Source organism: Lytechinus pictus, chromosome 13 (assembly GCF_037042905.1).
Source record: "Lytechinus pictus isolate F3 Inbred chromosome 13, Lp3.0, whole genome shotgun sequence".
NCBI lineage: Eukaryota > Metazoa > Echinodermata > Echinoidea > Temnopleuroida > Toxopneustidae > Lytechinus > Lytechinus pictus.
This window is the reverse complement of record NC_087257.1, coordinates 28,250,856-28,395,034: the sequence shown is the minus strand read 5'-3', so window position 1 is coordinate 28,395,034 and position 144,179 is coordinate 28,250,856. Positions and strand designations below refer to the sequence as shown.

The 144,179-nt window shown below is 35.5% G+C and overlaps 6 protein-coding genes and 3 non-coding genes across 13 annotated transcripts; 4 read left to right on the top strand and 5 right to left on the bottom strand.

Moving 5' to 3' along the window:
• The first annotated feature begins 4,472 nt into the window (after positions 1 to 4,472).
• On the top strand, positions 4,473 to 43,728 carry LOC129275175 (sterol regulatory element-binding protein cleavage-activating protein-like). Its single transcript, XM_054911966.2, has 25 exons — positions 4,473 to 4,603; positions 6,897 to 7,178; positions 7,734 to 7,887; positions 8,786 to 8,943; positions 10,228 to 10,421; positions 11,089 to 11,203; positions 17,353 to 17,458; positions 17,862 to 17,940; positions 24,834 to 24,960; positions 25,821 to 25,933; positions 26,435 to 26,529; positions 27,040 to 27,138; positions 27,666 to 27,872; positions 28,520 to 28,989; positions 29,435 to 29,590; positions 30,267 to 30,465; positions 31,221 to 31,336; positions 31,606 to 32,233; positions 32,676 to 32,841; positions 33,410 to 33,558; positions 35,237 to 35,317; positions 35,655 to 35,867; positions 36,890 to 36,952; positions 37,366 to 39,909; positions 40,187 to 43,728. Exons 2-24 carry the CDS (start codon positions 7,039 to 7,041, stop codon positions 37,543 to 37,545), a joined length of 4,008 nt encoding a protein of 1,335 aa, XP_054767941.2. The 5' UTR covers positions 4,473 to 4,603; positions 6,897 to 7,038; the 3' UTR covers positions 37,546 to 39,909; positions 40,187 to 43,728.
• Positions 43,729 to 44,692: 964 nt separating this feature from the next.
• On the top strand, positions 44,693 to 70,039 carry LOC129275176 (coiled-coil domain-containing protein 93-like). Of its 2 annotated transcripts, XR_010295390.1 has the most exons (18): positions 44,693 to 44,837; positions 52,272 to 52,385; positions 54,045 to 54,139; positions 54,547 to 54,658; positions 55,841 to 55,939; positions 56,868 to 57,022; positions 57,444 to 57,639; positions 58,639 to 58,725; positions 59,729 to 59,848; positions 60,538 to 60,671; positions 61,160 to 61,241; positions 62,235 to 62,381; positions 63,170 to 63,278; positions 63,795 to 63,915; positions 64,896 to 64,980; positions 65,299 to 65,412; positions 66,170 to 67,291; positions 67,710 to 67,814. XR_010295390.1 is itself a non-coding variant. In XM_064108113.1 (17 exons), the coding sequence occupies exons 1-17, from the start codon at positions 44,745 to 44,747 to the stop codon at positions 66,218 to 66,220; spliced, it is 1,914 nt and encodes a 637-aa protein (XP_063964183.1). In that variant the 5' UTR covers positions 44,693 to 44,744; the 3' UTR covers positions 66,221 to 70,039. The 2 variants fall into 2 exon arrangements, 1 of the variants encoding a protein (XP_063964183.1); XM_064108113.1 differs by having other exon boundaries at positions 66,170 to 70,039.
• LOC129274217 (2-hydroxyacyl-CoA lyase 1-like) lies at positions 69,728 to 82,056 on the bottom strand. The gene is made up of 9 exons (XM_064108294.1): positions 81,968 to 82,056; positions 79,264 to 79,369; positions 78,221 to 78,310; positions 77,599 to 77,766; positions 76,512 to 76,612; positions 75,408 to 75,566; positions 74,374 to 74,478; positions 73,845 to 74,034; positions 69,728 to 72,664 (listed from the first exon to the last, which is right to left on the bottom strand). The coding sequence occupies exons 1-9, from the start codon at positions 82,054 to 82,056 to the stop codon at positions 72,629 to 72,631; spliced, it is 1,044 nt and encodes a 347-aa protein (XP_063964364.1). The 3' UTR covers positions 69,728 to 72,628.
• A 445-nt stretch (positions 82,057 to 82,501) lies between these two features.
• Positions 82,502 to 91,268, top strand: LOC129274664 (methylsterol monooxygenase 1-like). Of its 3 annotated transcripts, none has more exons than XR_010295505.1 (8): positions 82,502 to 82,799; positions 83,812 to 83,889; positions 84,499 to 84,647; positions 85,344 to 85,470; positions 86,820 to 86,868; positions 87,912 to 88,067; positions 88,920 to 89,759; positions 90,028 to 91,268. XR_010295505.1 is itself a non-coding variant. In XM_064108724.1 (7 exons), the coding sequence occupies exons 1-7, from the start codon at positions 82,650 to 82,652 to the stop codon at positions 89,063 to 89,065; spliced, it is 855 nt and encodes a 284-aa protein (XP_063964794.1). In that variant the 5' UTR covers positions 82,502 to 82,649; the 3' UTR covers positions 89,066 to 91,268. The 3 variants fall into 3 exon arrangements, 1 of the variants encoding a protein (XP_063964794.1); XR_010295504.1 differs by having other exon boundaries at positions 88,920 to 89,777; XM_064108724.1 differs by having other exon boundaries at positions 88,920 to 91,268.
• A 3,094-nt stretch (positions 91,269 to 94,362) lies between these two features.
• On the top strand, positions 94,363 to 104,175 carry LOC129275177 (uncharacterized). Of its 2 annotated transcripts, none has more exons than XM_054911968.2 (5): positions 94,363 to 94,578; positions 98,349 to 98,525; positions 99,169 to 99,315; positions 100,468 to 100,539; positions 101,733 to 104,175. In XM_054911968.2, the coding sequence occupies exons 2-5, from the start codon at positions 98,394 to 98,396 to the stop codon at positions 102,717 to 102,719; spliced, it is 1,338 nt and encodes a 445-aa protein (XP_054767943.2). In that variant the 5' UTR covers positions 94,363 to 94,578; positions 98,349 to 98,393; the 3' UTR covers positions 102,720 to 104,175. The 2 variants fall into 2 exon arrangements, with proteins under 2 accessions (XP_054767943.2, XP_063964504.1); XM_064108434.1 differs by lacking the exon at positions 94,363 to 94,578 and adding an exon at positions 97,815 to 98,215 and having other exon boundaries at positions 98,261 to 98,525.
• Positions 104,176 to 104,913: 738 nt separating this feature from the next.
• LOC129274665 (2-hydroxyacyl-CoA lyase 1-like) lies at positions 104,914 to 114,977 on the bottom strand. The gene is made up of 9 exons (XM_064108435.1): positions 114,809 to 114,977; positions 112,875 to 112,979; positions 111,489 to 111,529; positions 110,657 to 110,737; positions 109,938 to 110,010; positions 109,253 to 109,330; positions 108,370 to 108,464; positions 107,607 to 107,719; positions 104,914 to 105,986 (listed from the first exon to the last, which is right to left on the bottom strand). Exons 1-9 carry the CDS (start codon positions 114,863 to 114,865, stop codon positions 105,847 to 105,849), a joined length of 783 nt encoding a protein of 260 aa, XP_063964505.1. The 5' UTR covers positions 114,866 to 114,977; the 3' UTR covers positions 104,914 to 105,846.
• Positions 114,978 to 116,174: 1,197 nt separating this feature from the next.
• On the bottom strand, positions 116,175 to 116,280 carry TRNAI-UAU (transfer RNA isoleucine (anticodon UAU)). The gene is made up of 2 exons: positions 116,243 to 116,280; positions 116,175 to 116,210 (listed from the first exon to the last, which is right to left on the bottom strand). It is a non-coding gene; the product is annotated as a tRNA-Ile (tRNA).
• Positions 116,281 to 123,534: 7,254 nt separating this feature from the next.
• Positions 123,535 to 123,640, bottom strand: TRNAI-UAU (transfer RNA isoleucine (anticodon UAU)). Its single transcript has 2 exons — positions 123,603 to 123,640; positions 123,535 to 123,570 (listed from the first exon to the last, which is right to left on the bottom strand). It is a non-coding gene; the product is annotated as a tRNA-Ile (tRNA).
• Positions 123,641 to 125,814: 2,174 nt separating this feature from the next.
• TRNAI-UAU (transfer RNA isoleucine (anticodon UAU)) lies at positions 125,815 to 125,920 on the bottom strand. Its single transcript has 2 exons — positions 125,883 to 125,920; positions 125,815 to 125,850 (listed from the first exon to the last, which is right to left on the bottom strand). It is a non-coding gene; the product is annotated as a tRNA-Ile (tRNA).
• Positions 125,921 to 144,179: the final 18,259 nt, after the last annotated feature.

Sequence of the window (144,179 nt, the reverse complement as noted above, 5' to 3'; positions counted from 1 at the left end):
GCAATTAATAGTGACATTCGCTTGAATACAGATAGGTTCATGAAATTCGTTGGATCTCCACCAGTGTGCTTTTAAATGGGAAGGCCCTCTGTGCAGGAGTTTACCTTTGTATGCAGATGTGGGTGTGGGAGTGGGTGCATCTGTTTATACCCATGGATTATGCGAATAAAAAAGTGATTACATAATTAAATTATTGAAGCTAATTATTTTCTGCCATTGATAATCAATAATTTGACAGATCCCATAACAAAACATGTACAAAACAAAAGGTACAAAATACAAAGAAATACATAAGAAATTAAAAAACAATAAAATACATTATCATTCACTGTGATATTATATTCTAAGGGCCGTACAATTATTTATAATGATGTAAATGCTATTTGTACCAAAAATATAAACATTTGAGCCGAAATTATCAAATTATAGCGTAATGATCCAAAATATGCATAAATTTGCATAATTAATTAATCGCAAACAAAATTAACAAGTTTTCCCGAAAGGTACACGTATGTTTGCAGGATTTTGCAGTATTCATGTCTGTGAAAGCGAATATAATTAAAGAACATTGTCGAAATAATATTCTGAATTGTCAATTTGGCAGCCATTTTGTTTCTGCAAATTAGGTGGTCAAAACATGAGAAATTAGCTTGGGAACCGATCTTATCAGATTCAGAATATTTGAATTGTGTGAAATAGTCTGGTTCCCAACTTTTACCCCAAAATGCTTCTTAAAGTTTATATAGGCCTCTTTTTCCAGAATGGGTCTAGTCTACCAGAAAAATGTTGATTTGAGTAAATAGAGAAAAATCAAACTAGCATAATGCTGAAAGTTTCATCAAAATCTGATGTACATAAATAAAAAAGTTATGACATTTTACAGTTTCGATTATTTTTCACAAAACAGTGATATGCAAACCTCAGACATGCAAATGAGACAGTCGATGTCCCTCACTTACTATATTTCTATTGTTTTTTATTGTTTGAATTATACAATAGACCGATTTCACAGATTTGACAATAAGGGCCAAATTTATTGTAAGCCTACCATGCATTTAAAGCAACGCTAATTTCAATGTTCAGGGAGGAATTAATCGTTGTTTCACTTGACAATTAGAAGAAAATTCGAATATTGTTTCATAATTTATATATTTATTTATTCATGTTTTATTTATAACAAATGATAAAATAAGGTGGAGGGTAGTTCGACTCAGTTATTAAACTGCTTTACAACGAAGCCCTCCCCTTTACAAACATAAAATAGACCATAAACATGATGGTATATTTAAAAATACAAGTGAAAATTTACATAAAAAGTTATAATCTAAAATATAAGGTTACAAGAGTTTTATGAGGTATTAATTGCTTTATGCGGCGAATAAAGCCATATGTACGTGATATTTTAGTAAAAGAAACAGTGAGTGGATGACGTCATAAGTCTCCTCATTTGCATACCGACCAGGATGTATGATACGTCAGCTGTTTTGTAAGAAGAAGCGAAACTTTAAAATGTCATTTTACATCCGATTTCAAATTTTCAGTGTTATGCTTGTTGGAATTTATCTTTTTATTCACATCAACGTTTTGTTGGGGTGGACCTTCCTATTTTCAATTTTTCCCCTCGTTTACTTTAACTTTTCTTTCTCCTCTTATCTTTATTTATTCATATTGTTTGTTTCATTCTTTCCGCTTTTTCTTTCAATTGTTTTCTTCTTTACATTAATTTTTCCTCTTTTTTATCGCAATATTGTGAGGGGTGATTGACCTGCATGGTCCCCTGGATCAGCCTATGTAAATAGGCGGAATCCCGGGGGCGGAATTACATGAAGACACCTCACCCCCTAGTACACACAAGTTGCCTTTAATATGGATATCTTTTTTAAGATGATGATATTCGCTAATTATCTATAGACCTCTATTTTTCAGTTATAACGCTACAAAAAGATCCGATCTTCACTTGCTTTTTTATGGTGAGGATTTTTTTTCATCAATCGGCGAAATCGGGCCTCATTCAGTTTTAAATGTCCCTGAATATTTACCATTAGAGGCTGGTTGAGATAAAACTTCTCAAGCAGACGTGACAGGCGAAGGGGGGGGGGCAGTGCAAGTTTACATCCCTACACAAAATCGTATACGAATGCCTTGAGTATTTTATGGGGGGGGGGCAATTAATGGCCGGGCAAGACAATTTCTCCAAAAAGATTCACGACCATTTCCTCTCGTTTCATGCTCTTCCATGGAGCGTTGTGGCCCAGTGGATTAGTCTTCTGACTTTGAAACAGAGGGTCGTGTGTTCGAATCCAAGCCATGGGCCATGGCGTACTTTCCTTCACCAAGAAACTCATCCACATTGCTACATTGCTGCACTCAACCCAGGTGAGGTGAATGGGTACCCGGTAGGAAGATATTCCTTGAATGCTTGAGCGCCTATAGGCAGCTCAGCTATATTAAAGCCGGGGTAATAATAATAGCAGGGCCCGCTGGTAGAACAGTTTTCGAAACTGAAGTGGCTACCCTGGGTAAATATACCTATATTATTATTAGGAGTGGGCTATGAATGGGTGATTTTTGGTTTTACCGTGGCAACAGTTTTTTGTATTCCTTTTACCTTATCTCAACATGAAATTACAATATTTTTTGTCTCGGGTCTGAGAAAAAAGTGTGCCGGGCAAAACTCCAAAATCACATTTTTGGCCACAACTTCTTTATTTGGTGGTCTTTTTCTCTGGTTTTTGGTGTCTATTCATATGTTTTTTGGGGGGCAGGCAATTTGTTTTTCCTAAAGTTAGTGTTTTTAAACCATCATTTGTAGAGTTAAAATGTGATTTTACTTAAATTTACCAATTTTTAGACCCTTTTTTCAGTCAAAAAGTAGGTTTTATCGTCTTGTGGCTCTTGGACTTTAGACGATGCGAGCCCCACAATTGCAAGCAGTTTCAAATAGCTATATTGCTTTTATTCCTATACTTTGGTTTTAAGGATATTTGCAAAATATACATGTATCTTATCAAATAAAAGAAAAAGTCATTTATCCATAGGGGCTATGCGATATACAATGTACTGTACATACTACAGGGACGATGCATATATCCATGCATTGACCACCATGACTAACAAGGCCTGTATATAAACTATATAATGAGCTTCTGAGGTTTAGAATTAGATTGTGAATTTGACTGCTTGTCAGCTGATACATTAGCTAACCTGATGTAACTAAGTTGCACATAAACATCATATACATACATCACAATTTTAGCCATTTCTACTTCATTTTGAGTTGTTTTTCTTTTACCTGGTTGTGGTGTCTAACCCTATGTTTATGAGGTCAGGTATAAAATACCATGGTAATGCTGATCAACAGCCAATCAAGAATTCCATGCAAGTTACCATTGGATGGCAAAGTTACCATAATGGTAACTTTTATGCAACAGGGCTCAGAATAACTACAGTATAAATGCCATAATGTGGGTGGACAATAATCCATTGTTAATAGTATTTACCTCTCTTCGCCCCCTGATTTAGCATATTTGACAAAAGATATCTTCAATTTCTGAGACAAACCATATCTTTTATTTCTGAGGCATCTAATTTTAAACCTAAGAGCTAATTTCTATGACACTATAGTTTATATGCAGACCTTGTCATGGTGGTCAATGCATGGACATAAATGTATGCAGTGCAGTATGTACGGCACATTGTATACTGTATAGCCCCTACGGATAATTGACATTTTTTTTTAGATTTATAGATATATTTCGCAAATATCCGTAAAACCCAAAGTATATATATAATAAAAGCAATATAACTATTTGAAACTGCTTGCAATTGTGGAACTCGCATCGTCTATTAAAAAAGTCCAAGAACCACAAGACGATGAAACCTACTTTTTGGCTGAAAAAAGGGTCTAAAAATTGGTAAATTTAGGTAAAATCACCTTTTAACTCTACAAATAATGGTTTAAAAGTACTAATATTAGGAAAAACAAATTGCCTGTCCCCCAAAACATATGAATAAACACCAAAACCAGAGAAAAAGACTACCTAATAAAAAAGTTGTGGCAAAAACTGTGATGGGGGGGGTGGCAACCATTTTTTATTTTTGCCAGGCACACTTTTTTCTTCGGACCTGACACAAAAATATTGTCATTTCATATTGAGATACATTACAAGGAATGAATAAAAAATGTTGCCATATTAAAATGACCAAAAAAGTATTTTTGACCCACGTATAGCCCACTCCCTATTATTCCATCTTCCTATTTTTCACTTTCTCCTCGACATATGTTCACTACTTAAAAATCTTACGTGCCATCGACCCTGCCCCCAGCCTGTAGCGCTAAGCTCTAATTCATATTATTATGGATATATACCAAGCAAACTAGTAATACATCTCTATGATATAACTCGCTTTGCCAATTATAATAAAGTTACTTTGAAACTCATTTCATTTATTGTTTTCAATTATCTGTCGATAGTTGGCGCTGTTGATGTTTTTCCACTGTCCTGTTTTTCGCATAGGCCTAGCCTACGGCTACAGTGAATTTTTCTGAGAGAAAAGGAGTTACCGTGGGCATTATTATTCGCTTGATCTGTATTATTAAGTCGTAAGTATATTAAATCGATTTGTAAGTAAACTGTAACTTGGTGTACACTTAATTATGTGATTTGAGAGTTGTTTTTCAGTCAAGAGAGTTGGGAGTAAGGTTAGCGCCTCACCGACTAACGATAAATCTATCGCTAGCCTAATCCGCGCCCCGTATACCCAGTTGTTGTGTGTCCGGACAGGTTGTGTGTCCGGACGATCAATTTTAGAAAGTCATTTGGAAAAATTTACAAGCGAAGTTTCATCAATTTTTCGTACAAAATGTAAGGAAATATTATGGAGAACAAAATGGAAGATGATTACAACTATTGAATTCATATTTTTAGTGTAATCCAAAGACAAATAAAGAAGGCTTCAAAAATATAAAGTGTCCGGACACCCGATCCCCCATCCTAGTTCCTACATCATCATGTAGACTTTATTTATGAGAGTCTAACGTTACTTAGATGGTAGATGTAGTGTAGCAGGCGGAGTCGATTGGGCGGAATACACTTTCGTATCCCAGACAAAATGAAGACTAAAGCAAGGAAAAGCAAACGGGTTTCAAGTAAATTTTTTCATACATGATCTTTTTCACGTTATGAATATTGGGTGTCTATTGTCTGAATTTGAGGTCAAATCTTGGTAAAGTCAAACATCGACTATCATCGACCACCACCATGACCACACTACACTAACACTAACAGTGAACACAGTCACTCAGTCTGATTTGTTGATTTTTTTGCACACATTCAATGAATACTATACAATACTGTCACTGATTTGTGACAAAGTCTTTGACAAAGTGAATGGAGGTGGGGGAAATGTTAGGATGGGGATCTGTTTTCCAGATGCTTTCACTCGTTGCTCTGTATTTTCTCAAAATTTGTGCATTAAGTTGCATTAGTACAATAAAACAATAGTAGCAAAAATAGTTTTGAATATGATGTATGGTTGGAACTACCCCTTATTGACCACCTAATCTTCTAAGCGTAGTATCTGCGAAGATATTCATCAATTTTACCCAGTTTTCGTATCATTTGTGCAGAAAATTGAGCAGATCAGATTCCCATATTTCGCTCGGCGACTCCGATTCAATCCGCGTATATATAACAACGAATACGACGATTTTACATTTGCTCATTTGCACCCGTCTTTTGAAACCGACCACCCGCGATACACTTAAGTTTACGGCAGATTCTTGTCGCGGTGGCGAAATAATTTTACTCTTCCAAATCAGTTCTAAGATGTCAACATGCTAAATGATCGTCTCACTACTTCCACTGCGAGCTCCGGCACATGATTCGACGATTGACGACGGATATTTGTTCTAAAGCCGTTTTCTATCGGATTTCTTGGTTTTTCAGCGGGGTTTGGTCAATACAATTTTGATTAATTCTACTAAATTTTTACTTTTTGTTGCTTCTTTTTTTCTCGTAAAATCGATTCTTACCGTTTCTCTGGACACTGCGCCTACTCTCTATAATAATTTTAACGCGCGCAAGGTGGTTGGTTTCAAAAGAGGTGGTCGATATGTGGTCGTCTGACCATACCACATTTTACTCACATTTTTTATGATATCTGCTTTTAAAATGATGATATCGTGATATGATGATTGTTGAGAAGTTCAGATTTTTTTTGGAACGGTCCCAGTGGCCTGATGACAAATATGCTGATCTTTTGTCAATATTTTCATCAATATTGATCTCATCCTAAAGAAACCTAATATGCTAGAGGGTAATTTTAGGTTGTTTTTCATGTTGGTAATGTCAGATTTTAAAGATATTGAATAGGTTTTTAGATCATGACCATCTGCGAGGTATGGACACGTGCAAAGTTTTGACTCACTGCCATAATGTTAGAATTTGTTTAGTTTCACTTTGTTTATGAAATATTGATTACAAACTTCATGAAATTACTGTCTTCTCCGGACACGACCGGACTTGTGCTACATAGCGAAGTAGGGGCCAAGTATGTAACTGAATAAACTGCTGAACTATAAAAATAAGTGATAGTTCGAAATTTCCATGGTTGAAAAGTGCTCAAAACACATGAATACCATTGATTGTGTGGGTTTTAAAAGATGAGGTTTATTTCTAAAGCACGCCGCAGATGCAAAATTTTGCTTTTCATATAAAATCATTCCAGCCATTATTGCATTTTGACTCATATTGATATATTTTCAAACAACGAGAATGGATTAAAAATGAATAATTGTTGCCAATCTTGGGAGCAAAAGCAGATGACTTGTCTTAGGAAAGTTGTTTGCCCCTATGAGACATTGTAATTTTTATATTTTAAATCTTATCTTGCAGCTTTCTTCAACATGAGTACTCTCTGACAATAGATTAACCCGATCCTGAAGAAAAAAGTGATTAACACTTTTGCAAGGAAATCTTCAGACCCATTTGGCACTCCATAGATCAAGGGTCAGCTTAAGCAGAGGATTCAGCCATCATGGGGGAAGCTGGAGAGTATGAGATTGTCAGTAAAATGAGGGAGATGGTGTCAAGGGTCTTCTATAATTATGGCCTCTTCTGCTCCAACTACCCAATAGCCCTGATTGTGTTTTCATCAGTCATCGCTGTGCTCTGCAGGTGAGCTTTGGGGGGAGTCAGCAATGATCACAGATTGAAATTGTATAATCTCTAGATTATGTTGTATTTGTATGTATTTCATTCCTGATTCTTTTTCTTTTTAAGTATACTCCTCAAAGTCCAGCCTGGATCCAAACAGGGAATATAAGGGAGCACTGTTTATGCCTTTTTAGTCCCTTTTTTAAATCTTAGAAGACAAGAGGTTTTCAAAAAGGTGAACTGTTCAAGATAAGAATAATAGGCCTACATCTGTAAAGATTAAATTGTGGGCCAGGGATGAAGGAGATATTGAAGAAAATTAATGAGAAGGAAAAAAAGAGGAAAATCACATAAAATCTTGATTTGTGTTTTGGAATTTACATTTTTATGGATGTGTGTAATATACAGTTATCAAAATTATGCCCAAGCTTGCCACCTCTAAAAAAGTATGTTGCTCTCGCTGACTATTTATTTTTTAAAAATCAAAATAAGAGCAAAACGGAATTAATATTGGAGAAAAGCTGGTCAGAATGATCAGGGTTCATTAAGATATCATATTGATCTATTTATATACAGTCTTCCATGCTTCTTTGCTGTGCCTCTGACCCTGACGGCTCCGTACCAGTACACTACACCTTTGAATGGTTTCCCTGACACTGCAAGGAAGTATTACACCAAACAGCAGCCTGATAATAAGACTGCTATTGATCACAGTAAAAGACCACAGTGGGTAAGAATCTTGGAAGAACGTTTTCAAAGCTCAACATATTCTGTAAAAAAGTCATCATCATAGTAGGGCAGGTATCAATACATGTTGGAGAGAAATCTTGTTTGCCTGGCTAGAGAAAGATGAGATCTCCTGAATTTTGTTCAGTTTGAAAAGATTTTTAAAAACTCTTCCTGCTTAGGAAGTCGATGATCTTCAATCTGTTTATAAATATCAATAATTCTTGCCCTTCTTTCCAAAAAGGATTGGACTTTATATCTGAATATGTTTACAGTAATATTCAAATATTTATTTTACTATGACTACTCTGTGAGTGGATTCATTCATTGAAATGGCTACCTAGATTTGTGTATCAGCCACTTGTAATCTTCTAATATTTCTTTTTTTCATAATAAAATTGAATTTGAAATTGAAATATGTGTATTATAGGGTTTCAGAGTAATATAATGTAATAAAAGTCCTTTATTTACAATAAGGTTGTTATATAAATGTGACCTGTTTATTTTTATTTTTTTATGAACTGTTCAAATTGTTGTACATCCCTTTCCCTTCCCCCTCCCTATTGTGAAACATTTAAACAAAACTGCCATTAATTCCTTTATTCAAAATCAATATTTTTCTTTTTCTGTTTTTTCAAGTTCAGTCTTGTTGAGACATGGTGCGAAACATCCTCAATAATTTCTTTTTATGTCTATAACATAGAAATGGGAAGATCATTATGGGGTTACTTTATTTACAATATATGGTGTTTTTAAAATGCAGCTTGCTTATTTGATGTACAGTGAAAATTGTGATACATTCCTTTCCCTTTAGTTTACCATCCCATATTGTGAAACAAACAAAACAACCATGAATTCCACTGGTCCAAAAATTTCAAATGTTTTACTTCTTCTCATCCCAGTTTTCAAGACCACCAGTAGGCTATGTGCTGCAAGTTGTTGTCAATGCATCTGTTTCACCATGGCAACCGGGACTGACCTACGGTGATGATGTCAGAGGTCCACTGTCGAAGGCCTTCGAGCTGGACAAAGAGATCAAGAGTTTTAGTTCAAAATCAAAGTAAGTTTTTTAGAAAATCTTGATTCTTTTTTAATTATTCTGTGACGATTCTGTCAGGGGAGCTCTACTTAATTGTATGTCTAAGGGCTCAATATTGCCCATGCCAGTCATACATTCTTGATTCTTGGGGGTTTAGTTATTGTACTATTTGCATTTTTAGTCATGATTTTTGTACCTACGATGTCAATATGTGTACTCATTCATTGTTATTAATAACTTGGAATTGCCATGAGTCATTTCAATTTATGTTCATAGCTATGTGAATAGTATATTCAGAACTTAAAAGCATACATGTTTGCACAAGCATCATTAAGTGGTGGTGGTATTTGTTTAACCTGTTTTGATGCTCAACAAATTCGTAACACATTTTAGGTGGTGTTTAGAAAAGATTTAGTTCTTTTTATGTTTTAAAGAAACTTTCCTTGGCAGCTCGAGCTACCTGTAAAGCTGGGTGATAATAGTTTACTGCGGACTAGATAATAGGTAGTTAGCTCACATAAATGCCAATTATTATTGAATAATAGAAAAAATGAGAAATTTATGAGCTCATTTAGTTATAATAATGAAAAGATTACAATATTCTTCATATTTATAATTATTATTATTATGTGCTGTATCCCCATTCCAGAGATGTAATGGTGTTTGTTTCTGTGTTTGTGAGAATGTACCATAGGTACAGGGAACTAGCATTTAATCACCATAAGATATTGGTACAAGTGCCTGAAATAACAGCTTTACATTTGCATTTCAGCAGGGCTCCACACTAACCCTTTTTTTCTACTGGCCCAACCTGATCATGTCGGACCAGTAGATAGTCAGTTCTACCATTGTTTACTGGTCCGAACCTAAAATTTACTGGTCTCCAAAAATAAAGAAAAACATTAAAAGGCTTGAGTGTACCTTGCCGTCTTTTATTGCTTATTGTTATCCCCCCAAAGAAAAAAACAATCAAACAGTACACACACACAACATAATTCATGAGAGCCATTTGCATTTCTCAATTTTGTAGAGCATTTTTAGCGAAACATCAGAGCCATGATTTACAAAAGATTTGTATCAGTAAGATATAATTTTTACTGGTCATTTCGGACCAGTACATCTGGCTATTTCTGAAAAGTTACTGGCCCAACAGCAATTTTTACCGGTTTGGGACCGTCAGACCAGTGCCAGTGTCGTGCGCTGATTTCAGTATAATACACATATCCTTTTGCACTTTGTCTTTGCCCATAGAAGGATAGGGCTCTCTGGGATAATCCTTTTTTTATCGCCTTTTTATATTTGTAGAGTATTACTGAGATCATCATGCCTGTATGTATCTGATACTGTTGACCGAGTGAAAGGAGTAATGCCTGAACATAGCTGCCTTGTAGTATCACCTGCTAATGTATGGAAAGGCAGCTTTGATCTCTTTCAAGAAGACCCTTACCCCGGAAGATCTGTGTTCATGGGGAACTTTTATGATAAACCGGCATTACATGGCAAGTCTATAATACATAATTATTTCTGTTAATATTATTGTTTAAAATGGAATGCAGATTCACTTTTAATTCAAACTATAATACAATATGAATATCAATTGGCTTTATGTGCTCCGCCCCTTTTCTCTATTTAAACTAATCTGTCCTCAAATATTCTAATGAAGTAATAAGTCATTTGAAATTTACTTTATGAATGATTAAACATTAACCATTTTGTTTGTTGAGTGTTGCTTTTCACAATTTGATTTCAATATTTGCATACTCTTAAATTTCTACTGTAGAACAAGTATTAGAAGAGTTGGTGTGATAGATTATTGGCAGGTTTATTGTATCCACATTTTTTTGTAGATATGTGTAGGTGAGGTCATTCATTTTTATGCAAGATTACCACAGCAATATTTTCCAACTTCCTGAAAGTGGGCTGTTTTTGTATAAAACCATATTTAAACTTCCCTTTGTAAACTTGCATGGTTTCAAAATATTTTGGTACATATCTTGAATTCCTTTGTATCTGTTGGCTAGGACTGGTTTGTTACTGATTATTGCTTGATGTCTTTAGTGTTGTATGCTGCAACTATCTGTGCTCATCTTGATTGTATTCTGAAAAAAGATGACAATGAGAACAAAATAGATAAATCTTGAAATATATATAATCTTTCTTTTTCAGATCTTTTACTGGGTGTCCAAGCAAAGTACACTGGATTACAGAAGTACAACATTCATTCTGTATCTGAGCAGATTTCCTTTGCTGTAACAGTTGTATTCCATACATATAATGAAAGGTGAGTTATTATGATAATAATCACAATGATTACAATGTCACGATAGCTGCAATAAGAATTTGAGAATTTAAAGGAATAAATTCCTACCAGGTACGTGTATCTACATGTAAGCTTGGTAGAGTGTGGCAGATGTAGATGAATGCAGACCTGCCAACCAGTACGTTTTTGCAACCAAAATACGGCAGTACGTTTTTCCTTTAAAAAATATGTTTTTTGTAAAAAAAAAAAAAAAAAAAAAAATCCTTTTTTTTATTTTTTATTTTATTTTTTTACAAAATCGTAATTTATTGAGAAATATCATCTCTTCATGTCTTTATTTCATAAAACGTACACAAATATGGTTATTAGATCAATGTAATTTCAGGTAACTTGTTTTTTTTTCAATCATTTTGTAAAAACCAGGGTGAGATATACACAAGTTTCAATGGGTTTTTTTTTCATCTGCAAGAGCAGTGCGCATTTCAGCTTGCATGCAGGCACTCTGCCCCCCCTGACGAGCCACAACCCATACAAAAGACATAAACCTGCCCCCCCCCGACGAGCTTAAAAGACCTTTTTTGCCCCCCCTGACGAGCTTGAAGACCTTTATTGCCCCCCCCCCCCCCCCTGATGAGCTTGAAGACCTTTTTTTTTTTTTTTTTTTTGGGGGGGGGCTTGTCAAATTTTTTGGCGACCAATTTTTTTGCCCCCCCTGTGAAAAATCCTAGGTACGCCACTGCAGCATTCCTTGTTTTGTCTAATCAGGAATTTAAGGATTCAATATGATATAACTTGTGGGATGCCTGCATGAAAGACACTATTTTGAAAAATAACTTTTGGCATGGTGCCTAATATTCTTATTTGCATATTGAAATTAGGGGAAAACCCAATTTGCACACCGCCCCCAGCTGTCAGCTATCATGCACCAGACTAGACTTGAAGGTCACAATGATCTTGTTAGGTGCATTTTATCAGACAGTTGGTAAATATAGTGAACTACATGTATTGATAACTTTGCAATCTGATGTAACCTTGCACGTATTTAAGTCAAGTAATTATAACTAAATGGTCTACGTTAAAACCTTTATTTTGAAATGTTACTGTCATACATACATTGAAACAATGTCAGTGTCCTTGTATCTGTTTTGACAGGACCTAAATTTCAATATCATTAGAACAAGGCCCTATTCTAAGGGCACATTTCTATATTACAGCACAAGTGGGAAACATCAAAAAGTGCATGCAAAATATCCAAGGCCAATGCAAGGAGCATCAAAGCCAACCAATACGGCATCCAAGGCAAAAACACGGGACAGTTTTGAAAAGTCTATCAAATTTTTTTTCAAATTATGATGGCTATATTTTGATGTCAATAGATACTCTGAAGTCTCATCTTTCAAATGCTATTAAAAAAGATATGTTTCGTCCATGCTTGAGCACACGCAGCACATTGTTGTCAGGGGTTTTAAAAAAGGCTTGCACCAAATGGCAGAAAATGAGAGAATATTGACTAAGCCTGAGTCATATCGATTATTTTGAAAACCGGTGTTCGATAGCTTTAATTCGATCGAACATCGATGCATCAAATTTTGAAGGCGCGGCGGGGAAAATCAAGTCAATTCTTTTTTGCTCCGGCAGTCGCGTCGATGCGCTATGCACGCATTGCATGCACTGACGGTATGCGCTGGCCGGGTGAGCGTTGCACAAGCAGATGACAGCAAAGTTCGTTTGTATTTTCCATGATCACAAAACACACAAAAAGCCAGGGTCCAATGCAGAATTCTTCCCAAAATATCAACAATGATATTCGCAGATGACAACATATAAGTTGAAAATGAAACAATATCAAAGACATGAATCACGCAGAATCGATCCGAACGATTTTCGGTCAACTAGCATTCGCGGTCCAGACTCGCACACACCAGCCCTGCCTGCAGCCCCGTACACTCACTCTCCCGAAACGACAGGCGTGCTTGATGCCAGCGCCAGCAAACGAGTGCAACCAGCGGGAGCACTGTAACTTGCCTGAGATTGTGTAGTTGGATCCAAAATGAGCTCCAAATTGATGGGAATACGTAATTTTCTCTGGATGGTCATTTGAATTTGCATTCAATGCTGATATAACGATTGTGAGGAAAGATTGTGGAATATGAGTTATGACGATGTTCGAGAATTAATCCTGATATGATAATCCACTTTTTATATATTTTAGACACAAGACAAGAGCATGCTATCGAAATAAATATGAATGTCTCGGATCGAGCTCTAAATTCATATAAATTATTATTGGATGTTAAATAATTACAATTTAATAAGATTTCATGGCCATACTAAATATATTGACGATGTCAGCAAAGTATGTAATGTTCATTAATAGTTTTATACTGGCATTATTTTTATTCCATCTCTGGCCTGGACGTCTCCGGAGCTAGCTCCGAGAAAAAGAAGCACAATGCGCATGCGCGTTCGTTGACGTAGGACATATTTTCCATTCATGAAATCAGAGCCCAAAGTTGGGCACAAACTAGCTTCAAATTGATGGAAAAAATATCAAACGCAATTTTCTCTGTTTTGTCATGTAAAATGTTATTATATGGTGATATTACGATCTTGACGTGATAATTTTTTTTTTAGACAAGTGCACTCACTCAAGTCGATCGTCATGTGATGTCCGTCATTGAAAATTGAAACGAAATACAAACGTTTCACATCAAGCTCTAAATTCATATTAATGATTATCATATGCAAATTATTGTTAAATAGTACGATTAAATAATGTTCTATGGTCATATTAATATTGTTCATGATAGCAAGGTTTATTTTACGTTGATCGCATCAATTTTCTGGTTATTTTCTGATTTGATTAAAGCACAGTACTGCGCATGCGCTGCACGATCGATGACTTCCATTCATGAAGATTTCATCGTGCATAAATTATCTCGGCACGAGCAGACAAGTAAGACTCGAACTATGATCGAAATAAACTTCAAATTAATGGTGAATAGGCATCATAATGACACAATCGGTTTCATTTTGGGGGGAATACAAATCAAGTAAGTACATGTAGTAGTCAAGTTGGACATTACTCTTTATTTTGATGATTGATTGTGTGAACCAAACGAATCGGCCGGCCGACGTATTTTTTATTTTTTCTGATGCACCGATTTTGCAAAATCTGCACCGGCACTCGATGACATTGATCGAACACCGATTTTAAAATCGATTCGACTCAGGCTTAATATTGACTTTCAGACATCTTGCTAATCAGCTGACTTCTTCCTACATGCAGGCTTTTCATTATCTTTGCCATAATTTTTGAATTAATTATGCTTTGAAAATCCATTCACAAAGCATTATTTTACTTGAATTTTTTGTGTTTTCATTTAACTATGTTATCTTTTAGCATTGAATAGTTTTGATACCCACTGTAGTATATTAAAGTTAAGTGCTCTTTAATTAATGTAACTCCATCTTGGTGACATGAAATTAAGCGTTATTAGGAGCCTAACCTGTAGAAAATAATGGTTATAAAATTATATGCTAATTTACTAATTCTTCATGAATACTAAGCAAATAATTTTTGTTGGTGAGAGTGATGGAACAAACTATTTCCAAGACAAATAGTATGTTACAAACAGTGGCGGATCCAGGGGCCGGCTGTGCCCCATCCCTTTTGAGAAGAATGTGCCCCCCTTTTGGAAAATCAGGAATCCGCCCCTGTGTACAAGTAGAGCTATACCCTGCACATACATGGCACAGGTAGCCTTCATGTTTCATTCCAATGGGGACATTATTACCTTGTCATGTTTATAATGAGATTCAATGTTTACCTATCGGACACCAACATTTAGGCCCGTATTCTGAAGTCAAGTTTAACTTAGACCACGGTCTAACTCTGTGCTAAAATTATCGGAAGCCAAAAGTGTCAAAATTTGTATTAAGTTGTATATGTTTCTTATGTTTACTGTGCTCTTTCCTGATTCATCGATGGTGAAGACAATCATCTATGTATACTTCCTAGACAATTATGAATGATTTTAGAGCCAAATGAGCTGAAATATGATATCTCTACTGTTAGTGATTTACATGTATGTAACAATTGGCTAGCCATACTTAAACCACAACTTTAAACCTGAGTTTAATTTAAACCCGACTTCAGAATACGGGCCTTAGAGTTTAGTACATGTATACTGTATGTGGGATATATTGATAACATAAGGATAAATAATGTCTACATTATATATTTTCAATTGCCAAAGTAATTATTGTTTCTTTGTGTTGTAATTCAATATTGAATAGGACTTTTACATCTCGAATTAGATTAGAAAATTATTCCAAAGAAATCTCTGTACAATACTATAATATATATTCCTATGTAAAAACACCTGTTACATGAAATGAATCTTGTGAAGCAAAATACAATAGTCCATAGCAAATTATGACACGATACCATGAAAATTATTCCCTGTTAAAAGCATATTTTACTTGAAGTGGTACTGTCTTGTTCCATGAGATTGTGTATTTATTATGCAGTAGATGCACATGTTTTAATCAAGCATTGTAGATGATGTGGGTTGTGGTTTACTGAGATGGTAAAAGAGCCATTAGGTTTATGATTGATAGGAGGGCATCCAATTAAACCACAACTAGCTTGCATTTCTATTCTATATTTAGCAATGACTCCGAGTATAATGACCAACTTGTATGTGTACCGGGCAGTTGTAATAGAGACTATTTGATAACTGGAAATTCTACACAGTACTTGTGTGTTTGTTGGGAGGTGGGGGAATGGGTTAATATGTAAAGTACAAGCACATATTGTGTAAATTACATAAAGGTAGATTGTTATAGAGCTTGAAAGATTTTTTCTGGTAATGTGTGCCAACATTAAAGTACAGTTTGTCAGTTATGGTTAATACTCACCGGGGGGGTGTTTCATAAAGCTGTTTGTAAGTTAAGTGCGACTTTAAGAAAGACTGGTGAACTTTTCTTACGCACTAAATAATCACAAATGAACGCTTAATGGTTAATATCATTTACCACAAGAAAGGATCACCAGTCGTTCATAAAGTCTCTCTCACATGTAACTTCCAAACAGCAAACGCTTTATGAATCGGCCCCCAGGAACTAAAAACTTTTCACCGTTACTTTCACAGCAGTTGCAAGGTCTGGATTTTAAAACTTGAATATTATATTTTTATCCTTGTAAATTCAGTCTAGTCAAGTATTCATAAGATTTTCCTTCAAATTACAAAGTTACATGTATCCAAACAAATTTGAATGATCTTATTGATAAACCTTGTCTAGATAGTATTTACACTGTCCACACATTCCAACTTCTGAATGGTACAGTGCCCTGGAGAGGGGGTGGGGCTGGTGGATTGCACAGAATTAATTGTGACTATCAAACTTAAAACACTTCAATTCCTGCATGTAGTTCCTTGTATTACAGTTAATTGACCAAAGATCATGTTCAGATGGTACATTTACGCTACTCCATACAGTATATGTTTTGAGTAAAGCATCATGTGCACATCAATTGGCACTTATGCATGACCTTTAGTCATACTCTTTGAGAAACATCTCTGTCGTATTACTGTTACAAGCTACTGTAATGCTAACTTTCAATTGGCTGGAAGGAAATTTGTTATAAAAATTATGAATTTGTTATAAAAAATTGTTAAATATGACCCTGGTCAAGCTGGGCCCCATTGCATGAAAGTTACTATTATGGTAACTTTGCAGTTCGATGGTAACTACCTTGGTAACGATAATCAACAGCCAATCAGAATCAAGGATTCCATGCGAGTTACAATTGAATGGAAAAGTCTTACAAAGAGTTGCGATTGATCCCATCAATGGTAACTCTACGGAAATCCATCAGTGTCATACTTTTTTCAACAGGATATTTGCAAAATGTCCTTTGTAAACAAAAGAGATTGCATCAAGTGTCCAAATTGTCAAGAAATCAATGAATTTATGGATATACCTTCATATCTAAAAACCTTTTTAAATAAAAATGCATTTTATATGTTGACTTTGCTGGCTTTCCATAGTTGCGATTGATTGGATCAATCGCAACTCTTTGTAAGACGGGGCCCTGGTCACACATTCATTTGTTTATGAAAGGGATAGTTGTCTTGATATGTTGTTGGTTTTGTTGTTTTTAGTTTCATTGAAGAGCTGAAATCACACCTAGAAGAGAAGTTCAACATGGGATCACCACCTCTTAATTGGAATACTGGAGAGTTTCTTATTCTACACATCTACTACAAGGTATGTCAGATCACCAACCAACTTTCATATTCTGAATCTGGTCTAATGAATTAACGATTTGCCTAACTGCTGGAACGTGATACAAATCTGATTCTAGTTAGGATCTGTAAAATGAAATTGTCCATATATGACTGATTTGATCTGCGAACAAACAAAGATGTATATTTGTTTTCTGAACAGATTGAACAAACATAATGCAACTTGTCAATTTTAGAAACACATCATGCAAAGCTACAATTAATGAGAATTATTAGAGGACCCCCCCATCCCAAAAGGGGTGGGTCTGATGTAACAAAGTCACTTTTGAAAATAATACTAGATTTTCAAAATTAGCAATAAAGATGTTAAAGAGACTATTTGTTCTAATTTGGAATTATATTGTTAACTTTTTATTTACTTTCAGAGCCTGATTAACTCTCATGATCTGATCCCTGTATCCATCATATATTCTCTTCTAATGTTCTACATCTACTTCTCAGTTCGTGAGTATACAGTTCATTTATGTATATCTGTGGAACAAGCAGGGCTTTATAAAAATTAGTTCATTTTTATTGTCTCGCCTGCATAGCAGAGCGAGACTATAGGCGCCGCTTTTCCGACGACGACGGAGACGGCGGCGTCGTCAACATTGAAATCTTAAACAAGGTTAAGGTTTTAAAATGTCATCATAACTTAAAAAGTCTATGGACCTAGTTCATGAAATTTGGACATAAGGGTAATCAAGAATTACTGAACATCCTGCCTGAGTTTCAGGTCACATGACCAAGGTCAAAGGTCATTTAGGGTCAATGAACTTAGACCATGTTGGGGGAATCAATATCGAAATCTTAACCAAGGTTAAGTTTATGAAATGTTGTCATAACTTCAAAAGTTTATGGATCTAGTTCATGAAACTTGGATATAAGAGCAACCATGTATCCCTAAATATCATGTGCGAGTTTCAGGTCACATGACCGAGGTCAAAGGTCACTTAGGGTCAATGAACTTTGGCCATATTGGGGGTATTTGAGGAATTGTCATCATAACTTTGAAATTTTATGGATCTAGTTCATGAAACTTGGAAATAAGAGCAATCAAGTATCCTTAAACATCCTGTGCTAATTTCAGGTCACATGACCAAGGTCAAAGGTCATTTAGGGTCAACAAACTGGTAATGTTGGGGGTATTTGTGGAATTGTCATCATAACTTTAAAAATCTATGGATTTAGTTCATGAAACTTGGACATAAGAGCAGTAATGTATCCCTGAATACCCTGTGTGTGTTTCAGGAACATGGCCAGGGTCAAAGGTCATTTAAAGGTCAATGAACTCTGGCCGTGTTGGAAGTATGCGTTGAATTGGCATCATAACTTAGGAAGTTTATGGTACTTGCTCATGAAACATCGACATAAGGGTAATCAAGTATGAATGGTAGATTTGCACAATCCTTAGTTCACATGAACATGGTCAAAGGTCATTTGGGGTCAATGGACATAATATTTTATTATCTTATTAATGTTTTCTTCTGTGAATAATTATTCATTAGCTGTTTTTCAAAGGAAGCACTGCTGCTATATCGAATTGCGTAATGTAGGCGAGACTGCCAGAGGCGTTCCACTTGGGTTTTTTTTAGTAAATTTTTTTTTCTCTTTGCCTCTTCCTTGAGGATTTATTGTTTCAAAATATTTACATATATACATATTTACATAGGGATAACTTTTTTTCAAGAGTCAAATGATATAATATTTATAACAGGAATTACAATATATCAATAATTTTCTTGACCTCTAATACACAAAATTGTTTAGATCCGTAATGATTCAAATAAAACTTCAAATATGAAACAAATTCCGTGATCAATCTCTTATTGCTATGATTTAGATTCTGAAGGTTGCATTTTACATAATGATTATAAACTACAAACTGAGCAACATTGATCGTCAAATTAATAAGTTCAAATTTTGGGTTTTCTATTTTATACCCAATTAACAATGTTTTCATAGTTATCACCATTTCTTCTTTGAAAATGAAATAAATCATCCTCGATATGATTTTCCAATAAACTTTAATCTTTTTGCAAAAAAACAGAAAATGGCCAATGGTCTCGATTTCATTACAGATTTCGCATTGATTTGTATTTACAATTTTCCACTTGAACAAATTGTCTCTAGAAGGTAATATTTTATGTAACAGTCTGAAATTGAATTGCTTAATTCTGTTATCTTTTATCTTTTTGAATTTAAAATGAAGGATATCTTTCCAAACTAAATTTTCTGGCAATTTTAGTTGTTTTCCCCAGATGTCCAAAATATAAAAATCAACCTTCTTTTGTTGTAAAAACAACACATAATATTGTTTTGCTCTGGTGCAAGTTATATTAATACGTTCACCAACAGATGTATCAATTTCTTCTTGTTCTGAAGACTCATTTTGCTTTTCTTTCATCGTACTTATTTTTTAAGCCAATGAGCAGGAAATGCTTTTTTTAATTTTAAAAATCTAAAACTAAATACTAAATTATCAACATCAAAAAAGTTTCTAAAAAATGATATATCTTTCCATTTACCTTTATATACAACTTGTTTAACATATAAAATACCAACTTCTTTCCATTCCTGAAAATTTAAAGGTTGTCCATTTATTGTAATATTACTATTATTCCATAATGTTTCACGATATATATTTTCAACATTCTGCTCATCTAAATATCGTAATTGAGCCCATGTATATAGAAATTCAATATAAAACATTGGTAAACCCTTTTTTCGACAAAGCTTTAACATGTGTTTTGGATGACAATTCATTTGAAAACAGTTGGGGATTTCTCCTATGTAACTTAACCAAAACGAGAAAAGTGTTTTCCAGACTGCATCATAATTATTAAAAAAGGAATTTATCCAAGACAATATAAGTGATTTTGATTTCAAATATAGATCGATCATACCAAGACCACCTTCAACTATCGGTCTGACACAAATATTACGTTTAACTTTTTCACGCTTTGAATTCCATAAAAAGCAATACATTATCTTATGTAAACCCTTGCATATATAGTCTGGCATTGGTATAACCGAACCAACATAAACGATTTGAGGCACAATTAAACATTTTATAATAATTATTTTACCATAGCATGTAAGCTGTCTCATTTTCCATGTTTTTAATATGTTATTGACCTTTTCAATTTTCCCTTCCCAATTTAGCTTTCGTATATGCTCTTCATTTTTTCCCACAAATATTCCTAAATACTTAACAGGATCATCTGTAAAATCGAACTCGCTTCTTTCTAAGTTAAATATCCCTATTTTTAACATCTTTGTCTTATTCCAATTTACTTTTGGACCTGCAATATTACCGAAATTATTTATCTCTTTCATAACATTATGAAGGGAATTAATCGAATTGATAAATATTGTCGTATCGTCTGCGAACTCTGTTATTTTTATCTCTCTGTGTTGAAAACATAAACAATTTCCTGAAATATCTATTCCTCTGATTTCATCATTTTCTTTAATACGAATTGCTAAAATCTCTGCAACCAAAATAAACAACAATGCTGATAATGGACACCCTTGTCTTACACCTTTATAAATATGAAATGATTCTGATAACCACCCACGCTGTAGTACTCTACCGTGAGCATTTTTATATAACATCTTAATCCAATTTATAAACGATTCCTTAAACTTCATCCGCTTTAATGTTTCAAACAGAAATGAGTGGTTCACATTGTCGAATGCTTTTCGAGAATCTAAAAAAATTATAATGCCACGGGAACTTTTAAATTTACAATAGTCAATAATATCTTGAACAAGCCTAACATTTTCGGATGCCGATCTACCTTTAATAAATCCACATTGATCAGTTGAAATAATTGATGATAAAATTTTCTGTAAACGCATCGCTAAAACCCGAGCTGCAATTTTGTAGTCGATATTGAGTAAAGATATTGGTCGCCAATTGTCCAGAGATCCCCTATTGCCATTTTTGTATAATAGAGTAAGAACTGACTGTCCTTGTATAAAAGAGAGTTCTCCCTTTTCATACCCCTCATTTAAACTATTTATAACTAGATCTTTAATTTCATTCCAAAAACATCTGTAGAATTCCACACTTAGACCGTCACTCCCGGGTGAACGGTTTAAATTCATGGAAGACAATGCTTTTCTACATTCTGTTTCAGTAAGCAACCCTTCACAACTTTTTGCTTCTTCCCGAGATAAGCATGGTACCTGTACATGAGTAAAATATTTATCAACATCTGTTTCGTGTATCGGTGGACAATACAAGTTTTTATAAAATCTGTGAATATCTTTAAGAATCTCGTCATTATTAAGGACCTTTTTCCCATTTTTTTCAAGAAAGTGTATTTCTTTTTTATTTCCTCTTTGCCTTTCTAGCTGAATAAAATATTTAGTACATTTTTCTCCATTCTCTATCCATTTTTCTCTTGATCTAACATAAGCACCTTTACACTTATTTCCATACCATTTGTCTAACTCTTCTTTCAATTTATTCATTTTGTCTATTAATTCATCATTCATATCAGTATCAAACATTTCGTTGTAATGCCTTAATTCTCTTTCTAATTTCAGATAATACCCTTTTGCTCTAGATTGCTTTTCCTTTGCATAACGGATACTGTATTCTTTAATCTTATATTTACAAACATCCCATTGTATTTGTGTACTCATTCCTTTCGTTTCAAACTTGACCACTTGTATCAAACTTTTAACATAATTAACATAAACCTCATCATTCAACAACGAGTTATTAATCTTCCAATAACCTTTACCTCTTTTTTCTTGAGATATTTTTATCTTTAATGATATAGCATTGTGGTCACATTTTAATGCGGGCCTTATGTCTGTTGAAAAGACTGAACCCAAAAGACCTCTACAAATCAACCAATAATCTAGTCTTGAGTGTACATTTAATAATAATTGTCGCCAAGTAAATTGTTTTTTATCTTGGTTACACTTTCTCCATATATCAATTAATTTGTTTTTTGCTTGAAAACTTTTAAAATTCTTTTTTGGTAAATAAACATTTGATATGCCATAAGTATCTAATATTCTATTTTGTACACAATTCCAATCTCCACCTGCTATAACCATATCGTTATTAGGTTTACATGCTTTTACCCAGGCATCTAAGGACTTGTAAAAAAATTCTTTCTCCGTGTTCTTTGTCGGAGCGTAAATGTTTATACAAAAGTATGATATTAAATGACATGAAAATCGAATAATGATAGCTCTACCATCTCCTTTACAATTAACAGAAATAGAGTTCAATGAAAGACCCTCACGAACAAGAATGGCTACTCCTCTTGAGTGATTTGTGCCATGGTCAAAGAAACACTGACCTTTCCATTCCTTCTTTACACTTTGCTCTATATTATGTAGCCAAAAAGTTTCTTGGAGAAATGCAATATCACATTTCTGATTTTTTAACCATAAGAATATCTTGTCTCTTTTAAGCTTGTTTCGTAACCCCCTCACATTCAGGGAAACGAAATGTAACATAGACTTATCTATGAATCGATGGTTTGACATTCTTTCTTTCTAACTGCTCATCAATTTCTGTAATTTCTTTCCACTCACTTATTTTTGCTTGTGTCTTTTCGCTTCCTTTTAGAGGGTTTTCTCTTATCTTGTACCAATTGTAGTGGAGGTGTTTCAGCTGACAGCGTGGTGCCCTCGTCATCGCTATCGCGATCGCTTGTTTCTGTTTCTGAGCTTGATCCGTAATTACTCTTTGCTCTATCTCCTTTAGACTTATCTCCAGGATCTTCGTCTGTAGATGAAAACTTTCCATCGCTTTCCACGACGATAGCATTCATCACACTATGCGCTTTTCGTGGTCGACTAGCTTTCTGATCTGATGGGGTTGGGACGGGTAGGAAATCCTGTAGATTAAGTTGCTTCTTCGCTTTTCCGCTGTATGAAGTGCTTGAAGTGAGGCTAGCAGCGGCGGCTTGTCTCGGGCGATCGTCATCTAGTCGAAGATCCGTGGCGTCCGTAGTTTCCGTTGCTATATTGGTTGGGCACTTGTTTCTCACGTGCCCACTCGCTTTACAGAGGGAACACCTGATTGCATTCTTGCATGAGGATACGTGATGCCCTTTCTCCAGGCATTTCGAGCATGTAGCGACGCTTCCAACTCCCTGTTCTGGCTGTCCAAGATGGTACAGTCGACCGACGAGAACCTTCCCGAAAACGAATTTCCTAGGGAGGGCTTGGGCGGGTGGTTTGATGAACAAAACTCTATCTCCATTCAGGCAGCTCGTCAGTTGTCCATTAACTCTTAGTTTTTGTCTGATGATTTCACCATGAATTTCAATGTTTTTGGTTTGAAACTCAGACTTGATAAGTTGGTCACTTACTGAGAGTGGGATATCCTTGATTACCACACGAAGGAGATTCTCATCCCTGGTTTTGGTAAATGGGTTGAGGTCATGTACAGGGGTAACTGCCCCACGAAGCTCTAAGCCACTCATTATCACTTTCACTCTGTCTTCATGACGAACGAGGTAAATACGCCATAAGTTACGTATTTGCTGGATACCTGATATGTTAGTAGGTTCTATTATCTTGACTAACGACATGTACAATTCCTCACCCGATATTTGTTTTGTACTCACATTTCGAACATCCTCTGATTTAACAAAAACGGGTTTAGTTCCACTTGCGTTAGCCATTTTTAGAGTGAGACTGGGTGTGGCTTTCCGGAATCTCAGCTAGATTTCTCCCTTTCTCCTCAGAAAGTAAAAAACAAAAAGTAAAAAACAAAGAAATACATAAGAAATTCATAAAACAATAAAATACATAAGAAATTGATTTCCAAACCGAAGTTTTTTTTATTGCAATTGTTAAGAATGCTACAAAGAATATTTTTACCAAAAATTAGCATTCTAGGAGCTTTATTTAGTGAATTAGAGCAAAAAGTATGATTTATGCATAAATTAGCATAATTAATTCATATAAAATAAAATCTCAATATTTTGGAAAATTTTACCATACAGCCTTGTAGATTACATCACACACTACCAGCGTGCAAATTTTTGCGTTGCTCGCGCGATCGGCGGCCAAGATCTTAAGGGGGGGCCATAATGGCCCCCCCCCCCCCCGGGAATGACAAGAATCAAAATACCCCGGGAGCTTGAGGGTTAACGGTATACATGTACAGCATGGAACAATGACTACCATGGCTCCATAACACTAAGATTTTGAATATACTGTAAAAGCTCTTTCAAAGTAAAATTCTGATTGGTGGATATTGCAAGGTATGTAGAGGTCACTGGTTCACTTCTGTATATGTCTGTGTGCAAAACAGTTGTAGATTTGTTTTGTATAAATCAACAACATGAAATATTGAGTTTTCTCTATTTTTGCAGGAAAGATTGAGATGGTGAAATCTAAATGGGGTTTAGCATTGAGTGCTACAGTGATGTTAGTTCTCTCCTGTACTATGTCAGCTGGTCTTTGTATCCAGTATGGGGTTGAACCAACATTGAATGAAGGGTGAGTCACAGTGCAGTCAATAAATGGTGATATGGATCCTAATCAAACGATTAGCTGAAATCTGTCACGTGACCAGTCATTTATTTTAGCCAACAGAAAACGTTGCTAATGATTGGTATGAATGCACCTGCACTACAAGAACAAGAGCTTGCATGTAATTCATTATGAAATAACAGTATGTGAAAAGTTCCACACATGCACACACAACCAGTGTGTTTATCTTCATCACCTTGAAGCAGCACTTACTTTGGAAGAGGAAGAATGACTAAATCCTATTGACCGGTTGTGGTTTTGATATGAGGATGGTGTAGCAAATAACAGGGATCTACATTGCTATCTCATAGAACATATAATAATATGAACCTATTTAGTACATATAATAATACACATCACTTTAGAATAAATTACACATACTTATTACCTTTGAAATGCTCCCGGCTATGACTTGGGCATGTTAGCACTGTTCCATTGTAGTACATTGTGCATTAATTCTTTCTAATGCCAACAGTGATGTGTTATTTATATCCTCATGATGGGTCATCATGGTCACACTTAGTTACAGTGTCATCTGGGGGTGGGGTGTAAAGTTGTATAGAAATATGGCTGCCTTAACGTTAGATGTCAGTCCCGTTCGAAGCCAATAAATCCAAGCAAGAAATTTGAGAAATCTTGCACGCAAATTGTCTTTCCCTAGTTTGATCTTGTTCATATAAGGTTAGAAATTAATATGTGAATATTTCTTTGTTTTTCACTTCATTCTTTTATTTATGCTGCTGTTCCCTCTCTGTATGATTTTGTATTTGTGTTTTTATCAACACAGTTGAGGTCTTATTTTTCTCCCACATCTGTTTTCGTTTCAGAGAGGTGTTTCCATACATCATCATCCTGATCGGTCTTGAAAACATTCTAGTTCTGATCAAATCTGTGACGTCAACACCCATGGATTTACCAGTAGAACTCAGAATAGCACAAGGTAAGTGAGTTCATGAGTGTATATGACGAGGAGGAGGAGGGGGGGTTCCCACGTTTGCCACTTGGAGAGGTCACAAAAGAAAGCAAAAGGAACAATTAAAGAGTCCCTTAAACATACATGAAGAACAACCACGGATTAAAAGAGTCCATAAATTAAAAAATAGCAAAATAAAAGCAATGGCTTCAGAAGTTGGTAGGGGCACATTTTTAATCTCTTTGTCTTGTTTTTTTTTTCATACTCCACTGGAGTGATTGTGATGAAGAGAAGAATTCACGCCATTTGATCAGAAGAACAATCAATTAACAGGGATTTTTATCATTCAACCATTTTCAGTTTGTCTTCTTTGTCAACCCTTAAATAGGAATATGGTAGAATTTCCCTTAATCTCAATAGGATGTAATTCATTTTAAATTCCACTTCATTGCTAATCTGCTGTTAGGATTAGGTTGTGATGAGAGTAGAAACTTGATGACATTTTTTTTACCTTCTTTCCTTTTCTAGGTTTAAGCAAAGAAGGTTGGTCCATCACAAAGAATATGTGGACTGAAATCTTGATTGTTCTGATTGGACTCTTCACCTTTGTTTCAGCTGTACAGGTGAGCTCTTCTTGGTAGGATGGTTATGATTTATGAGATATGAATTTTCCTATGATGATGATAGTGAAGGTGTTTTGTGGAGACTAGTTTTTATGTGGTTTTGTAGTCGACCCAACAACAAAAATTATTATAAATAAAATAATAATAGTGTATGCCAGTGGTGTTAGGGGTGATGATGATGATGATGATGATGATGGTGATGATGGTGATGATGATGATGATGGTGATGATGATGATGATGATGATGATGATGATGGTGATGGTGATGGTGATGGTGATGGTGATGATGATGATGATGATGATGGTGAAATTGATGCTGATGACGATGATAATGTTGATAATGACAAGTATGATGATAATTACTGAGATAACAATGAAAATGATGCTTATGGCTATGATGATGATGGTGGTGGTTGTGGTGATGACAATGATAAAGATGATGTTGATGATAAACTGATAATGATTAACGTATGTAATATTTACCAATCTTTTTCCTTCCAATCTGGTTAGGAGTTTTGTCTTCTAGCCCTGGTGGCTATGTTCTCGGATCTCTTTCTTCAGATGATGTTCTTTGTCTCAATCCTGGCTCTTGATTTCAGAAGATTAGAGGTATTTATCTTCTGTCTTTTTTAAGAGTAAATTTCTCAAATGCATTATAATCTTATGTGAGCCTCTTTCATAGGAAATAATTATTAATATTCTATTCATTTTCAGCACATTGCCAATTTCTAATATGTAATGATTAGCTCAAATTACATGGATTTTATTCAGGAATTGTATCATGTACTGCAGTTAATATGGCCTCACATCCTATGTATATAAAGAGAAACTTCAAATCTTCTAAAGGATTTACTGTACCTCTATGGGCTAAAAAAGTTATATATCATCATCATTATCTCTGTAATTGGCCGGGGAAGGGGGGGGGGGGGTAAAGAGTCTTTTCACAAAATTTATACTTAATTCCAAATTTCTTGATGTATAAAACGCATCACCGCATTGGTTAAATCATGCTCAAGAAACGCACTACTGCTTATAAATAAATTTGATTTTGTGTTGATCATCATGTGCACATCGGTATGACTTGAATTTGCACATAACAATCTTTGTGGAACATCCCTCAACCTTTGTTCTTCCAGATTTCAGACCTTTATAAATCAGGAATGATGCAATCTATCCAAGACTCTCCTGATGGGGTACGTCCATCTCGTACTCATCACCGGTCATTCCTCTCACCCTTCTGGGGTCAACCCATAGAACAACCTACCCCAAGACCAAGGATTCCTCGCAGGCTCAGAGTCTTTAACTTCCTAGCAAGCGTTAGGATTATTCAAAAGATTATTAAGGTGAGTAAAAAGGTCATGGGCTCGCCTCAGACATGAAGAATTTATACTAGTATTTTCAAGGATCTTGAGTGAATGTTTCTGTATCATATTTTGTAACATATTGTGAATATTCAAAGTCTCAGGTAAACATTTATAGGTAAATATTCATCATAAATGAAAACTGAATATATGTTATTAATTTGAATCTATATACACTCTAAAAAAGGTTTACCCAATATTGGGTAAAATGGGAACATGCATGTTGGTTGGGTAAAAAGATACCCAGTATGGTGTCAATTTAACGCAATGTTGCGTTGAAATAACCCAATATGGGGTAAAAAAATACCCAGCAAACATGCATGTTCCCTTTCTACCTAATAGTGGGTAAAATTTTACTCAGTGTTTTTAGAGTGTAGGCAGGGTTTAAGTTGAATCAAGGCCATGTGCCCTGTAGAAAAGCAGCCTTGCCATCAAACTGATGAACTTTAAGAACTGTTTTCGAATTCCACAATTGTTGTAATTCAATCTATATCAAATATGTGATATAATTTACTGGGTGCAAGCCATAAATGTCTTTACATTATTCAAACTTCCCTTTCAAGCCTTTAATATTGTATTTATCATTTAGTGACGTCTTTCAATTTTCACTGATTTGTCGCTTTCTGCAGTTCACCCTAGCACTATGGATCATTGTCACCTGTCTCTTCATCTACAAAGCTGGTATCATTAACTTCTTCTTGGTCAGCAATAGCTATGGAAGTCCTCTAGAACCCGCTGCCCCAACATTACCTACTCCATCAGATCCCAAGCTTCCCCCAGTACCTCCTCTAGCTGATCTCCACCGACTCCCAGACAAAGCTATGCCAGTGCCCAATCCTTACCCTTCTGATGAAGTCAGTGACCAGTCCCGCCCTGATCCAATAACTGGGGATCTCCCTAAGCCTGGGTACCAAGATGACAAGATGAAGGACATGATAAAGAGTGGTGGAAGCAGTGGTTCCTCTGACCTGAAGCCGTGTCATGGAAGCGATTGCAGTGATAAGCTATCCCTGTGGGTGAGGCAGAGAGGACTGTGGAAGCTGTCAGCTTGGCACTGGCCAGCTCTCTTTAATATGTACAACATGAGCCTAGCAGACAGGTGAGCTTCTTATCAAGCCATCAACTTATAAGCAATTGCATGAATAGTTAATGATGGACCCCTAAACTTATACCAACTGGGTATGCAATGATGAATTCATGATCATATGATGTCTAAGCTGGCTTTAAAGAATCCAGTGCGTGAATATACATCTCATGAAAGTAATGAACATTTTTGTAAGGCAAATTTCCTATTTTTTTATTTGTGTAATATTTCTTATAACAAACAAAATTGACAATTTGCTAAGATTATTGAAGGCACTCATTCGCTGGCCTATACATGTATAGTGTAGAGACCTGTTCAGAACTCTTACAAATGATCAATGAGGGCTCAATGTAATTTATGTACTGGTCAGTTTGTGAAAAATAAGATATTTGATTAAAATGTTGTTGGTCATCCTTTAATTAAATATGTTTTAATCTCCTACCCCTTATGTCCAATGTAGGTATGTGAGTATCCTTCCACCTATCAAATTGAACATTCATATCAGACCAGAGGAGGCCATTACTTTGAGAAAGGATTCTGAAACCAAGAGATATGGGTCATCTCCTGGTGTTGGTCAGATTATTGGTAGCTATGAAGGTCTTCATGAAGCTGACCGGTGAGTGACCCTTTGATTTTCTCTTCACACTACAACAAATGCCTGATGAAATCTCATGGGAAATAGAATGTAAACGGATTGAGATTTAGTGGGGAAAGAAGCATGAAAAGTCATGTGCTAGTAGAATATTACTCTCCACTCTTTCCGCATCCAACTCTACCAGATGGGAAGAACGGATGATAAAACAATGATATGATGACAATGGTGATGTGGACAAGGAAGAGGATGGTGATTATGATAGAGACTTGACCACAACTACTTCTGATATGATCATCAGCAGTAAAGAGATATGGAGCCCGTAACACAAATAAAAGCTTAGCAATGATCGTACAACATTTTTCTACAATTGATTGCATTGACTACAATGTACAATCAATCGTGAAATCAAGTGTACGATTAATCGCTAACCTTTGTGTTACGGAGCCATGATCATCAGCAGTAAAGAAAAGATCATTTTGGCGGGGTCCTGTTTTATGAAGCTTTTATTTGTGGAATGTTCGGAGCCAGTAAATTTCTGTGGTTGGATCAGGAAATTTGTTCTTTATCCAATACAGGTACTTTCTGTATCATTTGTTTTGATGAAAAGTTTAATAAAGTAGGGTCCTTGTTACATGGAAGATTTGACTCTGTCACTTTGCTCTGGACACACATAAACAAAACTACCATTGACCAACAGGTGGGACTACTACGTGACCATGATGCTAGGGATCATCAGTGGTGCTTCTTCTGTAATCCTCATCATGCTGCTGTGTAAGTGCGCTACTTTGGTGCGTAGTCGTCAGGCTAGGTACAAGCCAGGACGAAGGGCGGATATCATCAAGAGAGTCCAAGGACCGTGTGAAGCTGTACCTCAGCACTTGGCTGGACATGAACAGGTATGCGACAATGATGATGATGACATGTATGATGATAAGATGATGATGATGATGCACAGCATTTGTATAGCGCCATATATCTGTCAAAGACATTCAAAGGCGCATTTTTGGAGGAGCCAGCCAATCTGGGTCGCCTAGAAGGGCACGCACACAGAACTGTGACCCCAGGTCTCTCCTCATGATAATGATGACTGAGATAATAATAACAATGATGCTTATGATGATGATGATGATGATGATGATGATGATGATGATGATGATGATGATGATGGTGGTGGTGGTGGTGGTGGTGGTGGTGATGATGATGATGATGATGATGATGATGATGATGATGATGATGATGATGATGATGATGATGATGATGATGATGATGATGATGATGATGATGATGATGATGATGATGATGATGATGATGATGATGATGATGATGATGATGATGATGGTGATGGTGATGATGATGATAATGAGGATGATGAGGGTGATGATGATAATGAGGACGATGATGATGATGATGAGCTGTATGCTCATGGAACTGATGGTGTCACACACCTACTTTTTATTTTGTAATTTAATATATAAATTTTTTTTAATGAAATAAGCAAAAATAAAAATACCATGCCTTGGATGTTTTTTTATCAAATTTGATGAGACTTATTTTTTTGTGCTGTGCTGGTTTGAATTTTCTGTTCAAATCAACTTTAAGCATAGACTTGGCCTAAAAGTGATTTTTTTTATCATGTTATTTCTTCAATCAGGAAGTGGAGTGTTTTGTGACAGGAGGACGATGGGTAGTGAGTGCTTGTATTCAGGGTGATATACGAATCTGGGATCCTTACGAAGGCAGGTGTGAACACTTCATCCCAAGAACAAGGTATGAGAAGTTACATTATCGTTGTGGTAAACCATCAGCCTATCATCAGAATCTGAAAGCAGAATTGAGAAAGTATTTGGAGTAATTTAGATTCTTAGCTTAGAAGGAGACACTGATTCATTTTGCTGATCCCACAAAAAAAAACAATATGATTTTTTCAGGGTTTGATTCTTCCTGATTAAAAAAAGTGGTCAAAGATTATAGCATGAATTAGCATGAATCGTGAGTCTGAATTCTGTTGATATGGATATGTTCATTGTTACTTTCAGATATCGCCTTAGTAGCCCAAGCAACAGTCTACCCCGGCAACCAACCTCACCTACACAGCCCTTGAAGACCCCCAATCATTGCAGCGTTCCTTCAAGTCCATTCAGCCCTCTTGAGCCAACAGAGCGCGCTTCACCAAACAGCTCAGAGGTTGTCATGCCACGTCCGGGAAGCTCTAAAGACCTGTCGTCACACTTCAGCATCCCAGAGGAAGGCAATGGAGGCAGCATGCCTCGCCCAGGAAGCTCAAAGGATCTAGCTGGCATGCAGTTCAGTATGGACGGGTACTACGGGAATGGCGAACAGATGTACTCTGCAGCAAGGCATCCTTCACAGTCTTCCAGCCGAAGCTCTGGAGTGGCTAGCTGCGATGATGATCCCTACCTCCAGCAACATCAGCTCACCAAGTCAAGGACTCATAGTACAGTATCCGCTGACTTCTCCCAGGTGGATATGTTTGGTAGTCCGTCAGACAGAGAGGGTGTGGTCGATCCAACAGGTGCAGGAGGGGTACAGTCTGCACCCCTTGTAGGAGCGGGAGGTGATGGTCCAAACGAGTGTTCTACAGTATGGTGTCTGGCCTGCAAAGATGAAGTGGTCGCTGCTGGATGTAGTGATGGAAGTATTGAGGTAAGCTGATTAATTCTGTTAGCAAGATTGGTTTATTTGTAGAATGCAGTACTGTAATCACTATTAGACAAAAAAATTGTAATACAGATTAGTTTTTGTAAGAAAAAGACAACTTTGAATATTGTTTAGCCTCATTATCTAGTCTGAGGTTTCAGTTTGGAGCAAAAAAGAAGAAATCTAAAATCATGCCATGACATGTTTGCTCTAGACTTGTAGCAATCATTCTTCTCATGGATTCTACCCCCATAACATGTGATCTCCAAAGGTAGTTATTACACGTAAAAGATATATTGGACGTAAAAGATATATTGGACTGTTTATGTTTACCTGCTTGAAGAGAAATGCACAATTATTTTCATTTTTGTGGCTTACACACACATGTAGATGAGTACAGTCTCTGGGAAACTGTTATAATGTTCTCCCTGTTTTGTCTTACTTACAGTTATGGAGCAGTGAGAATGGTCAATTATTAGCTTGGTCATCTTACAACGGTGACCAATCCCAACCTGGTATAACAGGTGTATGCTTCACTCGCAATCTCCTGGTCATTGCAAGGTTAGGTGGGAGTATAGACTTCTTGCAGCTATCAGGATTTCAAAGTGTAGGAGGTGAGTCAAAGACCCTGTTTCACAAAACTTGCCATCACTGACAAATTGCATTGCAGTGATTGTGAACATTTTATCCAACCAATCAAAACCAAGGATTTTAGTGTACAACTCTGATGAAAAGTTGTCCTGTTAGTGCACCATATAGAATCAGCAGACCTCTCATTCATTGCTGTTACGTTTTGATGAAGTACAGTAGTTTCTTGTACATTGGTCATGTCTGGAAGTCTTGGTACTCCTCGGGCCTATTTCATAAAGACTAAACAATTACAATTTTTATATTATGCTAATAACCATGGAAACCTTGACTTGTTGAAAGCTGTTTCCATGGTTGTAATGATTAATGACAAAGTGAGCGTAATCCTAAATATTTTACGAAACAGGACCCTGGTGCTTGATAATTCAGCTTTCAGAATGATGTCATATGATTCTTATTTTGGTTATTTACAGATTAAAAAACAAAAAAAGTGCAACTCAAAGTTGCTCCTATCTTCATCAGTTTCTTTCTGTCCATGCACATTTTTCTTTTGTAATAATTCTGGATTTTCCAATGTCACTTTTGCTTCCCCAGTTACAGTAAGCTATGACAGTTATTACCAGTATCCACCTGTGGTTCACTTGAGTTTATTAAAGACTGTCCAGGCTCATCAGCAACCTATTAATACTATACAAGCCAATGAGGCACAACTCGTTACAGCTAGTCAAGATTATACACTCAAGGTAAGTTAAAGAGAACTAAATGAATTCCATTAAATGAAATACTGATAAAAGCATGTATCTGACCTGCCACCCTCAACCAACAATAGGTCACCAAAATCAATTGGGATATTTTTATACAGCTTGAAAAAGCACATGCTAAGCTTAAGATAAGATAGGTAAGATAAGATGAATGGATTTTATTGAAAACAACATGTCTCGCAGTACAGACTGAAATGACCATGAATTACAAATCAGAAGAATCACAAGAAATTAAACAATAAAGAGTATAAAACATTGGGCATTAAGACATTAGGCATACCCGCAGTGCACTTGAGAAAGAACTAGAAAAGGAGAAGGAAAGAAGAAGAGTATCCAGGTATCCCATAAGGGGTACTTGGAGAAATTGACTATAAAACATTAACCTAAATTGCACCACGTAAATGACCCAGTATATACTTTACATGAAATTAAACTTAACAATTTTTGATAATTAAACTAATGAAACGGATGTGAATATTCCAATATATCACACCTTGCACAGGAGTACTATTAACCTATCGAAATCCTTAAAAAAAAAAGAGCAACAACAACATAAATTACCTTAATTATTGAAATATGCGAATAACTAGCATACAAAATCTAATATACGAATAACTAGAATACAAAATATATACAAACAAATTAGGACAGTAATTACACTTAAATTTCCTAAAACTAGTGATATATATCTTGTCAAAACTGATCAAGGATAATGCACACAAGTACTCCATTGAATATTAATGAAATTAATCGAGCAAGGAGAAAACAAGGTTTCTGGGTTCACTTTCTTGCAGCCCTGAAAATGGCTTCAATTAAGGTCAATTTTGATAGAATGAAGAGGAAATACTCCTCTATTCTCTTTGTCTTTTGAAGACCAAATGATTATTGTGGCTATTTACAGAGAACCTTCCCTGGCAACTTGTTGGTTCAGGTATGGCAGGTCACATAATACAGCTTTTATTTTATGTACCCTAGAATGGTTTCCCTGAATTCCTCTGCCAGATAATATATCCAGCACTGAATAACCCATGATAATAACAGGGGTGTGAGAGTTCAGATTTTTATCTGATTTCAGATTTTTTTCGTTTGATTTTCAGCTTAATTTCAGCTTATTTTTGGCTTTCCTCTGTACAAAAAGTATGGGAGCTCTTTCTATTTCAGACTTTTTCTACAAGTTTTAGCTTTTTTCAGATCTTTTTATTTGTGACCACTCACACCCCTGTAATAAGTGAACTATAATCCCATTCAATGCAAACCTATTCAGAAAACTGTAAACTGTGTTGTCATCATGGACTGAATTACATCTAACTATAAGCATTGCATGGAATTTTTATTTAAGACCTCTGGTTCAAAACCTATATTTGTTATTCTGTCCTTTGGGTTTAAAGATTTTCTTGCTTCATAAGCCTTCTTATCAAGCTTCTGTTATAAGCCACTGAAACAGTGTAAGCTGATTGGTTGAAAAAGCAAAATTGCAATAGAACATCTGCAATTATTTGCCAACCCCTTGCCTACTGGTCTGGATGGTCTCTTTGCAAAGCCTATGCGAATTGCAAAATTAGTAATCAATGGCTTAATATGGACCCTGAACATCTCAAGGAGATTGGCAGTTCCTTTGACAGTACCTAACGCCTCTCTTCTTGTGCGTTTTTATTTCCAGGTTTATTCTTTAGATGATCTTAATTGTAAGTTCACTTTGAGAGGACACGCTGGTAGTGTCACATCACTTTATGTAGATAAGGTAAGAGCATTCATTCTCATATAGAAAACCATTACAATGACAGTTCTTAAAATGATGATATCGTTATGAATGTTTACAACTTGACAGAATAATGTCTCTGCTAAATTATGTATTTGGGCGTTTAATCTTGTCTTTGCATTTAGCTACGTATTGCTGTGTTAGCAAAATGCAGCAATGTGTAGCCTAACATAGTGTTATTACCCAGCAAATCATTTGGTAGTTGCAGCTGCATGCAGTAAAGTTAAGGAAATGCTAGCTAAAGTGACAATCAAGCAATAATGACAAAGTGAATGATTTGCCGAAATTGATCTTTCATTTCATTCTTCTTTTTCTCTAGGATCCATTCAATAACATAGCAAGTGGCTCAACAGATGGTTTAGTGAGACTTTGGGACACATCGCGGGGCGATATGTTGAAAGCTCTCAAAGGTCCAACTAGCACAGTTCTTAGTGTTACCTGTACGCCTCAGCATGTACTGTGTGTTAGCTTGGATAGTAAGCTGTGTGTGTGGACTAGATTACAAGGATGGATGTTACATGTTATACAACTGGTGAGTTCATAGGGATGACTGGTTTAAAGGGGGGTTGTGGGGATTACATGTAGGTTGGTGGGGGAGGGGCAGGGAGGACTTAGTGGGATCGTTTTAAGTTTTTGCTGTATGCCTCAGCATATATATTATATGTTAGCTTGGATAGTAAGCTGTGTTTTGACTAGATTACAGGGATGGATGTTACATGTTATACAACTGGTGAGTTCAGTAGGATTACTGGATTAAAGGGGTGGGGGAGAGGGCTTGATGATGGTGTAGGGGAGCAGGGAGGCTTCTCATGCCATATAATGATATGTGTTATGGAATGGGTGAAATTCATTAAATTAGACCAGGGGCCCGTGTAACTCAAAGCTAAGCAATGATCGTAGAACATTTTTCTACGATTGATTAAATTGACTACAATGTACAATCAATTGTAAAAATCAATGCGTATGATTAATCGCTAACCATTGTGTTACGGGACCCTGGAGAGCATTTCATCAACGTTTTTAAGATCTGATCAACTTTCCTTGATGTTGATTGGCTGAGAAGTACAGTTTCTGTCAAGGGTAACTGTGATAAAACATACTTTGTCAGATATAACATCCGATAAGTCCTTTCATGAAATGTTCTTCTTGGGAGCATTTTATTTAAGTAATCAGCATCAACAAAGAAATTATTCTCTGAGAGTAGTCACAGTTACTGTAATAGTTGGGAGCCCAGTGTTTTTCAGCCAATCTCAAATTCAGTCAGCGCTGACAGTAATCAGCAGACAAATATGTAGAAAGACCTCCACAACAATATTTCATGAGCTGGATTTCAAATGAACCTGACATTCTTCAAATTGTCCACTTTCTTAAATTCGAACAAATAAGGCCTCATGGTTTATGCCTGAATAGTGCCCTTTGTTTGATTACATAGGATAACTTTCATGAAAATATGTACAAGGAATCACTGCATATAATGTTTCTTTTGTATTTTTCTAATAGTGTGTTAAAATGCCAGGTATTATAATGGCAATGACCGTTTTTTTTTTTTCATAGGATGGTGGATGCAGTAGTAGTGTTGCTACTTTGAATGATAAACTCATGATTACTGGTGCCAAGGTAAGAACTAATAGATAAAATAAATTTTATATTGTCAATGCGCTTTTAAAACCTTGTATTTTGCTATTTAAAAAAATTGAAGACTGCACAAAAAAGCTGTATTTTGAAAGTATTACTATGGTTGCAACTGTAACATCTTATTCTTGTAATATTCTACTTCTTTCTGTAGAGAACAGTTTACTTTTACTTCTCTTTCCCATACAAGTTTTGCTTATATGAAATAGTCTTTTAACCAAAAAGATGCTAAATTCTGTAACTAATTGTGATTCTGATCTTTTTGAACGTCATATAATTGTTGAATATTCCATTGTATTGTCATTTAGAATGTTCAAGGCAATGATTCAACCTGTCATGGAAATTTTAGCATTCATTAAACCATATATTTCATTTATTAAATTTGTTGATTTTTGTAGGGATATCTGGTTGTCTGGGACATTGTAAATGGAGAACCGATCCGAGAGCTCAACCTAGGTGACAAGCACGTCCGTGTGAAGAACATTCTTTCCATCGAAAACTCACCTACGATTGTCTGTGACTTTGGCAGCGAGCTTAGACTGATTCAGTTCCCACCAAGTCTGGAGAAGATCGACTGAAGAAGCAGAAGGAAGATGATAGATGGAAGGTCATGATAAATGGATCTTGTGTTCTCGTGGCAAGTCTTGCTGAAGAGTCGAAAGTGGACGAAGGACAACATCTTGGTTTATACTGAGTGTTGTGCAGTTCATACCAAGCATGAAGGAGAATATTGAAGAACTGAGAAGATAAAAAAAACGAAGGAGATAGATGCTAGGTCTTGATAAATGATCTTGTGTTCTTGTGGCAAGTCTTGCTGAAGAGTCAAAGATAAGCCAAGGACAACAACATCTTAGTTTATAATGAGAGGGTTCCAGTTCTCACAAAACAGGAGGGAGGATAAGAAGATAAATGAAAGGTCTTGATAAATGATCTTGTGTTCTTGTGGCAAGTTTTGCTGAAGAGTCAAAGATGAGCCAAGGACGACAACATCTTAGTATATAATGAGAGGGATCCAGTTCTCACAAAACAGGAGGAAGGAGATTGAAGAACAACTACGCTGAAGAGAGGAAGAACCAAGGAGCTCGGTCAGCTGATTTTATTTCGATCTCTGTCTATACTGAGAGTGGTACAGCTGTCACCGTCCAGCAACACACAGATGGAGAGAAGAACTGAAAGAAGAAGATATCCTATCTTCTGTTTTTCTGATCCATGTTTATTCTGATAAGATCCATGAAAGAATGAAGATTGAGATTGAAGTAAAGGAGGGAAGGGGAGACAATTTCCCCAGACCACTCTTTATGGTGTCATGTATCAAATACGTAATGCATATCTTTCTACATCTGCAGAGTGGGTAGACAAAGGGAAAGAAAAGTTGAAAGATAGAGTTTAGAATAAAAATAGATAAAATGTGTAAAAAGTACCAGGTTAAGGATGCAAGTAAGATGTCTTCTTATTTCTTCCTCTGTGTCTGCAAGATATAAGGGATGTAGTGAAGATATTAGAAAGCTGTATTTTTGGGGATCTTTTACTTGAAAAAAAAGGTGTTAGGGGAAAGGGGTTGGTGGAATAATGGAAGAACATTAAGTGCAAGAAGACAGATGATGAGGTAACAACTGTCAATAGATTAATATTGTGGAGAGAAAGTGGTTCTCTGTCTCAAGTACCCGAGGAGGAGAGATAAATTATGTCAGAGAAACAGAATACAGCACAGACAATACATTCTACTATAGAATGTAGACTGACAAGATTTAAAGGCTGGGAGATGGAAGAGTAATTGTAGGCAGAATAATTAACAAATGTCATTAGCATCTTAGTTTTGTGAAGAAGTTTCAAAGTATTTGAGAACAATTTGACATTTGCAGGAAAAACAATTTTGGTTTTCCTGCTTTTTATTAAAGCCTATAGGTACAAAAGTTGGTAAATCTCTTGTTTTCGAAGTTTGAATCCAGTGTTAGGTATAATAAAAGAATATACCATAAAACATATGATGTTTAAAAGATTAAATATTAAACATCCAGTATGTTGGGTAAAATTGAAATTGGGATGTCTAAATTGTAAGGAAAAATGTAAAGCATGGATGTAGGGGGAAAAATATTACGATATAATATTTGTCTCTAGCTTTCTGATGTCAATCGGTTGAATCATTATTTAGAAGAAAAAAAAGGGGGGGGGGGCTTAATTTCACATTTTCATAAAGAATCATTCTTGAAAAGAGACTTAATGGTCCCTATGCCTTTGAAAGATTGGAAGGATGGAACAATTCTTTATCCTATTGAATCGTTGACAAGCTTTCATCGATGAAAGGCGTTGTGTTTTTTTTTGCTCATAGTTTTTTTCAATTCAAGTATTAAAATACATTGAGTATATTTAACAAAAATCTACATGTAGGTTTTACCCATCCCACCAAAGGCATACATATTCTTTGCATATATCTTTCTTCCTTTAATTGTGGTGCTATTATTTTATGGAAGTGTTAGGGGATATCTTTATGATAAGATTATTTTGATGTAAATATAATGAACAAGGGAATATAGGAACAATAGAATCAATGTTGTCATGCCAGTGTGAAGGTTTTCAATCACAAGGGAGATTTGACATTGACTGAATTGAAACAGCGGCACTGATGTCTAAACATTGTGGAATTAAACGACAGAGAAAAAAATGATAATCTACATGTATGCTGTGTATTCATCCTAGTGCAATAAATTGATGAGTTACCCTATCATCTTGAAAAGAAATTGATTCTTGTTGCATCTCATAGATCTCATATTTGATAACAAAAAAAAACAAGGATATTGTTTTCAAGTTAATAGACCTGTGCAAACCTGAATGTAATTTAATTTTGTGTTGAAAAAATATGTCACCGTTAGTTTTAGTACTGTTTTGTGTAATTATTTCACACTGCAGTATTTTGTAATGCAAATTTTGACTTTACACCACGGGCCCATCTTACAAAGAGTTACGATTGATCCAATCAATCGTAACTCTATGGAAATCCATCAGTGTCATAAAGTTTTCTTCAGGAAATTTGCAAAATGTCTTTTGTAAACAAAGGAGGAGAACACACCAAACTGTCAAATCAATGAATTCATGGATATTCATTCATATCTAGAAAATCTTTTGAACAAACATACATTTTATATGTTGACGTTGCTGGCTGTCCATAGTTGCAAGTGATTGGATCAATCGCAACTCTTTGTTAGATGGGCCCCTGGACAGATGTGCATTGCATTCTGAGGTGAGGTCACATATTAAACAGGATGGAATTGATTAGCACCCTAGGTATTCTTGTATTGCAGATTACAGGATTTGCATTCTTTCATAGCAGATTAAACATGAAATATGCAATAGAAAATACGACATGGACTTAAGTAGCGTATATTTATGGGGGAGAGGATAGTTAAGAGGTTCAAACAGCCACGTATTATATAAGGAATGCATACAGAACAAGGAAAGGATCTTTCTTGTATTAGGGTTGGGAACTCATGTTATTTATTTCAGAAAAGCATGTAAAATCTTTTGTTATTTGATATTCCTTAGCATTGAATATATTATGGTTTTGCCAAACTGCAGGCGTGAGCTGTCGATCTGCGCTATTGTCTGTAATATAGTTAGAAATAGTAGAATCTGATGTGTAATGATTTTTGATGGAATTATGGGAACAAAATAGGTTGAATAACTATTTGTTACCGTAAAGTATAAAGAACAACTAATATATGCAATACTTTTCTATTAAGTCCATTCCATGTTTGTCAGTAGTATACAAATGAAACCTTGCCATGTTTTGAATACTTTACTTAATCTTTCTCTTACAAGGGATACTCCCCTCCCATTTTAAAAGTTCTGTGTAGCAGTGTTAACACATTCATGCACAAATTGTGTAATAGCCAGGGGCGGATCCAGGATTTTTCGAAAGGGGGGAGGGGCACATTTCCCCGAGGAAAAAAAAAAGGTCTTCACTTTCAAAATGGGGGGGGGGGGCACACTTCTGTTTTAACAGCATTTTTACATTACAATTTTACTTGTGCCTCTCAAAAGGGGGGGGGGGCACGGGCCGGCTATGCCCCCTGGATCCGCCACTGGTAATAGCAAGCACATATTCCTTGCGTAAATTACTATACATCTATTGAACCAAAATATCTGTTTGTGTTTTCATGCCATTCATGTGGGTAAATGAAACAAAGGCAACGCATCAGTTTATGTGACGAATGAGAACTGGGTGTGTAGAATTCACTCACATTTATAATGGATATTGGATATTAAGGATTATAAATAATGGTCATAGTTCTACAGGATATCAATAAATTTATCCTTCTGAACCCATTCCTTAATGTGGTTTAGCAAAGTCTACTGAAATATTCTAATGATTCATATTTTTATTTTGTCTCAATAGCTTTAAAAACTTCTCAATTCTCATTATAAAGAAACCTCTGTTTTAATTAATTGACCTCCATAATTGTGTCTGTTCTCTTTGTCCAAGAACTTTTCCAATTTCCTTCTTGAAAGTTTGATTTGGACAATTGCTTGAACATTGGGTTTACTGGAAGAGGATGCAAACCTCCAGTTCTTTGTATTTGTGTTCCTTGAGAGGCCAAAATTCAAAGTAGCATTGGCATAGATGACCTACCATAAATAATAAAATGATGGCAAGTCATTGTGAAAGAAATGGACGTGTATGATTAGTTGCTAGACTGTCCCTTGCAACAGGAAACAGCGATCTTTCGATTTCATATGTTTAATTAATTACATCTTTGTATTTTACATTTGTAATTGGTGTCAAATATATAAGTTTCTCGCAAAACTCCATATGTCATTTTGAAACACCCTTCCCTAGGAGTGCTTTTTGTTTTCTTTAATATGCAAATTATTTATGTGCCTTTTCAGGGAGCTTGATGCAATGCTAGAAGATTTTGTATATTTTGGAGAAAAAAATCTTTGTTGACTTTGTTTTGTATTGTTTTTGTTTTCCTATTCTTTTTATTTGCTGTGTCATAACCCTCACAAACGGAGAAGTATTGACAATTGAACTTCCTTTAAATTTGAGAGTTCTTTTTTTCAAACCTGACAGTTTAGGAATTGTGTTTTTGTTTAAAAGTATGTTTGGTGGAGCCTTCGTGAATCAATTTCAAAACAGTAAGGGATAAATTGTTCTCTAGATACTGTAAGCATGTTGATAAGCTTCTTTTTTAAAATCTTTCTTGCCCCAGGACTTATTAAAGAGGAAGTCCACCCCCCCCCAAAAAAAAAGGTATAAAATGAGAAAAATCAAATGGGCACAATGCAGGAGATTTCATCAAAATCAGATGTAAAATAAGAAAGTTATGACATTTTTTTTCCTTTACTTTCACAAAACAGTTACATACACATCCTGGTTGATATGCAAATGAGGGTACTGGTGATGTCATCAATTTATTTACTTGTTTTTGTTTTTATAATGAAGTATGAAATGTTTTAATTGTTCCTCATAATGTGAAACAAAGTTTGGTTACTCCCTCAACATACGGGACTGCAATTGTTGTATTCTTTTTTGAGTCATTGAAGAGTTTCCTTCTTGTCAAATCTACAAATAATTGAAATATTGTATAAATCATACATTCAAATAAAAAAAATAGTTTGTGACTTCATCTGCAATCTCATTTGCATATCACCAGGTTGTCCATTTATTTGTTTTTGAAAAATGAGTAATATTTTAAATGTCATAATTTTTTTCCAATTCACATCTGACTTTGATGAAATTTTCAGCATTATGCTTATTTTTATCTTTTTATAAAAAAATCTACTTGTTGTTAAGGGGGCTTCCTCTTTCAGTCACTGTAACATGTGTACTGGGTGATAGGGAGATAATCATGCACCATTTAGATACATGTATAAACATCACAACCAAATTACTTCAAATTAAAACCCAACCATCTCCGTAAAATTGTTTTCTCTCTTTCCCCATTCTATATTTCTGTCTGTGTGTAAGAGCATGCATGTATCTGTGTTAGCTATATTCTTCAAGACTTCTTCCAGGCTTTCCTCTCTTGGGGTTCTCTATCTGTTTTAGGTGAATGTTTGCATCATACTCATTCTAGAATATTCATATGCTGCAATATGTACAATATTTTTAGTTCTTTCAAAGCCCTGCTTGTGGTGACAAATTGCTGCTGTGATTTTAGATTTATTGGGTAAGCATATGCATCAAACTCCTATTATTAATAGAGATATAAATTTACAATAATAACAGTGCATTTATGTTTTAATGTATTTGTGATTGAAATTGTAAGCAGAAGTTTAACATGTACCATGGTGTTAATTATGTTCAAAATGTGAAGAACAGTATGTCATTGATCTCTACAACTATTGATGTTGATTTGTAAACACCTTTTAGAAGTACACTATTCCAATTTACCTTTTCTAAAACAAGTTTCTAAATCTATGGCAGCAAAGAATGTACTGACAAATTGTAGTCGATCAAAAGTTTGATGGGTTTTTTTTTAGGGTACAGCATAAGAATGGAACAGTGGAAAGTTTTGAGTTGTAAGCTTCCACAATTCTAAATTGGAGATTAAGTTGACCTATGTTGAGTCTGTCCACAATTTCCTTTGAAATATATGTGAAATGACCAAATATTTTATTGGTGCAAAGAAACTTGGAATGTCATTTTGTATGTGCCATATGAAGTTCCCATTTTAAAAGAAATACTTGCTAATTGTAATTACTTTTAAAGATTAAGTAATAAATTGATTATTTATTTATGTCTATAAAAGAAGTAAAATCAATATTTTTTTAATTCTTTTAAATTATTTCTTGTCTTAGGCTTGTGTTTGTGAATCCAAACTTGTACCCCACATTATGAGGATGATTATGATATTGATAATGATATGATGATGATTATGATGATGATGATTGTGGTGGTACGTGGTGGTGGTGGCTGTGGTGGTGGTGATGATGGTGGTGATGGTAATAGTGATGGTGATGATGATTATGATGATGGTGGTGATGGTGATGGTGATAGTGATGGTTATAATGATAATGATTGATGATGAAGGTGATGATGGTGGTGATGAAGATGGTGATGAAGATGATGATGATGATAGTGGTGATGGTGGTGGTGGTTGTGGTGATGATGGTGATGATGATGGTGGTGGTGATGATGATGATGGTGGTGATGATGATGGTGGTGGTGATGATGATGATGATGCATTGATGACGATGATGATGATGCATGCTGCCGTGTGGGACTGAGTGAGAGAGGTACATATGTTGAATTTGAAACAGACTATAACTACTAGTATTGCTTGCCAAATTTGTCAAATTTGCTGTTTCAAATGTACATTCAGCGTAGGCTTAATATCCCGCCCCCACCAAAAAAAAGGAGGGGGCACATATCATTGTTGAAGAAAGATGTATTTTGAATAGAAAGAAATGCAGAAAGAAATATATCACAGGGAGAGAAAGAGAGACAGGTGGCAATTAGAACACAGATTTAAAAAATATATATATATGTTATTTCATTTTCTATTACAAGGGAAACTAAGTAATGAATGAATGACAAAATGAAAGAAAAAATAGAAAGAGAATAACCAAGAGAAAACTTGTATAATTTGGAGATAGGAGGTTAGAGGGGCAGTGAAAGGAAAGATGAAGGGGTCCCTTGGTCCCTTCCCGCTGTCCAAATTTTACAAAACGGGGCTGCATGACCACGTATTTGCGATCATATATCGCTCACGTACGTACCACCGCGCTCCGGAAGTGGGCAGTTCCTTTATCCGATCCTAGCAGAAAAAAGGTGAAAATGGCGACGTCCAGTGTATTCCGAAGACCTTCCAGGCCTCGAAGTAGCTCCAAAAAGAGTGTTTTATATGATGCTGATGGCAACGAAGTTGAGGTAATCATAGAAGTTGTACTTTCGATAAGAAACTCTTTCTATTTCAATAAAAAAGCTGAATATAACCGAATTATTGTTGCGGTAACTGCTGACACAGTCCCACACGTCTGTATTGGTGATGGGTAATGTCAATGATTTTCCAATCTGAACAAAAAAGTCAAAAGAAATAACAAGAAGGCTAAACTCAGCCCTGAAGTGAACTTCAAGTAAAATTTTGTTTACAGCAAGCAGTGATTTTCTCACAAAAATCTTGTAACTTGGACAAGTCTATATCGTCTTTAATTTTAGAATTGATTTTGCATGATTTAACTAGACCAAAAGCTTCGATCTCTGTAGTGTTATGTTGGTTGTTCAGCTGAACTCCGTTGGCTTCACTCACCAAATACAGAGACCGAAGTTCTAGCGCGATCTGTACAGGGGACTCAATGGCCATATGTTTATGTACTTAAGATCGGATAAAACGGGGAAGTGAATTTGCGCGACAGCCGGCAGCCGAGGTAAGTCACTGTTTTTGTTCCTTTTAACTTGATTTTCCTCCGTTTTTTGGCAATTGATGCCAAGAGGGAATATTAATTTGCATTTTGGTCGCGTGAATTTTCAAAATTTTTACTCATTAAAGACAAAAATTGAAGAGCCCCGACGGGGGGATTTTGCATTGCAAGTCCCCTAATGGTGGCTGCACGCTAGCGAGCCGTCTGTGTATGAGGAGAAATTAAAAAAAAAAAAAAATGTTAAAAAACTCCTCGAAACAGACGGCTGCCAGCTGTCTAGATTTAACATGAAATTGAATCTGTTATTGTTAATTATTTGTTAAACTGTTTTTCTGTACTGACAGTGATATGAATCTGTATCATCTGTATTAAGATCCTTGCATTGGTTGCCTGTCAGGTCACATATTAAGTTCAAGATCTTACTACTCTCCTTTCAGTGTTTTCGACAAATGGCTCCATCTTATCTGTCACTGTCAGAGTTACTTGTATTAAATATGAACCTGTTCGAAATCTTAGATCAATTCATATGGATTTATATAACGTACCTGTTGTTAAGACAAAGTTTTATTGCGAACGGGGGTTTTGTGCATGCAGCTCCGGAACTCTGGAATAGTATCCCACACAATTTAAGGCAAGTTGATACAATTAGGCAATTTAAATCTGCATTGAAAACATTTATTTAACTGAAAAGATTATTATCAAAGCATTACCTGCAGCTTTCCCTTATTTTTTGTCTCGCCTGCATAGCAGAGCGAGACTATAGGCGCCGCTTTTCCGACGGCGACGGAGGCGGCGGCGGCGGCGGCGTCAACATCAAATCTTAACCTAAGGTTAAGTTTTTGAAATGACATCATAACTTAGAAAGTATATGGACCTAGTTCATGAAACTTGGACATAAGGTTAATCAAGTATTACTGAACATTCTGCCTGAGTTTCAGGTCACATGACCAAGGTCAAAGGTCATTTAGGGTCAATGAACTTAGACCATGCTGGGAAAATTATTTTCAAAATCTTAACCGAAGGTTAAGTTTTTGAAATGACATCATAACTTAGAAAGTATATGGACCTAGTTCATGAATAGTCCAGTCAATATAGGGTTTGACCCACCACTAATTGCAACACGAGATATTCCACTGCAATGCTTTCAAGGAAGGTCCCCTAAACAACATACTAAAAGTCCCAAGAAATCCAAGCAGTGGAAATTTATGAAATTTGCATATTATGCAAATTAGCCATAAAAAGTTAGAAAAAATAAGGAAAATAGCCCAAAGATTACAAATTAATTGTCCAAAACAATTCAATTTGAGCGAAAATTCATGATAAATAACTGTATTCAATGTTTTTTGTCAAAAGTGCAAAAAAATCTACCTCAATTGCATAATATGCAAACAAGCATCCTTATATTGAAAAATGTCAAGGTATTGTGATTTTTCTCTCATTATCTGCTTGAAAATTTCATTAATGTTGGAATTTACATGCTGCAATCACTATGGACTTTGAATACATTTGTATTCAGCTTAGTGTCTGTAGTGTAATTTGCATATTATGCAAATAAAAGTATCTAACATGTTATAAATATTCAAGAAAACACACTGGTGATACATCCCTCAAAAATTGCAAGTAGATTATCTATTGAAATTGGAATATGTTAATACCTTACAGGAAGGTTTCCTAAACACCATATTAAAAGTCCTTAAATATACAAGCATATGGAAAATCACAAAATTTGCATATTATGCAAATTAGCCATAATAAATTACAAATAAGGAAAATAATCCAAATATTGGAAATCAAGTGCAGAAATCAATACGAATTGAACTGAAGCCCATGATAAGTTTTACAAATTTATTTATTTAAAAAAAAAAAATCGTAAATAAATCTACCTCATTTGCATATATATGAGCATCTTTATATGGAAAAAAATCCAGAAATTTTGATTTTTCTCACAAAAACAGTTATGAAAACATTTCAGTCTAGATCAATATGATGTGAGCACTAAGAATGGCTAATACATTAATAATCAGCTTAATATCTGAAGTGTAATTTACATATTATGCAAATAAGCATCCGACATGTTATAAATATTCAAGGCAACACAAAAGTGATACTTTCCTCTAAAATTCCATGTAGATTATGTGTATTAACCATGATGACCTTCCCTACACTTCTTGCTTGATTGATATTGACTTTTGTCACGAGCAGTTACCCCACTCATATTGTACAATGATGAGTCCATTCTACATGGATGCCACTGCTTGAATGCTTCATTATTTCCATCCAAGTCTTGCTCTCTTCTTGACTTTGTAGAGACTTTGCGTTTCTTGCGAGTATAGTCCATGCTAGCAACTCCTGGATTGCCAAGTGATCAGCACAAGATGTCACACCCGTACAAATAAAAGCCCATTAGCTTCGAATATTTGGTCCTTGTAGCACACCAATTAGCTTATAAACTTGGGGTCCTTGTATTCAAAGCGCTTAACGATAAATCTCCACCCTACATCTCAGAGCTCTTATCTCAGCATAGACCAACACGCAGTCTCAGATCAGCAGCTCTAGCATTGCTGAGGGAATCTCTCAGCCACACAACCTGGGGTGACAGAGCCTTCTACATCTCTGGACCAAGCTGTGGAATAGCCTTCCCCAATTTATCAGGAGAGCAGAGACCCAATCAACTTTTGAGTCTTACCTGAAGACCTTTCTGTTCCCCACTCCAGCATTATCTCAAGACAAGAATAACTCAATTGTAGCATTACTAGGACAGTACATGAACTGAATAATGATACTAAGCACTGTTTGAAGACATTGAAATTTGTGAGATATTTCCTATTTTTGAGCAAGCGCCATGAGCGCCCAGCTGAGGCGGATACCGGCGCTTTACAAGAACCCATCATCATCATCATCACCATCATCATCACTTGTCTTGGTGGTGAATATGAGTACTTGCTTGGATCACAAGATCTCTGGGCATGCTTAATAAGAGTAACAATGGGCATTTGCCTATACGAGCGACATGAAAGTTATTCATAAATTCATGATGAAGGCTTAAATTGCATTATAGGCATCTTTCTCAGATACAGGAATCGTGATTAGACGTTCTTGCTGAATCCAGTTGCTGCTTTATGATGAAGCATCCATTTTCTGTTCTTTCCTCTTTGATAAATCTCCTATGGGAACCATCTCCAAATATTAAAGCTATAGTTTCTAAGTAAGTTGTATGCAAATAATAATATTAATTTTCTGATATTTATGGTAAACAGAAATTCCTCAGTGAGACAATGAACAAACCAGATGGAGGACTAAGCCAGATTATTGCCTTTCCAACAAGAGGACACAACATAATGGAACACCCTTAACATAACCATCAAATACCATCCAACATTGATTAGACAGTGTGTACCACTTCCAGGGTTTATTTGCCACAATGTGCTAATCATGGGTATACTGTGAGGTTGTCCAGAGGAATAAACATTTTATGGTACAACTAAGGATGTTCTTCTGGAGGAATGCTGACTTTAATAGTGTCATGCAGATGTACTTTGGACAATCATACAACTCTCTGTACTGAAATCCGACAAGTCGAGCATAGGAGACTGAATGCCAATCAAGAGGACTTTAACAGGAACACACCGTTAACCATGTCTTCTTCCGACACACGTTGCCTCAATGAGACAATGGACATAAGTTGTGTCGGAAGATGTCAAGAGTTTTAGAGAAAGGCTAGGAAGGCTTGCACATTTTAATGCTCCAAAAGCATCAGTAAGGTAAAGCTCAGAATTGCTACAATGCATTAAAGAGGACCATAAGAGGGTTTGTAGACAAGCCTATAATACATAATTTGTTGACCGGATTGACAATGATCCAGGCTGTAACAATTAGCATGTTGGAATCCCTTAATATCAATAGCTATGACTACATTGGAATATCATTATTAAAGGAAGGCAAATATTTTTAGTCTTAGTATTCACCACTGATCATGATGATGATGATGCTGAAGTCCTGGGACCCAGTCCTGACCCAGATATGGCCAGATAACATATTGTTTAGTCAAGCAGGTGTAGCCAGACTACTGAAGAAAATGTTAAAGAAAACAACCTGCATGAAGCTACAAGGCCAGACGGAATCTCTGCTGCACTTCTTAATGAGACTACTCATCAGATCTTACCTGCCATAAGTTTGCTTTTCCTGGCCTCACTTTATCATGTTTATGCGGTGAAATTTCAAGAAAGTCTAAGTCGTTCCCATCCACATAAGAAATGGTTGTCAACTCTAACAAACTACACACCAATTCAAATACTGTGCTTTGTTCTTGCCAATCCCATCATCTTGTCAGACTAACGCTTAGGAAGCGAAGAACATATTTCCAGTATTTTTCCTTGAATATAAATCATATGAGGATAGATTTGAATGCTTAGTGATAGCAGCATATTAATTTGAAAAACTGAAATGTTTTCACTGCAGTCAATGTGATAAAAATCAAAATTTCTTTACATTTTCTATATAAGGATACTTATTTGCATAATATGCAAATGAGGCACATTTGCTAGCTTTTTTAAATAAAGACATTGAACTTATTTATTCATCATGAACTTTTGTTCAAAATTACTTGCTCTGGACATTTAATTTGTAATCTTTGGATTAATTTCCTCATTTTCTATTTTTTAATGGCTAATTTGCATAATATGCAAATTAATTTTCAGGCATTGGGATGAATTCTCATGCTTAGTGATATAGTAGCATATTAATGTCAACATTAATTGAATATACTCAAGCAGTCTATATGAGAAAATTCACAATATCTTGACATTTTTTCCATATAAGGATGCTTATTTGCATAATATGCAAATGAGGTAGAAATTTTTGCACTTTTGATTAAAAACATTGAATTCAGTTATTTATCATGAATTTCCATTCAAATTAAATTGTTTTGGACATTTAATTTGTAATCTTTGGATTATTTCCGTTCTTTTTCCAATTTTTCATGGCTAATTTGCATAATATGCAAATTTCATAAATTTCCACTGCTTGGATTTCTTGGGACTTTTAGTATGTTGTTTAGGGGACCTTCCTGGAAAGCATTTCAGTGGAATATCTTGTGTTGCAATTAGTGGTGGGTTACCCCCCTATTCTGGCTAGATTGACTGGACTAGAAACTTGGGCATAAGGTTAATCAAGTATTAGTGAACATCCTGCTCGAGTTTCAGGTCACGTGACCAAGGTCAAAGGTCATTTAGGGTCAATGAACTTTGGCCGTGTTGGGGGTATTTGTTGAATTACCATCCTAACTCTGAAATTTTATGGATCTAGTTCATAAAACTTGGACATAAGAGTAATCAAGTATCACTGAACATCCTGTACGAGTTTCAGGTCACATGACCATGGTCAATGGTCATTTGAGGTCAATGAACTTTGGCCGTGTTGGGGGTATTTGTTAAATTACCATCCTAATTCTGAAAGTTTATGGATCTAGTTCATAAAACTTAAACATAAGAGTAATCAAGTATGACTGAACATCCTGTACGAGTTTCAGGTCACATGACCATGGCCAAAGGTCATTAAAGGTCAATGAACTTTGGCTGTGTTGGGGGTATTTGTTGAATTACCATCCTAACTCTGAAAGTTTATGGATCTAGTTCATAAAACTTGGGATATAAGAGTAATCAAGCATCACTGAACATCCCCTGTGAGTTTCAGGTCACAGAACCAAGTCAAAGGTCAGTTAAGGTCAATAAACTTAGGCCATGTTGGGGTAATTGTTTAAGTGCCATCATAACTTTGAAAGTTTATGGATAGAGTGAATGAAATGTGGACATGGGTGTAGTTGACAGTCTTAAGTCTCTGTTCAAATGTCATTTATGGTCAATGAACGTAGTATTATGTCATTATATGAATGATGTTTTTGTGAATGATTATTTTATAGTAGTTTTCAAAGTTAGCACTGCTGCGATATTAAATTGCGTAATGCAGGCAAGACTGCCAGAGGCGTTCCACTTGTTTTTCTTTCTTTTTCCTAAAGCGCATTGAGACCTGTGTAAGGTGTAATGCGCTATATAAAAGCTATTCTATTATTATTCTATTATCATTTGCCCACTAGTGTTTGAAAATCGATCACCTTTTCCAGTGAAGGTCACAAAATGTATTTTATGGTGTTTCTGACTTACAATCTTGGGCTTAAAATGTAGCCTTTTGTCGGTGCTAGTTGATTTTTATTTTTTTGGAAAATGTTTCGGGTAGCACGGCGAAATCGGGCGAGTGCTGAAGGCTTCAAGTAAGTGCCTAGGTGCGAATTTGATCGTTGCATGCCAGAAATGGATCACCAGACGGCGCAATTCAATTTGCCTGTTGATGATCTTGATTGTGCTAGCGCTGTGCTTGCTGGATGTGTTAAAAGTAGATCTATTGCTATTGTAGAATGATAAGTTTATTAATTCATTAATTCATTTTTTAATTCATCTCTTTATTACTAGATCTAGACTACAAAGTATTAATTGCTTTTTTCAGCCATTCATGCATTCTTATTCATTTATACTAGGTCCATTCAGTGAAAAATTATGTTTTCATAATTTTTGTTATTTATTTGAGTTTTTTTGTGATTTATATTTCAGTGAAATTATATTGTTTAGATTATAAATGTTACTGACTTTTTTAATTCAAATTTTTGAATAGATTTATTATTTTACAATTACTACTACAATTTGCTTATTCCTCTTAATTACTCTTCTTCTTATTATTTTCATTATTATTATCATCATCATTATCATCTCCATCATCATTGTTATTGTCGTCATTATCATCATCATCATTATTATTTTGTGTTGCAGTATTTAAAAAAAATGTGAAGCAAATTGCAATATGAATCCTGAAAGATTATTACCTGTATGTTGAATTAAAATATGGAAAACAATGTTATATCAAAGAGGGGCTTATTTTTCCCATTTTTTTGCAGGTTGAAACTAGAGAAGATGAGGAACAGAATATCAAGCTGGGAGAAACGATTGAGCTGCTTGTTGCTGCTGGTTATTTCAGGGCCAGGATCAAGGGACTTTCTCCCTTTGATAAGGTTAGTAGTTTGTAGAGGTCCAGTGGTTAGGTCTTCAGACTGTAAAGTTCATATCCTACCCAGGTCACTGGTGTCTGTCAAAAATGTTACTCTATGTCAGTCACTACCTTCTCATCATCCTGGTGTTGAATGAAAACCACTAAATTTAAGAAAATTAAATTAGAATTAGTGTTACTTGCTCAGCATTGTTAGGAACATGTCACCAGAAATAAAAGGCAAACTGGAATTCCCCCCCCCCCTGTATCAAAAATGAACCTGAAATTCCACAGATTACCGTAAGTAACGGTCTACTAACCGCACCTTTTTCTCGGCGGGATAGAAGCAGAAGTCGGGGGTGCGGTTTATCCACGGTGACGGGTCTGAGCCAGCCCGTCGTAACCCTTCCCGAACATGTAAGACGTCTGCCAGTTCACAACACATCGAGTGGCCGGGCGTAGCCGCCCAGGGTAATGAGCGATTATTACGATTTTATTAATCAAACGCACCCACCTTCATGACACTAATTTCGACTTTTATTCTCGGTTCAAAGCAGCGAAGTTCCCGCGCTAAGTTCAAAGAGAAGCCAAGCATACTCGATAATATTTTGTCACTGCTGAGCGAGAGTTGAGTTAGCTAGCTGAGCTAGCTTGCGTTGTATTGTGGTTATAGTGCGACTTAAGCTGGCGCTATTCATTTTAACCCTCAATCCCCTCCAAAGTCCCGTTTCGCGCCAGCTTATTTTTTCTTTCCCGTTTGCTTTTCATAAGATACCATGTACGCCACGCAACGAGAGAGACAGTACGAAGCCGTCAAAACAACTGTAAAAAATGCAAATTTCTTTGTTTCTTGAACCTTCCTGTAATCCCGTATCCAAAATTCATGCTAAGACATCGAATGCTAGACAAATTCTGAAAGTGATTGTGAGTTTGTGATGCAAGAAATGTGAATGTTTCTTCCTCCTACGGCGGGAAAGACACAGATCATTATTTGATAAGATGTACTGGTACCGTATCGTAGTTTGCAATGTACAAGAACGGCACTGCTGTGTGTGTGTACACTGTGACTGTTAGGTGAGTGAGTGTGTAAGTGGCCAATATTGTCGGGACCTTTCTTTCTTGCAAACATTTGTAGATGAATTGATCAAGAACAGCAGATTTCCGCATACCGGTAATCTCTTTGGATACTTTGAAATTTTTAACTTAGTTTTTGTTTCTTCGTACCTCAAATATAATGTGAGGATTTTTTTTTTTTTTTGTCCAAAGTTGGGGGTGCGGTTAATCCACGGGTGTGGTTTATAGTCCGTTACTTACGGTATATTTATTTCAAAATTCTGCAAAGAATGAAAAATTTTGGATTATTAGAGCTAGGAAAAAGAGTAGCTAAACAATTTTGATATTTTTTTGTGCCAGGCTGAATTACTTTTCAGGGAATGGAGAATTTGACCTTTATAATTTGTCATACTTTGATAAGAATAATGCACACCTTTTCATAATTTCCCATTTTTTATTTCTCTACATCGTTTTTTGTGGTTTTAAGTTCTTAAAGCACTCTTGAGAATCAATATCTGAAAGAAATATATGTAGTATCAAAAGGCTGTTAATGCAAAAGTAAGGAACTGTTTTCTGAACATTTTATAATTTTTTGCTTTTTTATAATTATATATAATTTTTTTATTCCTAGGTTGTCGGCGGTATGACTTGGTGTATTACGACATGCAATTTTGATATTGATGTTGATCTACTCTTCCAAGAAAACTCCACTATTGGCCAGAAAATGTAAGAAATCTTTTTCATGATACTCAAAAAACTGCTTCATTTTCAAACTACATGAATTGAAGAAAAGTTGACCATACCATAACAGTGTATGTAGAGAAAAATTGTGTGTTAGTTATGTATTAAAATGCATCACTCTACTGATTGCACATTTGATGTGGCCTACCGCGTGTTAATCAGTGAAGTTGTTGAATATCATGTACGTACTAGGAATTTAAGGACTTTTAAGTTAGAATTAATTCATTGTGAAAACCTCCCTTGTCTGCTTCTTGTAACAGAACTATAGATTAATTTGCAAATATTATATATGATCTATCTAAAGTAGACTTTTTAAATTGATTGTTAATGCTTTTCTTACATTTTTCAGTACCCAATGAATCTGTATTACTTATAATATTGAATTTCTGTAGTGCTCTTACTGAAAAGATTGTAGCTGTTCTACCAAGGATGAAATGTCCTCATCGGATTGAACCTCATCAGATTCAGGGTCTGGATTTCATTCATATCTATCCTGTAGTTCAGGTATGAACCTCAAAATATTATACAAATAATGAATGTTCATGAGTACAATGGAAAGAATACTTAATGAGGTGAAAGATGAAATGATCCATTCAAAGAGGCGTAGCCAAGTTGAACGGATCATTCATTTCATCTTTCACCAATTAAAGTATTCTGTCCATTGCACGAATGAAAAGAACATTCATTATTTGGTTTATATATGACACCTAAAATATAGTCTTTTTCGTATAAAATTTATCAATTTCGATGCAAAATATGATCATGCAGTGCCAGCTCGGTCTGTTTATTATCGCGTACATACAACATACGCGCTGCATGCAAACACAAGTGGTTTTACTTGTGGTGCCTGTAGTCTCGGTGCGCGCATGCAATGGACAAAATCGTATGAATCCAAAATGTCAGCATTTTTAGAATGTAGAAGGTTAATAATGTAATTTTATGCATTGCTCATCGGGAGAACATTTGGGAGAACGTTTTGTAACAGCTGAATTGGTAATGGCATGTTAGGGAATTAATTAAAGAAAAGTCTCTGGGAGGGGGTAATAATCACTTTCAGTGATATTGCAAGTAATTGTAGTTTTTGTTTCTTTGTTATTATAATAGTAATATCCACTTTAATAGCTATTATGTACTCAGTAGCGGACCGTGACCCGGAGGAGACAAAGCATTGGAGGGGCACTGTATTGTTTGTGAACAATGCTGTGCCCCTCCAATGCTTTGTCTCCTCCGGGTCACGGTCTGCCACTGTATGTACTTGCACCCTAATGTACCAAATCATCCCATTTTACCTCAGCTGTAGCTCAGGCATTATGAAATTATTGAGTTCTCTTATTCTCTTTTGTGAATTTTTCAGATTCATGTACACTATTAAATGATTTGTGTGCTTATTTTCGTACACCTTGTGGATTTTGAAGATTCCCTTTATTTGATTTGATTCTTTACCATCTTGTACCTCCTGTACCTTGTAAATTTTGAAGACAAAATACACTTTGAAATGATCGATTTGTTATTTTATTACACCTTGTGAATTTTGAAGATTCAATTTAAAATGATTTGATTTGTTATTGTCTTGCACCTTGCGACTTTTGAAGATACACTATAAAACAATTGATTTGTTTCTGTATTACACCTTGTGAATTCTGAAGCAACATGCACCCTTTTAGATGATTTGTTATTTTCTTACAGTGGTTGGTGAAGAGAGCAATAGAGACAAGAGAGGAGATGGGTGATCAGATCAGAGCATTTTCAATCTCACAGTTCAGCAAAAATCACAAAACACCAGAGGTAGGTCTTAACTCTTCATTCTGTGAATTTTGATTCCTTCTAACAAGAGATTGTGATAAACCCCCATACCACAGAAAGCAAGACCTCTGAAAGACTGCTGTAAGATCATGGATCTTGCTTGATTTTTCAAGAGATCTCCAAGGTCTTTCACGATTCTTGATAGATCTTTCAGTGGTCTTCGTGATCTCCAAAACTTTTTGAAACGGTTCAAAACAGTCTTTCAGCGGTCTTACAGGAAAATGGTCGTTCGATGGCCTTTCAGCAGTCTTTCAATAAACTTTCAAAGTTCTTATGAGTCTTTGCATGATCTTTCGACAGTCTATCAAGATTTTTTGGAAGATCACTGTAAGACTTATGAGAGATCATTGAAAGGTCAGGCAAAGTCCATGGAAAGAATTTTGAAAGATCACTTGTTGCATAAAAGATCTCTAAAAGATCTCTATAGGACTAGTCTAAGACCAGTAAACACAAGAAATATCCATCAGTCTTTCAAAGTTCTTTGAGGGGTCTTTCTAAGCCATTCCACAGAGATGACAAATTTCAGTTATCTTGGAGACTGCTGTAAGACCTCACCAATTTTTGGTCTTTCAAAGATCTCCCCTCTGTGGAATGGGGGCCTAAAGATAGACCTTATGCATTGGTGATCTGCGGCTGGCGCATCGCCTTCAACTCTGTTCACTCGTACTCCATTATCTGACGACATGAAGGCCCAAATCACACAGTGGAAATCAAATTAGAAATTTGGCCTCCCATTCTGATGGGATTTTTCTAGTTGGTGTCACATTTGTTGGTGAATTCTAAGAGAAGATGTGATTATTACAGAGGATCAGAAATACCATTGAAGATTTGTAGAATAGGATAAGATGGATTATTTTTGTACTGTATGAGATTTCCATAATACCTGGATTATTAATGGTTTGTCCCGCAGGATGTTGATTTCGATAACAGGAAGGACACTTCCATTTCAACAGTAGGGGAGGTCAAGGATTCCTACAAAGCTCAGAGGAAATACCGCCGATCTGATGCTCACAAGCTGAGGGATGAAGAACTAAGAGTTCAATCAACTTTACTTGAGTACGGAAGGTAAATAATGAAACTCAAACATACATTATCAAATCAATTTTAAAGGATTTACATATCCAATTTACAGACAAAATTGTAAATTCAGCCCCTGACAGTTGAATGTTATGCCTTGCTTATCATTATTCTTGTCGGACACAGATTTGAAGTCATGCATGTACGTCCGTTTAAGCAGAATCATTTAAATCTTATACGTGATATTTGTGTGTGTGTCCAAGATTGTAACAGGTTGTCATTGAACTAAATCAAGGGAGGGGAATTACAGAACAAAATAGACTTAGTTTATTGGTGATGGTGCACTGAGTTGACTTTCTAATACACTCTTGATCGACTAGTAGTAATTTTCCGCATTATATACACTAATTGTATTGGAAAATTAGACTTTGATAAACATCTAACCCTCTTTATTGATGTGTCTTTTTAGGAGATATGGTGTTGGAGGAAGCAGTCAAAATGAGAAAGAATCTGAAAAGGACCCAAAGAAGAAAGCAGTAGCTGCTGGTCTATCACCGGTCACCAAGGGAGGAGCAGGAGGAGAGGATGCGGAGGAGGAGAGAATAAAGGAAGAGAAGAGGATTCAGGCTTTGATGAAAGGCATGGCTGCTATGGAAGTAGAAGAGGTGAATCAGAGTGATGGATGAATGGAGGGGTGGGTGGGTGGATGGATTGATGGATTGGTGTTGGGTGGGTGGATGGATGGATGGATGGATGGATGGATGGATGGATGGATGGATGGATGGATGGATGGATGGATGGATGGATGGATGGATGGATGGTTACCGTTGGGTGGATGGATGGATGGATTGGTGTTGGGTGGATGGATGGATGGATGGATGGATAAATGGGTGGATGGATGGATGGATGGTTGGATGGATGGATGGATGGATAGGTGGATGGATGGGTGGAGGCATGAATGGATGGATGGATGGATAGATGGATGGATGGGTGGACATACAAATGTATGGATGGAGGGGTGGATGGAGGGAGGGGTGGGTGGATAGATAGATGGATACATGTAGGTGGATGGATGGATGGGTGGATAGGTGGGTGTGTGGATGGAAAGATGGATGGGTGAACGGGAGGATAGATAAAGGGATGGGTGAATAAGAGTATGTATTTCTTAAAGTGTAGATTTGCTTGTCTACAATCTGTTTGTATGTCTACAGATTAAACAGTTAAAGGCCTGGTCCCCTCTGCACTTATGGATGCAAAGCGGATGTAAAATGTACAAAAATCTTGCCATCCGTTGGAAAACGCTATGCATCCGTCGTGTACTCATTGCATTGTACACTCTATCCATCGAGCATCCGTCCAATGTGATTTCATCAGCACAAAAAGTTTTGAGCTGCATAAAATTTTTGAATACGTTTTGTATCCGTTGGCCAGTGGGACCAGGCCTTTAGTTTCAGATACATGGATACATGTCGATGAGTGATAAGAAAATAATTGCATCGAGAACAATCTGGCGAATGCTTTCATGTAAAATATTTTATATTGGTGACTGAGTGGCTTGAAAGGCAGTTCAGGATGCTTGTCCATTTGATTGAAAAGTGTTTTGAACAGATTGCTATAATAAAGATGAATGAGAATTTATCAATGTTGTGATTTCATGATTTTAGGGTAAAGTTACAGCTAGTATGGTGGGTAGCATTGTTGGATTACAATCAGATGTCATTGGCCAACTAGCTGAGGAATATGCAGAAAGGGTATGTATATGTTGATAACATTTATTGTAAAACCTTTCTTTGATACAGCATTTGATTAAAACCTTGTAATTAATCAGTATTACTCCTTCAGAAAAGTGTAAGAACCTAGGTGTATTTTGATTAACATATGACCATGAATGATCATATTTCTACTGTTTGTTGTACTGTCACATATCATTTGAGGAACATAACTAGAATTTGTAGGTTTATTGATCAGTCAAGTGCTAACCATGCCATTTGCTCCCTTATTCTTTCTCGTCTTAATTTCTGTAATGGTCTTCTTTCTTCAATACCAGTGACCCTCTTAAATTGTTTCCATCCCCTCCAGAAGTCCACCATGACACACCTCCTGAACCCCTGTTACATAATTTACACTGGCTCCCTATTGGACAGCGGATAATTATTAAGCTACTTATTTTGGTATACAAATCACTCAATAACCTAGCCCCATAATATTTATCTGATCGTTTAGAAATGTATGTCCCAGGTAGAAGAACTAGATCCTCTCAAGACCCACTTAAATCAACATATCCAACTAAACGAAAACAGACTGGAGATAAAACCTTCACTCTTGCATCCTCAATGGAATGGAAGAAACTCCCTCTCACATTAAGAAAATCCACAACAGTTGAATCTTTAAGAAGTCCCTAAAAACTTTTTTATATGAATTTGAAATTGTAAGCACTTTGGGCCATTGGGAAAAGCATGTTATAAATATTGGGTATTATTATCCATCTACGCACTGTTGACACTGTCTTACATTGGAAGAACCATATTTTTTAATGTTAGAAACGTTAGTCTTGATTTTCCTAGTTTCTTATCTTTCAAAAGTTCTCTCCATGTTTATCTTAAATGAGAGAAACAATCGAGTATCATTACTATTAGTTCCAATCATCCATTAGAGTGAGATGCATGACAAATGTACATGTATAAGCAAAAATACACCACTCTTTCCGATCTTTGAACTTTGACCTCTGACCTCATGTTAATGTCTTTTGTACAGAAATCTGAGTTACAACAGATGGAAGATAAACCAGAGAGGATGAGTGGAGCCCAACAGCACCAGAGGATTAAGACATCATTACAAAAACAGATTACAGCTATTAATAAGAAAGTAGATGAGGTATGCTAAACATACAGATTACTGCTATTAAGAGAGTAGAACTAGAAAAGGTAGACTAAACAAATAAGTTGATTGATGAGAGTTTGAGTTGATGATGATGACAAATAATTTCCCACAAGAGTGAAACACTTAGGCCGGTATTCTGATGTCCAGTTTGAATAGTCATGGTCTTACTCTGTTCTAACATTATGGGAAGCGGGAAATGTCCAAATTCAGTTAACATTGTTTATTTCTTACGTTTACTGTGATCTTTAATGATTAATAAAATTAGATTAGTAATTATTCTAAGACAATTATGGATTATTGGAGTGAAAAATGAGCCGATAAATTGAACCTGGATTGCTGAAACTGGCTACTAATCGTTTACCAGAACTTCAAACAGTGTATCTGCAGAGAGCTAGCTGCAAGCATACAGTAAAACCCAACAGAGCCTCCAGGGCCCCGTAACATGAAGGTGAGAGATTAATTGCTAATTTGAAAGAACGATTCTGATTGGTTCCCAGTCAGTCTACGAGCAAAATGCGCATGCAACGATGATCTTGATAGGCCATTTAATTTAGTGATTAATCGCCAGCCTTTGTGTAACTGGCCCCTGGATGTTGAATCATTCTTATCGAGAATAGTAATGGTCATTGTACAGACTAGTTAAGTATACTAATTTTGAACTATATTCTGGTTTTCATCTTCAGTCGAAGGTGTCTGCAGAGAGTCAGCAGCAAGCATATAGCGAAGCCCAACAGAGACTGCAGGAAGTCGATTCATACTCATCAAGGATTGATGATGAGATGGCTAAACTAGATGAAGTTGGAGGAGAGAACAAAGCGTAAGTGATAATATCAGAATGCATTGATTGATGTAATATTGTAGATCAGGGCCCCATCTTACAAAGAATTGCGATTGATCCGATCAGTCGCAACTATGGGCGGCCAGCAATGTCAACATATAAAATGCTTGTTTGTTCAAAAAAAATTCTAGATATGAATGTATATTCATAAATTCATTGATTTCTTTACAATTTGGTGTGTTCTCCTTTGTTTACAAACGACATTTTACAAAAGTCCTGTAGAAGAAATTATGACACTGATGGATTTCCATAAAGTTACGATTGATTGGATCGATCGTAACTCTTTGTAAAACGGGGCCCTGGCACCCTTAACATGAAGCTTAGATGTTGGTTGTGCAGTTGGTGACTGGGGATACACCTCTTTTTATGTGTATTAGAAAAGTGTACATTGCAATTTCCTTGTGCATAAATTTTGAATACCATATTATTTATTTATCAGATTGTGTTTTCTCTCTCTCTTTCACCAGAGTCCTTCAGGAGCTAAGAGGTCTGGTAGCAATGAACGAAAGTCTGAAGAAACAAGAACAAGAATTCAGGGCACATTGTAAGGTAAGATGATCAAAACTATCAATTTGGATCACTTAGATACATCAGGGAGTAATTTTACTTCTAAAATTGTATTAGCATTTGTGATTGTATTGGAAAAGCTTCAACTAAGTTTTGTACAGTCCTCTGTAAAAAAAAAAAATTCTGTGTAACAATCACTGTCGAGGAAATTGTGATACAATACCAGATAATCACTCACTGTACATGAGGGTATAGATAATGCAACCACCAGAATGCCAGGAACAGAAATAGATGACTTAATAATTTCTAGCCTGAGACATTCTGTTCCAATTCCATTGGAAACAAACATAACAAGATTCATCCTTATAAGAAACCGGCAATTTAAGTTTTGCTAAGTTTCAAGTTTACTTGTAAAAGATTTGTACAATCAATTCAGCCCATGCTGCAAAACATTGAAGCAATCTTGAAACAAAATAGCATTGTTATTGTTGTCATAAGTATAGTCCACTACACATAGTAGGCTTCTAATAAAATAAAATGATAATACATGTATATACATTATAAAATCATTGTATGAGGATTATCCATACTGAAAGTGCCATGTAATAATAATAATAATAATTAGACTTATATCGCGCCAAATCCACTCTGTAGAGTGCTCAAGGCGCTTTTTAGGAAATTATAAAAAAGAAATTAAGAAGAATTGAAGAGAAATGTTTTAAGGTATTGATTGATAGTTTCAGAGGTCAAGCACTGTTCAATGTTTTCAGGGAGGCTATTCCATAACTTGGAGGATGAGTGAACAAATGATCTTTCCCCCAAGGTTTTGGAAACTTTGGGGGTAACGAGAGAATTGGAAGAGGAGGAACGTAAGGATCTTGAAGGGGTATAACTTTTGATCAGTGAAATGAGGTACTGGAGAAAAGAGCCATGGACTCAGTGGAAAGTTAACAACAAAATCTTGAACATTAGACGTTGTTTTACGTAGTTTTGTAACTACCAAATGATTTTTTAAAAATCTTATGTATTTAATAGGAAGAGATGCAGAGATTGAAGCAGAGTATAGCTGACCTCCGAGGTCTGGATGGAAGTGGTGAGGTACAAATGTCTGAGAGAGATCAACTTATCGCTAGACAATATGAAGCAGATAAGGAGAAACTTCAGAAGATAAGACTGCTCCAGGTAAGACATCAATATTCTCGTATTCAGTAATGTATTCATGTTTTACGTATTTTTCAACGTTGTTTCACAAATTTGACCAATTTCAATTTTTAATCAGCTGCATTTTAATTGATTAGCTTTCTGATATTGAATGATGAACGGAGGCAATACTGAAGAGATGGAAATTCATGATCGTCTCAAGATTGTGACCAATCTCTGCTAATTCTAATGATCATGTTATCTTCTCATTGGTTATCATCCTCATTATCATTTCATTATGATCATCATTATATCATCACCATCATCATCATCATCACTATCAGCATAAGAAATACAGCGATTTTGCTCTCACGGTAGCTAAAATCGCTCCTAAAATTTGCAGACTGGAATGCTTTGGGACCCATCTTTTTTAGAGATGCCCAGAGGTATGCTACAAAGAAAGTTCAAGAACATTCAGAAAATCCATTTTATACATACATCAGAATAATGGGATATGCTTTAGCAGCATTATTGCTCATTGAGCAAAAAGGAACCTGTGAAGTGAAAAAAATAGCCCCAATTGTCGCAAAAAATAGCCCCTAAAAATTATTTTATCCCCTGATCAAGATCATATTCATCAACTCACCATCATATACCATCATCAAATCTATCATTGTATTTATAACATTCACCATCATTTTATTTCATTCAGCAAAAACCTTCCCCGTCTACGTTCTCTTCTCTTTTAACTGTTCCTATTACACTTTCCTTCTGACTTAGTCATTCATTGAACTCATTTGTTTTCTTTTTATCTGACAAATTTTCTACAGGCTCGTAAGAACCGTGAGATTTCTCAACTCCAAAGGAAGATAGATGAAGTGCCTACGAGAGCAGAGCTAACTCAGTACCAGAAGAGATTTGTTGAACTTTACAACCAAGGTAGGATCAATTATACTTTATATCATCAAGCATTTGGATAAGAACGGGGGGGGGGGGAGAGGCAGCAAAATGACTTGATTTTTTTTTATTGAATAACGGGTATATTGGTAATGAAAGGTAGATTTACAAGCACATGACCTCTTTTCTGGTACCTTTCTTTCTTCTTTCTCTTTCTCATTTTGTTTTTAAATCTCCCACCCCCCACCCTTCTTCGACATGAAGAATATTACTGACTATTATATAACATTGGAGTGTTAAAGAATAGTCAGTATAACTCACATTATTTACAATTTATCAAAGCTTTAGCTGGGCTTTAAGCTGATTCTCTCTTTCGAGTCTTTGTCTCGTCAGTATTCTTGCATGGCTCACTTGTTTGAAAACCTATCTATGAGTTCCTGGAGCGGCGCCAGCTCCTTCCAGTCAATGAGGTTGAATTGATGGCCAATTGAGAAAATTCTTGCTCATAATAAGCTTGAAGCATGTTTAACATGTATTTTTTTCTTTTCTCTTTACTAGTTGCCAGCACCCATAGGGAGACGAAGCAATTCTACACTCTTTACAATACGCTGGATGATACCAAACTATACTTAGATAAAGAAGTCTCGTTACTCAACTCCATCTATGATAATTTTGAGCAGTAAGTATGTTAAATACATGTTAAACATGTGGAGCGTTGTGGCCCAGTGGATTAGTCTCCGGACTTTGAAACAGAGGGTCGTGGGTTCGAATCCCAGCCATGGCGTAATTTCCTTCAGCAAGAAATTTATCCACATTGTGCTGCACTCAACCCAGGTGAGGTGAATGGGTACCTGGCAGGAATTTATTCCTTGAAATGCCCCAGCGCTGTAAAAGGCTGCGAGGCTAAAGCCAGGGTAATAATATCCAAGTCCTTTGGAAGCGCATAGAGACGTTATTTATAATGTGTTATGCGCTATACAAGAACTGTCTATTATTATTAAGTATTCAATTTATTCAAGGTATAATTGTGTTCAGCAAAACCAGGCACATGTCATATCAATGTGGGGGCGTCGTGGTCTAGTGGTAATGACTCTTGTCTTTTAATCTGAGGGACTTGGGTTTGATTCCCAACTACATGTATGGCGTGTTTTCCTTCTTTAAGAAATTTACCCACATAATGGGTACCTGGTTGGAAGAAATTTCTTAAAAGCTTGAGCGCCTATATGGCGGCTCGGCTACAGTGGGGGTAATAATATCATGATACTAAATATAAAGCGCAGTAGAGTATATTAATATAGTAGCTATATAAATAGTCCATATTGTTATTATTATTATTAGTAATAAAATCTGAAGTTTTCTCACAACTAGAATACAAAATATTGACAAAAACACACGTCGACCCGGAGGTAATGCTATCCAAAAAAATTAATGATTTGAATCAAATCACCAGAGTGAAAATTAGAATAAAGGAAAATTCTTTCATGTTACAAAAGTCTTCCTATAGTTACATGTATGTGGAACTATTCAAGGGGGGCAAAGGTTGAACAAAATATATATATTTACAAATGTGTATTTTGTGAGGACTTCAATGATGGCCAATCTCTATCTTCTAGAATATTAATTTGAAACATTCTCTTTATTCTTGTCATCTATTCCTAGAGCAATGTCTTCATCATCTGGAAAGGACCAGTTTCTGAAACAGTTTGATCAAATCGTCAATGGAGTCAAGCAAAACTCATCAAAGGTGAGTTCTCCGGGAACATTTACTTTATATCCTTGTACTGAAATCTAATCTTTTCAAAATTCCATTATTGTTTGTTTTTGTTTTGATAAAACTTTCAGATTAAAGAAAAAAAATGACATCTTTCTATGTATTGCAGGTGTAAAGTTTGTGGTTGTTGCGGGTCTTCTTTTATTTTAAAAAAAAAGGAAGGAAAGTACGAAACAGGCTTTATATGGAAACTAAAAATAATGGTAATGGTTCTGCGTTGCCCTTGTGGTATTGTCATGTAATTTCCCGCAACCAGATAATTGCTCATCTTTTGTTTTTCTTTCTATATAGGTTGAGAAGAAGAAACAAGAAGAAAAGATGAAGAGAGATCAACTCAATGATACCTATCTAGATCTGGTTGAAAAACAGAGATTGTACTTCAAAACAGTCAAAGAATTTCAAGAGGTATGTCATAGATATATTCTTCTTCAAGTATTATGGTACAATGCCTCGTTAGCTTGTTGTACGCAAGCAGATGGGAGGCTGAAAGTGGAATATTCTTTCCATCGCAAATGAACGGTCCGAAATATACCATCACACGGCCATGCAGGTGCAATTCACCTACTGACTGAATGTACACTGCTGCGACAGATGCAGGGGCCGCGGAAGCGAGGGGGCTGAGGGGGCTTCAGCCCCCCACTTTTTTCCCAAACCGTGTACAAAAACTTAAAAATGACCATAGGATTGTGATTTTTTGCGTGGTCAGCCCCCCCACTTTGAAAACCGTTCCGCGGCCCCTGAGATGTGCTCATGAATCATCGCTAGCTGGGCAAGCTGCTTTTTCTTTTTTTTCTTTTTGCTAGTAGTGATTATTTTTATGACACAAGTAGTGAATTTTCCTATTCATTCACTGGTACAAAATTTTGCAATAACCAAAAGACATAGTTACATTTTTCTTTAAGATCTCATACCATTGTACTCAAACCTATTTGCTATTTGAAATCCATTGACCAGGAAGTTCTTTATTAAGTTAAGCATGGCCCAAGGAATGATTGAAATTAAGTAGCTTGAATAAGCTCATCCTATTCAAAGGGTGACTATATGTTCAGGGTTAATTGTTTGAGAAAGTATTATACTTTAATTAGGAATGATCATTGATCGTTATTAGAGCCTGGACGTTTTTACCCTCTAACTTATTCTTTGTCTTTCATTGTTCCAACAGGAATGCCGAAAGAATGAAATCCTACTGTCCAAACTTCAAGCGGCAAATTGAGCAAAATGACGTCATCAACAAACTTCCAGCTCAGCAGTGTTATTGCCAAAGCCTCTGTAGCTTATCAGTACAATGGACAAGAGACATCCAAGGAAATATCCTATTTAGAAATACCTTTGTTTGGCAATTGCCCTCTCTTCCCCTACAGGTTTCAAAAGGTTTTAGATCAGGTTTCTCTTGATCTACAAGCAGTTGGTATACTTTTTAGATAGTCTAATACCACTTGGGCTAAACCAGTTTGGTCTGCTATCAATCTGGTCTAATGTTGGTCTATTTCTCAGATAGTCTACTACCCACATGGGCTACACCAGTTGATCTACCCACTAATTTAGTCTAATGCCCTGTTGGTCTTATTTCCAGATCATCCACTCATCTTTACTTTGTAAAAAGAAAATTTGGTTGATAAACTGTTCATCTAACCATGTAGACTGAGTGGCATTAGACCAAGTGGATATTAGACCAAATGGGTATAGGCTTAATGAAAATTATTTTAAATGGTAAATGGGCTTAATCAGGCCAAATGGTTAGTAGACAAACAAGGATTAGACCATGTGGGACTATAAGTAGACAAAGTGCATGTAAACCAATCAGCAATTTACTTTTTGAAACACCATAGGATAGTTACATAGTAAATTCAAATAGTCATTTTTTTAATGTTTAAACAAGATGTGCTTTTAACTAGTAATGTTGATCTATGCAACTCAACATCTAAACAGTATGAGGGGTACTCTATGTCACCTCTTTCAGACGAGTGAAATGTGGCATACTTATTAGTGCTTGTCTGAATTTGGCTAGACATAAGGGTTTATTGGGAAACAGTAGAAATTAGGATATAGATTGGGTTAGGTTTCTTCTACCTGTATGGCATGAATTGCAGATTTTCTATCATGGCAGTCATTGCTGTCGCCAATTTCCATGGATCAAAATGGTTTACAAGGGTCCTGTTTTTCTTAAAGTTAAAACTATTGTAACTTTGCCATTATGGCTATTACCATGGTAACAGGGCACACAATCAAGGTATCCATGGTAATTACAATAGTGGCAAATGTACAATCAATTTAAATTACAATTGTCTTTATGAAACGGGCCACAGGAAAGTCTCTGCGTTAATCCAATGTACTTGTACACCATATTTCTCTCTGAGTGATATAATAATATGTTCCATTTGTATAGTACAGCTACTATAATTATACTCTACTGCGCCTTGTTCTTCCCTGCACTAGGGATTTATCATTCAGTTAAATATATTTCATTTATTTATTCAATTCTCTCTAATGGGGCATGCTAGGTAGCAATGGTTGACTCACAAGGAAGAGTAGATCTCTCATGATGAATGAATGTTGGCAACGCATGTTTTATGAAGTGCATGAATTGGTGATTAATACTTGAGCTTTTCTCCTATTTCTTTCATTAACTGGTGAAAATATTAGTATACAATCTGAATTCAGACATTTTCACTTCCACTTATATCCCATTCTCAGGCTGATAGAATTCCTTTTGTTTTGTTTCTTGATAGGATCAGGGAAAATTCATCATAGGTTTCTATTGTTAGTATTTGGTAATAAGTTCTGTGAATTTGGACCCAAAGGTTTTTATATTCTTTATATAATAAACATAAATTGGGAGTTATATACATCACAAACAAACATACAAACTTTTACTGCTTTTCCAACCAAACCAACACATCTAAATATCTAGCATACTAATGGTGGAAAATTGACCAAAAAGAACAGATAAAATGCACAAAAATCCAAATTATTTGAGATGATTTCATTTTATTGAAAACATTAGCAAAATAGAATTTGAATGGATGGTAATAATTTCAACATCAGAAAGAATGTACATTGACAAAGATAGTACTCCTCATGATAGGCTTGACCTCCAATTTCATTAATGAAATTGATGAAAATATTTAAAATGATATAAATTACATCGAGCCATCTGTCTAGATATAACCTAGAGAGAGGTGTAATATTAAATATTAGTAGTTAGACTGCCATTTCCACCACCTAGTGCATCAAAGGAATTCATCTCACTGGGCTCTTGTTCACCAGTGTAAAGGCGACCGCACACCTTACGATTGGTCTGCGACCCGATTTCAGAATAAAATGTAGTAGAATTTGATGCTAATATTGAGACTTGGAATATCTTACTGTGTAATGTTCTAAATCATCGTACGGATACCTATGTACAAATCTGTGACTATGCTATCGTCCTTCTAATAGAATAAAAGCGAATTTAATATCTAGTCGCAGTGGCGTACCGTGGGTCATGGCATTGGGGGGGCACCAGCAAAAATGTTGAGTCACTTAGAGAGCGCGCGAAGCGCGCTCATTTGCCAGGTATACTGACCTAATAGAGACATTTTAAGGACAGTGCCATTAAACGGATATGTATCTCACTTATCAAATAATACGAGCGCGAAGCGCGAGCTGAAAATTTTTGATATTCAGACGTAAGAAAGGATATAAGCAAAGTTTTGTAATCATGATACGTACCTCTCTCAGAAAACAAACAATGCAAGCGCGAGCTGAATTTTTTTGTATATATTGACCCGAAAAGGGGACATTTTAAGGACTGTTTTAGGGAATTCATGAAGTGCATACATATCTAACCATAGTCATCTATTGCGAGCGCCATGCAAGCGCTTGCTGATTTTGTTAGAATTAGACTTAACCCATGAAACATCTTTGTAGTTATTGTAATCATGAATATGATACATATCTGACTAATCAAATATTGCAAGCGCGAAGCGCGAGCTGAAAATTTTTGAAATTCAGACCTGAAGAGGGGCATTCTAAGGCTTGTTTGTAGGAATTCACAAAGAACATACAAATTTCACTAACCAAATGATGCGAGCGCGAAGCGCGAGCTTAAATTTTTTTATATGAAGAGCAGACACCTCGCCAGTCCACAAATGCTAACGCAATCACGGACAGGAAATGTTTGATATTCAGACCTTAAAAGGGGGCAATCATGAAAAAGTCATTAAAAAAGCATATGTCACTACATAATTTCTTCTTGCCCACTACGTTTCTCTTTCTTTCTCCTTCTTTTTCTCCTCCCCCCGCCCTTTTTTTTTTTTTTTTTGCCAGCCGATTGGGGGGGCACGTGCCCCCCCATGCCCCCCCGTAGTTACGCCACTGTCTAGTCATAATGACGTCATAGCAATCGTACGATTGGCTACGATTTGAAACTAATTTGACCTTTACTCCAAAATAAAAGCTTGCAATCTTTCAAAATGGTTATATTAGTATTCTTTCAATTAATTTTAACCTCAAATAAAATGATATGTTCCATTCACATTTTCAGAAAATGAGCAAAACGCGATATGTTCCAAAATCGGATCGCGAACAGTCGTTAAGGTGTGCGGTGGCCTTAAAGCATCTAGGACTCTGTATCTATGTTATCTCTGTTTAGGTGCATCCTCTCTCTTCGTGAATCCTACCTGTACCAGGATGTGTGATAGGGGGATTGTACCTCTGAATGAAGTATGAACATCCTAACTACATGATCTTCCTGAAATGATTTTTGAAAAGCTTTCAAATGTTCATCGTTAAGTAGTTCATGGATTGAAGTCAAAATGGAGAAATATAGTGGTTGGCTGTACATAAAGTTTTATTGAATTGCCCCTGTACGGAATTAGAGGATTGAAGAGGAATAGTTACCGGTACCCACCTGAGAGTAGAGTACCTATACAATTTTCTGGTTTGAGGGAGAGAAGTAAAGATAATAAAAATGTATATGTATGCACAATAATTGAACAAGTTAAAAAGAACATTCCATTTCTTACTGAAAGTATTTATACATGCTTATTTGCAAATTATTACTCAGTTTCACATATATTTGCTCGTACCTTATTATGCCTTTCAGAATTCCTTAGAGCAGTTCATATAATCACAGATTTAATGTTAGTTTTGCATATAGGGCCAAGATGAGATGAGATACAAGGCATACCTGAAATAGTGCATTATTTACATCTCTAAAAAATGAGTGATAACAATTTACATCATTAAAACATTGATGATAACATTTTTAAAATATAATTTTAATGAGGTAGAAAATGGAATATAAAATTAATTTGTTGACCGGTAATTTGTTAATTACCATTCATTCTTAGAGAATATTTTCTCCTTTGAATCACATCAGAGTAGTGTTGGAGTTCGCGACAGTCTCAGACAGCACCAGGTTTTGATAGGGGGATAGGGTAAGACTACCTAATAATGGGACGTCATATTTTTTTATCAGTCAAATAACTGGGAATATAAAGTTACATGTTAAACACATCTCATCTTTATACTTTTCTTCCCTTTTCTTCTGGTATTTTTTTTTTCTACTTGACAATCGGGGTTCCTTTGCCCCCGCTGTCAGACACATGATCTGTGAGTCAGAGACACTTATATCCAGAATCGGAAGAGACTGAGACAAGATACACAATCACTGACTCAAGACACACACTTATTAAAAGAAGGTCCAAGCAGTATGGACTAAAATCTGTCAATGTTCTAGTCCTAGATTAAACCTGTCACAAATATACAATGTATATATTTACAAGGTCAACATTCTATTCAGGGGGGGGGGGAGGGTAATTTTTTTGACAATTTGATGTTTTATATTCCTGATGCAGTGTTCATTTATTCTGCTTTTAAAGTTAGCATAATATACCCATTACATGCAATTTTGAAATCAAGAGGATGGGTTTGATGAAGTCTTGAAGTTATAAATGACTGGAACCCAAAGTTTGCTTTTGATATCTTAGAAAAAAAGAGATATTGTTGCCAGTTTCAATCATTTTTATCATCGTTTGTAACTGTATGAACAGTTTTATGAAACACTCCACTAGGTGTTCTCTAAAGTATTCTTTTGTTATCTTAAAAACAAAGATGAGACACTCACCTAGGTACATAGTACATGCAGTAATGTCAATCTTCTTCATTTCATTATTTATTATAATAACAGATAATGCGTATCCTTGACATCTTGCTACTATATAACATTATATTTTACTGTACTGATCCACATTTATAGCATGAAAAGTTACTACATTCTTAAAACCAGCTTTAATTTCTGTCAATCCTAAGCATCTTGCATGTAATTATGTGAATTAAATCATGACCTATATTCTACATTGATTATTGATGTCTTGATTGAAAGTGTCATACACACAACAATCATTGGAAATGTATTTTTTATATCCATGTTATGTAATAAAAGAGTTTATAATTATTTCAAATAATATACATGTAAAGGCAAGTTTTTTTTTGTACCTAGCTTATTGTGAGAGAGCTGACTTCTGCAAGCACGAAACCTTAAAAATCATATAAGTTACCCTAATTTAAATGATATAATTATAACTACGATCTTGTACAAACCCTGTTACAAACTCTCAAGTCAGTTTTGAATCTTGAAACTCATTGTCATTAATTAATAGCTTGGGAATTACATTATGCATTTCACAATTTACAAAAATATATATTTTGCATTCACAAGAATATTATTTGAAGCAAAGATTATTACCATACACTGTCACAAATAAGAATACAATGCTTTGAAAATTATTGCACAATTAGTGGGATACAAATCAATGGTGACATTAAAAATCATGGCAGTAATGCAACTGACATCACATTGGCAATAGTGTTAGTAAGCAATATCTTGGAAGACGATGTGGATTGCTGGTCCAGGCCACTGGTTGGTCTATAAGCAGATGGTCTAATTCTAAGATTATAATTCATGGCTAAACCAACTTACAATGTCGTCTTTGATCTTCTTGGTCCAACTACCACTATCATTTACTCTATGAAATCCAACATTGTCTACTTATTATTCTGCACTTAATCAAATAAAAATTTGGTTCATAAACACTTATCCAAATCATATAGACTAAGTGATGTTGGACCAAATATTAGGCAAGATGAGTATAGCAGACCTGCCAACCAGTACGTTTTTGTTTTAAAAAAATCTTAATTTATTGAGAAAAATCATCTCTATATGTCTCTATTTCATAAAACTTACACAAATATGGTTATTAGATCAATTTAATTTCAGGTAACTTGTCTTTTTTTCAATCATTTAGTTAAAACCAGGGTGAGATATACACATGTTTGAATGTGTTTTTTTTCATCTGCAAGAGCAGTGCGCATTTTAGCTTGCATGCAGCTTGAGCGCCGCAATGAGCGAGTGCACCACGCATTTTATTATGAAATACACTTTTTTGGGGAAAAATACACTTTTTTAATCACAGAATACAATTTTTCATTCCCAGAGATTGGCAGGTCTGGTATAGCATAATAAGACAAATGGTAATTAGACCAAATGTTAATTTGACGAACTAGAATTAGACCATGAATGATGAGACCAAGCCGGTATAGACCAAGTGGCAATTTACCCTTTCCACATTGAAGTGAGTTACAGCTTACTAGACCTTGTTAACCAATCAAAGTCCTGCAAATTGAACAGAAATTAATTAATTATTATTAAACAAAACAAATTAATTATTATTAAACAAAACAAATTCCATGCCATGAAATACAAAAGAAGTAGCAACATCATCTGGTTCCCCCATTGCACAATACATACGCTGTGCACACAACCCATTTGTGAAATAAGCTAAACTTCAAAACATCCTCACACTATATTTGCTTTTACCATGGACCTATGAAAAGATGGACGATTAACGCGAGCATTTCTTTGACCCAATGATAGTCACCGTCACCTGGTTATGCGCATCTTGATGAGAACATACAGGTGTTGTAACAATAGCAATTACCATGACTACCAAGGGTATCTGATCACTCAAAGACGGAACAGTTTCCCGGTCTTGACTTTTGTTGGCTGATCCCCTGTTTCAGTATGTGCCTTTCAGTCAATTTGCTTCATATATGGATCAGCAAACTTGAGAAGCAGACGATTTTTATGATATAAAATATGATATTATTCGATCCGCTAACTACCGCTCACACATAAGGACCTCAATAACATTGAAAGATACACGATCTACACATGTTATGTGCCACGTATATCTGGAATATTATGGAGAAACTTGGGAAAATTGAATTTTAAATGGTAAACAATCAATCACAATATTGCCTCTATATTAAAATATGCAGACATTTCCCCAAATAAAACACATGGAACTAAGATTAACAAAGGTAAACAAAAACTGCACATCGATTATCCATTATTTCATTGATTTTCTATCAACTGCGCATATAATTTGTGAAATATAAATGTCCAATAACGAACTAATTCAGTCCCTTCTCACGGTGACGATCATAGGACCAAAGAAGACTAGTATGAAGAGAATGTTATTCAGATGACAATTACCGTCACCTGTTAGTGAATTCATTATCTAAGCGATGAATGTCCATCTCTTCATAGGTCCATGCTTTTACAGATTCTTATTAAACTTTCAGCATTATGCTTATTTGATTTTACTTGATTCACTGAAATCTGCTTGTTGTCCGTTAGGACTTGGATAGCGATAAATGGATGTTTCCATGAGCTACCCTTTTAAAATATATCATTAAGATAAATTATATGATTCACTATACATAGATGAATTTTACTATCCTTTGTCCCTTTCCATATACATGTACCCCTGCATTAATCAACTTGACATTACCTGTTGTTTTCTCTGAGCCTGTGGACTGACCATTACATTTATGAGGACAGGTTTCTTGGCATGATCCGTCAGACTGAGATGGAGTGCCTTCTCCAGCTCAGTGGGCGTGGTCACGTGGAAGCCGACGCCCCCAAATGCTGTCATCACCTGATCGTAACGTGCATCGGGCATGAGTGCAGTTGGCATGAGCCTATTGGAATCAGTAAAACAAGGATATATTTATCCTGATACATTTATCCTCAACCACGTAATATTAAAGCCCAAGCTATGAATAAACTAATACACCATATGAAATATATGCAATGAAATACATGTAATGATTGAATACACGAAAAATGAATTATCAATCAATTACAAAATTAAAATAACATTCAAAACAAATTCATTAAAAAAAAAAAAAAAATTTTCTCAAAACATTGCAAGAATTGTCTCCTGTGAAATACATGAACATAAATAGATTGCATTCATCGATATATGTTTCATTAAAAAACTCATAGTAATAGACAATCAAAGAGGAATATATATTTACCTGTGAGGGCGCTCTTCAGGTGGAGTGAGCTCCCACATGGACTTCTCCGTTCCAAAGCCGATCCCATTATTGTTGATCACAACAATTAGTATTGGTAGATTGTATCTGTCATTGAAAACAAAGACAAAAATATCACACATTTCTCTGTTGTGTACTTAATGGCGATGAGTTAGACACCTAATCAAGAGTCCTGATTGTTATGCAGGGCCCCGTCTTACAAAGAGTTACGATTGATCCAATCAATCGTAACTCTATGAAAATCCATCAGTGTCATAATTTTTTCTACAGGAAATTTGGGCAATGTCCTTTGTAAGCAAAGAGAAGCACACTGAATTTTCAACAAAACAATGACTGCATGAATATAAATCATAGTTAGAAAATAATTTTAACAAACATGCATAATAAATGTTGATGTTGCTAGCCGTCCATTGTTGTGATTGATCGGATCAATCACAATTCTTTGTAAGACGGGGCCCAGATCACCTGCAAGTATCTTCTCATTACTAATCTTCACATTTCATCATCGAATAATCATTGGAATGTTCAATGCCGTAATACCATTGCAGAGGATGCAAAGTAACTTTATAAAAGGATCCTGAGGCAACATGTGTCTTATACTTTTTCCACATTCCCAATTGTGTTTCTGTCTATGACACATGTGATGATTAGTGATAAGAAGACAGTTGCAGGATTTGGTCGCAACTCTGACTATTGGCTTGGTGATGCAACACATCTGGGTTTAATTTGACAAAGAAAATAACTTGGGACTACTTGCACAATATGATAGGCATTCTGTTTTTATTGTAAATTTTTCATTAATGATAACTCCAAAGGAAACACCTATTATATCTGGCTTTTAACACATTTTCTTTATTGTGGTTGCATTTCATTGTTTGTGAGATTATAATGTATCCCTAATTTCTTTATGCTCTCATGGCTCCAGATTTTCAGAGATCCACGTCATCTAAAAACGTTTCAAACTGGAATTAGCAAGTTCACAAGTCAACTGGTTTAATGTGATCAATATCTCTTACCTGCATATAGTTTCCACCTCCATGCCTGAGAACCCAAAGGCGCTATCTCCCTCCAGACAGACGACTCGTTTATCAGGCCATCGATCCCTGGCTAGCAAGGCTGCAGCTATGTTGAATCCCATACCAACACCCATAGTCCCAAAAGTACCAGCATCAAGTCTATACAGAACATAAAATAAAGAGAAGACACTAGATGAAATTGTTTTGTTGACTGTATAACACTGGATGATTTCAAGTCCGGTGTTGGCATCGGTGTTGGAATTTGGATTGCTTCCCCTAGCTCCAAAACTTATTCCGAGATTGTAAAGTGATCCAGATCACATTATTGACATCTCACAAACTAGTGAGCGTCGACTTTTCAGGACCATCTTTATTTTATGTTTGGTGTTATACTCGTGTAAAAATTGACCTAACACCAACACCAATAGGTCAACACTGAAACTTGAAATCACCCATTGTGCAGTTCAACACTTCTCCAGAAATGCAGAAAAAATGGCTATGCCAGTGATAACTGGATAAAGACACTGCAGCTATGATGGATCCCACATCAACACCCACTAGTATCAATTCTATAGTCAGAAAATAAAACAAAGAGAAGAGAGTTATTCGTGTAATAATTTCTATATGCACTGTGCAGATCTTCAGAAATAATATTGTTTGGTAAGCAACATAGTAAGCCACTATTCTGTAGAGAACCTATCAAAAACAATAACAAATATTTTTTTCTTATTTATGATCACTGAAAACTATGCATTGCACTTTGAGACTGTTGAATACGGTCTCATATTCAACGCCAAATTTTGTACAGGAGCCTATGGGATAATCGTCAGATTTCAGTCCTTTTTACGCTCTGATACTGCACGGGCGAATGATGAAGACCAAAATACACGTTTTTAATGCATTGCTAAAACACTTATCCAGATGATAATATACAATATCTCACCTTTTTTTCATTTCTTTCTTTCCCTTTCTCCCTCTCTTCATTTTTCCTTGGTTGAGGAACATTTTTTTTTGGGGGGGGGTTCAGCTAGTGCTCCCAAGCCCCAACTATCACCAGTGATCAAAAGGATCCAAGTGAAACATGAGATTATGAATGTTTCTAACCTGTGTCTAGGAGAATGGTTCAAGAGAATTGTTCTTCCTATGTCCATTGTGTTTGCTCCTTCACTCACAATCAGACTATCCTTGGGTATCATTGCTTGGACCTACACAACCACAATTAACACCATTCAGATAATTCACTAAAATATGATAGTAAAATGTAATTCTGGATTTTAATTTCCATAAAGGATGAAACTATTTCAAAGAGATTGCGAAAAACTGTTTCTAATGGAACAAAAGACTGATGTTTGCTAATACACATTGGGATAACCAAAGAATAACAAATGAGTTAATAATTCCTCAGGTGACATTCCATGTAGTGTACACAGATAAGCATCAAAATTGTCGGCCCAACAATGTTATCTTTTATCTGTTATATTGTGAGGGCACCTAAAAGCAATTCTTTGCAGTGGATCATTGTTTTCACAATATTCATATAAAGTCATGGGAAAATGATAGTTCCTTGTGACTATTCCTCCCACTTAAAAATATTTAATTGTAATTAGTTTTAAAATGCTTCACATTAAGAACCTAACTCTGTTTCATAACACTCGTTATCAATGTTAAAGTACAAACCTCTTTTATAAGCTACTAATTCATAACATTTCACAGGATATGAGAACATGTTATTTGTAGAAGTCTAGGATTTGTAACTGATAACAATTACGTTTTATGAAAAGGTTTAGATATCAATAAGATAAGTTTACCTTATGTGAAATTAGGTGTAAATGTAACCCAATTATATAGTTTTCATCTTCCAAGTCTAAAATCAAATGAAATTATATAACCGCTAGGTCAAACAGATCTCAATGACAAATTCATATTCATAAGTTTATATCAAATGAATAAGATTGCTTTCAGATTTTTTTCATATTAATGGCCTAAAAAAGTTCTAAAACATTCTTCCCAACACATGCCCATTTTGTATGAGAGAACGAACAACTGAATTTTCAATGATACAATAATAATTAATTATACCATCACACACAAAACATATCCCTACTTACCGTTTTGTTTTTTTAATGATGATATTTTATAAAACGAGAATTAATTGAAACAAAAACTTCTTCCTTTAGGGTGCATATATTACCTTTGAGATGGCTGCATAATAGTTCATAGGAACAGACATATCACTGGCCAAGATCTTACTCTTCTCCTCATTATCTTTGACCTTTGACCTCAAGCTCTGCCACCAAGGGGTGTTAGAGGGGTACGGCCATATACCCCTTGCTCTGGAAAGCTTCACACCATCTACAAGCTGAATTGATATGCACATAGGTCTGTTATCTTTGAATGTTCAAATACTAATCATGTATTCTTTATTCCAGGGAAAGGAATTACAACTATACTAATATATAACATTTATGTTGCACTTATATGCTTTTAAGCGCATCCAAATAAAAAAATTGACAGATGAAATATTAGTACATATAGCAAAAGAAAATAAATATAAAATAGTGCATTAAGAGGACTGAAATCATGATTGCCGTTTTCAAGATTTAATGAGAGATACATATCAACAGTTTATTACACTATGCTCTAATACATTGTATTATTTTACTGGAATCATATCAACCTATCACACAAAAATAAGAATGCAATAAAATTCATGAATATTTTACACAATCTTTGAAACAAATTTGAATGTATATTGAATGTGTTTGAAAGTAATTTATCCCCCAAATAAACTCAAAACAATTTAAATACTGTACCTGTTGTGTAACAGCTTGTAAGTCACCAGCTAACCCAATCACATTGTCACTACTAATGTTATTACCTAATTCCTCCTGACAAATATCAACCTGTATAACCAAAGAATACACAAACATGTAAACAATTTACTGAATTGAGTAGTATATGCATGTACCAAGGCTTGACATTAGCAGTGGCCCGGGGCAATGAAATGAGAGTCGGGCCACCAAAATTCTGTAAAAGTCCACACTTGGTGGCCCAGTTGGGTTACCAAAGTTTTAATAATATTGTTTATTGTTTTAGGGCCACCAAATTTACATTGCGGGCCACAAATAATATGAAATTGATGATTTTGGTGGACCAATTGGCCAGTGGGCACCAAGAAAAAAGTTAGTGTGGAGCCTTGGATACCATCTACTCTGTGATTGAAGTTAGGGGTTCAATTCTTGACCAGAGATTTGACAACTTAATGGTCTTGGAAAATAAATTGGAGAGTGTTTGTTCTTCAATATTTGATCAGTAACATGGTACTAGAAATAGGGAAGTGTGAACAATATGTTAGAGATTCAATTCTTGGCCGTGTCATTTGACAATCAAATTGTGAGAATAGAGTTACATGTTCACTGGATAAACTGAGACTATATTAAATCTGCTTTCAAATGTTTCCATGTGAATTATTATTGAAGCATGTCTACTACATTAAAGTCACAGATAGACTTCTGATAGCAAGATATTTTTCTACAAATCACACAATACAACAGTATATTTTTCTATGTAACAATTAACTAGATGGGGGTATTTTTACTCTAAAAAGTAAAAAAAAAATATGCCTGGGTCATCACTAGTTCAAGAATATATCACACATTTAACTTGTCATGTTCAAATGTTAAGTCTTTGGACATTTGAAGCCAAAATCTAATTAGATCTGTCATTCTATGCAAACTGAAGTTGAACCCTCAAATGGTTCTTTAAAAACTTAATGTGAGAACAATAACAACATGGACTGACTGATGGACAACCCCCAAACACAACAGTATTGGCATAATTATTGTTTATTACTCACTTGAATAAACTTTGTTCCTTCTCCATATCTTGGTGGTCTTCCAAAATGAAGGATCCAATTCAGACGAGCTCCTAACAACAGGATCACATCAGCTTGTAAGAGGGCTCTATCAAATATGAACAGAAAATACCAATCAATATTCATTCAAAATATATCTCCATCACTTGGTCAATTAAAATCAGTCTTCATCATAAAGAGATTTTATATAACCTGGTCTAATGGATCAGGAATTGTTTGAAGGAGATTTTTGAAATTTACATAACAATAAATTACATAGCAATTAATAATTCATTAAATACTTTATTGATTAATTAATTCCTTAATTGATTAATTAATTCATTCATTCATTTATACAGCAATGATAAATTTATAACATTTCTTGCATGAAAATTTGATATTGTTGTAGACTTTTTTTTCAAAGATTTAATGATTAAAATATTACTTAATTATTCACTTTTGAAAATATGATAATATAGTAAACCAGGTTATATACATTTTAGAGAGGTAATTGTTTAACTTTAATTTTACTTTATAGATGAAGTGGAAACTGCATTGCAGCTTGCAAAAGACAGGGGTCAAGGGGGAGTTGCCTCAAACAGGTGTGATGCTGGATGGGAAGCCAACCCCACCCCTCATTTCATTAAAGGATCAGGAAAAAAATGAAAAGAAAAAATAGAAAAGAAAAATAAAAACAAAATACAGGGAGAAAAGAAAAGGAAAAATATGGAAAAGAGGAGGTCATGTTATAATTTGTATTTAATGAATATCAAACTCCTATGAGCAGTCTATAGCTGCGTCCCCTATCAAAATACTCTGGCCCTAATTATAATTCTATCAGGTATGGAAATATAAAGATTCCCTTGTATATTTGTATCTTGTCTTATGTTGATTTATTGTTTTACATGTTTTTGTTCTTTTAATTGCATTTACCTTAGATTGCTTTTGCATTTTCTTGTGACATAAGCCCCCCCCCCCCCGGCCATCCCCTCCATCGGCCCACTTGAGAATCCCACCGCTGCCACCAACAACACAGATCTCATGGTTTAATCAGATCACCCTCTCTCTCCCAGCTGGAGCCCGCCGCACACAGCACGATCCGACTACGATGCGATTTTTGAACGAATCGTATATTTCATTAAATATCGAAACTCCAATAGTATAGGTAAAATATTTTAAATTGAACATCGGCAAAATGCTAAGAATATACCAAAACCAGAATCCTTCTCTGTTGCAAGCCCTGTGGTCGGAGTAAACTCCAAATCGCTTTCAATAAGTCCCAAGGGTGAAGGGTCCCAGCCGATGATAACGTCATTATGATTTTGAATTGAATTTGCTTTTATTCCTAACAGGGAAGATGAACAAGTGGAGCGCCTCTGGCAGTCTCGCCTGCATTACGCGATTCAATATAGCAGCAGTGCTGACTTTGAAAATGACTTTAATATTAGAATAATCATTCGCAAGAAACACCATTCATATGATGATAAAATACTGTGTTCATTGACAATAAATGAGATTTGACCTTGATCGTGTGACCAAAGACTTGTGCAAGACGATCAGTGATACCTGATTACCCTTGTGTCCACACTTAATGAACTAGATCCATAAACTTTTAAAGTTATGATGGTAATTCAACAAAATATCCCCCGACACGGCCAAAGTTCATTGACCTTGGTCATGTGACCTGAAACTCGCGAAGGATGTTCACTGATGCTTGATTACTCTTATGTCCAAGTTTCATGAACTAGATCCATATATTTTCAGTTATGATATAAAAAAAAAACTTAACATTAATTGGTTAAGATTTTGTTTGATTCCCCAAACATAATCTAAGTTCATTGACCCTAAATGACCTTTGACCTTGGTCGACATGTGACCTGAAACTCACAAAGGATGTTCAGTGATACTTCATTACTGTTATGTCCAAGTTTTATGAACCAGATCCATTAAATAATTAATGATGGAAATCAACAAATACCCCCAACATGCTATGGCCAAAGTTCATTGACCCTAAATGACATTTGACCTTGGTCATGCGACCTGAAACTCGGGCAGGGTGTTAAGTAATACTTGATTTCATTACATGTCCACGTTCCATGAACTAGGCCCATATACTTTCTATTTTATGATAACATTTCAAAAACTTAATTCGGTTACGATTTTGATGTTGATTTCCAAAACATGGTCTAAGTTCATTGAACCTTGGCCATGTGACATTCAAACTCTGGCAGGATGTTCAGTAATACTTGATAACCATTATTTTATTTTTTAAATTTTAATGACCTAGGCCCCAAAATGCATAAACTTTCTAAGTTATGATTTCAAAAACTTAACCTTCGGTTAAGATTTGATTTTGACGACGCCGCCGCCGCCGTCGGAAAAGAGGCGCCTATATTCTATAGACAAAAAGGTCTGTAAATATTTTGCTTTTGGATTAGAATATCCATATCAATATCTTTTGAAATTTCGTTGGAAATATGACAGCGAATCGTGTATTGTATAAGATTATCGATACAGCTTTTAATTGCAATTTCCTTGGAAATATGATGACATGCAGCGAATCGTGTATTGCGCGCCGGCCTTCCATTTTACTCGTATGAAATTTTCTTATAATAGTTTTCTACACGTAAATCTGTGCAGCTAACAAAAATGAAAAATAAATTTGAAACATCAAATAGAATATAAACATATTTGGGAATGCGCGTACTTCTTTTCCATTTCTTTTCTCTGACTGTACGTCATCTGGCCATTGCAAACAATGCCTGTGGAAGTTGGATTCGTTACTCGCATCTTCATTTTTTCAAAAATTATTTCATTTTCATATCGGCCAATTTAAATACTGCAAATTTTGCTTTGCGGGCAAGGCTTGAACTTTTGAAGGCGATAGGCGTAACAGCGTTTGGAAAATATCATAATAAAAATGATGAAATGAGTGAGAAATAGTCTTCATATGTTGAAATATATTTAACGGAAATATGATCAGCTGAAACATAAAAAAATAAATGTTTTTGTTTCCTTTGAAAAGAAATCATATCCGCAAAATCAGTGTTGTGTCACAGAGAAGGAAATAAACCCTCAATACAAGTGAAAGATTCCTAAACAAATACATGTATATAACAGTAATGGTTACGTAACTTCGACATCCAGGTAAACTCTTCAATGCAAACAAGAACATTTATCTGACAGCAGCAGAGAGTTGAAACCCGTACCCGGCAAGCTATTGATTAATTATTGATTTATTAACTACAGTTTATCTATTACAGCTGAGTGAACGAGTCTGAGGAAGAGGCACTTGTCACAACATAAATCTATCCACTGTCAGTGCTTCCATGCATGTTGCACGTACCGCGTCAATTAACATTCATCTGTAGAAGCGACTAAAATTAATAATGGCGGACATATTGAGCGCAATGCCGGTGGATGAAAACTACACAAGTAGTGTCTCATCAGTAGTGGGTTTTGAGCAGGCATGGAGATACATGACAGACAACTACACAAGGTTTCAGATAGCAGCCTTCGGATCTGGATTCTTTCATTTTGTAAGTTGCAATAATAATCACACGTAATTATCGAAACATATATGTTTCCTCTCAATCGGCCGGCTACCTTAATTGTCGACCTTTGATCAGTTACCCAGGACTATTATATTTGCTTTTAAGCGATAATTATAATCTTATCTGGATTTGGGTCTTGTCTCTCTGTCCATAATATTATGTCAAATTGATTGTTCACTGAATTGATCAAGAAATAAAAACAACATAAAAGTAGGCTAAGTTCCTCTAATTCAAAATAACCGAACTTTTTCATGAATAAAAAAATTGAGCAAATTACTTGGAAGAAGTATTTTCCAGACAAAATAGACGATTCCGTCAACTCTAAAATATATTTTCAGGACCAACATTTACCCACGATGACGAAAGATTCATGGTGTACACTATTCTTCTTCGCCATGGAAACCTAACATGCCTAAATAAGTTATAAAAACAGTCACCTTTAACAATTTCAACAAGATTTTTTTTCTGTGTTGAACCTCCACGAGGTAGTGAATTTTACATTTCTTATCATTCATTTCATAGTGTAATATTTAGACCATGGTAGTAATATTTCCTTTTTTATACGATTGACAACACTATGGAAGCTAACAACGCGTCTGGGTTTTTATTTAATAATCCCGTTTATTAACAATGCTAAAGAGTTATGCTGCCGTTTTCGACTCGCCTTACGGCCGCCGTATGGGAAATGTGACTGCGCCATTAGGCGGGCTTAAAATCGGAATAATATTCTACAGATTCATCCGTCGACCGTTATTCAGCATCAGAACATTAAAAAGGAAACAGAACATTAAAAAGGAAACAAAAGTAAAATCAACAAGTACAATTATCACTCTGTTGACCTTGAAAACAACATTATTCAACTGCTGCCCCTCAAATACGCCATTTTGATTTAGGGTGTATTAACTTAGGCTATAAAAATATGTTTACAATTCAGTGATCTCCGTAAAAGACAGATTTTCAATGAATACATTTTGTCTGTTTTCTTCCCATATTGTAGCTATCGTACATTTTGATTTCCTTACCATCTGTCGTCTTCCAGTTCATCCCTTATATGCAACGCTTCAAGATCCAGCAAGTAAGTTAATGAATTGATAATAACAATGTCGCATAACAAGCCGAAATTGTACTTATTGGTAAAAAAAATTAAAAGTCCAAATAATATTGCGGGCACAAGCTCCCATCCCACCATTAACACATTTGTCATGTTGGTAGTGAATTGACGAAATAGCTAACATAATGTCCCTCGTTTGTCGGCTCTTTCCCGACCCCCCCCCCCCCCCCCGAATGAAGTATGGGAGGCAATGCGTCCTCTTTTAAGGCAGCATAATAATTGAAATATCTATATATATAGTCATAGTCACATTAAAGACGTTTTCAAAGAATGATCTCCTTATAATATACAAAACACATTGTGTATACTCGAAAGCAAACACACACAAATGAAAATCAATTAGTGAAAAGATACGTCAAAACACATAGCTTAAAAAATAAAACTAAATAAATGATATTGTCAAACGTCGTAGTCGCACCAAGTCAGAAAGCGACTTCCGATCGATCTTACAGAGTGTACCTCCAACTGTCCAATGCCACACCATCAGCCGCGGTTTGGAGTCAACCGAGTTTCGCAAAGAATTGTCACTTTGAGGTTGAAATATTTTTTTCACTATATTTGTTTTAAATGTAGGATAAGCCACTGACTGGTGCCAATCAGTGGGAATGTATAAAGCTACTTCTTGTGAATCAGTTTGTTATACACATCCCCTTCTATCTTGGAGCGTACTACTACTGTGAACTCGTCAACCTTCCATTCACCTACGATACAATGCCTAAATGGTAAGTACATCTTTACTCGAAGTCATGCGATCTTTACTTTTACTTTCACAAGAAAAAACTCTCCTAAACGCCCTGGCCATACACTCTCGAAAATATCCCTAGCCAGACTATAGGGAATGAAATGCATTCCGGGTTTAAAATTGTTTACTCCCATTGACGCAAAAAGAGTCGAACTGGCCCAAACATGAATACATCGGAGTTTAATCAGGGTAATTCTTCCCTTTTTGACCTGGAACAGAGCAGGCTTTCTTAGGATGTAGGCCGGGGGCGGGGGTTAACTTCTGTTTCTTTCACAAGATTTGTTATCAGCCATTCTATCTTATAACATCCCGGATGCTGAAGTTCTATTTTAAGTGAACTCTTGCTTGTTTCAAACATGAAGAAATGTTCATCTAACAATATCAACCAGGGAATAACAACATTATTCTATTAAAGATGTGACATAATCACCCAGACATCTGCAAAACATAGGCCCCGATAATATTACAAGTACATCATTGACATTATCATATACCTTCTTTGGTACTGTATAAAAATTATCAATTACACTTCAAACGGGATAAAATCATGCAATTGAACAAAAAATCAACAAGTTTATTAGCAGGGGCTTGGGGACGATTTTTGAAGAGGGGTGCTGGTTCGTTTCTGAATTCTCACAAACGTATTGTTTATTTATTTTCTTCAATATATATATAGGTATGTTACCCTTGCTCATTGCTTCGCCTGTCTGGTGATAGAAGATACCTGGCATTATTTCAACCACCGTCTCCTTCATCATAAGAGCATCTATAAGTATATTCACAAACTACATCATACATGGCAGGTGAGTGGAAGAGACACCCCCCCCCTATAAGTATATTCACAAGCTACATCATACATGGCAGGTGAGTGGAAGAGACACACCCTCCCCCTATAAGTATATTCACAAGCTACATCATACATGGCAGGTGAGTGGAAGAGACACCCCCCCCCTATAAGTATATTCACAAGCTACAGCATACATGGCAGGTGAGTTGAAGAGACACCCCCCCCCCCTATAAGTATATTCACAAGCTACAGCATACATGGCAGGTGAGTGGAAGAGATGGCAGGTGAGTGGAAGAGACACCCCCCCCTATAAGTATATTCACAAGCTACAGCATACATGGCAGGTGAGTTGAAGAGACACCCCCCCCCCCTATAAGTATATTCACAAGCTACATCATACATGGCAGGTGAGTTGAAGAGACACCCCCCCCCCTATAAGTATATTCACAAGCTACAGCATACATGGCAGGTGAGTGGAAGAGACACCCCCCCCCTATAAGTATATTCACAAGCTACATCATACATGGCAGGTGAGTGGAAGAGACACCCCCCCCCCTATAAGTATATTCACAAGCTACAGCATACATGGCAGGTGAGTGGAAGAGACACCCCCCCCCCCCCCCTATAAGTATATTCACAAGCTACAGCATACATGGCAGGTGAGTGGAAGAGACACCCCCCTATAAGTATATTCACAAGCTACATCATACATGGCAGGTGAGTGGAAGAGACACCCCCCCCCCCTATAAGTATATTCACAAGCTACAGCATACATGGCAGGTGAGTGGAAGAGACACCCCCCCCCCTATAAGTATATTCACAAGCTACAGCATACATGGCAGGTGAGTGGAAGAGACACCCCCCCTATAAGTATATTCACAAGCTACAGCATACATGGCAGGTGAGTTGAAGAGACATCCCCCCTCCACCATGGTGTTATCATGACGTGAAAAAGGAGAGGGGGGGAATGAAGGATTGGGGCACAAAAAGGCTCCTAAATTCTTGTGCAAAAATTCTGATGTTTTCTTCCTTTCTTTTTTCATTTTCAATAAGAATTGAAGAAAAGAAATTTATAGATAAATATGAACACTGAAAGGCACCGATATATCTGAAATAGCCCCAAAATCAAAATGATAGAATCAAATTGGACAAACGGACCGATAATTCCGAATATTATCTGATTGTCGAAACGGTGAGGAAAAAACAATACTCACAGAATTCGCCTGATGAATTAATTGTCCACCACACAACCAATATTTGAAGTATATAATCAATAGTAAGACGCATATTTTATATCACGTCTGTCACGACGTTGCGATCACTTTATTAACAAAATGTTTATATATATTTTTTTTAATTGTTTAGTCTCCCTTTGGAATGGTGGCCGAGTATGCTCATCCAATTGAAACAATGGGTAAGATTGTCTTATTCAAACAATAGATCTGTAATCATGACGGTTAGAATAGTGGAAAGAAAATATTCCATCCACAGAATTCATTAAATGATAACGATGAACGCATACTTCCATTTAGAATACCGTTTTATTCTCCGATATATTATGCTTGCTATCCATTCCTCTTGCTTGATCTCAAGTTTGTATTTGATTTTGAAACATCAAAATGACTATTGAAATAAACTGAAATCCGATATACCAATGACATAATGATGAAGGACTTCATCATTCTTTTCACTTTGATGATCTGTATATATTCTGCAGTCACATGCAGGGACCCCCCCCCCCCTCCACTTTTTCTAAAACCGTGTACAAAAACGTAAAAATGACCATATGATTGTGATTTTTGTATTTGATTTTGAAACATCAAAATGACTATTGAAATAAACTGAAATCCGATATACCAATGACATAATGATGAAGGACTTCATCATTCTTTTCACTTTGATGATCTGTATATATTCTGCAGTCACATGCAGGGACCCCCCCCCCCCCACTTTTTCTAAAACCGTGTACAAAAACGTAAAAATGACCATATGATTGTGATTTTTTGCATGGTCAGCCCCCCCCCCCCCCCCCCACTTTGAAAACCGTTCCGCGGCCCCTGAGCCACATTTCCCATACGGCCGCCGTACGGCGAGGCGAAAACAACCGTTTTATTCAATTTTATTCAAACCACTTATTTAGCTGGTACAAAAAAAACTTAAACTGCTGTTTTCGACTCGTCATTAATAGACCCAATTTTATTTCATTTCCTACCATAGTATTTCAGGAAAAAATGTGATACCAAGACTTTTACCAGAAAGGTGAAGACAATAATTACACTAGACATGACAATTATAAAAAAAAAAATAATGTTCTATAAGTTTCGGCCAAAGACATTGGTTAAAATCATTCTGAGTTAGGAACATAAAAAGTACAATCACTTCCATAGAAAAAGTGATATACTTTATTATACTAATTTTCTTTATATGATAATCATTTATTTTTATTTGATGTTTCAGTGCTCGGTATGGGTACCATGTGGGGTATTCTGCTGTTTGGTGATCATCTAATCCTTCTATGGGTATGGATGTGGATTCGACTCATCGAAACCATTGATGTTCATTCTGGATATGATGTTCCACTCAACCCAATGCATCTATTCCCATTCTACGGAGGTAAGAATTTTAGTCAAATTCTGTTATCTATTTTTTTATTCATTTAGTTATCAATTGATTTATTACTTTTTTCTATTTATTCATTCAAATTATTCATTTATCGATTTATTTCATTTGTTATCTATTTAGACAATAGTTCTCTATTTCTTATAGCGTCTTTACTTTTATTTTCATCATGGGTGCGAGTGATCCCCCCCCCCCCGAAAAACGAGCTGAAAAAGCTGAAGAGTGTTAAAAGTTAAAATTGAATAGTTCCCATTGTTTTATACAGAGAAAAGTTCAAATAAGCTGAAAATCAAAGCCGAACTCTCACACCTCTGCTTCATTTGTTTTTTTTTCATTGTTCATTTTGATTATTCATTTATTTATTTATATATATGCATGTATGTATGAAATTACACTCTAAAAAACGAAGAGCTAATTTAGCTCTTAAAGAGCGTGTATAATGACTGCACTTCGGAGTGCTGATTTGTCTACTAGTTCAAATTTTGAAAGAGAAAAATCAGCACTCCGAAGTGCAGTCACTATACTATATACACGCTCTTGCTCTCCGTTTGTTAGAGTGCTATGCACTTATTTATTGTTTTATTCATGCAGTTGTACATTCATTTACTGATCTATCCATTTCATGTGCTAAATAACTATTCAAGTATTGAGTCATTTATTTATAAAAATGAATGAATGAATGAATTCAACTATATATTAGAAAAGCAACGAGTGGAGAGTAAGGGGGGGCACTCCCGTGAAAGAGTGAGACCCAGTATTATTATGTTGGTGCACGGATGGCAACATTTTCACAAGGTTAAACATCAATAAATGAATGAACCAATTGTTTTCTCTTTCACTGTTCAGGTGCCAAGTTCCACGATTTTCACCACATGAACTTCAACGGAAACTACGCCCCGACGTTCACTTGGTGGGATAAGATATTTGGAACCGATATTCAGTTTAAAGAATACTATGAAATGAAGGAGATAGAAGCTAAGAAACAGAAGTGATCATGATACTATGACATGAATGGGGTGGCGTCACTGAAGGGAAAGACCACACCCCCTCCCCCTCTATATGATTTTTCAAGTGATGAAAAAAAAATCGTTAATTGTAAAGTGAGAAGTTGGTCGTAGCACATAATTCCATATTCTTTTATTGGTAAGAAAATGACGTCACCGTAATATCACGGCGACGCTCCTATAAGAGGACAACAAAATCGAAAATTTGAAATGAACAGTACAGTTAAAAAAATGTGTGAATAAGATTTTTATATTTTCGAAATATATTTTTTTGATGTTCTGCAGAAGCAAAGAAATAGTGACAAAGATGAACAATTAAAATTGCAGAAGTATTCATGAATATTCTTGCTGCCTAAATAATTCCAAAAATGAATGAAGTATTACAGTTTGAATAAAAAGAGATATGTCACGGTTGGTCTTCATTTTAAATGAAAATTCATGAAAATGGTATAAGTGAATGACTATTAAAATAAGAATAAGAAGCAAAGAACCTTAGACAGTCAGGATTATCAATTTAAAAACTTGAATTCTCGTTAAAGGGATAGTCCGGGCTGAAAGTATGTATAGCTTAATAAATAGAGTAGAATTCACAGAGCAAAATGCCGAAAATTTTATCAAAATCGGATAACAAATAACAAAGTTATTGAATTTTAAAGTTTAGCAATATTTTATGAAAACAGTCGTCATGAATATTCATTAGGTGGGCTGATGATGTCACATCTCCACTTGTTCTTTTGTATTTTATTGTATGAAATTAGGTTTATTCAAATTTTTTCCTCCAAGAACTAGAAAAATTGGATTGACAATGATTTAGTACATTAAATATTTATTGCTGCAACTTATTTTATTATTAGGGAGACATATTATTCACACAAGTATGAAATGATGAAAAAATTATGATTTTATGTAATAACATAAGAAAACGGAAAGTGGAGATGTGACATCATCAGCCCACCTAATATATATTCATGACGACTGTTTTCACATGATATTGCTAAATTTTAAACTTCAATAACTTTATTATTTGTTATCCGATTTCGATGAAATTTTCGGCATTTTGCTCAGTGAATTCTACTCTATGTGTATTAAAATATATATATTTTCAGCCTGGACCATCCCTTTAATCAATCTTTACCTCGAGGAAATCGAGAAAAAAAAGCAGTTTGGTTTCGACGTTCAAAAAACAAACGATACTTCAATACACTATTCACACTATATAAGGAATATGGAAAAGCAATATACGTTCATTTTTCCAATCCAACTTGATTGTGGTAACGATCTCAAAATGAGTTCGAACAGAATCCAATTAAATGGCCACCCAAGGGTTTGTATGTATGAATAAAAGATATGTGCCAAATATATGTCCTTGTATACATTTTATTTTGTCTTTCCTTTGATTTCTCTCTCTCTTTATTCTGATATCAGTGTTAAATCGATAATTATTTCCATGGGAACCTACATGTATATGTTCTATACAACCTATGTTTTCAACAATTTCCTCATATTTCATGTCATACCATTTCTTTGTTGAAAAAATCATTGTTATTTTGGCCATTCTATTTTTATAAAATTATTTTCAAGATGAATAGTATTGTAGTGTATAGTTCATTTTGTCTAATGTGAAACATTCGAATACAAAAACCCTCAGAGTAGGTACAAAATATTATGTAGAAAGAGGGAGTTATGTTTTAAATATTGTTCCTGATTTAAAAAAAAAATAAGCGTAACATTTTATCAGAGAAGTAGATCATTGGACAGTATTATTTTTCGATTGGAAGAAAGACAATGTGCATGAGGCACTCGAAACGAGAAGAATAAAAACAAAGAATATAAATTATCAGATCTGGAGCAAACATTTTCATCAGACGATTAGTTTGCAATGCAAGCCATCTCGTTTGAAGAAAGTGCATTGGATTTTACTCCAGCCTAACAGCGGCCCTGACCGTGCTGGTTTATACTTAAAGGACAATCAAGTGGTGTTATGTTGGACTTGTATCAAGGAACATTTTGTCGATTAAAGTTCAGTAAGGGTCTGTGTCTGTATTATAAGCGTCAATTAAGTTGAAAATTGAAAGAGTACTAATTGGTTCTTTGATATTTAACCAGTTTGATTGGGAATCGTAAAATTGCATTCTCTTTAATAACGCCTCCCACATTTATCATTTTTGAATAAACATGAAATGCAATGAAATAGGTATACTGGAGCCATTTCTTTCAAATGAGGTGAATTATAACAATACGTATGAGACCGTTTCGATGTGTGGACTGTGTGATCAAATATTGCTTTATTAGAAGAATGAAATTTATTTCACAGTATGAAAATATTGCTTAAAGGAAAGTAGAATTATTTATACATCCTTTCTAAAAGTAAACGATGGGCACATCGCGAGGTGAGTCAAAGCTGGTTTCATAGACCGCTTCGAGCGTTCTACACGTTAACTTCTGGTTTCCATTAAAGCGGTTTGAGATTGCATGAGAACAGGGCAATTTATACTTTAAAGGTCAGGTCTAATCAAGAGAGAAAATCGAACAAGCATAACGCTGAAAACTTAATAAAAAACGGATGTAAAATAAGAAAGTTATGACATTGAAAAAAATCGCTTATTTTTTACAATAAAAAGTTATTACGCACAACTCAGTGAAATGCAAATGAGAGAGTCGACGCCCCTCACTGTTTTCTTTTTTTATTCTTATTTTTTTAATCATACAATATTTTCATCTTTTAGAGATTTGATAATAGGACTAACTTGACTGAACCACAAAATGTAAAAAGAAAATATATAGGGACAATGAGGAGAATTTCATAAACGTGAGTGGGTGACGTCATCAGTCCCCAGGTTATTTTGCATACAGACCTGGGACCTGTTGCAATTAATCGCAACTCTAAAAATCATGCGCAACTTGATTTTCAACCAATCAACAGCGCGCATTTGGGACTTGCGATTGATATTTTGGCTTGCGTTTAAACGCAACTCTCGTTGCAGAAAGAGTTGCGTTTAAGCGCAAGCCAAAATATCAATCGCAAGTCCCAAATGCGCGCTGTTGATTGGTTGAAAATCAAGTTGCGCATGATTTTTAGAGTTGCGATGTGTATAATTCATAACTGTTCTGTGAATCATAGCTTTCTTATTTTACATCCGATTTTGATAAAATTTTCATTTTTATGCTTGTTGGATTTTTCTCTTTTATTCAAATCAACTTTTTGTTGGGGTGAATCTGTACTTTATTCTCCAATTATTTTCTCTCCTTGTCAGCTAACCTGTATCATGGTTCTGATTCCTACGATTGATTGGATTGATTATTGTATTTGATCAATGGTAAATATCAGCTCTATATGATCAATCAATAAGGTTTATGATTCATGTCTTCAATTGGATCTATCTACACTCTGAAAACTGAATCTATAATCAAGCCTATAATATCAGAGGGTCGTTTAAATTAATTTCTACAAAACGCGAAGTTCTTGTCAAACGGATTATCTTGTCATCTATAATAACGTAATTTATTTTCAAAAGCGTTTTATTTTTCACATAGACATTTTATTAGTATTAGTATCCCTCTAAGGTTAATGTTAAAATTGAATGGAATGGATCGCGTGTAAAATAAAACAAACAGATTGTTGCTAAAATAGGCCTACAGTTATGATGACAATTACAAAAAAATAATCAAACGAAAAGTCATTATAGGTCTACAACAGCTAGGGCAATTCCATAAAATATGTACGTCCGACCACATGACACCTTCATTTTTTTCTCTCTCTGATTTCTTGTTCTTTTGACAGTCTGTTATGTTCTCAAAGGACCATGACTTGGTCAGTTTATGAAGTGAAGTAGAAAAATGGGGGCCGGACCCGGACGTACGAAAAGGTGGACAATTTTAGGGAATTGCCCAACAGAAAAATTGTAATTCGATATTGATGTTGAGACCAAATCGATTGAAAGCTCGACTTCCCGAGTTTCAACACACACACACAGTTCAATTATGCAACATAATCACAATATACTGTTCTTAAAACATCAAATTAAATATGACTTAAAATGTCAGACGATTTTGAGCCTGGATGATAACCCATTAGAATAAATATGTTTTAATCTCTTCCTATACGGAGTTACATTTTGATTTTGATTCCCTTGTTATCCCTCGACCAGCGCTGATGTCGCGTCGTTATAGCTAGGGAGAACTACCCCTCAAGATAAACTTACTCTGGTTGTCCTAAATATTGTTATAATACACAGTATTCATGGTATTACGACAAATTAGCAATCAATATCCGTTTTTCATAATTGAATTCTTATGGTCTTGATTCCAGAATCAAATGAACACTATAATATAAATACTATATAAATTAAAATCAATATGTACCCAAACAAAATATTCCCGGCATTATCAGACAATAATAGATAGGCATTCCAATTGCCAAGATGCATTAATCAGCGAATTATCATTCCAAAATAAGTCATTAGGCCGACTATTTCTCAGAGGCAGTTGTGTAGCATCGGGGTGTGGCAAGCTTGTAATCGGGCACCTTAATGATTTACGCCAATCAATCCCGCCGTCAGCGTCAGGGATATAAACCTGCTCATGCATTTGGATATATACTGATATATAATAATAATTGGCATTTATATAGCGCTTTATCAATCTACGACTGTTCAAAGCGCTTCACAATTATTATTACCCGGTCACTGTATTCATAGCATTTCAAGCAGCCTGTTAGGCGCAAACTTGCTAAACCAACCACAATGACGGTTGTTTCCTACCGGTACCCAATTAGCACCTGGGTGAGAGTGGCAAAGTGTGGATTGACGCCTTGCCAAAGGACGCTAGACCATGGTGGGATTCGAACACACGACCCTCTGATTACAAGGCGAGAGTCAGAACCGCTACACCACGGCGCTTCCATTGTATACGCGCGCGGTCCTTAATTCGATCGTACTAGTATTCAACAAAAACCATATTAGCCAACGCCCTATATGGAATTCCGTTCCTTAGCAGACATAGCAATTTTTTCCGCTTTATGCTGGACAAAAGAGGCAATCCGTACATTCAAATTGTACAATTTCCTGCATTGCGGAGACGGTCCCTAACAGAGATCAATAGACACTATACAAAACAGACCGATCCGAGCTTTTGTCATGCACCGCACACCGCGAGTAACGTTCGCACGATACAGACGATCCCTTTGTCGACCGCATGCGAGTAACCTTTACCCGGGCTGCTTTCTGGTCTCTGATTGGCGCATTCCTTACCGCTAAGCTTCGGTGCTTCGTTATCGCTTCCCCTTCATAACTGCTGTGTGCGGTTGGCAGTTATCCTGGGCCAGGTAGATGTATTCCAATACACACACACACATAGCCGGAATGAATAACAAGCACAAATCCTCAATATATCGCACAGTCAGGCAATAGTAGTAGTACAGGTTAAGCTACAACCACATGTACATCTAACACGGGTAAATATACAACCGCTAAAAAGCTGACTGGTGCAGTACCAACTTATTCGTGAGTATATTTTATAAAAGTAAAATATTGAGTTATTTGTACAATTCTAAAGCAATATGTGCATGATCATTCATGAATATGAGATAGAGTCTACTGCTATGTGGTCGATAATGTGCTTCCCGCGTGCATTTTTAATTTTCAACATGTTCAAGTTGAGACGAGGTAGGTTTTGAGCTATTATACACACATACATAGATTATCTATCAGATTTCATGTCGCTGCTTGGATATAGGTTTGGATTCAATGTTGTCATGGGCGGATATCAGTCTGAAATATTATCTTTTTTTTTAGAATTGGGGCCAATGCAATGGTATAAGTTATCGACCTAAAATTACATTGTTGATTCATGACCGCGCACAACTGCGCCCATGTAAATCACTATAACATGCATCGTTAATTGCATGCAAAGGCCATGGGAGCGTTTAACATTTCAGTCGTCCGACAGGCAGGGGCGGATCCAGCTTTTTATAAAGGGGGGGGTTGGGGTGGTATGCGAGGGAGCGTAGCGACCGAGTCCAAGCGAGCGGAGCGAGCGAGGGGGGAGGGTGTGGGAGGGGGGTGTCCCCCCTCCCACAGTAGGGAAAATTTTTGAAAAATAAATACATAGAAATAGAATAAAATAAAATTACAAGTTTAAAAAAAAAGATAAGATTTAAAAAAATGGTCCCCGGATTTTTTTTTGGGGGGGGGTTGCAACCCCCCAACCCCCCCTCTAGATCCGCTTCTGGACAGGTTGTCAGGTCTGACAACTTTCCTCAATTTTGATTGGCTGAGAAGCTCAGTTCCTAAGGTAACTGTCGGACAAGGCGAATAGTCCTTTCATATAAAACGCTCCCGTGTTCAAAAGCTTGTCTGATCATGGACATGGTCTGATGTAAATGGTGACCTTGTGGAAAAGAATACTACCCCACTTTATCGCGTATAAATTGGGCAAGGTGGTATGAGGTAAATAAATAACAGGACGCTTTAGGCATTGAGCTATTACAGAAAGCTCCATGCTTTAGGTGTTGCGTAATAAGCCATGCAGTTTGTAGTTCCATTCTCTGCGCATGATCAGAAGATTTTGCGCATGATCAGAGGAAGGTCATTGGTACTAAAGTGACATGGTGGTTTAAAATTCAATGAGATGAGCACCAACTTTGATGTCTTGATTATTCATATATTCTTTTGAATTGTATTTTTCATTTACATCCACAAAAAACAATGCGTCCACGAATATGACTGGTTCACAGTTTGCCAAGTACATTATTGTACATCATTCTCTAATATGCATTCAAAGTAGAGATGCAACAAATACCTTCATAGAGTGTTCATTGATGCGCTATTCTTATTAGAATAGCGCATCAATAAACACTCTATGAAGGTGATTAATCACCTGGGGAGCGTTTCATGAAAGGACTTGTCAGACGTTTTATCCGACAAGTACTGTTTTATCCGACAGTTACTATGGCAACAGTGCCTCTCGGCCAATCATAATCGAGGAAAGTTGTCAGACCTGGCAACTTGTCGGACGAAAATGTTAATGAAACGCTGCCCAGGTCTATTCAATTTCTTAATTCTGCTTTATAAGGCATGCTTACGTAATATCTTGCTTTGAAATCTGCCTATCATAATGAAAGAAATGTAAGGTCATTTGACCAAAATTGTCCATAAAGTAACTACGAACTGGCTATTGTAATCCCCTTTTTTGACAATAAAGACAAGTTTTGTGACAATTAAGACAAGTGGAAAAAGAGAATAGTGAAACGACCAGTAATCTACCCTCTGTGCTCCCTTTCCTCCCTTGATTCTTCGTGTTGTTCAGACAGGAAGCTGGGTATTCCCGACTGAAAGTTTCTGGTCACATACGTGATATGAGCTGGAGACTGGAAAGTCACATTATACTGTGTGAAATGGGTCTTCGTATTACATATAGGGAATTTCACACAGCTACCTTAAGACGGGGGAAATTTCCATAACATAATAATCAATTGACAAATTCTTCAAAAATAATAATGTCGCCTATTAGTATTTATTCTCGCCAGACTTTGATTTATACGCTTTCTTCTGTTCTTGTTTTTAACAAAATAAACTTGCCGTTGAGTAAAATTAATTTCATTTACTTCTAGATCGATTATTATTCCCTCTTTCATAAGTTGCGTTCATACAGTGAACAATATCAGTTTAAGACTTCCCTAAAAATGTATATGTTTAACTTGTAATGAATTCAGTGCCCAACACTCTTTACTTACTTTCTAATTTCTTTCCTTAATTTCATCCAAGTGCATAGGGACATGCGTTGCTATGTGTTATGCGCTATAAAGAACTGAATATTATTATTAATACTATTTATTTATTTATCTATTTATTCAATTAATTCATTCATGATGGGATACATGTGTAGAAGCTTGAATAAGGTTTAAAGAAAAACAAGAAAGGCGTTGCCTATCTAACCTATGCACTATGCAGAATTGTTCTCAATACTTTTACATTTTATTTCATTTATTTATTTTTCTTCTACATAAAAATAAGACATTTTACATGAATAAATCAGAAATGTATATCATTGAACATAAAATCACTTGTAGAACATGGATTATCATTGAAAGTAAAAATGCTTGAAAATATGACAAACCGAAACAAATATTAGATACATAATCATATTAAATGAGCAGAATGTGTGACAACGAATTAATAAAAGCAAACGCTTTTTATAATATATGATCAATAAGAAAAAACGATGATAAGTGGGGAAAATTGTGATGATGATGGTGATTATACCTTGGTCACATTTGATCTACGGCGGCCGTACGGCGAGTTGAAAACAGTCGTTTTAACATTTTTTGTACCAGCTGCATATAGGTGGTTTGAATTAAAATTAACAAAACGGCTGTTTTGGACTCGCCGTACGGCCGCCGTAGATCAAATGTGACCAAGGTATTATTAATGACGATGATATGATGATGGAGGTGATGGTGGTGGTGGAAAAGGAAAAGATTATGACACAGAAAGTTTTCCTGGCATATTCCGATAGTAATATTACTTCCACTTTAAATGAATGTGGGGAACAAGAAGGTTGAAAGGAATAATCATATAATTATTCCTTAATTTAATAAATAGGCCTAAAGTGGACTCGTGCATTCATCACCAATTCCGTTCTTTTGGACAAAGTCTCGGTTTATTTGAAAACCATGTAATCTTCAAAAGGCTATAAAAACTTCATTTTTTTATCCAAATTCTGATGGAATTTTTTATTTCAATCTATACTTGTATAACTCATCAGTTTTCTTTCGAATGTGCTTGATTGAGCCGAGGGCAAATATTTTTTTTTATTTCAAATCGATAAAATTATGAAATATACAAACAATTAGGTGATAATAGCCAAAACCGAATACAAATTAGCAACTTAGAAACACTTTTACTCTCGATAACAGTGTGGGATAAATATAAATGACAACCCAAATCCCAATGGATTCTTCTCCGAGATGATTGTCACCCAGAGTATTTTTAATTAGGAGGTTTATACTCGAAGATGAGATTTGCAAAGATTTTCTTCACCACAGGGAAAAAGAGTATATGATTCAATCCAACCCAATATACATGTACTTCTTAGCTGCTTGCCTGACATCCCAATTAGTTACAAAAACATCCTTTACCCGTCATAATGCCCGTATAATCATTTATTTTAATTTTGTAATAGAAGTCACCTTTCATTTTGGTTTAAATATCCTAATTATCTCAATTATATATGTGTAACTATATACAATTATATATTCAAATTGATATTTCAGATTGGCTACATTCTTGTGATACATGCATTCCATCATAATCCCGAAATGTTCAAGTCGGGTTTTCAACCAGTGTGTGTCCTATATCAAGGTAATCAGTCTCCCTTTGATGGAAGCTGCCAGTTGGTTTGCCGACATCAGATTCAACAAGAAGACATTAACACAGGAGACACAGTTACGGTAATTATTTTTTTCTTTCTTAAAAATAAATCATTTTGATACAAACGATGTGTACAAATATCAAGCAAAATCTAACATCTTCTTTTCAACAATGCACAATTTTTTACCCATGTTTTCTTAGCATCGACGAATAATACCCAACTCATGAAGTGAGAAAATTCCGATTTCTTTTCAAATTAAAGTTGACAAAAATTCTTTTTACATTTCTGCTTACTTTCTCATTCAATCTTGCCACGGCATCATTGACCTTTTCAAGGTCAAGTCCACCCCAACAAAAAACGAGAAGTCAAACAAGCATAAAACTGAAAATTTCATCAAAATCGGGTGTAAAATAAGAAAGTTATGACATATTAAAGTTTCACTTATTTTTCACAAAACACAACTCAGTGATATGCAAATGAGGGAGTCGATGATGTCCCCCACTCACTATTTGTTTTGTTTTGTATTGTTTGTATTATACAATATTTCAATTTTTAGTTTTATGCTTGTTTGACTTTTCTCTTTTTATTCAATCAGTGGAATCATCAATCATTTAATTATCGGCCAACATCTAATTCCACAATTAATATTATTTCCTTTCAATCTTCTAATTTTTTTATGATACCATAATGTTCCATTGTCTCTTTTAATCACCATATATTAGGTGATAGATTTAGGTGGCTCTAACGGAAGTGGGACGGCTGGTGCCAAGAATGAAGGACCTCCCATCAGACAAGGCATTGTCATGGGTCAGGAGATGGTCTCTAGTCTGATTGCAGCTCAATTCAAAACCAAACTGCCAGAAGAAACGGTATGTAATTACATGTATACATGTAATGATAATCAGGGACTCAATCAATCCAGGGGTGGGGGCGTCGTGGTCTAGTGGTTAAGACTCCCGTCTTTCAATCTGAAGGACGTAGGTTCGATGCCAAGCCATGGCGTGTTTCATTTATCCAAAATGTGCTGTGTGCACCAGACTAGCTTAGCCAGGGTAATACAGGAGCGCCTTGAGCACCTAGCAAGGTGGATACGTGCGCTATACAAATCCTATATTATTATTAAAAACATGAGTCGCAGCCAAATGGCTGAACTGGTCGTGTATACAAAGTACAAACAAAAAATAGACTCATTACATATTTCAAACATTAAACAGCGACATTTGTACACGAGATAGGAAATGAGTACTTAATAAGGCAAGAGTAATTTTACAGGCAACAAAAAGATAAGTGGTAAAATATGAATGATAAAAACAATGCAAGTTTTGAATGATCATTAAAAATGCATGTAGGCCTATAGTACAGATATTGAATTAAAGTGTTGCATTCCTCATTGATGCTTAACAATTGATATTGCAAGTATTTGTGATATAACTTTCAAAAGAGTAATGGGCTCCTTGATTGGGCATTGTTTTATTCAAAAGATCTACAACATATGATACGGGGCTATTGTGGTCACAATTTGTTTTGCATTTGAATTACTGATATCTAGGAGTTTGACAAAGATTGATAATTAAGTTTTTTTCCATGTCAAGAATGAAAATTCAAACCATAGTGCATCATCACATAGGTTGCGATTTATAGAGGCCGTTTAAATCTGTGGTTTTAAATCAACAGCAAATGCATAACTCACATGCAAGATTCAAGAAAAACAAACAATTTAACCGAACTCACATACATGTACTAAGTGTAGGCCTGTATGTTCAGAAATATATTTTCTGCAAACTTCTCTTTAAATCAGTTATGACTTATGATACTCTTTATGTAGTATCATTAGAACTCATATTTCAGACAATTACTGGGATATAACTTAATATTTTCAACTATGTTTGCGGGTACCATAAAACAGCTAGTAGGTTTGAATTCAAATTGAGGTTAAACTGCAAGATAGGAATACAGTTTCTCATCCATATTAAAATGTATAAATATTCAAGGGTAACATTTTCATCACTATTTCTTTGCAGAGTCCATTTCAGAACAAAAGGAGAAAGATGTCTGACGAGCAAGATAACTCGAAAGATGAGAAAGACAAACTAGTAGGTTTTTTTTTAAGAGAACATTAAGGGAGGATCAGGTTACAAATTGTCTTTAAAAAATCATAAGGTGCAATATGGTAATTCACTAACAAGGAGCAGTTGCCACTGGGCCTCTCCCTACAAATTAAATGTTTTACAAATTCTGTTTTCATTCCTTTTTCATTGAATAGTGTGGAAAAATCCTGTATTTGTGCCCCCCCCCCCTCCCCCCCCCAAAAAAAAAATTGTTTGTGAATAGTTTATAGCATCCCATATTAGTGCCCCACAACATAACTGAAATTATGACTCAAACTATGGATAGCCAATTGTGACCTAAATCTTTCACAGTAGAGGTTCAATGTAATTGTATCAGCTCATTTGACTCTGCTCTGGAAGGATAAATAAGATAGATGTCCTCACCACTAAAGGATTGGAAAAGATCACAGTAAAAATGAGCATATCATGTAAATAAAATTATGATGCTTTTAGCTTTCCATAATTTTAGCACAGAGTTAGACCATGGTGTATAAAAATAAACCCGAGATCAGAATACGGGCCAATGAATGTGATCAAAGGACAAGTCCACCCCAACAAAAAGTTGATTTGAATAAAAAGAGAAAAATCCAACAAGCATACCACTGAAAATTTCATCAAAATCGGATGTAAAATAAGAAGGTTATGACATTTTAAAGTTCGCTGAATTTCACAAAACAGTTATATTCACATCCTTGTCGGTATGCAAATGAGGAGTCTGATGACATCACTCACTCACTATTTCTTTTGTATTTTATTATATGAAATATGAAATATTCCAATTTTCTCCCTGTTGTCGTGTGAAACAACGATTAATTCCTTCCTGAACATGTGCAACTGGCATTGTTTAATACTATATGGTTCAATCAAGTTGGTCCTTCTTGTCAAATCTGTAAAAAATGAAATATTGTATAATTCAAACAATAAAAAAACAAAAGAAATAGTGAGTGAGGGACATCATCAACTGTCTCATTTGCATGTCACTGAATCGTGCATATCACTGTTTTGTGAAAAATAAGCGAAAGTTTGAAATATCATAACTTTCTTATTTTACATCCGATTTTGATGAAATTTTCAGCATAATGCTTGTTTGATTTTTCTCTATTTATTCAAATCAAAATTTTTCTGGGGTGGACTTGACCTTTAATTAATGGTCATTGTGCTATTTTCATTGCAAACAGGAGATGAGCCTGCTTCGAAGTGTCAATTCAACTGTGCATGCGCTAAGTAATGAGGTCGCAAGGCAGTCCAAGGAGCTTGCTCACATAAAGCAACGACAAATCCAGATGATGAATCTCCTTGATGGGGTGTTCAGGAAACGAGAAGTCACATACATGGGAGAGTCATCTTCAACATCGTCTGTAGTTCATGTCCAAAATCGGGAGGAGGAGTCAACAGAATCAGGGCCAGTCATATCATCTGTTCGGTCCACTGCTGCAGGAACTGGTGGCAAAGTGATGAACATTAAATCTGAGATCCATGCAAGAAGTTCACCTGTACCTTCACAAGGTAGTGAGTCATTTGAGGAGGGTTTGTACTCGGTGGTCAAACTGTCCCCAGAACAGGAGCAAGGATGGGAGGAAGACCCGGGTGCACCTTCAACAGCTGGAGACAAACCCCGGTATCTTGAAGGGACAGTTTTAGACAACAAAGGGCAGTATATTGAGAAGATAACAGCAGAAGACAAGAACAATCAATTTGAACAGTCAGTCCTAGACAACAAGAAGCAGTATCTTGACCAGATATTTAAAAACTGGCGACGTGGTGATAATGTCGAGATCGGAAACTACAGTCTTAAGGTGATGATGCCCGTTACTGAGCTTGAAGATATTCTGTACAAGACGAACAATGCTACCAGCTTCGCTTATCGCTTGGCCGGGAAGTGCTTCACATCAAGGGAGATGTTGGAGGGCAACACAAGAGGTGGAGGATTCCGCATGGATGGAGAGGTCTTCAAGCAACTGAATCCGGACGTTGTGGAGATGATCGGAGGAGAGGTGAAGAAACGCTTTCCATTCAGTGATGAAGCTTTGCTTTCTCGTATTGTAAGGAATGCCATCAATGAGAGGGCACGTAATGAAAGGAAGAAAAAAGCTAGATTCAACGCACACAAGTTTGAAGAGGAGAGCTCACCACAAATAATCACTGACTCAGATACTTTTGAATAATGTTTCAGTTAAAGGAGACATCAGGTTGAATTCTTCTAAATTACAGCAAGAAACTATATGTACAAATTGTATGTAACTGAGTCAATCATTAACTGAGTACTGCAATATTTGCAGAGATGCCAACCCTCTCAAATCTATTGTAAGGTTTCGGAAAAGTAGCCCCACCTCTCTTGCTTACCATCACCAGCTGAATCATCATGAAATATGTTAAATCTTTTATTATTTTTTAAAAACATGCATGAGATGCATATTTTAGATTTTTTAATGACATTTTTATGTTAAAATAGTGATTTTTAAAATATTTCTTAAACATGTCAACTGATGCAAAATAATTTTCAAAGGTTGGCATTTCTGTCTTTGAATAGCAAATTAGTGGCGGCAATTTTAGACCATTCAAGCTAAAAACTAAAGTCCAGATTACAGGTCAAAGTATTTCAGTCATATTGAGTCTTATTATTATGTATCATTTGAAATCTTTCTACTTTCCAGACTGTTAATCATGGACCATTACAAAAGTGAATATATTTATTGTCAGTTCATTCTAGAATTAACAAAAATATTCATAATGCAGCACTGATAACATGAAGCTCCAAATCCAAGTTTATTCCTACTGATGCTTGAAGCTTAATACAACTCAGATACAATGTATTTCTCTTAGGTAACAAAATAGGTTTCAAAGATCTTCTAACAATTTATGAAATATTCTTTTTGACTTGCTAAGCTCCATCTCTGAAAAAAGAGCTCCTGGTGCCTGCTGCATAAAATCAAAACTCTGGCAATTTTTTTTAAGATTCAGTGTGATTTTCTTTGTTTACTAAGGAGATTATGCAAATTTCTTGTAGAAAAAATTATGGTATGGATGGATTTCCATAGAGTTAGGTTTGATTGGATCAATCGTAACTCTTTGTAAGAAGGGGCCCAGGTCTGCCTCAGTAGACATGTGGATACTCACAAAGCAAAAATCCATTCAAAGTCAAGTTCATTTATCCAACAACAAATTACAAGAGTTTTCTCATCAGATATGTTGTTGTTGTTGTTGTTTTAGCTTATACGGCGCGTATCATTCATTAGTGAATATTTGTGCCATATATATATATGTTTGTTCTATAGCCTGTCCTCCAGACTTATGGATTATTCAACTCTGCCACAGCATCAGATAGACTCAGTATCCTACGCTATATTTTCATATGTAACTTCAATGTTTTTTATCCAACTGTTCTTTATGATTTGTTTTTATTTATGGAGAAGGGAAGATTTGCAGATACTACACAATAAGCACAGTCAATTTGCAAGTTGTGCCTCTTTCTATGATATCCCTTTATTAGATGAAAGTGATGAGAAACTCATTTTTTTCTTTACTTACATGTATCATTTTTTTATCAGAATCAATATGCCAGACGAATCATTTTCTTTGCTCTAAAAATAGTAAAAATAAAAAATACACTCATAAACTAAAGCAGTTTAAAGAAATTTATTGTTTGTTTTTTATCCTGTTGAGAAAAAATCTACTTTTTTTTGTGACTGATATCATGCACATTTATACCCTAAGAAGGGCAAATTTGCATCCTTTACATTAATGAGGGTTTAAATTTGAACCTTTCTTAAAGGACAAGTCCACCCCAATAAAAAGTTGATTGAATAAAAAGAGAAAAATCCAACAAGCATAACACCAAAATTTCATCAAAATCTGATGTAAAATAAGAAAGTTATGACATTTTAAAGTTTCGCTTAATTTCACAAAACAGTTATATGCACATCCTGGTTGGTATGCAAATGAGAAGACTGATGACGTCATCCACTCACTATTTCTTTTGTTTTTTATTGTTTGAATTATACAATATTTCAATTTTTACAGATTTGACAATAAGGACCAACTTGACTTAACCATAAACTGTTAAAATAATGGTAATTCCACATGTTCTGGGTGTAATAAAATTTTGTTTCACATGACAATGGGGAGAAAATTAGAATCTTTCATATTTCATATAATAAAATACAAAAGAAATAGTGAGTGGGTGACGTCATCAGTCTGCCAATTTGCATACCGTCCAGGATGTGTATATATCTGTGTTTGTGAAATTAAGCAATAGTTTAAAATGTCATAACTTTCTTATTTTACATCCGATTTTGATGAAATTTTCAGTGTTTTGCTTGTTGGATTTTTCTCCTTTTATTCAAATTTTGAACCTTTCTTAAATTTGTGGAAGTGGTTTATGGTACATTATGTATAAGTCCTAGAAAGGATTAAGAAAAGTGGAGATGTAGAAGTGAAATGGAGAGGTGAGAAAGTGGAGGTTAGAGAATAGTATCTTTTAGAGAGGATTGAAGTCCTAAAGTGACTAAATGGACTTTAATCTACAGAGAAGAGAAGCTTAGGAAGTTCGCAAGATGAGAGGCTTGAGAAGTTGGAGAGATGAAAGAGCCTTGAGTAGTTTAGAGAAGTCTGGCCGAGTCTCTGTGTGTAGAGCTGTATAGCAGGAGCAAGAGAGACGACTCTCTCCTGCTCCAGAACTCACTCGCTGAGTCAATCCAGCCTTCTCTCATTAGAGACGCCCCCTTTTCATCTGACCAGCCACCTCAAACTCAAGTACTCTTCTCAAAATATGATCAACATCCCCCTCTACACATGCCCATACATACATACTCTGTTCATCTTTGTCATTTGATCCATCATCTCTCCCAAACCCAACATCTGGGCAATTTCATTAAATATGTACGTCCGACCCCCAATATGTGGGACCTTCATGAAATTTTTTGTCTCTGATCTTTTGTTCTTTCGACAGTCTGTAATGTTCTCTAATTGACCATGACTTGGTCAGTTTATGAAGTGAAGTAAGACTTGAGAAAAATGGGTGTCGGACGTACAAACAGGTTGATCATTTTATGGAATTGCCCATCTGCATCAAAACCTCAGTCTTCTTCATATCCATCAGCCCCACATTACACATCACTCTCACCATTGCTCTCTCAGTCCTCAAATTCCCCATCTCATTTTCAATTAAAGACCATGTTTCGCTTCCATACAAATTGCTGATCTCATGCAAATCCTACACAAGTGGGGACATTCATTATCATCATTATCAGTCAAATAAATCGTTCTTGGTGTTCAAAAATTAAGAGCATGGACTTACCTTGAGCGAGCTGCTATAACACACTGCTTATGATCATCAGGCATAACACCTTTACCCATGGGTGTAGGGAGGAATGGAAGACCGGTTTGCTCCAAGAAAGCTCGCACCTCTTCCTCTGCACAGGCATATGCTGCTCCTGAAATATACATTCATTTGTTTTACATGCTTTTATACATCTTGCAAATCCCAAACTAACTTGAATCAAATTTTGAAGAGCTTAACCCTAAAATGGCCGGGGGGGGGGGTTGAATCAACCCCCCCCTCAACATTTTCTGCGATCATTCCGCCGCACGAAATTTTTTGACCGCGCCACTCGCAGAGTTTATACTTTTAAGTCTCGCGCATCTTTTGAGACCAAATTTACGACGCCAGGGTACGCGGTTCCGAAATTACGCAACATTTTGTAAGTGCATGTCAGACCAAAAATTGTTCCAAAACGTGATTTTTGTGTACAAAGTCAATGCAAATTGAGTTTTCTCATCTTATTCATAAAGATATGATTATTTTTACTTTAAACAGCTGAAAGCGATTGGTTTGAGCATAATTATGCTTCAAAAAGGTTGTGCAATAAATCTGGTGAAAAAAAACAAAGAAAAACATAAGGTTGAAAAACAAGGAAATACATAAGAAATTCATAAAACAATAAAATACATAAGAAATTGATTTCCAAACCGAAATTTTTTTCAATTGCCATTGTTAAGAATGCTACAAAGAATATTTTAACCAAAAATTAGCATTCTAGGAGCTTTATTTAGTGAATTAGAGCAAAAAGTATGATTTATGCATAAATTAGCATAATTAATTCATATAAAATAAAATCTCATTATTTTGGAAAATTTTACCATACAGCCTTGTAGATTACATCGCACACTACCAGCGTGCAAATTTTTGCGGCGCTTGCGCGATCGGCGGCCGAGATCTCAGGGGGGGGGTTGAATCAACCCCCCCCCCCCCGGCCACAGAACAGCCAAAAAAGCCCGGCCTAGTTAGGGTTAAGGAAATTATTTATTTTCTAGGAAAGTAGATTTGAATATTCTTGCACCAACATTTAATTCAGAGTATATACATATAGTTACTGCATTATTATATTTATTATTATCATTATTATTAATCAGCAATTCAGCATATAAAAGAAAACAAGTACTTTTTTTATTGCTGTACTCCACTGGAAACTTTATACATGTAAGTGCAGGGCTTAAACGAAGACAAGGCCATGGTCATAGGTCCCTATCTATTGGCCTGGGATAGGCCTACAGGTTTTGTGCCAATTCTATTTTTTCAATTTTTGCTGAAATATAAAAATGTTTCATCTAGCAAGATGACCTTGCCCTAAAAATACTGAAATTTAAGGCCTGGGCCCCGCAACACAAAGATCAGCGATTAATCGCTAATTTTAAAGAACAATTCTGATTGGTTCCTCATCAGTCTACTGAGCAAAATGTGAATGCAACGATGATCTTGATAGGCCATTTCATTTAGCAAATAATTGCTTATTTTTGTGTTATGGGGACCCGATTGTAAACAATAAAATGAACAAGGTTCAAGAGGAACATTTAAGTTGTATATTGGCCAATTATCTCTTTATTTCTATGTATAATTAATTTTTCATAATGGTGTTTTCCCTTTCAGTTTCTTTGTTGTTCTTTTACTGATATATCTTGTACTTACATTCTTTTTTTTTCCTTCTTTCTTAGCGTTTAGAAACTTTCGTATAAAGCGCTTTATGAATGTTGTATATTATTATTATTATTAATACCTTTTCCTACAATCACCAAAGGATTCTTAGCCTGTGAGAGAGCTTCCAGAGCTCTAGTGACTTGTGAAGCCTCAGCAAATGTCTTGGGTGGAGGTCCTACTTTAGGGAAAAACCTGGAGAAATCACAAAACATATGATTCAAATCAAAATAGGCATTAGCTTTCATGGACAGTGGATTATTCTTTGCAGACCCCAGACATTAGGAAAAGCACTGGAAATACCGGTAATACAGATTTCTTTGAGGGGTAAAGCAAACTTGAAGTACCAGTGAGAGATTCTCCGGCCAAGCTCAACATTACAAAAAACAAGAGATAGTGGCCATCATTTAAAAAACATTTTGTGGAGCAGCATAGCTCATTATATGACCTCTTTTTTTTTTTACATCACAGAATGTTACTGACTACAAAATATTTACTTGCCATAAAAAAATGTTACACAGCATTAAGGATGTGGACCTTTTTGGTGTACCATATATTTTGCACACTTTCCCTTATGGGCCCCATAGCATTATTGGAGTACCCCAAATGAAGTAGTCTACAATACATATGGTGGTATTCTCTTGTTTTCTCCTGGTTAAGATTATTTAAATCTTTCAAATAATTCTATAAACACAGCAATAATTCAAATAGCTCTGACATCAAAATAATTGTGACTGATTCACAGAACTAACCTGTCCTGACATTACCTTTTTCCACCGTTCTATTCACCATATCACCATTGATATCAAGATAACATAATTGTGACTGATTCACAGAAAACTAACCTGACGTTACTCTCTTCCACCGTTCTATTCACCATATCACCATTGATATCAAGATAGCATGCTCCTGGTCTTCCGTGGGTGCTGATACGAACCGCCTGTAAGATCAAGGGAGTATTTCACAAAACATATTGGCCTGAATTCACAAAGGTGGTTTTGAAAACCAACGGTTGAGTCCATGGTTTATGCAGATTTCCTGTATAAATTATGCTTATTATACGCGTATATTTAAAAAAAAAAGCGCTGATGCACGCTTTTGTCACAGTGTGCCAAATTGACGCCTGTTGCCGTGGATATCCACGCTTCTTTATTCATGAGTCCACTGTTTTGAATTAATGAGTCCACTCATGAATAAATAGCGTATCTAACCATGGTAACAGGTGTCAATTTGGCGCACTGTGACAAAAGCGCGCACCAGCATTGGACATTTGTTATCCACGCGCCCGATACGGGCCATTGTCACTGATTTGTACGATTAACTGTCATAAGCTACAGTAAACTTTGCATTCGAATGGCTCAGAACAATTTAGTCATTGAAAATCAGTCAAGATACTTAATGAAAACACTCCCAAAGATGACAAAGAAATGTCAAAGGTCAAAGTCATATTTCATAGACCTGTTATTTCTTGTTCTCTCTCATACAGTCTTAGGTAGCAAGCCCTTGATCATTGGATATATATTTGGTTCAGAATTCAATTATTAGCCTAGATTTTCTTAATCTACAAATCTACCAATATTTCTTGGAAATATGGCAACAAGGCACTTCCAGATTGTTAACTCAGCATAATACCCACATGTTTATTCCATTTTCAATATTTTGGACAAATCTATAGCTCATGAATGTTAAAAAAAAGAATACCTAAAGCAGTTTCTTCTGAAACCTCACCTTTTCTACGAAGAATGGAATATGCTCTATTGATGGTGGTCTTGCAGAAAACTTGGTATACAACCTTGCACTTTCAACCTATAAAATGAACAAATGAATACAAAAAAAAATCATCAAATATGGGCAATATTGCACTTCTTATATCAGATGTGGATGCTGATTAACCTGATAGAATATCTCCATGTTCTATTAAAAACCTGGCCAAAGGAGGGGGCTTTGACATCTATGCCCACCCCTTATACTCGAAATAAAAGGAGGGTGGAGAGGCAAGTTAGTGTTATTTGGTAAATGATACCGTAACCTGGGCTTAGTAAGAAAATGGGGATCGCAACTCAACCCCCACCCTCAGTCCACCAGTGACATAGGCTCGTATTCTGAAGTCGGGTTTAACTTAAACTCAGGTTTAGAGTTGTGGTTTAAGTATGGATAGCCAATTGTTACATAAATCACTAATGGTAGAGATATTATATTTCAGCTCATTTGGCTCTCAAATCATTCATAATTGTCTAGGAAGTATAAATAGATTGTCTTCACCATTGATGAATCAGGAAAGAGCACAATAAACATAAGACACATACAACTTAAACAATTTTGACACTTTTGGCTTCCCATAATTTTAGCACGGAGTTTAGACCATGGTCTAAGTTAAACCTGACTTTAGAATACGGGCCATAGAATCATTTACCTGAGGCCATTCCTGAAATGCACCTGTTCCTTCTTGGTCTTCATCACTTGATCCTCCTATTACAATGACAGGCCTGCATTTAAGAAGGGTGCAAAGTAAAACTTAATTTCCTTTTTTTTTATTCCTCCGTAAGTATATGTCACCATTCCGATTCATTACTAGATTATATGAATGTGTGTACTCTAACACGGTTGTGTAGAGGATATCCAATCAAACTGTGTTTTCTTGCATAAATTTTGAGATTTTACATGAATGTTAGTTTTGGTGCCAAGTGAGAATGAAAAAAACATCTGCATATTTTATTTCTTATTTTGTTATAAATATAAAAACACTTTTCAAGCCAGAATGGCCAGATTTTTTTTTCAGGAAACGATTTTTGTCTAGTTTTCTGATGTTCAGTTTCTGCATATTTATGATAAGTGTCCAAGGAGAATTGGGGATTTGAAACTGTCATCTACATCTTGCCAAGCACTAATCTACTAAAGGAATACTAATAGTCCATGGCTTAGTCAGATACTAGAAAAATATACCTAGGCTCCCCTGTTTTGGTTCTGACCTGCGTTCATGTACTGCAATCGACGTAACATTAATAGGAGGTATTTCATACAAAGATACCTTACTTTAAAATTTCTATTATTGTCATTGTTAGGTCTCTCCTTTTGGAAGGGATTTTCCCCTTTTTTATTCATATCTTGTACACACACAGGCACTAAACTCACCAAGCATTGATAGTTGCATTAGCCAATCCACCAAGAGTGTGAAGCATCCCAGGTCCAGATACAACTAACACAACTCCTGGTCTAAGAAAAAAAAGAGTAACAGAAAATTTCAATTTGTCTTTCCACTCTTGTTTTTCTTTGAAATTGACAATGAATTAAAATATCTTAATATTGGTAAAATATACATACTGAAATTGATTCAAAATTAACATTTGCATAAAAATTAGCTAGTTATTTATGTTATCTGGGCAGTCTTATAAAGAGATACAATTAATCTGATCAACTTAAACTATATGGAAATCCAACAATGTCACAATTTTATCTCTAGGAAATTTGCATGATGTCCTTTGTAAACAAAGAAGTGCACACTTGAATTTTCAAGAAAACGATGAATGTTTGATTATACATCACATCTAACAAATATTTTAAACAAACATGCATTTTACATGTTGATGTTGCTGGCTTTCCATAGTTGTGATTGATCAGATCAATTGTAACTCCTTGTAAGACAGGGGTCAGATATCATATTTACATGTAATGATGATAATTTAAAAGGGGTTTTAAAGGATTTTAATAATATTTCCAGTATTTAATGAAAGGGTCTATTAATTCAAGGAATTCCTTGAATGCTCGTGCACCAGATCAGGGTAGCCATACTAAAGCTGGGGTAATAGTATGCAGCACTTAGAAACATTTGTATTAAGCGCTATATATATGTTGCATATTATTATTATACTTAGTAGTACAAGACCATGATCCGTATCAATGACCTTCAAAGTTCACATTAAGATATTTAAAGGAAACAAAATGAACTATGATTCATTCAACTTACCTTCCTGTCAGATATCCAATAGCTTGAGCAGCATAACAGGCCTGTAAGAAACAAAAATAAACAAAAAAAATTGGAAGTAGAACTATACCATTGAGGTTGGGATGCGTACTTCTCAGCTGAGAGCCTGATATAATACATATGTAGTCACAGTTGACTGAGCAAATTGTATAGTGTTATAAGGGCTTAAAGGAGAATGAAACTCTTGGAGCAAGTTAGCTTTTGTGAAAGCAGAAAAATCAAAGAATAAGATCAACAAAAGTTTGAGTAAAATAGGACTAGCAATAGAAGAGTTATGAGCATTTGAATGTCGAGATCACTAATGCTATGGAGATCCTCCCATTGGCAATGCGACCAAGATCAATGATGTCACAGATGAACAACTCTCCCCTTTTGGACGCTGAAAATATACCCCAAAACATCTCTTTTTGCTCATTCTAATCATATGACAAACGATTCATCAATGATATAATGTTGTGAAACCTCTGTACTTGTCCTCTCATAAAGAGAACACCTCACCTTGTGATAGACTCTATAAAAGTGAGAATATAAGTGAAATAAGTACTAAAGTAATGAGGGAGTTGTACGTGTGTGACATCACAGATCTTGGCCGCATTGCCAATTGGAAGGATCTACATGGCATTAGTGATCTCAATATTCAAATGCTCATAACTTTCTTATTATTCATTCAATCTTCCTCAAACTTTCAACAATATGTTTCTTTGATTTTTCTCTTTGATATGGATTCAGCTGGTTTCAAGGATTTCATTCTCCTTTAATTATTTCATCATGCAACATCTATCAAAGCTCTTACGAGGAGGGCTTTCATTTCTACAATTTTCTGGGAGACATTTTAATTCATTGAATAGGCCATACAGTGTATAGCATTTTACTTTGAGAATATTAGGCCTACATAAAACCATGCTGCCGTTACATTGTAGTTTAAAATGAAATCAAACTTCACAAATGATTTATTTTGAATGAAGCTGTATGTACTATTAAACTCCCAACCAAAATTGCATGTCAAACTTTGGACAGCGAGAGCTCTAGCTCATTCCTCATTGATCAATGCAACCTGAATGGCCACAATAACACCATTGGATATACATCCATTCAAAGAGGGTTTGGATTAATCAAAGCCACCAATGCCTTGGCCTTGAATACCTATTCATTGCCCAAAAGGCCCTCTGATTTTCAAATTATCTGTGTTAAAAATTTCTTTCTTTCTTTTTGCAGTTACATGTCCAGCTAAAAATATTAGAATGTTGGAATACAACTTGAATTCTATATTCACTGCTTGTCCATTCCTCATGGCTATAAACTTGAGCCCTGCAACCTGCATTGCCTACAATATTAGAATGTAAGAATACAATTGAACTATATACTCACAGCTTGCTCATTCCTCATAGCTATAAACTTGAGCCCTGCAACCTGCATTGCCACACCCACCTCGATGACTGGATACCCAACGATTCCAAATACATACTCCACACCCTGGATGGTGACATAAAGAAACATGCAAAATCAAGAGCTGACTCTGTCTCAAAAAGTTTATAATTATTAATTTTACTACTGGATGAATATGAGGACTTATGCTATCCTTGAGAAGTCTAATTTTCAAGCTGGACACAAGAATATGAACCTCAATAAAGATGTAACCTCCTCCCTCCCTTTAAAAAACATTTACCCTGAATCATTATTTGGAAAGAGTTCCATATGCACCCCCCACCAAAAATAACAAAAGATTGTTGAGACTTCCGGTTCGTTCACTTCAGATTTTCTATAATTTCTTTACTGTTGCTTACCTTAGTTGGGACTCGAACTCACCTCGTTTTATCTGCAGTCAAGACCTTTCCCGCTATGCTAGCGAGAAGCGCTGATACCGGAAGGGATATTTTAACGATTATCAGCCAATAGTTTGACTAGTCTTGACTCACAGACCCTTTACTGACTAAATAAACCTATGTCTATGGACAATTACATGCACTAGATCCTGCTCGAAATTTGACGGAATAAAGCCATATTTTGGTAAGTATTTCCACTCCCCCATCATATATGTTCTGTATTAGGGCTAGATATATTATTCTGAACCTTCTCCATATTTTTATTTTCAATTTTAGTGGGGGTGCATATGGAATTCTTACCCATTATTTTAGCAAAGTATTTTGGTAAAGGTATTCCTACACTCTTAACTTTTTTGCAAAAATTAGTTTGATCTGCATTTGTCAAACATGAATGGGGATGCAATGTCTGTAGCCAAAATATCCCAATATAAAGTGACATTAACGGGAAATATGAAACTAGGTTTATTCAAATTTTTCTACCATTCTTCTGTGTGTGGCCACCCTGTCTCCGGTGCGCGGTAAGATGTACAATTCCTATGGCGCTCCCGCAAGCTCCGTGAAGCCACTGCAATTCACCTCTAAACGGCGCGCGAACGCTGCCAAGTGCGCAGTTCCATTGCAAACGCATGTGATAATAGCAAGCGTACACGCAACAACAACACTTAGGGCACTACATTTTGAGGTGTTTTTTTTTTTTTTCATGTTTTTTATTATTTTTTCGATCTTAGACTTAGCACTGACTTCTGGAAAAAAAATGGCGGCCGACATCGGCTCGCAAAAGTGCCAGTTTTTAGTGAGGATATGTTTTCAAAATCTTCGAACATCTGGACAACCATGAAAAATCAAGTTTTTTAGACCCCTTGTTTCTTAACTACGATGTTAAGAAGTACTGATGGTGATATTTTTTACGGGATATATGGTGATTTATTTTAGGTAAGAAAATTTCACTTTTGATTCGAGATTTTGCCCATGTCGGCGGATGATTTTGTAGTGTGGGAGTGAGTTAGTGAATGTGTACACTGTAGTGTACATGTCTAGAGTGTGTTGATGAATTCAGTGGAATATTGCAGAATATTGCGGCCATTCAGCAGACTCTGCTGAACGGCCGCACAATAACTTGCACAACAGAGTCAGACGCAGTTCCTAGGCTATGGCTAAACTATGGCAAATGTAGTAGAAATAGAATTAAATAATGAATATCTAGAATCTATCTAGATCTCCATGTTTCCAACCATGCCAACACGCATTCCAAGAAATGGCCCTAAAGAAGGTAAACCGATATCCGATCCCAATAATTTCCATCACTCTTTTCACATTAGCATTCCGACCCCACACGACATCGCAATACCATTCATTTTACACACAAACTTTTGTCTGCATCATGAACATTGCCAATTCACAGACTAAAAATAAATTCATCGTCAAGATATTTTAATCTTTGACTTAACCTTTTAAAAAGCATACATAATATTAAATTACCTGGTCGACTAAAGCACGGGAAAGAACTGCTGCACCATCTATTGAGTCACCAGCCATGTTTAAATGTTAAATCTGAAAAATACGAGGTCTACGAGATCGCGAGATCTAATAGTACGTTAAAGAAATATTGATGGGCGTTTGTTTGTTTACCATGAACATTACGCGTTCCATACACCAAACACACTTTATCGCATGCCAAAGTAGTGTATTGGCGTACATGATTATTTCGGATAAAAATGATGAAAAAAAAATGTGAAAAAATACATAATGTAGACAAATAAAAGAAAAGAAATGGGAAGAGGTATAAAGAAATTCAAATTAAGTCTCAACTTTCCTTTAAATGTCGAGTCCACCCCAGAAAAATGTTTGTTTGAATCAATAGAGAAAAATCAATAACGCAAAATCGGATGTAAATAAGAAAGTTATGACATTTTAAAGTTTCGTTTATTTTTCACAAAATAGTTATGTGCACAATTTAGTCATATGCAAATGAGAGAATCGATGATGTCCCTCACTCACTGTTTCTTTTGTTTTTTATTAATTGTTTCACAGTTATACAATATTTCAGTTTTTATATGCAGATTTGACAAAAGAAGACCAAATTAATTGACTGAACCATAAAATGTTAAATGGTAATTCCACATGTTCAGAGCAAAATAAAACTTCGTTCAATGAGGAGAAAATTAGAATATTTCATATTTTTCATATAATAAAATACAAAAGAAATAGTGATGTCATCAGTTCTGCATAGGGCCTACCGACCGACGCGGGAGTGCATGCATAGTTCGCGAAATGAAGCGAAACTTGACTTTAACATGTCATAACTTTCTTATTCCGATTTTGATGAAATTTTCAGTAGTGTTTTGCTTAATTGTTGGATTTTTCTCTTTTTAATCAAATCCACATTTTGTTGGGGTGGACTTGTCCTTTAAACAATTTCGAATGGGCTGGGTTGAATGAATATGCCTCATAGCTCGTGACATGTAAAATATACTATAACTTTAAAAAGTCATTATATTTTCATTTAAGCATAACTATATAGGCTGGCATATATAGGGCCTATTTTATAGACCTACATATGAAATATGAAAAAACCGTGATTTAAAAAAAATAATTTTACTAATTTTTAAGTACCGGTAATGCATATGCAACCCGCTAAATAGCATTATTTACGTAAAACTAATTTTTCTCGTTGGAAGCTGAGTTTTTAATGCCGCGGAATTGAGATTATGCCTGATCATGGGGTTAAGTATATGGGGTCAAGTATAAATTATGGTTAATCAAATTAACAGCCACAATTAGGTGGGGGAGTTTTGTACATTCCATTGTCACTAATGGCGGTTTTCCTTACAAAAACAAACCAATATTCCCCAGGTGAGGCTCGAACTCACAACCTCCGCATTGCTATATAGCCAGACGGTGCTGGGTACTGTCTATAAGTACAGCGCGCTAACCTATTGCGCCACTGGGGATGGTTGACTATTTCTGTGGAAATAAGAATAATAACGGTGGCGTTTTTCGCGGGTGGGGGATTACTCGGAACCGGCCCACGTTCCTCAACCAAGACAACAACAACAAAAAGATAAGAAAAAAAAGTAAAGAAAAGCTAGGTGTGAGATTATAATTTTTCTCCTTTTTATGTCACATCGTGAAATTAGATTTTCATTTATAAAAAGTAAAAAGTAAACGACCTCTAAAAAAAAGGTTTACCCAATCAATATTGGGTAAAAAAAAAAAAAAAAGGTTTACCCAATCAATATTGGGTAAAAAATATTTTGTAAATTTCACGCAATGTTGCGTTTAAATTTACCCTTAAAACATGCATTTTTGCCAATATGGGGGAATAGAATATACCCAGCAAACATTCACAATTAAGTGAATGTTTCTTTTAAATAAATCAATTTTCTACTTCCTTCTTACGAGTAAGTGACAGATCCTTTTTTCAAAATAGACCACTTTCAGATATGACAAAAATGTGATAATATGCTCTCTTTTGTCTGATTGGTGACAATTAACTCTCCGTTTTCAGCGAAGTGCACTTATTTGCCATGACCATACCCGATGAGTTGATGTTAATGATCGATGAAACAAAGCTTAGTGTTTTTTTTTTCTTTAGAAAGTTAGAATTTTTGATATTCTCTCAAATATGTTTCCCTTTTCCATTCATTTGCCCCCATCTCTGTCTCCATCCCTCTATCTCAAACCATGGACCTATTAATCTTCCAACAATCGTTGTATCTTTCGTCCTCCACCCCCCCCCCCTCTCTTTCTCTCTCTCTCTCTTGATGCTGCTAAAAATTAGCTATCGACGAGGATCAGTCCCATTCGGACCTGCGTAAATATCATAAACATATGAGGGAAAAGTTGTATAATAATGTACGAGAAATGAAAACAGCTATTTGACCTTATCTCAATTTCAAATCCCGTTTACTTTTATCTGATACAAACATATATGAACTTCAAAACATTTATCTAAACTTTAAAATGGTACTATCACACCAGCGCATACTTTTTGTTTGCTTGTCAAATCGTACGTGGACGAAATTACCTTAAAGTTTTTGTGAAAGTGACCTTTTTATTGAGGGGACTGTCAATTTTTTCTCGGGAAATGAGCCCCCCCCCCTTGAAAAATCATGGATCTGCCCCTGCGCTCGGTCATGACATACAGATAATTTCATTGACACTCCATACAAAAACACGTTGTAATATTGTATTTCTATCTCGTTTTTGCATTTTAATACAAGTATAAATTCTTTATCGTTTTTATTCATTTTTTTTATATTTAAGGGCTTATGCGATTTACATCCAAGATGCATCTATAATGAAAATAGAAAAGGTATTTACCTGGAAATTCTTCACCAGGAATATAGGGGAAACGATATTGTTCACACATAATAATATACAGTATTTATTTATTTTTATTTATTTATTTATTTCTGCATGTCATGACAATGTACATAGTGTGACCATCACAAAATTGATTACGTTAAATTTTACATAATACTAATGTATAATTATGATGATTAACATAACATTAACATACTGATTATAACAAGGTTGCAGACATGCAGTGGTATGACAAAATAAGCAGATGCTTGAGCTGCTGTCAGACCTTTGGATATATGAAATACATACATGAATATAAAAACAATACTGAAAAGTCAAAACTAACGATTACACAAAGAGGGGGAAAAAAAACAAAAAAACTAACAAACAAACAAAGAAAACCAAATAACAAATTATTATGTTCCACAACTATTTACAAATATTTACAAGGAGTGTGTGAGGCGTAATAATAATTGAAATTATATCAATATTTAAGTTTAAAATGTACAGTACAACAAAATTACATCTTAGAGACAAGTATGCGTTTTACCGCACTTTTGAAGGAATGCACTGATAATATATTCCTAGTACTAGTAGGTATCGAATTCCAAACATCAGGTCCATAATGTCTGATAGATTTGTGAGCCAACAGTGTGCGAGGGTTATACAAATGCATATTAGATGCTTGTCTTGTGTGGTAGGTATGGATAGCACTATTTTGTTGAAACATATTGGAAAAGCAGGTAGGTAACATTTTGGCATTAAACCGATACATAAAAAGGGAAGTTTGAAGAAAATGGACATCATCAACAGTAAGACATTGCAGCTTTATAAAGAGAGGGCGTGTATGATCACGGTAACCAACTCCAGCACAAATGCGAATTGCTTTCTTTTGCAACAAAAGAATTGGGTTTGTGACACTCGTTGATGTTGCCCATAGAATATTGCAATATGACACATAAGGTAGAATAAGAGTATTGTACAACATGTAAAGTATTTTATAAGGTACAAGGTACTTAAAGGAGAATGAAACTCTTGGAGCAAGTTAGCTTTTGTGAAAGCAGAAAAATCAAAGAATAAGATCAACAAAAGTTTGAGTAAAATAGGACTAGCAATATAAGAGTTATGAGCATTTGAATGTCGAGATCACTAATGCTATGGAGATCCTCCCATTGGCAATGCGACCAAGATCTATGATGTCACAGATGAACAACTCTCCCCTTTTGGACACTGAAAATATACCCCAAAACATCTCTTTTTGCTCATTCTAATCATATGACAAACGATTCATCAATGATATAATGTTGTGAAACCTCTGTACTTGTCCTCTCATAAAGAGAACACCTCACCTTGTGATAGACTCTATAAAAATGAGAATATAAGTGAAATATAAGTACTAAAGTAATGAGGGAGTTGTACGTGTGTGACATCACAGATCTTGGTCGCATTGCCAATGGGAGGATCTACATGGCATTAGTGATCTCAATATTCAAATGCTCATAACTTTCTTTTATTATTCATTCGATCTTCCTCAAACTTTCAACGATATGTTTCTTTGATTTTTCTCTTTGATATGGATTGAGCTGGTTTCAAGGGTTTCATTCTCCTTTAACTTTATACAGTATACCTATATTTCGAGAAATTGGTTTACTGATGTGTTTCATGTGATCATTCCAGTTAAGTTGATCATTGATATAGACCCCAAGGAACCTCGTAGATGTCTGTCTTTCAAGCAAAGCATTGTCAAGTTTCAATCTTAAATCATGGTCAGGACAGGACTTCCTGCCTTTAAAGTGTACATAATTAGTCTTTTTTACATTCAGTGATAACATATTACTTCTAAACCAATTAGATAGTTTCGGAAGTTCGATATTAATGGTGTTTTCTAAGATATCAATATCACGGTGTGATAGGAAAACACTTGTGTCATCAGCAAATAATATATAATTCAATGTGTTTGATACCAAACAAATATCATTAATATAAATCAGAAATAATAATGGACCCAATATAGAACCTTGCGGTACACCGCACCTCATAACTGATATACCAGAATTAGAATAGTTATAGCATGTGTATTGTCTTCTATTTGAAAGATAACTAGTAAACCAATTTAGGGCAACGCCCCTTACTCCATAATGTTGGAGTTTATAAAGCAGTATTGAGTGGTCAAGGGTGTCAAATGCCTTGCTCAGGTCCATAAATACACCAATAACGTGCTCACGATTAGCCAGAGAACTAGATACATAATCATAAAATTTCAACAACGCAATGTCCGTTGAGTGAGACCTGCGAAATCCAAATTGGTTGGGATTAAGAAGGTGGTTTTTGTCAAGAAAGGCAATCAATCTGTTATAAACAATTCTTTCTAGTATTTTTGAGCAACTAGGCAAAATTGAGATTGGTCTATAATTACTTATAACGGTCATGCTTTCCCTTTTATGAACAGGAATAACCTTGGCTAGTTTAAGAGAGGAAGGGAATACACCAGTTGAAATGGACAGATTACAGATATGTAGTAAAGGAGTAAGGACTGAGCCAATTATTTGTTTTAACAATGCTGAACTTATTTCATCATGCCCAGATGACCTACTATTTTTAAGAGACTTAACAATGTTTAATATCTCAAGATGATCAGCTGGCTTAAGGAATATAGATGATTCGGACCTGTCTTGTAAATATTCTTTGTAATTAACTTCTACGGGAGTTATTTTCTTCGCTTGGTCAGGCCCAATGTTCACAAAGTAGCTGTTAAATTCATTTGCAATGTCATTATCAGAAGTAAGCTCGTTATCCTTATGGACAAATTTTTGGGCAGGTTCTGACTTATTTTTCTTACATAATATATCTCTAACAACATTCCATGTCAAGGGCATGTTACCTCGAGCATTCTCAAACTGTCTAGAATAGTGCAAACTCCGTGATGACCGTATAATAGAAGTCAGCTTATTTCGATATTTTTTGTATTTTTCAACGTGCTCTTGTGAAGGTTTTTTTACACTCTTTTTGTATAAGACATTTTTTCTTTTGATTGATTGTAGTATACCTTTTGTAATCCATGGCCGTTTACCTGTACTTCTATTATTTATTCTAACAAGTGGAATAGTCTCATCCAAATGGTGATGAAAAATTTTACTAAATGATTCATAAGCCTGTTCAACATCATGACATTCCAATACATCCGACCAACTCTCTTCCTGACAAGCATCCCCGGGGGGGGGCACTCGACCAAAAAAGTGGTAGGGGTGTGCCGCGGGCGAGGCAAAAAACGGGGGCCTTGGAGCGGGCTTATTGTAAAAAGGAGGGTCCTCGGAACGGGCTTCGGAACTATAAATGTTTGTGAAAACGGGGGTCCTCGGAACGGATCTCCGTATCTCTGTGAGTGCGTATGCATCTCTATGGAACGGGCAATCGTGCATGACGCAGCTAGCGCGGCCTCCGCCGGGTGCGCTCTCGCTTAGGCGATGGTCGAAAAGCGCTCTACGGCCGCTTTTCACCAAATTGCAGCTCCTTGTAGCAAATCAATGCGACCGGAACGGCGTAACGAAAAATATGCGAAGCTTTGGAACGGATTTCTTTCTTCTTTTTTCTCGATAAGAAGGAAATGCTATGCCTTGGAGCGGCTTTCTTTGATCTTTTTCTCAAAAAGACAAAAATGTTATGCCTTGGAACGGAAATTTGAGTGTAAAAATGGGGGTCCCCTCCGCGGCACATACCCACTATGCATTATATACTGAGTGCCCCCCCCCCGGCAAGCATCCCTCAAGCTAGAAATATTGCTTTCAGTAATTTTGCGCTTTAGTATAACTTTAGCCTTATTGCATTTGTTGGAATGAATATCATAAAGCATGCAGAAGATTGGAAGATGATCAGAAATCTCACTAAAAAATAAACCTGATTGGGAATAACCTTTGGTAGTTTTCACAAAAATGTTATCAAGAAGTGTTGATGACCTGTCAGTTATTCTTGTTGGCTTATTAATCATTGCACATAGAGCATTAGAATCATGAATATTTTGGAAACGGAGAGTGTTTGCATTTTCTATCAACAGATCAATATTGAAGTCACCCATCATGCAAACTGATTTATCAGATGCATTTATATCAGTCAATAATAACTCAATACCTGTGAGAAAATTATCAATGTCAGCTTGAGGGGGTCTATACACTATACATACAATCATGTTTTTATCAGAGGGTAAGTCTATTTCAATACACAAAATTTCAGCACTTTGATTTTGGAGGGAAAGATCTTCCCTGAGTTTAAAAGAGATCTTGTTAGACACATAAAAGAGAACACCCCCACCCCGGCCAATTGATCTATCTTTCCTTACTATCTGGTAACCATCAACCAGAAATAATGGTGGTGATTGAGCACTCAACCACGTCTCGGTAACACCTATTATATAGAGCAATTAAATTTTAGAGATGATAGCAACATATTTAGGTTTTCAAAACTTTTAGACAGACTTCTTGCATTGCAGTGCAAGAAGCTTAAGTAATGAGATTGTTGCTTCCCAGCAGGTGGGTTAAACTCATTCGGAATATAGTACCTACAGTCAATATCTTGCTGTAAATGATAATCATCCAATATCATTTAAACATGAAAATAGTAGTAAACACCTCACACTGAATAGGCTTAGCAATGCTATTGAAATCAAGTACAGACATGATATAACAAAAGACATAAATTGAAAACAAGAAAAACTGTCTACTTATTAACATATATACAACTAAGTTTAGAGTGAAGAACATGGCAAATAATAGACACGAGGCCATGCCCACTCCTGCAACAAAGTTCAGTTACTACAGGAAAAAAATAAATGAAAAAGAGGAAGATCACGGCAACCTCTCCTGTGACAAGTATCAATAAAGCTGTATGTGTGTGTGTGTGTGTGAGAGAGAGAGAGAGAGAGAGGGGGAGGGAGGGAGAGAGAGGGGGAGTTGGAGAGAGGGGGTTGGAGAGTTTCTCTGATCAGGACAATGGTTCATTTCTTTTGCTGGTTTTTCTTAGAAGATGATAATGGGCTCAAAATCTGCTGTGTGGTTTTAGTCCCATGGGTAAATAAATCATCCTCTCCAAAATGTCCAAGGCAAAGTGATTCAGAACAGGCATAACTAAAGGTTTAAAGCTGCACTACATGTACGATAAATTCAACAAATTAATAAACTATTGTACACATTACAGAATAAGAAACCAACATATTGTACTTGGAGATACATCATGGCTAATGAGTATATAGCGAATTGGAAAGAGACGGAGCAAGAGGGGGGGGGGGGGTGTAGAGAAATGTAGAGAAAACGGGGGAAAGTGACAATAAGGAAGAGATTTCAGGGTTTTTTTTAAACAAAATTGTGGCACCCTCGCATGTCCAGTAAAGCTCAAAATTTGAGCTTGCATCAAATGTTTAGTTATAAAACCTAGGCCTGATGGTAATGGTTCCAAACGGTCCCTAAATGTCAATTTTTTTTCAGTTTGACATAAAAAAAATTGTTCAATTCGTGCTTTACACTCGCAAAGATACCCATGACATGATCCAGTTGTAAAAAGTCATTATATTTTCATTTAAGCATAACTTGGCTGGCATATATAGGGCCTATTTTATAGACCTACATATGAAATATGAAAAACCGGTGATTAAAAAAAATAATTTTACTTAGTTTTATCAAGAAGTACCGTAATGCATATGCAACCTAAATAGCAATACGTATAAAACTAATTTTTCTCGTTGGAAGTTGAGTTTTTAATGCCGCGGAATTGAGATTATGCCTGATCATGGGGTTAAGTTCAAATACTGTATATGGTAAATACAAATTAACAGCCACAATTAGGTGGGGGAGTTTTGTTCATTCCAGTGTATGTGTTACTTATGGCGGTTTCCCTTACAAAACAAACCAATATTCCCCAGGTGAGGCTCGAACTCACAACCTCCGCATCGCTATATAGCCAGACGGTGCTGGGTACTGTCTATAAGTACAGCGCGCTAACCTATTGCGCCACTGGGGATGGTTGACTATTTGTGTGGAAATAAGAATAAAAACCAATAACGGTGGCGTTTTTCACGGGTGGGGGATTACTGGAACTCAACGTTCCTCAACCAAGACAACAACAAAAAAAGATAAGAAAAAAAGTGAAGAAAAGCTAGGGGTGAGATTATAATTTTTCTCATTTTTATGTCACATCGTGAAATTAGATTTTCATTTATAAAAAGTAAAAAGGAAACGACCTCTAAAAAAAAGGTTTACCCAATCAATATTGGGTAAAAAAATACCAAATATTTTGTAAATTTCACGCAATGTTGCGTTTAAATTTACCCTTAAAACATGCATTTTCCCAATATGGGGGAATAGAATATACCTAGCAAACATTCACAATTAAGTGAATGTTTCTTTTAAATAAATCAATTTTCTACTTCCTTCTTTTGAGTAAGTGACAGATCCTTTTTTCAAAATAAACCACTTTCAGATATGACAAAAATGTGATAATTATGCTCTCTTTTGTCTGATTGGTGACAATTAACTTTCCGTTTTCAGAGAAGTGCGCTATATACCACTTGCCATGACCATACCCGATAATTTAATTGATGTTAATGATCGATGAAACAAAGCTTAGTGGGTTTTTTTTTCTTTAGAAAGTTAGAATTTTTGATATTCTCTAAAATATGTTTCCCTTTTCCATTCATTTGCCCCCATCTCTTCCTCCATCTCTCCCTCTCAAACCACAATCTTCCAACAATCTTTGTATCTTTCGTCCTCCATGACCTCCCCCCCCCCCTCCTCCCGCTCTCTCTCTCTCTCTCTCTCTTGTTGCTGCTAAAAAGAAGCTATCGACCTGGGTCAGTCCCATTCGGACCTGTGTAAATATCATAAACATATGAGGGAAAAGTTGAATATAATGTACGAGAAATGAAAACAGCTATTTGACCTTATCTCAATTTCAAATCCCGTTTACTTTTATCTGATACAAACATATATGAACTTCAAAACATTTATCTAAACTTTAAAATAGTACTATTACACCAGCACATACTTTTTTGCTTGTCAAATCGTACGTGGACGAAATTACCATAAAATTTTGGTGAAAGTGACCTTTTTATTGGGGGGGGGGCTGTCAATTTTTCTCGGGAAATGAGGCCCCCCCCCCCCTTGGAAAATCATGGATCCGCCCCTGCGCTCGGTCATGACATACAGATAATTTCATTGACACTCCATTAAAAAAACACGTTGTAATATAATATTTCTATCTCGTTTTTGCATTTTAATATAAGTATAAATTCTTTATCGTTTTTATTCATTTTTTTTTTATATTTAAGGGCTTATGCGATTTACATCCAAGATGCATCTATAATGAAAATAGAAAAGGTATTTACCTGGAAATTCTTCACCAGGAATATAGGGGAAACGATATTGTTCACACATAATAATATATAGGTACGATAAATTCAACAAATTAATAAACTATTGTACACATTACAGAATAAGAAACCAACATATTGTACTTGGAGATACATCATGGCTAATGAGTATATAGCGAATTGGAAAGAGACGGAGCAAGAGGGGGGGGGGGGTGTAGAGAAATGTAGAGAAAACGGGGGAAAGTGACAATAAGGAAGAGATTTCAGGGTTTTTTTAAACAAAATTGTGGCACCCTCGCATGTCCAGTAAAGCTCAAAATTTGAGCTTGCATCAAATGTTTAGTTATAAAACCTAGGCCTGATGGTAATGGTTTCAAACGGTCCCTAAATGTCAAATTTTTTTCAGTTTGACATAATAAAATTGTTCATCTCGTGCTTTACACTCGCAAAGATACCCATGACATGATCCAGTTGTAAAAAGTCAATATATTTTCATTTAAACATAACTTGGCTGGCATATATAGGGCCTATTTTATAGACCTACATATGAAATATGAAAAACCGGTGATTTAAAAAAATAATTTTACTTAGTTTTATCAAGAAGTACCGGTAATGCATATGCAACCTAAATAGCAATACGTATAAAACTAATTTTTCTCGTTGGAAGTTGAGTTTTTAATGCCGCGGAATTGAGATTATGCCTGATCATGGGGTTAAGTTCAAATACTGTATATGGTAAATACAAATTAACAGCCACAATTAGGTGGGGGAGTTTTGTTCATTCCAGTGTCACTTATGGCGGTTTCCCTTACAAAACAAACCAATATTCCCCAGGTGAGGCTCGAACTCACAACCTCCGCATCGCTATATAGCCAGACGGTGCTGGGTACTGTCTATAAGTACAGCGCGCTAACCTATTGCGCCACTGGGGATGGTTGACTATTTGTGTGGAAATAAGAATAAAAAACCAATAACGGTGGCGTTTTTCACGGGTGGGGGATTACTGGAACTCAACGTTCCTCAACCAAGACAACAACAAAAAAAGATAAGAAAAAAAGTGAAGAAAAGCTAGGGGTGAGATTATAATTTTTCTCATTTTTATGTCACATCGTGAAATTAGATTTTCATTTATAAAAAGTAAAAAGGAAACGACCTCTAAAAAAAAGGTTTACCCAATCAATATTGGGTAAAAAAATACCAAATATTTTGTAAATTTCACGCAATGTTGCGTTTAAATTTACCCTTAAAACATGCATTTTCCCAATATGGGGGAATAGAATATACCCAGCAAACATTCACAATTAAGTGAATGTTTCTTTTAAATAAATCAATTTTCTACTTCCTTCTTTTGAGTAAGTGACATATCTTTTTTTCAAAATAGACCACTTTCAGATATGACAAAAATGTGATAATTATGCTCTCTTTTGTCTGATTGGTGACAATTAACTTTCCGTTTTCAGAGAAGTGCACTATATACCACTTGCCATGACCATACCCGATAATTTAATTGATGTTAATGATCGATGAAACAAAGCTTAGTGGGTTTTTTTTTCTTTAGAAAGTTAGAATTTTTGATATTCTCTAAAATATGTTTCCCTTTTCCATTCATTTGCCCCCATCTCTTCCTCCATCTCTCCCCTCTCAAACCACAATCTTCCAACAATCTTTGTATCTTTCGTCCTCCATGACCTCCCCCCCCCCCCTCCTCTCGCTCTCTCTCTCTCTCTTGTTGCTGCTAAAAAGAAGCTATCGACCTGGGTCAGTCCCATTCGGACCTGTGTAAATATCATAAACATATGAGGGAAAAGTTGAATATAATGTACGAGAAATGAAAACAGCTATTTGACCTTATCTCAATTTCAAATCCCGTTTACTTTTATCTGATACAAACATATATGAACTTCAAAACATTTATCTAAACTTTAAAATAGTACTATTACACCAGCACATACTTTTTTGCTTGTCAAATCGTACGTGGACGAAATTACCATAAAATTTTGGTGAAAGTGACATTTTTATTGGGGGGGGGGGGGCTGTCAATTTTTCTCGGGAAATGAGGCCCCCCCCCCCCTTGGAAAATCATGGATCCGCCCCTGCGCTCGGTCATGACAAACAGATAATTTCATTGACACTCCATACAAAAACACGTTGTAATATTGTATTTCTATCTCGTTTTTGCATTTTCCTACAATATCTTTATCGTATTTATTCATTTTTTAAATATTTACCGGCTTATGTGCTTTTATCCAATAATGAAAATAGAGAAGGTATTTCCCTGGATATTCTTCACCAGAAATAGTGGGGAAAACGATATTGTTCACACATAATAATATATAGGTACGATAAATTCAACAAATTAATAAACTATGGTACACATTACAGAATAAGAAATCAACATACTTGGATATATACATGATGGCTAATTAGCCTAACAGTGAATTGGAAAGAGACGGAGATAGAAAGAAAGGGAGAAGGAAAAGAGAGAAACGGGAAAAAGATAAAAAAATGAAAGGGAGAGATATGACAGACAGTGGCGTAACAGGCGGGGGGCAGGGGGGCAAACTAGCTGCTACCCCTGGCGGATTTCACCAGGAAAATAGGAAGGGAGGGAGAAAGAGAGGGAAAGTGAAAGGAAAGGGGAAATGAAAGGACGAACAGGAAAGGGAAAAGTGAAAAGTAAACGAAGAAGAAAAAATATTTTTAATGGAAAAGGAAGGAAAGAGGGAAAAAGAACGAAAAAACATTTGAGAAAGAACAAATCATTCCGAAACAGGCCTATGTAAAACTAATGCAATAGCATGATTGGAAATAAATTAAAAGATACCAAAATGGCAAACAATAGCGGGAATTGAAGGTAGAATTGAATTAGTCAAAAGCTAAATTGGAAAAAAAGAAAAGGGACAACTTAATAACATGACCGGGCTGCCGAGGATAGAAAATAAGAGCGGGAAGAAAAATGGACTGCATACAACATTGTGCTATAAGCTTGCTAAATTTTATGCAAATAAGCTACCGGTGCTTTGCCCCAGACCCCACGCAGTAGGGGCTCTTCATCTATAACCTTCAAATGGCTCTATAACGCCCCCCTGTAGGGACCCATTAAGCTTTACGTTCAATCACTGGCGTACAGGCGCGCGGGGGGGGGGGGGGGGTCATGGTTCCACACCCATGCAGAGGAAATAAAAGAAAATATTGCTTAAATTCAATTTTACGTCAAAATATAAAAAATTTAACATTTTGAGCTTGCGCTTTTTGCGTGCATAAAATGAAGAAAATGGATTTTGATTATATGAAATGAGGGTGCTTTGTGGAATGATTATAGGCCATCACGACATAAACTTTCAAAACGTGGAAATAGCACAATGATGCGAATAAAAAAGGGGAAAAGATTGTAGAAAGGAAAGATTTGGAATAATCTTTAAGATTATATTGCGGGATGATGCAACAATCAAAACTTTGAACAAATTATCAGATTGCTAAGTTATATTAATGTGATTTAAGATCTCCTATGTAAAATTGTAAAGTCTGTGGGAAATATCCTAACTTGCCTCAGTTTTTCATTAATATCATTGAATTGATAGGGTCAACCTTCATTGATTATAATTAATTGCGACGTCCGTGATCGGCTTTACCTTTACTTATATGATTGGGTTTAGTACCACCCACACACCTCGATCGCTCAAATCGGACCCTAAACACCTATATCGGGGCAAATTGAACATCCTCTATAAAGTATTTTAGTCTTTATATACCCTCGCAAATTGGACCGTATAAACACGTAGTTTTCCTAGCGAAATATATACCCCTTTCAGGGGCGGATCCAGCTCCCGCCTATAGGGGGGGAGGGCGATTTTTTTTTCACCCATATTTTCCCCGATCGGCCGCTCAAAGTTGATTTTTGTTTGTTACTTTGAAGGGGTTGTCTAAGTGGCGTAATGAGCAAAAAAATTGAGGGGGCTTGATACGGCATATCGCGTCAAGCTAAAAAGAAGTAGCTAGCGAGCCAAAATTTTGACAGTTTAATTACAAAAATCAAAGTTTGTGATAGATTTTGACATAACATAAAAAAAATTATAGGCCTAAATTTTACACTTTTCTCCCCATTTTCTAGGTAGTGAAAAAAAAAAAATTTTGGGGGGGGCAAAACGCCGATGTCCTAACAGTCATTTCTTAGCTTTATTCTTATAAAACAATATAAAAATGTAATAATCTCATAAGCCCTATTTGAATTATAGTGCGAGCGAGAAGCGCGAGCTGAAATTTTTTGGAATTTCATGTACTTTGTCATGAATATTGAATATTCTGGGCAATGTTTGTGAACCTCAACAAGATGCATATGTAACTAGACAATTACTGCGAGCGCGAAGCGCGGGCAGACATTTTCAATATGGGTTCAGGCTTGATAAAAAAGGGACCTGTTAAGGACAATTTGCAGTTAGCCATTAAGACAATAGATATTTCAACTTTTATATCATGCGAGCGCGAAGCGCGAGCTGAAAATTCTTTGACATTCCGACCTAAAAAAATGACATTCTAAGCACTTTTTAAATAAACGGGATAGGTATAAAAGTTAACAATTGATGCGAAGCGCGAGTGGGAAAATTTGATATTTCAGACCTAAAAATTTACACTCTATTCATGTTTTGTAAATCATGAAAAGGGACGTTCCTATACATTAATAATGCGAGCGCAAACTGGATAATTTAAGCACGTTTTAGAGTTAGACAGAATCTGAGCATTCTGAATACATTTTTTTTTTTCATGTAAATCAATAATGCGAGCGCGAAGCGCGATCGGAAAATATTTGATATTCCGGTATGAAAAGGGTGAATTTAAGCACTATCTAAAGTACTGTGTAGGAAAATTATGAAGTGTATGTGGATAGCACTTATAATTAATAAATGATGCGAATGCGAAGCGCGAGCTGATATTTTTATCATCATTCTGACCTAGGACCTGGACATTCTAGGTCTAAGGACATTTTTGTCATCATATCAAAATGATGACTATCCTCCTATTCCTCTTCCTCGATATGAAACTTGTCGATGTTCCTTTCTGAAAAAGGGACAATTTAGTTATTAGGAATTCATACAATTTTAATATCATATTTATCAATGTAATAAGCGTGATGAGATGAGTGAAATTTGTTTACATTTGAGGCCTGAAAACTAGATATTTTAAGCAATTTTGTAATAATGAATAGGATTTATGAGTTAATATATTTTTAACTATTAATGCGAGCGCAAATCGCGAGACGAAATTTTTGATAAACTGTCATAAAAGGGGGATTTTAAGTAGTTTGTTATAGAATTAATATATAAAGAATTTATTGGATGAATAAAGATAATAAGTAGGCATACTTGGCAAATCAAATAATGCGAGTGCACAGCGCAAAAAGCTGCAAATGACATTCACACCCTAAAACGGACATTTTGCAGAGCACTTACAAAAAATCAATTTGTAAATAAAACAAAATAATAAAAGCTCGATATACGAGCTGAAATATGTTTCATATATTGACTTCAAATTTGATATTTTAAGCTGCATATCAGCTTATTGAGCAAGATATGTATCTCATCGAACAGGCTATGCGAGCGCGAAGCGCGAGCAAAAATTTAATAAAGTGACATGAAATATATATTTTAAAATAATTTTCCAAGTATTCCCCTGACCTTATTTCATTCACTCGTCTCCCTCCTCTTATTTTGCTCTTCTTTTTTCCTCCTTTCTTTCCCCTCCTTTTCTTTTGCTCCGCCAATAGGGGGGGGGGGGGCCTGGATGCGCCTATGCCTTTTTCATTATTTTAGTATTTTAAACACCCTTTTACGTTACGTATCCTTTTTACGTCGGGGTCACGCATATATCCACTCGTCAATGGAAGTGCCCCACTGAACTTGAAATACGTGGAAGTCGTGTTTACCCAAGCAAAACATCGCCGGCGAACTCGATAAGTCACGTGACCGCCGCCATTTTGCTAGGTCGTAGAAGGCAATTGAAAGTATGTGTAAGATATGTTTTCTCTATAAATATAAAATTAATACTGATGTACTTAGTGTGGCAAAGTGTATTTTAATGTCATTAAGCCAATCATGTACAAACATATTTCTATATGTACTGGGACCTGGTAAATCATATGTAGTTTTAAAAAAGGGTTTAAATCAGGATGACCAGATTTCACAAAATGAAATACGGGACAATCGATAAAAAAAAAGATCATCAAAGAAGGCTATACAGTGTTATACTTGTGAAAAATATATAAATAATTGGAAAGGAGGGTGAACGAAAGAATGAAGGAGAGAAAGAAAAGACGAAAGAAAAGAAATGAAATGAGAAAGAAGAAAGAAAAAATGAAGGGGAAAAAATGAAAGAAAGTTAGAATAATTAAAAGGACGATGAAAGAAAGAATAAAAAAGAAAAAAAGGTTTCCGTCATTCTTTGAATTCATCGAATATAGAAAGAAAGAAATGGAAGATGTGTGAAAGACAAAACAAATGTGAGAAAGAAAAAGAAAAAGGAGGAGGAAACAATTAAAGAATGAAGGAAAGAAAAATGTTTTCATTCTTTGAAAGAAACAAAGAAAGAAGAAAACAGGAAGGGGGAGGAAGGAAGGGAGGAAGGGAAAGAAAGAATAAGGGGAAAGAATTAGAAGGAAAATAAAATAAAGATGAAAGAAAGAATGAAAGAGAGGGAGGAAAGATTGGAGGGAGGAGAGAATGAAAAAATAATAATGGAAGGAGAGAAAAAGCGAAAAGAAAAAGGTGAGGAAGGGAGAAGGAAGTAAATAAAAGTATAAGGAAAGAAAGAATGAAGGAAATAAAAAGGGCAGATAAGAGAAAGAAGGAAAGAAAGAAAATTAACACACAGAAAGGATCAGGAAAGAAAGGTAGGAAATATTAAAAGATAGATGGAACAAAAAAAGCAAGCAGGAAGGATAGAAGGGTGAAGGATAAAAATGAAAGAGGAAAAAGTTCAAACTTCAAGTAAACAAAAGCAATCCAATCATCTAACAGAAATGATAATGATATTTGGTGTTTTTTAGATATATCTTTAAAATTTTGAAAAACTAAATGGTTTAGAAATGAATAAAATTTCAAAGTGAAACATTGTCAACTTACAAATTAGAGGAAACGGCGCCGGCATCCTACACAACAAGACTCAAAACGAAAGCTAAAGCACGTACTACATGTAGATCCAGTTATAAGAACTAAAAAAACTTGTTCCTCCTATTAAATCAGTAATCTGAGAATCTATAATATGATCATCAAAATTTCCCGCCGATTTTGTGATTATTTTGGTGGAAAAACTGTTTATCATGTGAGATTGTTTGCACCATTGAGAATCTGCTCCGATCCTACATGCATAGAGCCTGCCACACACAGGCAGGAATTAGCCAGCTCGTTTGCAATGTATTGGGTTAGGATAAAAATCACCCGCAGAACTTGCAAAAGTTTAGTTTATCGATTTATTGTTGTCTCTGCTTCGTCATCTGTTTGGTTATTTGATGAAAATTCGTCACTTTTAAATGTATCAACTACATTTTGTTCAATATTCTAAAAATACGGGACAGATAGGTGTCCCGGGAAGGGTTTGTCGGGACGCCGGGACAAAGGAGCAAAATACGGGACGATCCCGGGAAATACGGGATAGACTAGACCCATTCTGGAAAAAGAGGCCTATATAACTTTTAAGTAGCATTTTGGGGTAAAAGTTGGGAACTGGACTATTTCACACAATTGATATATGCTGAATCTGATAAGATCGGTTCCCAAGCTAATTTCTCATGTTTTGACCACCTAATTTGCATAAACAAAATGGCTGCCAAATTGACAATTCAGAATATTATTTCGACAATGTTCTTTAATTATATTCGCTTTCACAGACATGAATACTGCAAAATCCTGCATACGCACGTGTACCTTTCGGGAAAACTTGTTATTTTTGTTTGCGGCTAATTAATTATGCAAATTTATGCATATTTTGGATCATTATGCTATAATTTGATAATTTCAGCTCAAATGCTTATATTTTTGGTACAAATAGCATTTAAATCATTATAAATAATTGTACGGCCCTTAGAATATGATATCACAGTGAATAATAATGTATTTTATTGTTTTTGAATTTCTTTGTTCGTATCGAAGTCATCGTGTTTGTGTTCATGAGATATGTCCGATTCTCATGTCACAAATCCATAAACAAAACCTAAATTTTTGTCTTGAGAGAGAATCTGCTGTCTAACCAGATGTTGTTCCAGGTGTTAAAATGCTCGAAGTGCACCTTTTCAATACCGCAGTGAATTGCCTAATGTCTTCTAGGCCATTTATCGAAATTCTAATATTCACACATCTTCATATCTTCATAAGATAGACTATTTCAAATTGATAACGAAGATATTTCAGAGGATGCTGGGTTCCTGGCATGTTTGGCGTTCCTGCAGGTGATTATTAATCCACTTCTTTTGATCGGTATTAAACCCAACAGCATCCAATAGCTTACCCAGCTCTGATAGGCTGCATGCGAGTCTGAGATATCACCATCAAAGTCTAGGTCGAGAATTTCTTCGATTGTAGAGCCAGGATTTCTCTTTCTATGAGGAAAGCAGTTGCCTAAGTTATGTTTGACTTGTCAACCGGTTTTGATACCAGTGAACATGTCATTCTTCTTGGGAGACTGACAGTCTGTTTTGGAATTGATGATTCTGCACTCCAATTGCAGGTTTCCTCTTACCTTGCCAATAGAGCTGTATGAAGCTGTATTCATCACTGGCATGCAGTCTCCTGTGACTACCCTTTGATATGGAGTTCCTTGGGAGTCTGTCCTTGTCCCTTGTTCTTCAAACTGTACATCACTCCTCTTGGCTCTATAATGTGGCAACATGGTCTTGGTATACACTTCTATGCTGATGACATCCAGCTGTATACCTCACTTTTGATCTAAAAGTTAAAGATACAGAGGTTCGTGCAGCTGCTGTTGTTGGTGCTGCCATTGAGGATTCGATGTTGGATGAAGGTCAACTTCCTGGAGCTTAACAGTAAAAAGCGAAGTACACTGTATCTTGTTTTGTCATCTCCATATATGCGTAATTATTATGACTACAACTCCAGTACTAATAGGTGAGGAAGCTTCATATCTTAGTATGCAAGGCTAGATCTCTTGGCGTAGTCTTTGATAGAACAATGAGCATGAAGAAACACACATCACATGTCTGCCAATCTACATATTTACCTCCTCCACAGAATTGCTGAGATCAGACATTGTCTTACTTGCGGTGGTGCGGAAAAATATCATCCATGACCGGATAACCTCTAGACCGGACTTCTGCAACTGTCTCCATGTTGGTTTACCTTCAACAGGCATTTCTAGCACTTTTTAACCATAGGACACACTGTGAAAATCTGTTCTGCATTGGGCAGGGACTGGGCTGGAAACCTTGTTTTCCCATGTTTTTACCATGGGGTTAATCTGTGTTTAGCCCCATGTTTTTTTTATAATTTCCTCTTCTGTATTCAGTATCGTTCGTCAAAGAATCTTCCAAGGCAAGGACTGGATAGAAGCTGTGGTTTTCAGTTATCGCTTTGATGGTTGACTTGGGGAAAATGTATCGTTGCCAAATAAATAAATAAATAAATCAGTAATGACCAAAAATATTAGTAAGCGATCCAGTAATACAGACCCTTTGTATTTATTACAAATTGTTATTTGGTTAACTACCATGGTTGCAGTTCTGATAGAGCTGAATCAAAGATATAATTTTGCTACAAGGATGTACTGCTACTTATATCCGATTAATAAACTGCACTGCGTAAATCACACGTTAAATTGATTATTAGATCTGTTATAAAAAACTAAATAACTTAAATTTCAAGAAATTTAAGTTCAGCATGATTACAGGTTTTCCAACTTCTAACTCTTCTTTTCTTACGGGTTCATTGAATTTGGTAATTGTCATGATTATAGGATCAACATCGATGTTTTTATATTGGGCATGTCTAATATACCTTGCAAGTATATTACTTTCTATATACAGGTGTGGGTGTGTGAGCATGTGTGTGTATTTGTTCCTGAGTACAATTAACAGTTGTGGCAAAAGAAGTTTATCAAATGATTCTATCATTGAAGCTTAAAATTTGTCTGCCATTGATATTATTTTTTAAAGATCTCATATCAAACATATACAAAGCAAATGGCAGAAAATACAAGAACACAAAAGAAATATCAAAGAACAATAAAATACATATAAAATTGACCGAGTATTATATATTTAAGGGCCAAACAATTATCACAATGATACAAATGCTATTTGTACCCAAAATAATAAGCATTTTAAGTGTAATTATCAAATTATAGCATAATATTGCAAAATATGCATAAATTTGCATAAATAATTAGCTGGAAACAGAAATAACAAATTTTCCCAAAATGGTGCATGTTAAGTATGCAGGATTTTGCAGTATCCATATCGGTGAAAGCGAATATTATAAAAGAATATTGTAGAAATAAGATTATAAATTGTCAATTTGGCAGCCATTTTGTTTATGCAAATTAGGTGGTCAAAACATGAAAAATTGGCTTGGGAACCGGTCTTATCAGATTCAGCACATTCAAATGAGGTAAAATAGACCGGTTCCCAACTTTTACCCCAAAATGCTCCTTGAACTCAAGTTCTCCCCATATTGGTCTTGTCTAGGACGTCTGCATGGTCACCCTGAAAATATTTGACAAAAGGTATAGTTGTCTTTTTGTGCAATTTTTGACATGTGGAATATTTCATACTGACCAGGATATGCATATAACTGGTATGTGAAAATAAGCGAAATTTAGTGCCACAACAGAATGGAATTACCATATGCTTTTCTGATTTGTGCTCTAATTAGTAAACTTGTTAGAGTTGACTTGGTTTTGTTTATCCATCACCCATTCCTTTATGTAAAGGTGTATTGATGTATAAGCACATGTCGTGCAACATCCATGCTCTTCCAAATTAAATTTCATAAGAATTCAAATTCTATTGTGCCCATTTTTATATACACTGTACTTAGTGGATATTTCATGGCTGAGCACACGAAGGTCCAACTTTGAAAGCTCATTAAAAGTAACAACCTTCTTGTCCTCAAACTTCTATTCAATTTTTCACCCGGAATGTGTGATTGAACAGTATGAGAGGGGGAGATGGGAATATTTACTCAAAATTTATATAGAGAAAGTTGAAATGAGAAAGGCAAAATGGTAAAGATGGAGAGAGAAAAAAGAAACAGACGATCAACGAGAAGAGATGGAAAGAAGAGGAAGATCAAAGAGAAAGAGAGAGAAAGGGGGAAATGACGAGAAATGAGAAAGAGGTGAGGAGAGAAAGGCGAGACGAGAGGGAGATAAAAGAGAGCTCGATATAAGGGAGATGGGGAAATAAAAGAGAGATATAAGGGGGATAGATAGAAAGGGAAGGTAAGAGAGAGAGAGATCAGAAAGAAGAGGAAAATCAGAGAGAAAGAAGCCAAAGAGAAAGGAAAAACAATAAAGAGGGAGATCGAGATGATATAAAGGGGAGAAATAAGAGAGAGAGGGGCATGAAAGTAGAAATAGAAGAAATAGAAGGGGAAGGAGAAAAGGGAGGATAAGAGAGATGGACAGAAGAGAAAAATCAGAGAAAATGAGATGAATATAGTTGAATGAGAAGGGAGGTTAAAAAAAAAACTAGAGAAAAGGGACATGATTTCTAATCGTTAAAAGATTTTTTTTAATGCAACCAGCTCGTAGGCCTTTATTGTTCAGACAAATTGTAGGCCTACTCAGAAAGCATATCTGTTGTGGGGCCTTTCTTTGTCACAGTGTGCTCGTTCACTGCCCCCCCCCCCGGGTAACTTACCCATCATTAAAAGATGTCAGTTGCAGACTTGCAGTTGAATCCTTTTTCAGCCGTAATTTATTCTTTGTAAATTTGAAACTTTATTTTGAAAAATTATTATTCTTTCTCGCGGTTATGTTTTTTTTTCCTGGAATGTAGATTTTATTCCGTTTATAGACAAACATAAATCGACAAAGTCAAATATTGAATTTTGAAAAAAGATCAGGCCGGAGCTTAAATGAATTTTGATTTGCCAAATTCTGGATTTATTGATTATAATCTAAATATTAATTTCAATGTAAATTATTTGATATTAGAAAGAAATCTAGCAAAATCAGATACAATCCGAATATGGATTTCAGGTCATAAAAAATATAAATGAATTTTCAACTAAATGTCTCATGCCCGCACTTATTCAACTCGTACACTATTGCCGATGTTATTAGCTGCGACGCGACTTTAGTTGATTAACATCGATGAAGACGAGTAGGGGTCTTGATAAAAGAAAATGCGAATTGAGAAAAATCGGCCTCACGTACGGACCCTCGGCCTCATGGGAAGAACCTATTTGGAATAGCCAGGTGTTAGAGTAACTAAGTGCAAAATTTTGTGAAAATGACATGGATTCCACTTTAACTGAATCCACCCCAGAAAAAAGATGATTTGAATTTAAAAAAATAATAATAGGCATTTGTATAGCGCCAACAGAATCAACAGAGAATAATCAAATAAGGATAGTGCTAAAAATGTCATCAAAATTCAATTTTCAATTCTTTTTTTATTTCATTTCCATTAAAAAAACATAATACAAAGTAATATAAAGTAATACAAATCAGGTACAATTTTACAGAAGGGCATTCTTACTTCGTAAAAAAAACAAAACAGAAAAAACAGTATAATATAGAGCATAAATGGAAATGAGGGGGATCCACTAAAAAGCAAAGCTTGTAAAGTGTGGATCCCCCTTGGAAATGAAAAAAGTATAGTAGACTTATTCTGATATGCGTACATAATTATATGTATTACAGGAAAGAAAAAGAGAACAAAAGAAATCATACGGATGCAAATATAATTACTGAACTAATGCAAAGCTTTTCACACAAAGAGGTCTTCGTAGTAAAGGATGTGTTGCGCAAGACAGAAGAAAGGAAAGAAAGAAAAAAAAACAGAAAGAGAGAGAGTGGATGACAAGACATAGAAGACAAGACAAAACAAAAGACAGGACAGTACAAGACAAGATAACTACTTTATAAAAGGAGGAATACTAAGAATGGGAAAGGGCTGACCACGAACCAGCTTGATCTGGTGAAATGACAAAAGATGATATAACTGGACAATATCAGATGAAAAAAGATAAAACAATAAAAGTGAAAAATGTAATGATTAAAATCAAGATAATGAAGTGTTAGTTCCGTTGCGAAGAATTATAGGAATTAAGCAGGATAAGTTTGAGTTTATGTTTGAATGAATTTAAGGAGACACTGTCTTTAATATTATTAGCTAGTGAGTTCCAGAATTTAGGACCGTTGAAAAGGAATGTATTTTTGGCCAGTAAAGTTCTGTAAAGTGGAATGTGAAATTCGTCAGAGTGTCTCGTGGGGTAGTTATGATAAAATTGATTTTTAGGGAACATGGCATCAAAAATATGGGGAAGTGCATTATTATTATAACTATACATGAAGTGCCCTAACTGTAGTAAATACAGGTCTTTGACTTTCAACAGTTTACTTTCTAGAAAAAGTGGGTCCGTATGAGAACGGAAACATGTACTATAAATAACACGAAGTGCTTTCTTTTGCAAAAGCAACAATTTGTCTAATAAGTATTGATGGGTATCACCCCAAATAAGAATCCCGTAGTTTAAATAAGGCAAGATTAAGGATGAGTAGAGCATGATTAGTGATGTGGAGGGAATGCAAAATTTTAGCCTATTAATAATACCTATATTTCGTGAAATTATTTTGGATATATTTTCAATATGATTTTTCCAAGAAAGTTTACTGTCAACTGTTATACCAAGAAATTTGGTGTAAGGTACCATTTGTAATAAGGTATTATCAAACATAATGTTCATCGGTAACTTGTCTATGGAATTACTAAATAACATGTATTTTGTTTTGTTAAGGTTCAAAGATAATCGATTGGCTCTTATCCATTCAGTAACATTAATAAGTTCAGAATTGATAACATCAACTAAAGTTTGTGGATTCTGATGAGAAAAAAATAAGGTCGAATCATCTGCAAACAAGATAAGGGACAATATTTTGGATGATCTACAGAAATCATTTATATAAATTGTGAAAAGAAGTGGGCCTAATAAGCTACCCTGAGGGACTCCACAGTTAACATATTTTAAATTGGAGTTATGATCTTTAACAAACACGTATTGTTGTCTGTTGAATAAGTAACTCCTGAACCACTCCAAAATCGGGTGTAAAATAAGAAAGTTATGGCATTTTAAAATTTCACTGATTTTTCACAAAACAGTTCTCATTTTATTCAAATTGACTTTTTTGTTTTGGTGGACTTGCCCTTTAAGATAAAAACAAGCCCTGTCTTATTCTTTGTTGATTCTGTTGGCGTTATCCAAATGCCTATTATTGCTATTCATATCAACTTTTTTTTCTGGGGTGGACTCAGTTAAAGTGGAATCCCTGTCATTTTCACCAAATTTTGCACTTGGTTACTTTAGCACCTGGCTATTCCAAATGGGGTCTTAATAAACTTTTTTGTGGTGGACTTGCCCTATAATAGACAAGTGATTAGTAAATATTTAACAAATAATACTATGTAGCCAGATGAAAACCCTCCCTGTATTTGGGCATTTGGGGAAAACTATAGTTCCTTTAGCTTTAGAGAACTTCAATAACCAATTATCAATATTTGGTTGTAAAATGAGTATTCTGCTCAGGATGGGGGGGGGGGGGTAGGGTCACACCACGGGAATTATTCCCTTCCCATATGATTTTTCAAGTATTTGTGTTAACTATAGTTCCTTTAGCTTCAGAGAACTTCAATAACCAATTATCAATATTTGGTTGTATGTAAAATGGGTATTCTGCTCGGGATGGGGGGGGGGGGGGTGGTAGGGTCACACCACGGGAATTATTCCCTTCCCATATGATTTTTCAAGTAGTGAGAAAAGGGGGGAAATCAAGGACCAAGGGAGAAATGAGAGCATGAAAAAGAGAGTTTTTTTAAATACTTTAATACCCCTATTTTTTAATTGAGGAAAAATGACACCAAAGATTGATCCAATCAATCTCAACTGTTTGGAAATCCATCAATGTCATAAATTTTCTCTACAGGAAATTAGCTCAATCTCTTTTAGTAAACAAAGAGAATCACACAGAATCTTCAAGAGAACAATGAATGTATGGATAAACATATCTAGAAAATATTTTGATGAAACATGCATTTTTATATGTCAAAGTTGTAGGCAATATATAGTTGTGGTTGATTGGATCAATCACAACTCTTTGTAAGACAGGGCCCTGATTAAGATTGAAGGTCATACACTCCGTACCATTCAGCAATATATCAAGAAATAAAATGCATTCATGTCAAAGAATCATTTTATTTTATCACAAATGGGACAATTATCAAATTAGCAATATGACATTCTCTTTATTTCTAACTAAGTACATTAGAGTCAGTATCAGTTCAATAAGTTGAAGAATCATATATTTTGAAGCATTATTTTTAGACCTTAGTAACTTCCATGAAATCTTTGATTTTGATTGGCTGTTGGGGAAACCCCTGGATGGTCTATATGGAAAAGTTAAGTTTATGCAAGGGCTCCAGATTATGTTAAGCATTTATTACTTGAGGGATGCTCCGGGCTGAAGATATTTATATATAAATAAAAAGAGTTAAATTTACAGAGCAAAATGCTGAAAATTTTATCAAAATCGGATGACAAATAACAAAGTTTAGCAATATTTGTGAAAACAGTTATACAAACGTCATAAATATTCATTAGGTGAGCTAATGAAATCACATCCCCACTTTCCCTTTTCTTATGTTATTACATGAAATCATAATTGTTTCATTTTTTCATACATGTGTCAATGTGTCTCCATTATAATGAAATAAGTTGCAGCAATACGTAACTAGTGCCTTTAATCAGTTGTCAATTCAGTAGTTTTAGTTCTTGGTAGAATTTTTCTTAATAAACATAAGTTCATATACTAAAATACAAAAGAACAAGTGGGGATATGACATCATCAGCCCACCTTATGAATATTCATGAAGACATGCCTAGAATTGTTTCACGGACTAATACAAATCTTTACAATTCAATAAATTGGTTATTTGTTATCCGATTTTGATCAAATTTTCAAAATTTTGCTCTACTGTAAATTTAACTCTATTGAGATATAAACATCTTCAGCCCTGATAATCCCTTTAATAAATTGTTATTTTTTTAATTATACAAAAGAATGAGAGTATAATTGTTATTTACATTATACCCCTCAATTAATTGTAAATCATATCGTGTTAAGTATTTTAGTAGCATATGTTCTTGATTATCAGAATTACTTGAATTACTCACATACTGACCCCTTTTTATCTCAATATTTGTGCGTTGAATGAATTGTTGTAATTTTTTACTTTCGTTTTCTTTGCTGTTTAATTCCCTAAATATCTTGTTTATTCTAATTTCTTTCTTTAGCGCTTTGGAACTTAAGATTGTATGAAGTGCTTTATAAATTTTGTATATATTACTTTAATTTGTTATTTTCATTTTCTAGGTGTGACACATGATTTCTTTAGCCTAAAGTGACTCAACACCCGGAGATTAAACTGTTTTAATTTTCTTCTTATTTCCAATTGTCAAAACATAACATTTAATCCAAGAGAACATTTCATCAAAATTTTACAATTTCCAAATAAACTTGAATACATTTGATGTTAAATTTAATGTTACTAATCACATGACTGATAAAATCATCCAATGGATGCTAAAAATTACATAGTGAATACAAAAAAAAATCCATATAAATTTCAATAAATGGAATGACAAGAAAGATTTGTAAACTGATATTCCCAAATTAATAAGGTGGTACAGGAAATCAAAGATAATACATTGTTATGATGGTGACATATAGAATACTCAAGGATCATATACATAATAAAATTCAAAATGAAAGTGTATTATTATTACACAATCACAGTCATGTAATATTTTTTTCTAATATTACATGTACGCTATTTGATACCCTACCCCCCCTAAAAAAAGCACCACGATGACATAATACAATTGAATTTAAAAATAATCAAAATTCAAAATTATATCTTTCCGTTCAGAAAAATTCTGTACGAATTACATGTATGGTCGGGGTCCTAAAGCTACGCATCACACATCGCGCATGCAATTTCAATGGCAAACCTCACATTCTGTGTGTGGAACTACTAACTGCAGAGTGACAAACGATTCCTGTTCAGTTTTTCTACAGAGGCTGCTATAAATCACTAAATGCAGAGAAAAACAGCAAGTGTTTGGAATTTTGGAGTTATATTTACTTTAATTTCATATTTTCCTTTAATAATATTGAACATATTTTAGAAATTAAGGAAGGCACAGGAAATACTATTTCTTTGCATGATAAATCGAGACCGTAGCTTTTGGACCCCTTCTACATCGGGCGGTGAAATCAAGAGGTGTTCAGAAAACACGGCAGGATTTTCGTATTAATGAGTCTTTTATATATTTCCTTCTTGATTAAAGATCTTTAGAATATTTACCACAAATCAGTGAAAGATAATTTGTTCAAATAATAAAATTGGCATAGTTTTTATCGTTTGTAAACAAAGTGCGTAGCTTTAGGTCCCCCCATCATGTTATTCACAACCCCTTTTCAAAAGCACCATTAATAATTAAAAAAGCATTAAATTAATAATTAATTCATAAAACTTTATGCAAATATTACCCATGTATGTTATTCAGCCAGTGTTTAAAAAGCACCAAGAAGTTATTACACAAAGCATTAAATACATTTGTATACAGTTCAAATGTCAAGGAAAACAAATTTGTCAATTCATAAAATTTTCTGATAATAGTACGTGTTATGTTATTCAATACCCCCATCCCCTTCATAAGCACTAAGAAGCATTACATACTATACAAATATTCAATGTTAATGAGTGTGATCATACTGAATGCAACACAAGTGTATAAGTTGAAAAGACTGCTTTAACTTGCACCGAATGTAATATTCGCACAATTGACAAAACATTGAATAATCGTTTTTCTGCAACACAAACAACAAGTAGACAGAGTCTAAACTAGACCAAATTACCAAAATAAATCAAACATTAGGCCAATGGAGGAATAGGACTCAGACTATAAATCTAGTTCAAGTATGTAAAAGCATACATCAATCAGGTCTAACATTAGTCTTTCATTTTGCGAAATACCTGTGCATGGTGTATGTAGCGTGCATGTAGTTATTGTGTATGCGCATGCCATGGCATTCGCTTCATTACGTTTAGTATCTATTGCACAGCTAGACAATACTACTTTCTTGCTGGAGCGTCAATAGATGCCCATTGCATGGGTGTCATATGTTGGCGTGCTACAGTTCAGCTGATTCCTCTGAATGGGGTCTTTCTTGACTCATACTGATTATTTCCGTTTGTTTTCATGTTAAAGGTAAATGCTAGTTTTGGTAACGATATCAAAATGAGTTCGTACAGAATCCAATGAAATGACACCAAAGTGTCTGTTTGTATAAATAAAACGCTTGTGCCAAAGGATTCTGGAAGAAATTGTGTAATTGCTGAGAAATCAGCAAATAAGCACAGGATTCGGGTAGAGCGTCGGGCCCGACGCTCAAAGCAATAATTATACACTGTCCCACGTGCGCTTATCTGTGTTGGGGAAGTTCAGTCTGAACATTTTTCAGCGTAGATTTCAAGATTTCACAAAGTTTAGTTTATGTAACTGTACCAGATCTAGATCCTCGATGATATACTGACAATTAAGCCTGGTTTTACAGACTTTCTCATGAAATCAGTGTTTACTGCAACTACTGGAATTTCTCTTTAATGTACAGTGTTTTAAAATTTTTATTGATATGTAATAGTGTATTTAATTGTACCACTTTCATTTTTGCATTGTCAATAATCCAACTGTCATGGTTGCAATGAGTTAATAAATAAATAAATAAATGTCATGTGACGTGAATTCATCCAATCAGCTGTCCAGGATCTATGTACAGTATGCCATGTATAAATTTTACACTTCAGAATTCATGGCGTTAAATATACATCAATTTATGAAATTTTCTAATAAGAGTACAAGCATGTTATTCAATACCCGTCTTCCACTTTATCCCTTTTTTCCC

Excerpts from the sequence above, each read along its gene's own strand:
- LOC129275175 (XM_054911966.2), top strand. The coding sequence starts at position 7,039 with ATGGGGGAAGCTGGAGAGTATGAGATTGTCAGTAAAATGAGGGAGATG. Across the intron at positions 24,961-25,820 it reads GAACCAACATTGAATGAAGG|AGAGGTGTTTCCATACATCA; the intron begins GTGAGTCACAGT and ends TTTTCGTTTCAG. Across the intron at positions 32,234-32,675 it reads GTAGTGATGGAAGTATTGAG|TTATGGAGCAGTGAGAATGG; the intron begins GTAAGCTGATTA and ends TCTTACTTACAG.
- LOC129275176 (XM_064108113.1), top strand. The coding sequence starts at position 44,745 with ATGGCGACGTCCAGTGTATTCCGAAGACCTTCCAGGCCTCGAAGTAGC. Across the intron at positions 44,838-52,271 it reads CTGATGGCAACGAAGTTGAG|GTTGAAACTAGAGAAGATGA; the intron begins GTAATCATAGAA and ends ATTTTTTTGCAG. Across the intron at positions 62,382-63,169 it reads AGAAGATAAGACTGCTCCAG|GCTCGTAAGAACCGTGAGAT; the intron begins GTAAGACATCAA and ends AATTTTCTACAG.
- LOC129274217 (XM_064108294.1), bottom strand. The coding sequence starts at position 82,056 with ATGAAGATGCGAGTAACGAATCCAACTTCCACAGGCATTGTTTGCAAT. Across the intron at positions 75,567-76,511 it reads AACCATTCTCCTAGACACAG|ACTTGATGCTGGTACTTTTG; the intron begins GTTAGAAACATT and ends TGTTCTGTATAG. Across the intron at positions 74,035-74,373 it reads CCTGAAGAGCGCCCTCACAG|GCTCATGCCAACTGCACTCA; the intron begins GTAAATATATAT and ends TGATTCCAATAG.
- LOC129274664 (XM_064108724.1), top strand. The coding sequence starts at position 82,650 with ATGGCGGACATATTGAGCGCAATGCCGGTGGATGAAAACTACACAAGT. Across the intron at positions 85,471-86,819 it reads AACTACATCATACATGGCAG|TCTCCCTTTGGAATGGTGGC; the intron begins GTGAGTGGAAGA and ends TTAATTGTTTAG. Across the intron at positions 86,869-87,911 it reads TCATCCAATTGAAACAATGG|TGCTCGGTATGGGTACCATG; the intron begins GTAAGATTGTCT and ends TTGATGTTTCAG.
- LOC129275177 (XM_054911968.2), top strand. The coding sequence starts at position 98,394 with ATGTTCAAGTCGGGTTTTCAACCAGTGTGTGTCCTATATCAAGGTAAT. Across the intron at positions 98,526-99,168 it reads ACACAGGAGACACAGTTACG|GTGATAGATTTAGGTGGCTC; the intron begins GTAATTATTTTT and ends ACCATATATTAG. Across the intron at positions 99,316-100,467 it reads CCAAACTGCCAGAAGAAACG|AGTCCATTTCAGAACAAAAG; the intron begins GTATGTAATTAC and ends ATTTCTTTGCAG.
- LOC129274665 (XM_064108435.1), bottom strand. The coding sequence starts at position 114,865 with ATGGCTGGTGACTCAATAGATGGTGCAGCAGTTCTTTCCCGTGCTTTA. Across the intron at positions 111,530-112,874 it reads CTATGAGGAATGAGCAAGCT|GCCTGTTATGCTGCTCAAGC; the intron begins GTGAGTATATAG and ends TGTTTCTTACAG. Across the intron at positions 107,720-108,369 it reads GTGGAAGAGAGTAACGTCAG|GTTTTTCCCTAAAGTAGGAC; the intron begins GTTAGTTTTCTG and ends TGATTTCTCCAG.